The sequence below is a fragment of the Phalacrocorax aristotelis genome, chromosome 2, assembly GCF_949628215.1.
Source record: "Phalacrocorax aristotelis chromosome 2, bGulAri2.1, whole genome shotgun sequence".
NCBI lineage: Eukaryota > Metazoa > Chordata > Aves > Suliformes > Phalacrocoracidae > Phalacrocorax > Phalacrocorax aristotelis.
In genome coordinates, this window is record NC_134277.1 from 98,030,044 (window position 1) to 98,174,222 (window position 144,179).

At 39.2% G+C, this 144,179-nt stretch overlaps 2 long non-coding RNA genes across 3 annotated transcripts; both read left to right on the forward strand.

Moving 5' to 3' along the window:
• The first annotated feature begins 11,831 nt into the window (after nucleotides 1-11,831).
• LOC142053187 (uncharacterized) lies at nucleotides 11,832-82,959 on the forward strand. 2 transcript variants are annotated; one of them, XR_012659111.1, is made up of 5 exons: nucleotides 11,832-12,555; nucleotides 14,897-14,994; nucleotides 69,498-69,972; nucleotides 82,459-82,588; nucleotides 82,683-82,959. It is a non-coding gene; the product is annotated as an uncharacterized LOC142053187 (long non-coding RNA). The 2 variants fall into 2 exon arrangements; XR_012659110.1 differs by having other exon boundaries at nucleotides 11,833-12,555; nucleotides 82,680-82,959.
• Nucleotides 82,960-89,054: 6,095 nt separating this feature from the next.
• LOC142053188 (uncharacterized) lies at nucleotides 89,055-91,808 on the forward strand. The gene is made up of 2 exons (XR_012659112.1): nucleotides 89,055-89,159; nucleotides 89,987-91,808. It is a non-coding gene; the product is annotated as an uncharacterized LOC142053188 (long non-coding RNA).
• The last annotated feature ends 52,371 nt before the right edge of the window (nucleotides 91,809-144,179 follow it).

Genomic DNA, 144,179 nt, shown 5'->3' on the forward strand with positions numbered 1-144,179 from the left:
ACACTGATGTATAGCTGCATAAACTGAGAAATGTTTAGCTTCCCAAGCATTTTACATGATAAGATGAAGAAATAGACAGTACTCTCTGCTGTGAAGGTAAAATATTCTGGTTGTTAATTTTTTGCTTCAACAAGGACATAACGAATTGACGTAATTTATTCAACTGCCCTGGCAGAACCATAAATGAACAATAAGACAAACCCCAAACCAACCAAAACACAGGGTTGAGCCTTAATTCACAAGTTATGTCAGTTTCATGCTCACCAATGAAGCTCAATTTAACTAGATTATCTTGAGTTAAGGTCTCCTAAAAACTGTAGTAAGAGGGAACTGATCGACTTCTCAGCTCTTACTGTTAAGGCGGTATAAAACCTGCTGCTGAAACCATTTACAATTTACCTCTGAGGACATTTTCAAGTAACTATTTCAGCTATGCACTGAAGCCAAAGAGTACACACAGAAATGTTCCGTGTGTTTCATTCTCTCCAACACACCTGCCTGCTTTTTTTTTGGTCTTAGCAATGCCACCTGCCAGTCAACTCCCATGCTAACATTAGTGATAGATATGTTTGTTCTGAAACTCTAGGAAGTGTGAGAGTTGCCTACGAGTGTTAGAAGGACACTAGATTTTTAAAGGATTCATCTCCTAAACAGAAGTTGTACATAGGTTATGTATTTGCTCATTCAGGCCCTTTCATATGATTTTCTGAATGAATACATGAGGCTTCATTCACACTTGGAGTAAACGTATGAAACCATATTGCCTTGAATTATACTTCTGAGTTCATCCAAGTAAATTAAAGTAAAATAATATCAATAATTTGGAATAAACAAATTAAATCGTAAATCAGATTGTGACTGGATATCAGCAGAGACTTCTTGTTTCCCTAATGAGACTACCTGAAAGCCTGCAATATCTTTTAGCCCCTCTTTTAACTAGGAAAGCTGACAGAAAGTTTCCTGTGAGGAGTCTCACTTTATAAGGTGATTTATTTCAGGACACGAGAACATAACTATGTTGAACCCTCCAGTGATGCATGGCCCATTTGTTCTCTCATCCTCTGTTTAGAAGAGAAATGGATATGTGGGTGTTTCTGAAAATCAAAAGGCAGAGCAACTCACCAGGTAGAACTCAGTTAGAAAGACAGATGCTTTTGTAGGCTTAGGTCTATTTCTATATACCAGGTTAGGTTCCAGTTGAGCCTGCTGTTGAAGAGGGTTTTTCTACACATCTTGCAGATCTATTGCAGTTTCCAAGCACAGACTGGTTTTACACATGGTACAAGTGATATTTGCTTCTTTATTCTGGCACTTCCTGTACAATTACATGTGTCTTTTAAATAAAGATTTAAGATCCCTGCCCTACAATCTACAAAACCACAGACGGTTGACCTCTTTGACATCACTAACTTCATTTGTTTGTGAAATGCTGCTCATTCACCATTCATATTCTCTCTCACCTTTCCTCAGTATCTTCCTAATTTCCAGCCGTGACTGCCGAAGTACATGATATGTACCATGTTCCTTTCCATTAGCATAATTTTTTCTGCATTGCCAATTCTTGAAGTTACAAAAATGTGGCTAAATGAGGAGGTAAAAGTGAGCCATTTCGTGGCCTTTCTCTTTGGCTGCCTTTCTCATTTGTAAGGCAACTCTGGCTGAAATAGTAAGTGGCATGAAGAGAAAAACAGACTCTAGGCTGTTTCTAAAGCTCTCTGTCCCACGAACGACTTACTTAGCTTCATAAAAATGTTTTAACTACCGTCTTGATTCTTTAAAGTGCTTCTAAGGAATATTTACATCCTAAATATCTCTTGGTGGGACACTGAGTCTCACCACGACATTAAGTTTTGGAGCCACGTGTGCATAGCTGCCATCATCTGGCCCCTTGCTGTCCATTCTTAGTAGAACTGCTAAATTTGCTTCTTGTTCAATTTCATGCTTTATTTAAGTTGAAGGAGCTCCCCTTTCTTTGGATATTTTGGAGCTTGCTTCTGAGAAGCAATTACTTCAGATGTCACAAAATTTCTGTTCTTAAAATGTGCCCCTGTGTTACATTTTACCAGTTAATATGAGGATAATTTAAATAATTTGATATGAGAAAGGACTTAAAAGTTACTGTCAGAAGGTACCAGGCATTAATTCTGTTTCCAAGGGTCATTCACTTTCACTGACCATGAGACTGTGAGTGTGAAATGACTGCAGAAGAAAAGGAGAAAGTACAGCTTTAGTTGGTTTCTAGCTCTTTTTTGTAATTACAGTCTCCCCTTTCTTTAAGAAATCCCTTCCTACTTTTCATGTGTGAGCAATACCAAGAGGGGGCAACAGGGTGGAAAGTAGTGCTCTCATACTTGTCCCCCTCTGCCTTCAAGGGCTGAACCAGAAGACAGGATAGAAGATGGTAGGATTAAGATATGTTGTAATGAGGTGTGCCCATGTTCCATCTGGTAGGACTACGTGAAAAAAATTGTTCCCCGTCCCGTGAAACACAATTCCTTCCTGAGATCCACCAAGGATGGGGGAAAAGGGGAAGAGCACCCAGACAAAACTACGCTTAATGGATCAACTGCAGGGTATAAGTAGGAGGTATATAAATACATAAGATAAAATAGAGCAACATGTACGAAGACAGTGAGTGTTAGCTCTCCTTTTAGCTGGAGGAATGTGTGTATATACTTGGATATTTTGGAAGACATTCAAAGAGTTTCTCTGTTTTTAGACACACACACATGTTGCTTCCCATTATCCAGGAATGTTTCTTTTCTTGGGCCAATTTCTTCTGTGCATGAGATGAATATAGAAAAACCTCCAGGTAAGATGTTTAAAGTAATGAAAGCATAGAACTCGAAACAGTTTTTACAATGGTTTCACATATTTTTCTACTGTTTTAATCTACTTAAGGAATATTTTGAGTAAGGAACACTTAAAACATTTGCTTAACACACCTTGCAAAACAGACATCGTAATGTAAAATGTTGTTCTGCGATATTGGAGGATGAACAAGTACAAAAGTGTTCCTGTAATACACTTATTTCTTGGTTTTTTTTTTCTATGAAGTATAAAAGTGACTTGCAAAAGCATATTTTCAGTGTAATTACATGTAATGCTTCTCCAGTATGTTTTTTCCTAAAGGTAGATAAAACTAATCCAACCTTATTTGACTGGCTTTTCATTAACCTACAATTCAGCCCATAGCTTCGCATTTGCCCTTCCTCCTCTATACCTCTCTTCCTCTTTGCTTTTCTTTTCCCTTGATTCTGATGCCTGTCCAGTTGAATCTCTCCACTTTCCCCTCCATTCTCTACTTTTGTCCCTTTCTCACACTCTAATATCTAGCCCAGAAAGCCCCAAATTTTGCTTCCTACATGCACCCATTCTTTATTTCTTTTTCCTGAATCTACCATGACCAAACAATTTCCTCTTCCAGCAGACATGCTTTATTCCTTAACAGAAAGTACTACTTCTCAACAGCAGTTGAGAAGTTCTCCATGTGAGTAAAGTTGTTTAGTTGAGAAGTTCTCAATGCATACAGAATCTGTTATTTATATTATATTATAATATATTTTTATATATATTTGTAGCTTATTTTCACTTTGGATTTTCTCCATTCAATACTCAAATACACCCTTTGTTTGCTTGATCTTTGCAACTATTTCTAAAAGACCAACGAAGCCCTCATAATTTATATCCACTTTCTTCCCTCTTTCCTTAACACTTTCTTCTTCTTCTTAATAGTTTCTCCATCTGTCCTGGTAAACCTGTTTTCCTCTGTTTCCCAGTTTTCCTTGTTCACATTCCCGACTTTTGAATCAGATAGTGGGTGATTCATTTGACCTACTTGAGATGTGTACAGCAAAGCGAGATGAATTGTACCACAGAATTGCCTGTTTCTTTTTATGTCTGTTAACTACAAAGGGATACTGGATGACTCGTTTAGATACAACTATCTACAAAGTTAGAGGAAATCTATTGCATTCTTTTGCCCAGATAAAACCGGAAAGCCGAGAAAACTCAATGTATCAGACTCCCCTGTTTCAGTCTGGGCTGAATGTGGAGGTACTTATAGAATTCATCCATTCTACCAAGTGTAGAGCTGGACTGGTTGGGGGGCAACAAATAGGATGAACTGGTTAGGAAGTAATGTCAGGCTGTTGCAAAGAAAGGCAAACATCTCACTGAGATGATAAAACATGGAAATGCCATGCCAAGATATGTAAATAAACTTTCTGTTCTATCATCATGCTCCAAGTATTAGCAGGAACAAACTATCCAGCCTGGGCTACTCAGAAATATCAGCTATTAGGAGAAGTTGAACAACCTGGAGCAATTTATCCTAAAGAAGAAACCTCTGAAGGGGGATATGACATTAGCCTTCAAATACATAAAAGATTGATGAAAAGAGGAGAGGCACAATCTGTTCCCCCTGTCCAAGGTGCACGGGAGAACATACAAAGAACCCCAGTTGCAACAAGAAACATGATTTAGAGCTCATTTTTTTCTACATTTCTTTAACTGTCAACACAATCAAAAATATCTTACTCTGTGTGTGTGCGTATATGTTTTAAAAGCCTTTCACGTGAAAGCCAGCTGGTAAGTGCTAAGCTGTAAAACTGAGGCTCAGGTTTCAACTGGCTGGTGCCTAGGGAACAAGAAGAGCACTGTTTCTCTGATTCATAAAAGGGGTGTGTGCTTGTCACCATCTCTCTTATCCTTTTGTCTGTAGAGAAACTGGGCACAGCTTGGGGCTATCAGCTGAGAAAACAAGCCTTTAAATCATAAGCTTCAGGCAGTTAAGTGAAAAGTATCAGTGTTTGGTTCTTAGAGGAGGGACTAGCACCTCCACCTTATTATCATTTTAGGCTCTATTCAATTTCATTGGGAACTCAGATATGAGCTTTTATATCCGATCGGTGTTTGAACACCTTCTCATCTGTATATGGCTTCCACATCACAGAGGCATAAAAACCCCACAGAAATATGAGGGAGAGGGATATTAGAGACGTGGAAGTTTCAAAATGAGAAATGAACTTTTTCCCTTCTAACACACTCAACAAGGTACAGACAGAACTAGCAGGGGAGACATACTGAGGTGGATCAAAAGTGACAGAAAGACAGCTGTGCGTATCTGGCGCACATTTGCTGGAGTAAACCAGCATCTGTATACAATAAGCCTCGCAAATTTTGGTTTTGGGAAGGATTCACTTTTCCAAGTTTTTTTCTTTATTTCTTAGTGGTGGCTCTAACAAGCAGCGGCTGGCAAATATTTCTGAGTTGGCAGATGTCTTTAAAGGATAATGCATATTTTCATCCTGGAGAGAACTGGACTGGATCTTTATTTCATAAATATTATACAGTCATTTTTTTTCTGCATCCTCTTCAGCCTAATTCAGTGAAGCATAAGTAAACAAGGCTGACAATGTAGCACAACTCACCTTGAAATACAGAGATGGACATTTACTGACCATGGTAGGAAAAGTACTTACTCTTTAAAATAATGAACATAAAAGGTTGTATTCTTTGATAACGTCAATTGACGTAGCTCTGGTGATTTACATCATCTGATTATCTAGCTGATATTCTCAGCATAGGATGAGAGTATTTTTTCAATGCACCTTACCAAAAAGTGAAAAGTCAAGTTTTATTCAAACTGAAGACTCAAAAGTAGTATTTTTAATGTAGCTTCTCCATCATTATTTATTTCTATCAGCACATCTTTAACTTGAGACAGGGCTATATGTGCAAGTTTCTGGGAGCCCTTAATGGTGAAAAGAGTTAATTATTATTAAGAATGATGAAAGATATCAGCAATCCTTTGATTTCTTAAAAAATTATCTCTCTGACATATATATATATTTCTGTTCAGAATATACATGAATGTACGCATATATACCTGCATATTTTTTTCAGAACTTAAGATCTTTTCCTGGCATCTCCTCCAACAGTAGTATATTATTCATAGATGTAGTCTTGCAACATGCTTACCATTACCTTGACATCAAAGGAAACTGACTGTAGTTACTAACTTACATTTAGGGTGCAATCTTTTGTAAACAGTATATTTTGCATCTTAAACTGCTTATTGTCCTGTTGCCACCATTAATTTCAGTTTCTGAATAATAACAGGGATGCTAATAACAGTAATAAAAATATAAATTATTATTTCTTATTAGAAAAAATATGATATTTCTGTAACTTCTGAAGTACTATGAAGTAACAGAAGTTACAGAAAATATAAAATCAAATATTTCCTTAGCTGATAATGATAATTCAGTTTTTTATTTCAAAGCATCCTTTTTTCTTTACCTGCTCCTATGAAATTAGTCATGGATTTCCTGTCTGCTGGCATAGGGAACCAAACTTCTTTCTATCAAATTGATTATAATCTTATATATGGCAGAAGAACATGTTTTAGTTACATTTCCCACAGCTTAGGATGTTTCTGAATGCTGTATTAAGAAACTTGTACAATAGGATTCTCTCTGCTATGCCGCAAGAATGCTGAAGAGGCATTAGGAAAGTTTGAGAACTCTGTTTAATAAAATGATGACGATGCTAGAGAGTCCATAAGGAACTGGACAGCATACTCATAGGGAATCAGGACCCAGATTGCTCTTTCAGTAAACTGACTTTTTCATATGAGAATGGAACATCTACTGCTGGAGTACCTGCAAGAACCTTTCACCAGCTCCTCACATAGCCTTGCTGACTATAGCTTGAAAAATGTGGTGTGAAGATGGGCTCTTTCTTTGCTCCTAATTTTTTAAAAAAAGTGACTGCCACTTTCTTTTATGCAAATACCATTCCTGCTGCTGTGGTAAGCTCTGCCTTGGTCTAGAAAAATGCACCCTAAAATAGCATTAGGTAGAAGGACACAATGAGCACTCAAACTCTACAAGAGTTAGGATCTGGTAAAAAAGTTGCTTTTTCAAACATACATTTTTAAACTCAAAAATCTTATAGTAATCAGAAAATGTCACGCAAGATGAGTATTCATGTAATCACAGAAAATGCTTTGCAACATACTATTAGAATGTTTGCAATGGGGCTGATCACAAGACAAAGGAGAATAGTTTGGCAGACAATGTTAATTTCACCCAGATGATTTTGACATCAGCTGTAAAAAGTTGAGTTGTTCCATAGAGGAAATATTTTGTGCCGAACAATTTTTGGCTGAGGCAGGAGAACAAAAATAATAACAGTGCCATGGTGTCCCCCACCTTCCCCGGGTGTAATGAATCACAGTACAGCTAGGAGTTGCTTAGGTAAAAAGATTACCGATGGGTCAGTGACCTAAATTCCAGATTTACTTTTTCTCATTTTTAAAAATTATGATTATATTACATATTTGTTATCCATTATATTACATTTCAATGCAAATAACATGGAAAACTTTGAAAAGAATACCACTCTTGTAGGTGTCTGTTCTGTTGTCAAAATATGTGTTCAACAGCTTTCAGCAGCATGTTAACAACCCATCTGACATTGAAACCATGTTTGCTCTCCTGTTGAACCTTTGTCTTGAATCTCCACTTTTAACGAAGGGCAGGGCAGGAGGATTTAAGAGTGGCTGGCTGCGGAGGTCAGCAGGTGGGAGAAACAACAGTCCTATAACTCACCTTCAGTCAATTTCACTGCAATACAAACTCAGGATGATGAGAACTGTGCCAGCCGCGTATGTGTGCCGACATGCCGCAGAGTGTGTTTCATGATTCATCAGCCGCACCATGATTGATTGACCCAGCACCCCGGCAGAGCCCAGAAATTTTTTACTTGTCTCCAAATGTGTTTCGTGATTCTTCGGGCAATCTCTGATTGATTGGCATGTAGGCAGAACCTGGATTTATTTTTTTCCATGCCCCTCAATGTTTGTTTGATGATTCATCATATATACATATTGATTGGCACATTGGCAGAGTCCAAAGTTTCTTTACATCACAGAATATTGTTTTATGATTTTTCAGGTAAATTGACTGTTTCCTGCTAACACTTGTAGATAAATTCTGCTAGTGTGGACTGGAGGGAAGAATACAGCCTTTCGCTTAGAGCTCATTAGGGCAGTGATGGAGGATGGGGTCACACAGTTTGGCCAGAGAGAACAGTTCCTTTTGCTTGAATGTATAGTCGGTCATTGCACTTCTTAAAGAGCTGAAAAAAACTTACCTTGAAGAGACTGTTAGAAAATGCAAAGTGAGGGCATTACTTTTACACATTAATTCTTGTTAATATCAGTCTGGTAACTATGCTGAATAGGACATCCAAGCATGACTAAAGGAAAGAAAGGCCTTATCTAAGTCTGTAAAGAGAGTAGATTTTTTAATGACACTTTAAACTGTGGCACTTGCCTTGCATCACCAAATCATACCACTGTTCTCTAATTGGCTTTTAACCGCACACCCATTACTTGAAAGTCAAAGCGAAGGTTTTAAAAGCTGGCAACAACTTTAGCACTGGCACTCCAAAATGGGAGTGACAAATCAGATTCTCTTTTGAATACTTGTAGACAATTATTCTTAGGTCATCTTTTTTTTCCCCCCTCAGATGAATAACATTTGTCCAGGATGATGGATTCACAATTTGTAATTCAAAAAATGATTTATTTAGCATTACATGTCATTGTGTAAGAATTGACTCCGTGACAAAAGTTTCTGGGAAGTTGATCTTTTCTTTTGTCTAGGAAGATGGATGCACTTTTTAAAGTCAGGTTTCCTCCCACAGTTATTGAGACACAGAGACTGGCACCTAAAATGTATACCTTATGAACCAGGAAAACTATATCCCATACATTTCTACATAGTCTGTGCATATCTCTCCAGACTCTGCCCACACTAGTATATTTCCACATCTACAGAAAATATTTTATTGCCTGTTTGGAGTCAGTGTGGAACCTTTCTTCAGGAAAAATGAAGCCTGAACTGTAGATGTAACTCTTGTTATTCCAAGAGATAAATATGAGGTTTATATGTTTTCAATCATTTGTCCCCATAATTAGCCTATTTTTTATGTCTACTTTAGTACTAAGGAAGAGCATAGATTGAGCAAGGTGTCACACGGATCAGTTAACAAAATTGTTGTTCCTGGACTAATCTGAAGGAATAAATGGAAAGGGAGAAGAGAAAAACATAGGGCCTTTGAAATGCAGAGGAATGGATAAAAGGAACTTGACTTCCTTCTGAGTAGCCTGTAACATAAAGGCATTAAAACTAAAATTATAAGCTGACAAATATTAGCACAGCAATGAAAATCATGGAAGAATTGAAAAAAATGCCTTTTGATGAAAGTCACAGCCTAGGTGGTGTTAAGCTCTTTGCCAGGAAGAAGAGGGTAAGGACAACATTTTCTAAGATGGCTTCCTATATTAAGCCATATGGTTCTCCTGGTTGAAGAAGAACTTGCAACCTTCGTTCTTCTTTCCTCCCTTCTTTCTCTTTCCATGCAGGATTTCCTTCTCTGGGCTCACCTCCAGACACATCTGTCACTGGAAAGGACTACCTCATTCTGCTGTTCAAATTGCAGAGAGCTCAGCCAGCCAGTGAAGGTCTCCCTCCCTCCCTCCCTCCCTCCCTCCAAGGCAGGGATCCAACCGCCTCTACAGCGAATGTTTGAATTTGTGTTCCTTGTGACTTCAAGCAGCTGAGAAGGCATGTGTGTCATGACTTCTGCAGGTCTCTGACATTACTGTTGGGTGCCTGTTTTAGATCTTTTATAGTTCTTCCTTTGTTCAAGAAAGTATTGGTATCAATACCAAGCCAAACCTTTTCCTCTTGTCTGCATCAAAGAAGTCCACCCAGGTTTGCTAAGAAAGAGGATTAGAAAAATCACTGTTTCCTCCTTAATTGACATGGTCCCCTTTGGATTTTGGCTTACAATGACTAAACTTTAACTGACTCCTCCACTCTAAGAAAGGCTCCTTAAATTTTAAATTCCACTGCAGAAGAGATTTCTTCAACTTATTTACGTAGTTTTTAAAAGTACTAGCTAAATGGGAACTGCTTTTTTTTTTTTTCTGCTGAAGGAAAGATCTCAAATGGCGTAAGACTCTTTAAGACTCTTTTCCCTGCTTCTTGGCTTATTTGAACATGTAGCAATAAATGTATGACAAATGATTAATATAATCCACATGAGAGGGAAGCTGATGGGAATGAAAGCGAAGAAGTCAGTTCTGCATTTTTTAAATAATTGGGTTTCAGTTTAGTCCAAGCCATCATATTTTTTTTACCACATTAGGAACTAAAGCCTGAGATGCTATTTATGAGTCTTTAGAAACTGAACAAAAAACCAGCCATTGTGTTGGGGCCCCGGGACGTGCTTATGTTGCCTACGGACTGGTCTAAAAAGACAATGTGTAATATGTAATGTGCACTGACTTGCATCTCGTGAAGTCACTTATGCACTTGCCAAGAGCAAAATACTGGTGTGTAAACACTTTAATTTTACTCAGCCTGTTTTTCTGACATCTTGTACATTTTGTGGCCAGTTATGACTGTTCAAACAGTAGAAAAATGTCATAAAAACAGGGAAGATTTTGAAGCGGGGTTATCACAAAACCCAAAGCAGATAAAATTGGGGTCAATGGAGTCAGTTTAAAGATAATGTTTGCTAATAGAAGACTCAGCTAAATTTATTACTAAAGCCTTCTGCTAATCAGATTGACAGTCAGCACTGAAGTACTGTACTGTACATACTATTTGTCTGATACGGTTTAATCATTTTGTAGTTTAATTTTGTATTTAAATCCTTTGCCAGCTTTGGGTTAAAAAGCACAGTTTAGAAAATGTGCATATTTTCATTAAACAGTACTATGTCTTGTTAAACTTTTGCATTTTGACATAAAACTAGAATATACTGTGGAAACATACGCACCACAAAGATGGCTGTATTTGTATGCAAAACTGAAAAGAAGCCCAACCCCCAATTTTATACATTACTGGTCCTGCGTACTTGCTGTTTAAAAATGGGAAAATAATGTAAGAAGAGGTAAATGGAGGTAGATCAAAGCAATTTTTGGGCTTTAGTTATTTCTGGTGTTGCTATGGAAGAATGCTTCTGGGATCTGGTGCCCTTTTCAACCCCCGGGAGGGAGGGCAGTCACCCACCATTTAATGAGAAGCAGAGATGGGCCTTTCACCTGCCACCACATGAAGGTGGCATCATGGAAACCTCCGGCATTCAGTTTAGCAGTTACACCTGGGAAGAAGAAAGAGCGGGCCGCTCCTTCCCCACGCACTTGCATTTCGGTACATGTTTCTACACCTCCTGATCTCAAAGAACAGTGAGGTATCTGGAGTGTGACTGTATGCAGGGAAGGAATAACAAGACACCTGATGAAATCCAGATAAAATTGTCGGTTAATTTTTCAGATTCTTATAGGAATGTGGTTTTATTTGCAGTTCATTTATGCCTGGGCACTCTAAAATAATATTACTATATAATAAATTAATCTGGCCACTGTAATGTGAAATAAAATCAGGTTACGCTTACACAATGAGTCCTGACATTATGACTTGACAGCGATTGAAGAAGGGTCAAATGAAATTATTTTTTGAGAGAGTCTCAACTGTATGACATTTGGCATGCTTTGTGTTGTGTGACCGCCCGTGATTGATAGTCTTGAGCAGTAGTGCCGGTTCTTGTTTGTGTATTCACAGGCACGAGGAAAGCAGGGGCTGGCACGCTCCTCCCTTTCCTGGCCCAGGGATACTGCCAGGTGTGCTTATGGCTTTGTGTCCCTACCGTTGTACCGTTGGTCACTTCCACCTCCCGGGCCTTCAGACTGGTGCTTCTCCATTAAGAACCTTTCCAAATAATTCTTGCGCTACCACAAGAACTCTTGACTCCAGACTCGCATCACACCGTGCCCTCATTGAATCTGTCTGTAATTTACAGATCAGATTTTTATGAGGAAAGAACAGATCTGTCTGCCTGCCCAGAGAGAAAATATTTCTAAACAGCAAACAAAGTAGCATTTTCATAAGGGCACCTAGTAACATTATGGGAAATACTTCCCAGACTGAGTAGAGAAGCGTGCTTCCAGTTACATGTAATTAGTGGCAAAATCCAACAGGTGGCACAAAAGTATTTGAATTTTATATTGATTTAAATCATATGCCCTTAAATTACCAAATAAACTACAGGGGTATTGAAAAAAAAAAAGAAAAAAGAAAAAAAGGGGAAAAAAAGAGGGAAAAGCGTTACAGCCGTGCCGCGAACTAGGCCCTGCCTCCGCTGAGCGCCGGGAGGCCCTGGCGGCGGCCGGCGGCTCCCTGCCCCGCGGGCAGCCGCTCCCCGAGCCCCTCTCCCCACTGCCCCGGCAGGGGACACACCGCTACCCCCGGCCCTCCTCCCCCGCGGCAGCGGCGGCGGCGGCGGGACCGGGGCCGGGAAGGGGCTGCCCCCCACCCCCCGCCCTGCCCGGCCCGGCCCGGCCCGGCTCGGCTCGGCCCGGCCCGGCCCTGCCCGGCGGGAAGCGGGGCGGGCGCCCTCCGCTGGCCGTCGCGGGGAGCGGAGCGGGGCCCGGAGCGGCTCCCGCCGCGCCGCCTGCCTGCAGCTGTGCCCGGGGTAAGCAGGGGGCCGCGCCGCGGGGGCGCCGAGACAGGCGGGAGCGAAGCGTGAGGCGACCTTGTAGCCCCGCCAGCCCCCATCCCCCCCACCCGCCCCCCAAGCAATGCTTGTGCAGTGGGGAGGGGAGGGCTGGCGGGAAGGGACTGTCTGGGCTGGTGAAAGTGGGGTGCAGGCAGCCCGGCCCCGCTCCGGGGTCACGCCGGCTCCCGGCTCCAGCACAGCCCCAAGGCCCCCGCTCCAGTGTTGGCCTCGCACATGGAGCAGATCTAAAGAGTTGCATCCTTGGCTGCTACTTTTCCATCTGCCCGTTAGGTTGTCCCTTTGGACAAGCGTCTCCTGGTTTTACTGATATAAGAAACCACCTTTGTAAATTAAATAAATCCATGAGTAAAGATCTTGGGCCTTAAATTATGCCTGCTAGGTGGTACTAATGGTGGTTTTATAGCACGCAGAAGGTAACTGAGATTTTTTCCTAACAGACTTGCACTGGAGGTTCGGGTGGGAGGGAGAAGACATGAAGATTCTCAGACACCTGTGGAAAAGAATGTTACAAAGGCAAGAGTTGCCTGGGGTAGTGACACCCGGGAGATGCAAGCACAGCTTGGCTTTTCACTTTGGAGTGTATTATACTATGAACATCAATTATTGAAATTAAGTTTAAAATGTAAGTCTAGGCTTTATGAACTGATTCACAACAATGGAACATAACTTATCTGATTACTGCCTTTATTACTAAATTATTGTAGTGAGTCAGGTGGAGTTTTACTGACGTTTTTGTTTGCAAACATGAATGTAGGAGCCATAAGGAATGACTTAAATTCTTATGCAGCGGTGCACCTAAACCTGGGGCTTAAGTGCAAGTCAAAGGTGTATTTGAGAAGTTGACCAAGATGCGTGAAGTTTGCTGAATTTACTAAGAGTAAGGCAGATAAAGAGAGGTGAAAGAGAATTGAAATTGAAAGAGAAGAGAATTGTCATAGATTAAAAAGGGAGTACTGTTTGGCATAAAGTCTGTAAGACTTGGGGCTGTGATAAAAGAAATTAATTAATGCCATTTTACTTTATACATTTATTCCTAATTAAACAAAGGTATTGTGAGCACATCATCTGTGACTTGTAATAGAGTTAACTTACAGATATATAAATGTCAGCCAACTTCTTAGTGAAAAGAGGCTGCGCTCTAGGATCCAGCCAGACTGGAGCAAATTGTGGTAATAAATGGCAAGTGTACTGCTACTGATCAGAAAGGAGCTTCAGTTTGAACTCAGAGAGCAACCAAACCCCACCACTAAGCAAATGAATGAGCTACAGGGCTTAGAAGAAACTGGTTGTTAGGATGCGGGACTGGGCAAGTGCTGTGCTGGAGTTAGAACAGACATCTGTACTGTGTGTGTTGCTGGCTTTGCAGCCCATATAAAGTTCAGAAGAAGGTCGGTCTGGTAAAAGATTAAGGAAGAACATCACTGTTCATTTGTTTCCGTATCCCATTTTCCAAAATGGCCAGAATAAGCGAATGTAGACCGGGGCTGGAGGATTAGAGTGTTTTTCTGGCAATCAGCTTGCCCGGCCAAGCTCTGCTTGCATTGCAGATCACAACTGTTGAAAGATGCTGGGCTACCGAGATCTTATAGAGGTCTGTGAGGTGCCGTTCCAAACCAGGCCTAAGAAAAACAAGTCCAAGAGCTATTTCCAATATTTTAGCAGTACTGAAAAATTAAGGGAAAAAACCCCAAACTCAATTATTTGTTTATTCTGTGGAAAACAAAATTAAAAATTACCTGGACACAAAACCCATACCTATAAATTTGGGTGGAGCTGCTAGTCACAAGCGTCAGATATGAAAGTCATTCACCCGTTGGAGAAATGGAAGGATATAAAATAGAAGCAGCAACTAAAACTCTTAAGAGTGACCATAAAATTTTAGCTCTGGTCTAGGCAACTGGAGAGCAATAACACCGGGCTGGGCGTGAAGCGCACTAGGATGGTGACTCTTTGGGCAAGGAAACCTGTTAGTAGATGTCATAAAAATGAAATACAAATTGTAAACGTGTAGGAAGTAAATAGAAACTGGAAAATGTCAGGGCTCTGAGAGTACCATAGGCCTTAATGGCCCTGAGCAGCCTCACCTGGGGCCTCTGCCTACACGCGTGCCCATGGACCCAGACGCCCCATGCTTAGAACTCAAGCTCAGGCTTAGAACTCAGGTGCACTTCTAACTTGTGGGGGGACCTCAGACCTGTGTTGTAGGTAGCTTGTCTCCTGGATAGATGCCTTTAGATGTACTTTATTCCTTGCCTTCTGCCTTGTCTTTGGACCTGTGTTGTAATCTTATTTCCAGTTCTGTCTCCTTTTGCACCTGACTGGGCGACCTGCATGGGCTCTGGACCTGGCCTGTCACTTTGCCTTGTCTGGGACTGTCAGAGGGCCCTGTTACCAGTAAGTACCCTGCTCTGCATACTGTGTTCAGATGTTGTGGGACTGTGCCCTGGTCAGTGAGGGTACTGCCTGCCCTGGCTCACGCTCAGCTTGGGGCTTGCCTTCCCCTAGGGATTGATTGGCCCTTGCTGCTCCCTGATGCAATGTGAATCCTTCTAACTGGTTGAAATCGATTAGGCTATGGTTGATAAACACACATTTATCCAAAACTGAGATAACTGAGCCTGCAGATTTGACCTCTGAAATTTGAAGAAGAAAGCTGGAAAGCAAAAATAAGGGTTAAGTAATAGTTGGTTTGGATTCTAATTTGATAAATAACTGCTTAATAAGTGGCAGGGAAAACATCCTAAATTTTTATCCATGGAAGTTCCTCATGCAGATGTGGGCTAGGTGAGGCAAGCTGCGTGAAAGGAGTATGTTTTCACAGTTGATTTTTCCAATTGACAGAGTTTCCTTGCTTCAGGGATAGAAACCATAGTGGCAGCTAGGTGTAATGAATGGGAGCTCGGTGAAGAGGAGGGATTTGTTGAGTCTTGCCTTGAAACTTTCTTAATGGAATGAAATTAGACAGAATTCCTTGAAATAGAAACAGCTCCCTGACAGTTTTGCCAAATAACTCTCTCAAACAGCAAACACTCAACAAAGGGGAGGGCTGCTGCATAGCATGAGGCTGTTTATCTGGTGCAAGTGGGAACAGAAAAAAAGCACAAAAGGAAAGGAGAAAGTCTTGTTCCAAGACATTGGTAGTTTGGGTTTTTTTTAAAGGAACAAAAAGGCCAAGATAGATGTAATCGACAAGGGTAGCATAAGCTGTTTTCTGAACGCTGAACCATTAAGTAGCCATCTGACCAAGTGCCCCCACCAGAAAAGAAAGAGTTGTTGGAGGTTATTCAAGAAATGTATCAAGAAGCATGGGTGTTCGCTATCCCTGTCTCCTACTCGTATCTTGATTCTTCAGGATTTTGAATTGTAAACTGCAAAAGCTGAAGGAGGTAGGGTAATAAAGAATACAGGGTGGTATACATTTATCAATATTTATAGTATGGTACGATGACTTTGTGTTACGCGGTAGAAACTTCCACAACTGAAACATTACTAATAACCTGTGATAAGTGTATGGCCAAAATTAAAATGAATTAAGGCCAAGTAAACTGAAATTAAGCCCAAATAAACCAGCCCAATAAACCAGAGCTGCTTCAAAAAAATGTTGTGTTCTTTGGGCCTACGGTCAAGGAAGGGGGAATTCCTACTGGTGATGACAGCGTATACTGTATAGGCATTACTAGTACTGTAAGCACTCCCAGATGTGTGCAGTTTTACAGTTTTTAAAAGTAGTTGCTTTTGTGCACGGAGAAGGAAGTCCGTCTGAATGTGACTTGGCACTGACATGGTTAAAACCAGCTGCGTTGGCCTCCTTGGGTTTCAAAACAGATTCTTGCATACATGGGCTTGGGCAGTCTTGAAGCAAACAAAAAGGGCTTATACAGAAAATGGAAGTTTTATAAAGAGAGAAGTAAATGGGTCACTGAGTGGTGGGTAAGTCTAAGGAGTATTTTCACTTTTTAGGAGTATGAGGAATTTCTGTGACTAAGGCACTGTTTGCATTTGGCTCCTTAGAGTTCACAGTTGTCATGGCCAGACTTGTCCAGCTGGAAAATCTGCAGAGCGATGATGTCGTGATCAAGCAGAGATGTGGCACTGCTGAAGTCTGAGCTGCAGTAGATATCGGAGTTTGAGAGAGGGTGATAAATTTGCTTTTCATGGCTTGCAGTAAGTGTACACAGAGAGTCTTTGAAAGGCTGTATGGTTGCAGGTTATGTAGACACAAATGGGATCCAATTACATTAAGTAACTGATGAGTTTGGCTGTGGCAGCACAGAAGTTAACTCAAGTTAGAAAATTCAAATGAAGCTATCCATGAACCTAAATTAGGGTGTACGTGCCCAAGCTGAACTAAGATATGTAATTCTAGGCTACCTGAGATGGGTGTCTGGAAACTAACATAGGTTTGACCACATAAGCAATGGTTAAGTATTACAGTGTACGTAAAGGCTGAAAGAAATAGAAATGTCTTAGAAAAGAGATACCAGAAGACATATGTTTAAAAGGAAAAAAAGGAAGATACAGCTTCCATAATTAGAAACTTCCTGATAAAATAAAAAAGCTTGGATTTTAAGCTTATAGCTTAAATAGTTGTTTTAAGAAAGAGGAACAAATAGTGATTGATTAGTATGCTTATCAGCACAGTTGAAAAGGGATTTCCAAGGCTATGCCACGATTCAAAATCACCAGACTTCTGTTTGTCTCCTACATAGTTGTTGTGGTTTAGCCCCAGTCAGCAGCTAAACACCACAGAACAACTCCTGTGTGATGGGGGAGAGAATTGGAAGAGCAAAAGTAAGAAAACTTGTTGGTTGAGGTGAAAACAGTTTAATAACTAAGATAGTAATAGTAATAACGTTAATGATGATGATGATGATGATGATAATATAATGAAAAGGAACGTAACAAGAGAGAAATGAAACCCAGGGGAAAATAACAAATGATGCAACTGCTCACCACTTGCTGACTGATGCTGCCAGTCCCTGAGCTGCAATCGCTGCTTCCCCTGGCCAACTCACCCCGGCCAACTCCCCCCAGTTAATATACTGGGCGTGATGTCATATGATATGGAATAACCCTTTGGCCAGTTTGGATCAGCTCTCTTGGCTGTGCCCCCTCCCCTCCCGGCTTCTTGTGCATCTGGTCGAGCATGGGAATCTAAGAAAGCCCTTGACTAGTGTAAGCACTACTTAGCAACAACTAAAACATCTCCACATTATCAACACTGTTTCCAGCACAAATCCAAAAAACAGCCCCATACTAGCCCCTAAAGAAAATTAACGTTATCCCAGCCAAAACCATGACAATAGGGATACCAGTAGCACATGTGAATCATGACTGATTAACGTCTTTCTCTGAGTAAATGTGATCTGAAATGTGTTACGTGGTTTTTATCATGATGTTTATTCCTTGAGCCTGGTGTTTGCAAATATTTCAGAGATGCTGCAATTAGAGATTGCAGAGATACTGAAGACTCCTCAGTTTTTACTGAAGCAAACCAAACATTTTTTGAGTTTTATATGCCAAAACCAAATCCCGGTACTCTTGGGTAGCTCTTGAAAATATCGATGGAATTCTTCATGCAAGTTTGTGAGCGGAAAATGTGTTGTTTTGCTTAAACTGGAATTCAGAGATGCAGTCTATTCTGGTATAATCTCAGAAGATATAGAAATGTGTAACTATTTACTTCAACTGGAATTTTGTAAGAAGATGTGGTTATGTGCTGCACTAGCAGAAGAATGGAGCTATGTGAATACTCCCACCTTAGTGACAGGTGGTAGACTGACACTCTGAACGGTAGACATTTTGGAAGGAGATTCTTCGTTATGTTTCTGCCATTCTGTTACATCTGTTCCGCCTGTCTTTGCTGTGTGCAGAAGTGCACCTCCAATAATGTATACTTTGAATTGTTTTTTCTTGATTTCTATTAGACTGAGTTAAAGCTGTTCTTTAAGAAAACCTGATTTTCAGGGTTTTAATGCAGCCTTGGTGCCTTTCAATTATAGTCCTTTGAAAACTATCCTGGTTTGGATGGGATAGAGTTAATTTTCTTTCTAGTAGCTGATATAATGCTGTGTTTTGGATTTAATATGAGAATAATGTTGATAACACACTGATGTTTTAGTTGTTGCTAAGTAGTGCTTACACTACTCAGGGACTTTTCTAGCCTCCGATGCTGAGCCAGGGGCCCAAGAAGCTGTGAGGGGAGGGGACACAGCCAAGAGAGCTGATCCAAACTGACAAAGGGTTATTCCATACCCTATGACAACATGACATCATGCCCCATATATTAACTGGGGTGGGGGGTTGACCGTGGGGGCCATGATTGCAGCTCAGGGACTGGCCAGGCTTCAGTTGGTGGGTGGTGAGCAGTTGCATCGCTTGGGGTTTTCCCTGTGTGTCGCTTCTCTCTCTCATTGTTTTCCCTTTCATTACAATATTATTATTACTATTTTAATTATTAAACTGTACTTATCTCAAGCCACGAGTTTTCTTACTTTTGCCCCTCTGATTCTTTCTCCCATCCCACTGGCGTGGGGGAGTGAGCGAGAGGCTGCATGGTGTTTAGCTGCCCACCAGGTTAAACCACAACAAAAACCATACTGCATAACACTCTCAAAGGTATTTTAAGCAGACATAGTATAACCAGTTGGAATTCTACATAGCCAGTTAGTCTGTCCACAGGATCATTTACTCAAAACTTAATAATTTAATATAGAACCAAAATGTTCATTGTCCAAAACGTCACATTGGGTTATTTTGTTAGTACCTTTCAGGGTTAAAACTCCACGGGAACCATGGTTGTAATGGTTGTAAAACTCCATTTTAGTTAGAAAAGTTTCAAAAGATCAGCGGTCAGATAACTAGGAGAATAAGAAACACAGGACAGCAAAGAAGAAAGGTCTTGCTGTAAAAAAAAATAATTTTTTAATGCCAAGTGTATACTTGGGTTGTTTAGTGTCTTCCTGGGTGTACTTAGTTTCACCAGATATTATCAGAAAGCTCTGATAATATCCAAAGGTCTGATGACACATAGGCTAAACAGATATGAGGAAGCTGAAGGCTGAATCCAGTTGTTTCTGATGCTATTCTAGCCAAGTAAGATGTGACCTCGTGGGAGGACTTTAAAAATAGTGGTAGCAAAAATTGAGTTTATGAAGGTTAACAAGTATCACATTATATGGAAAAAAATTATGATCGTGTCATATGGTGAACCAGCATTGTGTTGGCTCCCAGGCCTGGTTTTTTGTGTAGTAGGAGGTCTTCCAGAAAGAGGCCACAAACTCTACTCCTTTCTGGAGTGAATGGGAAATGTCTACTACTTCTCCTTGCCAGTGAGGTTTAACAAAGAGAGGAAGTGGTTTGTGGAAAGTGAAAACGAATAGGTCACCTGCAGGGGGAAGTGATCAGTCTGAGAAGCATCAGTGATAGCAATATGCTAAACGGGGAAGTTGAGATCAGAGACAACTACACCATCTTAGCAGCAAATGAAGATCCACCACCCATGGCAGGAAAGGGAAGCTTATGTAGGCAATAGGTGGTAAGATTCACCACCCACTGCTCCTAGGAGGAAGCAATATCTCCTGAGCAACTGTCTCCTGAGACTGATGGAGAGAGTAACCTGTTCACCTGATAGGCTGGGGCATGTGTTGCCTCTTTGAATACCAAATCTGATATGGTACTTCAAAATCTCTGAGGTTGATTGAGGCAACCCAGCATTGCCCACCTATGTGGGTATTGTGCTAGAAGTGATCCCGAATGGATCAAGACTAGACTGCTGGCATTTAAAGCAGGGTGAGTGGATCAGGTTTTCCAATTAAGGTTCGCACACATATAGATATCCTGGAGATAAGTGTGTGGTCACAGAATGGACAGTTTTGTGGCCATAGGGTAGCCACTTCTAAGGAAAAATGGGAAAAGTCTATTGTTAGCAGTTGTTACCATTGGACTTACCGGTTCACTAACCTAGTAAGAAGACAACTTTCTATAAAAGAGAAGGAAGATAAAAGAAGTCTAACTACATATGTAACAGTCTTGGACAAGGACAAAAACTAGAAGGTACAGCGTTATTCAGGTCTATGCAGACAGCTGGCTGATTCTGATGGACCGCTTGGGTGACCATGATAAGAAGAAATAAGCAGGAGGAAACATGAAGTCTTAATACATGATGAAAATTATGGTTTAGTTAAAATAGGAGAGAGGTGAAATGACATGAGAGAGAAGTTAATAGGGAGTTTTGTCTGGGGAAGGAAGAGTCCCAATATCAAAGAGGTGTATTCTCATATTCTAAGATGCAGAATGCAGAGGGGAGCTAAGCCTGCTCAAGTTTTCTCAGTCATGAGGGGGGAAAAAACCCAACACCACCATGATAATAAGAGTTTGTGACAGGCCACTGAAGCAGGATTTTTGCTAGTGATTTATAGAATCATCTAGAGTACGTACAGGATTTAGTGATTAAATAGAGGAATTTAACTGTCCGGATTTCTGTTGGGAAAACAATATAGCAGGACACAGACTATTCAACAGGCCCTTGAAATGTACTGGTGATGTTTTTGATACAACTTGTGAAAAAACCAAAAATACCCCAACAACTACAGGTGAAAGTATTCTAGATTTGATTTTTGCTTTTGAGGGTGAACTGAGACTGTTCAGGCAGAAAGTAAGACAGATAACAGTGACCAGGAAGAGGTGGCCTAGGAGGACTACTGGCAAATCAGAAATGGTGAATTTTAGGGAAGTAGACTTTAGTGAACTCAAGCATCTGGAAGATATAATTTTCCAGGAAACTCGTCTGAGAGATAAGGGAGCGAAATGGGGCAGAGATTCTTTAAATACATGAGGAGTAAGGACATACATAATTTTCCATTTTGCATGAAAGATAAGAAACATAGTAAGATAGCAGCTTTTTAAAATCAGGAGTTCTTCATTTAGCTCAGGTGAAAGAAAGATGCAGAGAGGAAGAGAAAAGATGAGGTTACTCTGAGAAGCACAGTGAAACCAGGAAGATAATGGCACAAAATAGGAAACAAGTTGCACAAGTAGCAACAAAAAATTGGCTGCACGCTCTAGCATTAAGAGGAAAGTCAAGGAAATTGTTATTCTGTGGAGGGGACAAATTTGGTTACTTTGGACAAATAACACCTAGGAGACAGATGTCATTAATGTGTTTTTTGTTATCAGTCTTCACTAAAATGATCAGCTGCAAGAGGTAGCTAATTCATTGTGGTCCAGTGAGAAAGATGGGAATCTCAGCCTTGAATGAGGAACATACAATTTAGAAACAGTTAAGATAAGGTAGATGTTGCCAAATTGGCTGAGCCCAAGATACTTGCTCACAGGGTAACTGCAGAATTACCTGCTGTAATCAACAGCCTCTGCAGCCAGACCTGGGATGGGATGGTTGCTCATAGTTTCGTAGTGTGTGAACTCTGTGTTGGCAACTGAAATGAAATTTGTGTTGGTATTTGAATTCATTTTCTCTTCTGCTGTTCTGTCACGGAGGAGTGACATAGCTTCCTCTCCTACAAAGTTATTCCAGTTTCCCACCTGTAATTAAATTCTGTGAAGCCTGCTCTCCTGTATCGTAAGATATACAGCTGCCACACCAAAGGATTTTAGACTGGTGTGTGTGCGAGGGAGGCAAGGTTTTACACTGACTTTTGCTGTCTCTACCTGAGGAAACCAAATAAAATGGTTTTCTTGAGGGGTAAAAGGGGATGCGGGTGTTCAAGTATTTGTTTGAACGGTGTGAGAGAAGTAGAGTTAATAAATTCTTGAACCATTTTATGCAGCCTGTTTCCACTTGTAGCCTGTTATTTTTCTGAGCTTACATGTGCATGGATTTAAATAGGGTGTCTCTTGGCAGGTTTTGCTTATGATAGTTGCTGGTCTGTAGATAGTTACTGAATTTTAGGGCTTACTTGTGCTAGAGGTTTAATGTGCATCCTTGAAAGCTGGGCAAAATATCCGTGTCTATAAATTCACTCCCATACTAGGTTTAGGGCAAATAATAGAACAATCCTAATTCTAGTCTGAAATTGGTGATTTGTTTAGTTAAAATCACATCAAATGTAGTAGTCATTAAAGTAGTAATTTGTTTTCTAGACAATAAGTTATGCTCTGTGGAAAGTCAATTAGATAAAAGTCTTATTTTTATGGTATTACAAATCAACATTTCAGAGCTATTTTTTCACAACAGAATTGTACTGTAGTAGAAGTTTCAAAAATTTGGATAAGATATTTATTCTCCACTAAATTATGGGATGTTTGGGTAACATTTTTGAGAAAAATAAAGCGGGGTGTGTGTGTATATATGTGTGTGTGTATATATGTGTGTGTGTATATATGTGTGTGTGTGTGTATATATATCTGATCTAAAGACCTCTGTGCAGAGATGTTGTATAGCTATATAGCATATATATGTATTTTGTATATACACACACATGCATGCAGCAAAGATGCTTTTATATAATAAAATTGTATTGATAAGGAGGACATAATTCCTTAAATACCCATGTAAGGTAAATGTAGAGGTACTGTAGAAATACAGTAGTTACATGTTGCCATATAACTGTTAATTTGTTACGTATGTATATGTATGTGTGTGCACATGCATTCTCAAAAAGCCACTTCTGTGCGTCTCAGTCCTAATGCCAGTGGATTCAGCCCCTGGAGCTGGTTTGGTTGGTCACCAGGCTGTAGTTGCACACACAGGTCAGGAACCTGTTACCTGAGCAGAGCAGGGGAGAACAGGCTGTGTGTGACTCCAGCACATCCCACCGTAATCTACAGTTACTGAACGACTCCTTGTGCTTTGAGAGAGCTGCTGAAATTGCTTTTTGTGTCTTTGGCAGTACAAAACTACTTTGCGCATGATAAGAATCTAGTAACTTTTTTTAACTACGTGAACTAAAGATTATTTAGTTATTATTATATAATAATATTATAATATTGTTACTATTATAATAGCTAAAGCTATTAGTACAGTAATTACTGAGGCAGGAATCTAATGGTGTGGTTGTGAAAAGTGTTGGGGAGTATCTTAGAGTGAGAAGTGTTTATAATCACTCTTAAATGACTGAAGTACATGCTGCTGATGCCAGATTTGGTCTTGTCTCTTCCACCCTGGCCTTCCCTTGCATACATTTCTGTCCCATCCCTTGTTCTGGCAAAAGTTTTCCTGTAACAGTACTGCGAGCTGAATCTGTTTAGCAACCTGAGGGAAAAGTAACCTGGGAGGAAAAAGTCAAGATCAGATCCTGACCTGACTCATGTTACAGCTGCGTTAACACTTGAAAGAGGTGGATTGTATGGATGCATGGCTGAGGACACGGCAGGTATGCAGGACTTCCCACTTGGCAGCAGGCCACCCTTAGTTTCTGGATCCAGGGGTGGAGTGACCTCTCAAAGTGAGATCAGAAAATGTACTTCTTGTGTTGTTCTAACTGATCTAACTGATATCTAACCCAGATATAGAAGTGTCTCTGAAAACAGAGTGCAGAAATGGGCATTCTCTCTTCAAGGATAAAATATTTCTCAAATAAATATTTATTACTGACCGATGTGCCTGTTATATCTGGTTTTGTCTTCCTGGCAGTATAAAGATCTAAAATAAAAATTCATTCTAAGTCATTTGTAACATATCCATCATGCATAAAAATCAAATATGTGACATTCTTTCCCTGCTATATATTCTCTGTGTTAAAATTTAAAGCTTTCTGTGTACTACTTTGTAGAAGAAATACTAGTTAATGAAACATTTCATAAATATTGGGTGTACTTACGGAGCAGATTTTGTGAGAATTTGGAGATTTAGTACAGGATAAGAATGAGGAGCTAGAGTACCAGGACTTGTTTAGCAGAGATCGTCTTGCAATATAAAATTGAAGAGCTCAGTTCCAGAGGATGAAGGTAGAAGCATATTTTACCTTCAGTGAATGTTCCATGCTATGCTTTTATTATGTAATAACCAGCACTCTTTACCTAATCAAAAATCCCTGTTGATTTCATTGGGAATGTAGCCAAAAGTAATAGTGCAATACCAGGTTCTTGGGGACTACTCCATTGTCTTGCATATTGTAAAACTGATTAAGATGTGTTAAGAAAATGAAGTGTTTGTTAAATTCTGCTAAAACGGAATGATGTAGCCTCTGTACAACCCAAGATACTTATAAATATATTTATACTTTTGTAGAATGCAGTAAGTGTTTACTCGAGGAAATTTTACAAGCAATCATGAGTGTCAGCAACTTCGGTTTGTAACACTTTGAATGTGATTAAAATGGAAAGAACCAATGGATGAGTTTAGTGGAATCGTTTTTCAAATCAGGAAAAGTGATGATATTTGGCAGCATGGTATTGATGGTATTTGCAAAGCATTTATTCGGGTATTTGTTGCCTGTAGCTTCAATTGCTTCACTGTGTTTCATGATGCAAAAGTAAAATGCTTATGGTAATAGGAATACTTTTCAAAAGAAGTATTATTGTACTGTTTTATCGTAATAAAAGTGTTATTTGTGCAATAAGGCATGAAATCTGAGCTCATTACATAGGCTGTACATACAAGTAGTTGAAATTTTGTTTACAGGCTAAGTAATGCCCCTAATCAAGACCTGTTATAAACCAGAATTCTTCATCAAGATATCCACTTCATGAATCCTTAACAGATTTCCAGGCTTGCAAGGGAGTGCTAGGTCTGGTTGGAATTCTGCAGCAAGAGGGAAAGTGAAATAGCTTACCTTTTCTTAGAAATACTCAAAATTGCATAAATTGCTTGCTGTTCAGGTATGCCAAGTAAATACTTAGAGGTCTGCTTCATCTGAAATGAGGACCCTGCTGTGGCACAGCCTGTTCACTGTCTGCAGCGCAGAGTATGCCAATGTCAGCATTACAACACGGGTGTGTAATTGCCATTTGGATAAAAATATCAAGGTTAGCTTAAATTCGGCTACTTTGTGTGACATCATACTGGTTCCAGGACCTACCTGAAAGGTTGAAACCCAGGTGTGCTGAGCGTAGAGACTTCCTAAGAATGGATCTGCCTGCCATGGCCTGATGAAGTGGGAAGAGGAGATTTTTCCTGTATCTTTTCTTTCATCCTCTGGAAGCTGTTTTCATCACTAAGCAAACTTCTGTACTTGCTTCTGCTGCTTAAGCCTCTGGTTAATTGTGCCATGATTGTCAGATGCCACCGGTGTTGAGACCTGTCAGCACTTTGGGCCACTGGTGGAATAGAGCATTTAGGGTATGCAGTCTCCTAAAATTCTTAAAGATTTCCTCTGTTTGTCCTGTCATTAGGTTAGGGCATATTAGGGCATATTCTTGTTTATGGTTTCAGACCTTTGGTTGTTTTACATATTGTGTTTGTTGGCAGGGGGGTGCTACTTGAAAGAGCTGCCTGAAGCTTACTGCTAAGCGACAGCGCAGATTGTAATGAATTAATTTCTCAGAAGTGTGAGTGAGGTTTGAAGCATGCATAGATCAAAGCATATGTTCTTAGTGAAAGGTGATTCTGAAAGCTGCTGAATTCTCAATATCCCTAGGATTTGCAAATGCATATTTCCATGTGGTGGTGGAAAGGCACAGCTAGCGTGGACTAGCACATCCTGTTCCTCTTTTGAGTTTATGGAACAGCAAAAAAAGCTGCCGGAACTATCTTCATGCAAAGTCAACGACCTGGGAAGCTGTGTTGCCTTACAAGTCAAAGCTCAACCTTTCAAGGCTTTTTCCAATCTTTTCTTGTGCACCGTCAACAATATTGTCCTCTGAGGATACGAGGGGGGAGGTTGTGGTTTCTTCCTTATTGTATCAGTTGGTATTTCTGTGAAGAAGTTGTACTCTTTCCCAGTCAAGAGTACATAGTGCTTTGAATTTTTGGTACTTTTACCTCATTGGAGATAGTTTCTGTTTTGTGTTCTTATTGTCATCCATGGCAATTTTGATAGTCATCAAAATGCAAAATAGTAATTCAGCTATTCAGCTTCTGGCCCAATTTAGACTGTCATTGTTCTTTGTTCAAACTCAGCAAATCATGATCTTTATTATTTTTATTATTTTTGGCTTGGCTTTGCTTTGCAGTACTATGCCAGGAAAATTTGGCAAGTCCCATTCAATTTCCGTGTTGCCATAGAAGTTAGATGACCCTGATAATCCTTGTTGCATTTTTTGGCTCTTTGCTTGTAGCTAGTAGCTTACTTTGCAATGGTTCTTAATTTAATCAGATCTAGAGTCCCCTCCAGATGCCTGGAATGCAGATTCCTAATTATCCTATCATCTTTGACTTAAAGACATTCCAGTCTCTGAATTCCTCTGTTCGAGTTCCCTGAAGAGCTCTCTAGGTTTACTGAAGTTTACACTTTTGAAGTTGATAACTGAGTTATGAAATTGTTATTTTAGCCCTTTGATTTAATTGATGCTAACTCAGCTTTCAATGATAAACTATTTAAGTCTTCATTACGTGACAAAATCAAATTTAAATAATGTATATTTTTGTTAGCTCTGGCTATTTGTTGCACAGGTTTGTTGGCTGTAACATCCAAGATTACCCATATTATTAGCTGCTATTACTGTCTACAGTCAGTTCTAATCTTTTTCAGGAAGTTTGTCTCCTGTCACAATATCTACTAATATTTCTCTTTCCAATGATGTTACTGTGATCTTTATCCATGTTTATATCTGACCACGGATTTCTTACAAACTTTCACCTTGATTCCAACAGAAACTCTTTATCTTTTCAAAAGTGGACTTTTGTCAAAAAACATGCTTTCCTTCATAATGCCTCAGCTTGTTGCCTATCCCACCGCTCTCATCTTCAATATTATCTTTCCTGAATGATATCTGTCCTTCTATATCTATACTCCACTTCTGAGCTCTGTTACCAAGCTTCTGTTTTCTCCTTAAAATTCATTTTCACATCCTATAAAAGTATGTCAAGATCTTCAATTGTGTTGAGAAAGCTCCTGAGAGTTGTTTACACAGCAGAGTTGTTTCTTACTCTGTTGCTTATACGGAGCAGACTCAGGCATGTCATCTCCTCTTACCTGATTGCTGTTCACAGTCTTAATTCTTTTTATTTACCATATGTTCTCCTGCTACCAAAGGTTTTTTAGATCCATTTCTGAGTTCTCATTTACCCTATATTTTGTCTTTCCACTAGTGTTTGGAGATCTGTCATCTCTCAGTTTAAAACTGTTCTTATCAGTTGTGTTGGCTTTGATCCCAGGTAGCTATTCCTTTGGGCATTCAAGTCAAATTTATCTTTTGAAAAATTATTTCCTTCAATAAATGCATCTCAACAGTCAAATATTACAGATGTTTCCTTATACCACTCATCGTTTAGCTATTGCTTAGTTTATTCTCTTAGTAGGCTTTTTACTTCTTCTCTGGAGACTTGATGTCCCTGAAGTTCATACAAATATCTATTTTTTTGCAAGTTGTTGTGGTTTAAGGGGACTTTTTCAGGAACTTGAGTATTTATGGACACAGGAACTTGTAGGATGAGACGTTTTCTGATCTGGGGCTTTGAGAACGGCATATGTGCCAAAAAATATGTTAGCTCTAACATCATCAGTTGAATTCTCAATCTTTGAGCCCACTGTGTGTGTATGTTCCAGGTATCCACTAAGGGTTAATGAAGATCCCACTATTTCATTATCTTGTATCCTTATCCAAATATGCTTCAGGGATAAGCATCATGCTTTATTGAAGTCTAACTGCCATTACCTACCCATCTCTGTCTTGGAGTTGCAACCAGAAGAGCTGGTCGCTCATCTGACACATGCTTTCTTTTTATTGTCTGTTTATTGAACTACCTGGGAATGCTGAACTGAATCCAGATTACCTGCTGTTCTCAAAGGTGACATAATCATTGTTGTGTATGTTAATTGTGCCTTGAAACTTCATAATGTCCCTTGGAAAAGATATTACACATTGTGTATGCTATTGTACTGTTTACTGAGGCGAGGAGAAGACCAAGTTGTGTCTCCGTTGTTCCACAAGATCTTTTGTTTAATACACATATGACTACATCGTTGTTTCTTTTGTTCTATATTATATAGAAATATTAATTGAAAATGAAAAAACATCAACAGTATATTTAAAAATATATAATTATAGAAATGGTGACTGCACTTCAGAATTAAATACATACTTTGACTAATCCGAGTAGTGCTGCAGTCCCAAATGTGCTAAATGAAACAGTGCAAATGTATTTTATGAAAAAAAGAACAGTTTCAACAAGAAGCTCCAAGTTCAGAGAGGTGGGAGAGTGGTCTCTAAACCAGAAATGCACCTGGTACCAGGGTGGTACCAGGATTTGGATGGAGTTTGTGGGGACTTTTCTAGGAACTTGGGAATTTACGGGCTTAGGAACTTGTAGGACAAGTTGTTTTCTGATCTGGGGCTTTGAGAATGGTGTAGTGCTGAAGCACTGAATTAGGCATGATTATACAGAGAGCCTGTACCTGGATCCATAGGCAAGCTGATCTAGTGATTAAATCAAACTCTGTGGATTTTTAACCCTTTTTTATCTAATGTTGTTAAACTTACTTTTTATTAATCGTAGGAGACTTTATAACAAAAAGCTCTCCAAGTAGAAGTACTTTGACTGTAACTGGTTTACCTCTTAATTATATCTCAGATGCATGAATGAGTGGTGTTTTAGGTTTGGGGTTTTCTTTTTTTTGGTCATTAACTGCAAAGCAGGTTTTCCATTGCCATAAATCAGTTCAGAACCCCTTCCAATTTTCCAAAATCATCTTGAAACTTAGGACACCAAAATCAAGGATAGGCTTGAAAATAACTAAAGTTAGTTGTTTTCCAAGTGCCTGAAACTTACAGGTTGGGCTCCTGCCACTTTGCCATTCTGGATTTACAAATTATTTGTTTTTCTTTACTTCTTCTTTTTTTCCCTCTCCCTTCTGCTCTTTTCTGCCAAGAACACCCCAAAATACTTTAATGATTGCTAATTTGTTGCTAGATACAAAGACTTTTAGAGAGTACTGTGCTGGCAAGTGCAGCTGGTGGAGATAACAGCAGTGCAAGACTTCAACAGAGAATCTATTCAGTAGGGCCAGATGAATGAAGCTCTTGTGGACCTGAAGGTGTTAATGAGTGGGGGATAAATTTCCCAGGTTTGCCTGGTAAAAAAACCTTTGATGTTAAAAAAAGATAGGTTCTAGTTCCCTTACTTGATGGCCTCTGGTAGATGCTTGAATATGTATGTGGCTCAAGTGCGGTGTCCCTCCAAGGTGTGAGGCTTTGAACCTGTTTCATGAGGTCAGTGCTAGCCCCTGGGGATAACTGGGACTCTGGAAGAAACTCTTACAAGAGCCACCTGTAACTTCTGCACACATGCAGGATATGCAGTGCTAAGCTGAGACTGGAAGAAACAAACCTCTGTCATATTTTTGTACCCTGATTTCCAAATAGGACTTGATACCAAAAGTAAAACGTACAAAGAATACTTCTTTGTGGGAAGAACGGGGTAACTGAGAGCCTTGTTAGTACTGAACTATGTGAAAAACATGAAAGGAAGTATAATCAGTGTTTCACTTTGCCAGTATGTTTCAGATTTTTTTGATGACAACTCAGAGAAAATGCATATTGCCTCTGTGTGTGTATGTCTTGGAATACCAAAAGAAGGATGCTGTGGGTAAAGAATAGGAGTAAACATGCCGTGAGTAAATAAGGTTTCTGAAAATATGAAGAATTCCTTAAAAATGTTGAGATTGTAGCTAAATGAGAATAGAAAGACATTAAAAAAGGTGTTCAGAAAATAATTGAAAAAAATAACTGCAAGAGGCATAGCCATGAATAACAAATCACTTTTCCTGGTGTGTTTAAAAAGTAAGCCCGTTGGAGATGTGTAAGTCCAAGAGGTGATCAACATATGAAAGAGGAGACAATATAGTAGCTGAAAAATTAAACTCTTTTTATATATAAGCACATTTGAGGAGAACTTGGTGAGGTTTTCCACATGGTCATCCTTTTTGATGGAGAAAAATGTTGGAGGAACTTTCTCATATCTAGTCACTGATGGATGAGTTCTCAGAGCAAATGGATGAAAAGAACAAGAATAAATCTCCAGACAGGGGTGACATTCACTCAGGAGCTCTAAGGAAACTTGGAGATGAAACTGCTCAATTCCTGAGATACATGACCAGTCATTTAAGTCTGTCTTGTTACCAAAGATGGCTAATGTGTTACTAGTTTTTAAAATGCTGCCTCTGGGGAACATTTAGGGAACTACAGGTCACTAAATTCAGTGCCAGATAAGATGGAACAAACTTTTCTGAAGAATATCAATACTAGATGGACAAATGGAAAGCATACTTGGGATAAGTCTTCATCTTTTGTTTAAATAAAAAAAAATCAAGTCTGTCAGTGTTCTCTGGATTCAGTAAAGATATTTCCAAAAACAGTGTATCAAGATTTTTCACTAAAATCTTCTAAGAGCTAAGAGCTGTGTCATAACAGGGAAGGTAAGGTTCTCATAGGTATAAATAGTGGAATATAAACTAGGAAAAAGGAGGGCATTGGTAAAACGTTGTTTGTCATAGTGGAAGAAATTTCCCCATGAAGTCTACTATTCTGTGCTGCAATGTGCTTTTTAGCATATTCTTAAATGATCAGAAAAAGAATGAATACTGAGGCAATAAAGTTTGCTGATGACACCATCTACCGATGATAAAGAGCTGCAAAGCAATCCGAGAAAGCAATGATAAAACAGCTGATTAAATTCAGTGTAGATTAATAGATAATGATGCCCTTAAGGGCGGGGGGGAAATGATCCTAATTTTACATATTCTTGGATGGGTTGTGAGTTGACTATTACAACCCTAAATCTCATTCTGAGTCATAATAGATAGCCTTATGGAAACACAGGAGCAGTGCTCAGTGGCACTCAGAAATCAGATGGAATGTTATGAATTATTGTGAAAGGAACAGAGAATAAATCAGAACCTCATTATGCCACTTTTCAAATCCATCATGTACAATCATTGTGAATATAGTGTGGAATGCTGTTTGTCAAATTAAAAAGAATATTACTGAATAAGAAAAAAACATTTGGAAGGAAAAAAAAAGGAGCTGGGGATGATGTAAGAATGAAGTATCTGACTTCTATTTTTGAACAGAAAATACAAGCAAATAAAAAATATGGACTTATTTGCATGTGTGATGTGACCGAAGAGCCATTTTTTTTCTTTCTTTCTCTCCTCTCCCCCCCCCCCCTTTTTTTTTTTTAAGTCTTTCCCTGCTTTGTGATCAGATTATGGCCAATATAACCAATGTATCAAAAAAGAGGTGTCATCGTCGGCAACCAAGCACCATTCAGCTGCTCACTCACTCTCCCCCGGTGGGGTGGGGGAGGGAATCAGAAGAGTAAAAGTGAGAAAAGTCATGGGTTGGGATAAAGACAGTTTAACAGGTACAGCTCAAGGTGGGCACACAAGCAAAGCAAAACAAGGAATTCATTTACTCCTTCCCATGGGCAGGCAGGTGTTCAGCCATCTCCAGGAAAGCAGGGCTCCATCATGCATAATGGTTACTTGGGAAGACAAACACCATCACTCCAAACATCCTCCTCTTCCTTCTTCCTCCCCCAGCTTTATAAGCTGAACATGATGTCATATGGTATGGGACATCCCTTTGGTCAGTTGGGGTCAGCTGTCCCGGCTGTGCCCCCTCCTGGCTTCTTGTGCATCGGCAGAGCACGGGGAGCTGAAAAAGTCCTTGACCAGTGTAAGCACTACTTAGCAACAACTAAAACATCTCCACATGATCAACACTGTTTGTAGCACAAATCCAAAACACAGCCCCATACTAGCTACTATGAAGAAAATTAATTCTATCCCAGCTGAAACAAGGACAAGAGGCTACTCTGTAGCCCAGGTTTAATGCTTGACAGAAGTGATTTTTTACTGTGAAGGAAGCAGGTTTAGACATGGATGTGGAGTGCAGATTCTGCCCCTGCAGTCATGATGAAGGATCCAAAATACTGTAAGAATGCAAGAAAACATACAGAACAAAGTTGGTGTCCCCAAAAAGCATGTGGAGATGATAATCATATGGCACATTCTGGAAGACAAAAGAAAAAGTGCACATGGTTTGGGAAGAGACAAGACTTGTAGTGGAATTGTATCACTTTGCAAGAGCTTACAAGACCTCAGAAGATATCCAAGTATAACTCCACAGCTCGATTAAAATAATTCCTGATAAAAGCAATAGATAATATTATAATCTTAATCTGATATAAATTTTTTTTATCATTTTAGTTGCATTGAGCACTAGCACATGAGCCACGGTGAGCCCAAAGACAAGCATTACAAAGAAGATAGAGGTGGCCAAAAGAAGATGGATACACTTCAGGGCAAAAGCTTCTGAACATAATATCCTAATGGAATGTGGTAAATAGAAGTATGGGTGAACAAAAACAATATGAAAATGTGAAAACAGTGTGAATATAGATAAAAGGCTCATCATGAAAAGAAGTTTGTAATAATAAAACAATGGCAAGCCCTCTTCACCAGGAGAGAGTAATTGCTGGAAGAATGAGGGAATTTGAAGAAACGTGACTGCTTCAAATTGACTTCTTGATGGAGTGATAGAGGTCTGGCAAGTGTCCTGGGAGAAAGAGAAGAAATCTGTATGTTTTCAGCAATCTGTTTTGAAAACATTGTTTCCTCACACTGCTGTGTTAGTTATCATTGGTACCCAATGCATTTCATGATTGGGAATGATAGAAAGTTAGTCCTGCAGTAAGCACTAAGACCTGTATACAGAACCTTTTGATTTAGGGCAAAACTCCAGAAACACTTTGCTGCAGAATACAAAGGAGGCTTTGAAAAGAGCCGGAGCTCTAAGCTGAAGTGAACCGAGGAAAGGTGTACACTGTCTTGTGTTACGCTGTTCCTTGGAAGACCCAAACGTGCTTTAAATGGACTTCAGATGAAGAGTAATGTTGATGCTATTAGGGCTTGTGCTATAAGGATGCATGTATAAATAATGCCTTAGAAATGTGCTAAAACTACAGGCAAAAAATAAAGCAGGAAAATCCATCTGGGGAGCACAGGGGAAAATAAGATCCCATGCAGTAAAGTGAACAGAGTTATTAGACTTGGCTGCCCATCTGTTCTTTCACTCCTCTGAGAGAGCCCTCCCTGAACATGCTGACACTAAAAAGGTCACCATAAAATCAAATCCATTTGGGCTAGCCCTCATCTACTTTAATAATAGCTCCTACTGGGAGATTAGGCTGTTTACAGCCAAGTGTGGATACAGCTATGCCGCAACAGGGTTGCAGAGAGAGTAAAGGCCCTCCTGAAGAGGAACATGGGGTCTAATCGACAGTGTGCTTTAGTTACAGATGGACAAAGCAAAGCTTGGTTTGCTGTCTGCTACCACTTGTTTTTGCTCAGAAAATATGCATGTCTGCAGAATCAGAATGTTATGTTCCATCTGCAGGTGTATACAGGCAGAGGAAAATGAAAACTTCAGCATTTTAGTGTTCACGAGAGACCCATAATTCTTAAAAACAACGCTGTACCATGATATTATAGAGCTGAATGATTCTGTAGTGGAGAAACAGAAATAGTTTGAAATGTTGTGTTGGAAAAGATCGTTTTCCTGATATATCAACGCATACTGCAGAGAAGTAGATGTTTTCTGCTCTGCATTCCATAGGAGACGAATTAGTGGTCACTCAACCAGCCATTTTGCTCAGGAAAGTGTTAGAAAACAGTTACAGTGGGTAGGGTGTCATTGGAGTAGGAAGGGTCTTGCTGGTTAGAAACAAGTCCGATGTCCTCTACAGCCATTATGGGGTGTCTTTTTCCTAAGATGAGATCGAACGATGACTTACCACTGCATAATAATATCATGGGAAATCTCAGAGCATCAGATAGTATGTTATTTAGTTTTTTCTTGGGAAAGGAACATACAAGTGAAATATCTCAAACTGCCTTTGCAAGAGGTTTCTGGAAATGGTTGTTGGGTGGTGTAGAAACTCGTAAACTATAGCGAATTACTTATACATTAAGTGAAACATGCTTTTGCCAGGCTTTTGGCTCTGAACATTACAAACCTCAAGATACAGAATACTTTTCTCTCATTGTCCCAATGAATATTTTGGATTGGAATAGCTTAGACAGGAAAAGTTGCAGAGTATCCCAGAAGAATTACCAAGGGCTTCATGTTGCAGGCATTTTGCAAGGAGTGGTGAGTTCAGATCTCCTCAGGTGGAGAGTGGTTAAGTAGGCTAACGCATGTAATGGGGTGGCTGTTGTAAACCTGGGGTTCTCTGTGGAAAGAAAGAGCAATCTCCTTGGTTTTGTGTCTAGCTTGAGCTCTCTGTTCCATTGATTTGTTGCTTTTGCAACACCTGTGGTAAAAATAAAATGTTTCTTGTCAGAGAAAATGAAATATTTTGTTTTGCCCCAAAATGGAAGTAGCTTTGCTTTTACATATTGTTGAGGAGGTATCAACCAAGTTCCTATTTGCTACTGTCAAGCCGATTCTTTCATTTTGCTTGGGCAGGTTTTTATGTTCATTCTCCAGGCAGAAACCCATTGTTTACCCAGCTCTGCTGCATGTCTATTAGTGATCAGAGGCTCCCCAGTCGTTTGCAGAATGAAGGGCTGAGCCTTAATATGTGCCATGAGCCCTTACATGCCAGAGGGAAAGGGACTGTGGCCATCTGTGTGCTTCTGAACTCAGTGCAGTGTAAAGCAGTGTCCGCCTCTGTACAGACACCTTCTTGTAGCAGAGACAGGGTACGGGGTAAAAGGTATAACACAGTACTTTCACTGAAATGTAATTAGACCAGATAAATTAGAATAAGAAACGTGTAAGTTGAAATAAGTGTATTCATGAGATTTTTAGTACTGGTTAATAGAATTAATATTATATCTTTGGTAAAATGACACAGTTCTGACTGGAAACAAGTCATGAGTCTATAAATATTCTTCAGATCAGTAAAACTGTAAAACATATTAGCACATTCTGAGTGAGCAATCAGAAAGGGTAGGATAAATGTAGAGAAAGCTTTATCTTACAATAGATGGCTGGTCAGTGTTCAGCTTCTGTCAGAGGATATGCATTAAAATGTGTTTATTAGAACATGGGGATACTGATTACCTGCTTTTTTCTCCAGATTTAAACCATGTCACACAGGTGACTTTAAAATGAACCAAAGTTTTGACAAGGATAAATTGCACTTTGATTAAATGTGACGGTTTCGATACTTCCACAAAGTAATTGACTTTATGTTAGAAAGTCCAATTAGATCATTTAGTTCAAGCTGGCAGGTAGCACAACACCTGAATCATTACATGCATAGAGCTTAACAACTCATTATCTGTTTTACTTTCAGAAGGGCAGGCAACCTAAATTTCAAAACCATGAGAAATGAGGAGTTTTTCTATCTCATTGTTATAAAATGGAGACTTAATTCTATTTGAATTTATTTAGTGTGAGCTGTGAGTTATGGGTTCTGCTTTTACTCTTCTCCACTAGATTAAAGCACCTTTTAAACGTGATGGTTTGTTTCAATAAATATACTCATTCACTCTAATGAAATCACTGCTTGATCTTCTTTTGGTAAACCAAACAATGGAATTTCTGAATTAATTTAATGTAAGGTTTAGTTCAATCTAAATAACTTCTGCACTTCCTCTGTATATATATAATAATAATATATATATGATTTCTGAGTCTAGAATTACAGTATCTTCACTGTAGTTCTCATAAATGACATGAAGAGGTAAAGTATATCTTAGTATTCTTACATACTGCTGTTCTGTTTACATACATTCACAGTAGCCTTTTGTGTGGTAGAGCTGGGCTGGGAGTTTGTGTTCAGCTGTTTGATAATTATTTAGGGGTCATAATGGATGAAGTCACTGTTTTCCTGAACACAGTCCTTTAGTCAAGTGATATGACTGGTATTCCTTGCTTCTATATCCCTGACCATGTATTTGACTCTATTAAGGTATATGCTGTAAGAATGGGCTTAAACTTACTAAATTACTTTTCAGATCACTCTGCACAATTACCCTGTCTACCTTACTTAATATTCCGCAGACTTTGGTGGATCTACAAATCTGATAATAAGTTTTTATTTAATTCCAAATAATTTACGAAATAGTAAAAGGTATCAACCTGTGTAACTCACAAATCATTAACACACGATGATTGTTAGTGACAATTTAAGTCACTACATAATTACTATTTAAGTTCCATTAGTTATTCAGATCTTTATTCATTTAATGTGATTTTGAGTGACAGAGCAGTGTGCTAGATTTTTTTTGCCCCTTTGAAAAAAAATATTTTAGAGACTACTTGTCCACTGTTGACATCTGTCTTGTGTGATCACTGAAATACATTTTCAAACACCTTAAATCAAATGTTGAAATTCCTAGCTTTTACTTCTGAGATATTTATGATACATGATTGACAACCTTTTCTGGAATCACAGTATCGCTGAGTTTGGAAGGACCCCAGGAGATTGTCTAGTCCAACTGTCATGCAAAAAGCAGGGTCACCTAAAGCAGGTCACTCAGGACTGTGTCTAATAAGGTTTTTAATATTTCCAAGGATGGAGACTTCACAACATCTATGGGCAGCTGGTCCCAGTGTTTGACCACCCTCACAGTAAAGAAGTTTTTTCTGATGTTTAAATGGAATCTCTTTTATTTCCGTTTGTGCCCATTGCCTCTTGCCCTGCCATTGAATATGACTGAGTCTGACTCAATCATCTTTACCTCCCACTTTTTGTACATATTGGTAAGTTCCCTGTGAGCCTTCTCTTCCCCATGCTGAACAGTTCCAGCTTTCTCAAGCACTTCTATTATGAGAGACGCTCCAATCTTCATGGACCTTCATTGGACTCACTCCAGTAAGTTCACGTCTCTCCTGTACTGAGGAGCGCAGACTTTGACACAAGATTCCTGATGTGCTCTCACCAATTCTGAGCAGAGGCAAAGGATCACCTCCCTCAACCTGCTGGTGATGCTCTTCCTCATGCAAACACTTTGCCATGAGGGAACGTTGCTGGCTTATGGTCAGCTTGTTGTCCAGCAGGACTCCTAGGTCCTTTTCTGCAGAGCTACTTTCCTGCTGGTTGGTCCCTAGTGTGTGCTGGCGCATGGCATTATTCACTCCCAGTGGCAGGACTTTGCATTTCTTTGTTGAACTTCATGAGGTTCCTCTCTGCCCATTTCTGCAGCTTCTTGAGGTCTCTTTGGATGGCAGCACACCTATCTGTTGCTGCAGCCACTCCTTCCAGGTTTTATCATCAGCCTCACAGTGATATTAGCTAGCTCCCTCTGTACTTGTGGGTGCACCTCATGAGGGCCTGTGGACTTGTCTGTGTCGAATTTCCCTAACTTGATCCTCCTCCACCAAAGGTAACTCTTCCTTAATCTAGACTTTCCAGCTGATCTCAGGGGGCTGGGATTCCTGATGGCAAGTTTTATGAGTGAAGACTGAAGTAAAGTACTTTGGCCTTTTTCCATGCCTGTTGTCACGAGGTTCCCTGCCCCATTCAGTGTCAGGCCCACTTTTTTCACCTCTTATTCCTTTTGCTGTTGGTAGGCTTGTGGAAGCTCTTCTTACCGCCCTTCATGTCCCTCACTAGATTTGACTTCAAGTGGGCTTTGTCTTTCCTAATCCCATTCTTGTGCACTCAGACATTATCTGTATATTTCTCCTGGATGACCTGGCCCTGCATCCCTCTCTTGCATGCTTTCTTTTTATGTTTAATTTTAGTCAGGAGCATCTTGTTTATCTATGTGGGCCTCCTACCACCTTTGCCTGACTTCCTACATGTGGGGATGAACCATTCTTGAGCCTGAAGCTTAAAGAACAACCATTCTGAAAGCATTTTTAAGTTTGGTTGCAAACAGCAAAGGAGAGTCTTGGAACTGCAAATAGTGCAGGAATAGAACTGTTTTAAAGTTAGGTATTGTCAATTTCTGGGTTAACTGGAAATACTACAGAAATATTATTCCCTTTCATTTCTGTCTGCACACAGAAATACCGAGGTATGTGGAAAAACATAAACTGAAGGATTTGGAGAAGCAGATCCAAACTATTCTGTGAAGTTTTGGCTTTGAACAAAAAGCATGAAAGTGTAGGGTAGCTGGAAGTTTAAATGGACTGTAGAAAATCATCTTTGATCTTACTGAGTTTCTCTAGGTATGATGTAATTCCTGACAGGCCTCCGGGTCAATGAATATGCCTCCAATTCAAAGAAATGCAGCTTTCTAAGATACCTGATAACTTCCATGTTGTATAACAGCGTAGTTGATGCTTCTGATTGCCATTGTCCCTATCAAGCAATCGTTTCCTGTTTTGCAGATCTATATAAGACAGCATGCAAATCTGCATTCCACTTTGCATTAATAGGAAAGATAACATATTTTACGTGTTGCATTTTCAGCGATAGCAAGGGAAGAATAACCTCTAACATTTTGCCTTCTCATGATGGTCCTCACTGCTCAGCTGCTGAAGTTTGGGAAGAGAGGTTTTCTATAACTTCTCTTTTTTAAAATTAGACTGCACTATACTTTGACATCACTTCCATGCAGGCAGATTAGAAGTATCAAATATTCAGTCCTGCAATACAGCCAGGAAAAAAAGGAGGGCTTTTTGAAGAAAAAAAATACACATTTTATGCTAAGATTTCAATTTTACTAAATAAATTATTTCAGTAAGGAAACTTGAAAATAGAAGAACTTTTGAGTGTATTATATTCAGATACTGTATGTAGCTGAGAAGTGTGTATGCTTCAGTGAAAATGCTAGGAGTTTAGGATTCTGAATGCATGAGAGTTCATTTTGGGTGTGCTGTTTCAGCTCAGGCTCACTCTTTGGTTGAAGGTTTATGCTTGTTCAAAATATTTCATATTTGTCTTTTCCATTAAATTCCATTCATGTAAGTGCATTGGCTTTATAATAGTGATGCCTAGAAGACAGCCAGCTCTATCATTATTCAAATATGAAAGTTGCATAAGGAGAACAGGATATGCCAGTAAGAGGAGGTAATGGTCTGTTTTGTTTTATCTGATTGTTTTAGCACCTTGCAATTTCCCCAGCCATCAGACTAGCCAAAAAAGTGTGAGTCTGAAAATCAGAAAAAGATGGGGAAGTAATTTGATGCTGTCGGTCTTATATGTTTTGGCAACAGACTGTGAAAATGTGCAAGAATGTTTGCAAGTGGTTTGAATGAGTATGTGGAAAGATGTGGATCTGAGGTACCTTTTTAAAAATAAAATAAAACACTCTTAACACAAGAAGAGTTTTTTATGTTTCCCTGGTGTGAAAATTATTAGCAGCTACAGGCAGTCCCCATCTGGGAATTTGGAGCCTACTGTCTGGTCTTTCAATCAGATTAGTTGGTGATACTAGAAGGAACGAATGATACTTGGAGGAACTGTGTATAGCTTATGACAACAGACGACTGAATCAACAACATGTGGCTAGCAGCTCAGAGACATCTGGTATAAGCCATTTTCCTGAGGAATTCATTTTTGTTGAATATAAATTCTAAATCTTTCCTTCTCTAATGTAGGCACTTGCAGGAAATTAGATGAAGAAAAAATAAATAGTGTATCAAAGTTTCAATGTTAACTTCACAGGAAAGGAAAAACACTAGATTTGGCCTTTTTAATTTTTCTTTGTACTGTCTTAAGAAGTACTGATGATCTATTGGTTCTGGGAGTTTTGGGGGGAGGTGGAGATGGGAAAGATCAGGTTTTTTTTTTCCTGCTCTATTTTTATCCTTAAAAGTATTGGGGACGTTGTGGCATGATTAACTGATGTGATCCAGCGGCTTCATGTTGCTTCTGGGGAATGAAGCAGATGTAAATCTGCTTTAAAAAAAAAAAAAGAAAAAAAAGTATCCTGGCAGACAATTTTCCCTTGGCAGTGGATTTCTCCAGTGGTGCGGAGCTGACACAGTATCTCCAGTTCTGTCTTCTTTCTAGCCGGGGCTTGAAGAAATGAAAGAGGATAGACAGAACACAGGTGCCGTTGTATCTTTTTCAGACATTGACTATTTTAACTCATGAGAAGGTTGTAAATTATACTACATTGAATGAGCAGAGAATTTCACTTGTCTCCTCTGTTTTGCTAGTACTGTCCTTAGGAGGATATAGGGAAGTGATATGGGATTTTTCCAATCTGTAACTGAAGGGTTGGGAAAGTTAAATATTTAACAAGATAATTTTCTTTTATGTATCAGTAGTAGACTTGTTCTGACTGAGCAATTGTGTTCTATTTGTATGTAGCTCAAAAATTGCTCCTTCAGTTTCAGATGTGAAAACCAACTTGTTTGTTTTGAGAGGTTGTTTGGACTTTAAAATCATCATATGGTGTTGTAAGAAATAATTCAATTTCTTACATATTTTACCTCCAATATTGTTTATTCAACAAACAAACACATAAACAAGAGAGAGAGAAGTTTCAAACAGCCTGGATAATATATTAGGACCTATCCACATGTCTCTTGGCTGCAGTTGTGCTGGCCCAAGAAGTTACCTCCAGCAGTCCGTCACTGTCGTCTGCTTGAGTTTGCCATCGTATTTGATCTGCTGGCTGAGCTGTGTGTGTGTGCTCACTGAGATGTTCTTTAAATAAAATTATATGGGTTGTGCTAACTAGTAATCTTAAGATCGTGATATTTGCTATTGAGCACATTTGACTTGTGCAGTCACTCACACTAATGTTTTGTGTGATAGATCAGAGAAGGTAGTGTTCTCTGAGCACGTCTGTACAGCCAGATGTAGTCCAGGTCTATCTATTAGTAGCCAGCTTGCATCTCAACCCATGAGACATGGCACTGTGCTTATGTCCCTCCATCTATATTTATCTCCTCTCCAGCAACATGTACTAGTAGAGATAAAGTGCCACAGCTACCCATCTTCCCTGGGTCTTTCTTGAAACTGTTCTTGTAATGAGTGACCACTCAGCAGGGAAGGAGCTAGGGGATTTCATGGGCCACCTAGGAGTTATTTCCATTCCTAGAAATTTCCATTCAGAGTACAGCCTGGTGTTTGTTTTGTCCACGCTATTACTTAGGTTTCTAAAGCATTCTGTTCTTGCCTTCCCGGTAAAAGCAGTCCTCCCTTGATATATATCCATAATTACAGAGTTCCCATTCAAACATATGGTGTCATAGCTCTTTTTCATCCTTCTAGGTGTTTAATACAGTATTCCCATAGCAACTTACATTACGCATTTGAAGGATCAGGGTGTTGTTGCCTGTCCCATTGCTCCACTGTGAAATGAGTAGGTTAGGCTCCTAACTGGCAGTGTTTCATTTGAAGTATTGGGTAGGAGCTAGTTGCCCAAACATGAGCTTTCATTGCCAGTTCTGATGCCTTCAACAGCTGACTTCCAGTTGGTCTCCAGAGAGGTACAGATATCGTCTGGTCCCTGGGCCATACTGCCATGCTGATGTCTCAGGTACTTAAGATGTCTGAAACAGCACTTGTTGCTTCTGTTTAGCAGCAGACATTTACCCATAATGTCGGTGACTTCAAAGGTAGTTGGTGAATCTCAGTGTTCAGTAAACTGGATGTTCTCTGAACAAGGAAAAGGACTTCAGAAAGATCTGCTCAAAAGTTTGAAATGATGTATTTATGCTTGTTTGTATGTAGAAGTGAGCTAAATAATAATGTACAAAGTCAGGAATAAAATAAAGCAAGAAAAGAAAAAATGAAACGGGCAAAGAATTTAAGTAAAAGATTGAAGAAAATTTAAAAGATAATTCATAGACTTCAAGGAAAAAGACTATTTTCTGCAGTAATTCTATTAGCAATCAGCAAAATGATTAAATTAATGAAGACTCATAAATGACTTAAATTCTGGAAATTTTTAAAACTCTGTCTTTGATAAGAAGAATAAAAAAATGTATCCTCAGAAATGTGTGTAACCTGAGGTTTATATAATTTGGAGAATAACATCATTAAAATTACCCAAACATGCAGAAGAGAGACTGGACAATTTTATTGACCTTTTATTTCTTTTAATTCTATGGCCTTATAACCAGAAACTAATTGATAAAGGCCAAGAAAATGCTGGGAGGTATATGCAGGTATAATCTGCTGCCCTAGATAGTCATCTTAATGGAGTTAGCAGATAAAACCTATCACACAATTCTCTGCCAATTATTTTGGAAGCCCTGGGGACTGCAGGTACACTGAAAACAAACGCAGTGTAATGTTAGTCTTTAGGAGGGTGCCATCCCCAGGAAGTTCATTGGTGATGCGGAAAGCACTGAGCGTTGCACAGATCGAGCAAGCTCTTCAGACAGCTCCGATTCCTGTGGATGGTCCATCATGGAGGATGTAGCTGGCTTGAAATCTGTGCTGCTGAAAAGAGCCATCCTGTTCATGCCTTCCATGCCCCTTGTCTTCGGCTTGGTTTAGACAAGGACATCATTGTCTGCAGGCGGTTACACAAGCGGAGAACGCCCACAGAAATGGGAATGATCTCCTTCATTGGAGGCAGGGACCCACCCCTGGCGGGAACTGCCAAGAGGATGGATGCAAGGTACTAGTGGTCTGCCATAGGTTTAAAAAACTGCACTAGCAGAGGGAGGGCTTGGAGAAGTGAAGGTGTTTCTGTCTTGGACTTCAGGGATTCTGGGAGCCATGAGGTAATGTTTGCAGTGGTAAATGGAGGGAGGCAATATTGAAGTGAAACCCCAAAACGTGTAATTGCCAGGTCAGGGAACACAAAGGCCTCTTTTGCCGCTTCCTGGCTAGTGATACTCTGCAGCTCCAGATATTGCAGGCACATGTGTGTAGCTCCTTCAGAATGCTCACTGGCATCTTATGACCTCTTTTGCAGAGATTTCATATTTCTCACTTTGAAGCTGCATTTCTTGATGCTTCTTTAATAGCTGGCAGCTGCGAGTTCCCAGACCATTCCCCTGATTTGCTACCATGATATCTTCCTGGTAGCAAAATTTCAGCTCAACGCCCTGCAGATGTTTACCAGGTCTGCAGTCTCTGCCCGTCCACAAGCTGCTCTGGTTTACCATTTGGCATGGTTATTACCTTTTATTTTTTTTGTAAAAAACAAACTGTAATAGTCAACTCATCAGAAGGCTGCTTTGCAGCTCAACAGACTGGGATTTTACACTATGCCGTTAAGGGGGTATTCTACTTTTACAGGGTTTCTTGAAGTTTATGAAGGTGCAAGGACAGTGCTAAAGGACTGTCTTAGGTAGAGGATTGTAATGTGACATGGTTCATAATCATATTGCCTATGTCTCTTATTATATCTCTGTTTGTCTCTCAAGGGAACAGTTTGGTTTATTCCACACTGGGGCTCAGGAATGAATTAATATGGTGTGTTGAAGTTGGCTATGGGATTAGGGCATTCTAGCAAACCAGAGAGTAAACCAAACTGACAGACTTTGTTAAGTTTACCTGTGAACTTGGGTCTATTTCTGAATAAATGACAAGGGCAGCAGCTCCCCTGTTGTCCATGATGTGTTCTGATTTACACAGAAATAGAATTAGAGTGAGGAAATGAAGTTCTCTCCTTTGACAATCAATTAAGAATGCTGATTAACTCAATCTTATACAAAAGCTGAGCACTAGAATATAGTGATGTGATGATGAGTTATGAAAGTGATAAATTGTCCTATGTTTCTATACAAAAATGTTTCTCGGGCAATATGAAAGTAGGGTCTGTCACAGCTCTGCATTATGATGCATGATTTTTATGGATTATAGTACATTTTTAGTTTTGTGGAGTTGATCTTTAATTACTGTCTTCTACAGAAAACAATTACATGTGAAATGTCAAGCAGCAGTCTTTCTAAATACCGTCATTTTATGGAAGCCCTTATAAAATGTTTGTGAGAACAATTGTGAGTTAATAATTCAATGGGAAAGGTGAATAACTTTAGCAGAGATAAATAACTTCAGCAGTGATGTGTGAATGTGCACTTGCAATTAGCCTGATCAGTGTCTGTTATTAGTGAGCATATAAGTAAGCAAATTACTTCTGTGGCTTTGTTTAATATGGCCATGGAGAGCAAAAGTAGCTAAACCTAATTTTCCACTCCGGGTTAATTTTCCACTTTGTATATGAGTAATATAGGAAGTAAATGGTATGTGATTAAAGTGCTTATGGTAATCCCCACCTCACCCCCAATGATATTTTTGCTTTTATTTTCATTAATATTGATTTTTCCCCCCATTTGAATAAGCAAAGGAAACAGGATGAAAAATGTCTCTACCTAACTGGTTCAGTTTGTTTGTCTACTAACAAATGCTTTCCACCTTCTTAGAAGAACTTTGCATGAAGTGATAGCATGAATTAGTTACTGTTATAATCTTTTGAACTTCTCCTTTGCTGTACTTCTTCACAGCCTACGAGCTTTTAGGTGCCAAGGATATATGCATGTGTGAACAGTGCCTGACAGAGTGAGTTGAGAGTTTGTGGCTAGGGCAGTGGACAGTGGCAGCAGAAACAGGTAAATGTTTTGTCCCAGAGCTTGAAATACCTTTTTTTATTGTATTCTGTGTGGTTATCCAGGTCTTAATTTTCTGATTTCATAAGATGTCCTAAAAATCCCTTTTGTTCCCACCGCATAAGACAAACAGGTCATCGCATTCAAAAGCTCCTGATCACCAGAGATATAATTGTAAGAATGTCGTCACTAATCTCATCCTTGCCCGTGTTGTGCCTATATGGTATGCTTACCTGTCTCACCAGTTCCACTCTTTGTGTGTGTGCGTGCGCTGTGTGTTGTGTGCATGGGTGAACTAGCTTTTTCTCTTTCACTGTGGGCAGTTATCAAAATAGTACAGGCTCTGAGGGTCACTTGCATTTTCTACACATTACACTGAAAGTAATGCAAGCATTCGCTACATTATTAGCTGTCAGTCTAAAGTTATTAAGAATCAGCCTTAGGATGAGGAAAGTACATATAAACTATAATGTACCTTAAATGAGATAAAATTGCAGCTACAACTTAATAAAATTCTTATGTTTTGAATAGTCCCTGACCTGAGAGCATAACATGACAATTAAGTGCTGGAGTCACGTTGGCCAAAGCGTATGCAACTAACTAAACACAAAGCATTTCAACAGAACTTTAATACAACCTTAGTACTAACAAGTATAGAATGGAAAGAGCTAATGGTGATTTAAATGTAGGTAGTAACAGGCTACAGATTGTGTATTTCCAAAAAAAAAAAGCCATACCTTTGGAAGGCTAAGCCATCAATACAAATGCTGCATACACTCACCAAAAGCCTGTGGAAGAGATGGTTACAGTAACTCCAACTAGGAGAAACAGGAAGGGGTTGTTCAACAATCTGGAGAGAAGTAAAAACTTGATAGCTTTATTTATTTATTTATTTATTTATTTATTTTCATATATTTGGAAGAAGACAGTTGAATGAATGATGGACTTCCTGCCTTTCTTTCATTCAGACCACTAGATAAAATAGCCATTCATTACTTGTTTCTGGAACAAAGTTTTGCATTTGAAGTTTTACATCTCTATTAAAAAAACCAGTCTGCTTGAAAAATAGAAGTGAATGTCATTCAATGCAACTCTAAATTTCCATAAATAAATAAAATATTAAAGTGTTTGGAAGCTGTTGATCATCCATAAATATCGACAATATGATTTTGACTGAGGTTCAGTCTTGCACAGTTCATAAAAAGTCTGAGAAATACAGAATCCTATAACTTTTTTGTTTCAAAGTTTAAATGTTGCATACAAAAATAAGATCATTTTTAGTAGTCATTTAAAAATGCAGTGATAAGAAGAAATACTCCTAAAAAATGTTACTATTTAATAACATGTCACATCTGGACTTTAATGAAATATTAATGCTAAGTTATGACAAGAAGAGTACCTCCTTCCCATCTTTCTTTTATCTAAATTGTTTAATATTTAATACTTTATAATAGAGAGATAGAATAGACCAAAGTAGAGTTTGATACTGTTTTATTATGCATGATTTTATTACTAGATAAGAGTATTTAAAAATGTTTAGAATATAATAGGATCAGATACAGAATATTTAAAGCTATGTAATGCATTCTGTAACAGATCCAGAAATCCAGGATGTTCCTTGCCAAAAGAAACTGCAGATATAAACCCAAAATTTTTAGGAGAACCATCATTAATAGAAATATCTACTTTGATGTTCCTTATGGGTCCTTTCCAACTTGAGATTTTCTGTGATACTTCATTGTTGCCATAAATATAGCAGGTTTAGTTTTTTGTTATGGTGGTTGTTGTTGTTGTTGTTGTTGTTGTTGTTGTTGTTGTTAGAAAAGGTGGTGCATTGAATGGTATGTCAGATATAGAGTGTAGCATAAAGAAGTCTAAGTTAAGCCTTATCAAAATGTTAGAAGAACACAATATCTGAAACCTGATGGAGTGTATGATTGACAGTTGCATAGAGGGAGCTTTACATATGAAGTGATCCTACTAATCATATCTGTCAGCTGAAGAGAGTAATCAAATGCTGAGACAAAATGTATATTCAGTTGTTGCTATATAATTTAGTTTAACTGATGTACCCTGTTAGACTTCTCTGACTTTATGCTTCATTGCAAAACAAAACCAGGTAACTGCTAACCCAGGACAGCACTAATACATCACAGGATGCACAGAGGGGTTACACAGACATTATTTTCCAAATCAAAATGGATATTTAGAGATAGTGAAAATTATTGAGAGAGAGCACAGCTTGGAAAAGAACATAGAAATACATGAGGTGGCCACAGGCACACTTCAGGGAAACAGAAAGGTTCTTCTGAATCTGATCGCTAAATGGAATTTAGCTATCAAATCCTTGGCAGTTGCTATTTCAACATGTTTTAAGTACTTGGACATAATGTCATGTAATAGAAGCTTGACACGGGATCTTTGCCCCTGCAGATTTGTGAACTTTTAACTTCTTGGAATAGGAATCAGAAGTAACCATGCAAAACCAAATTGTAATCATGCGAAAGCAAATTTGTGATGAACTAGTGACCTCATTGTCTCCTTTGAAATGGTGGAGGGTACATAACTCACATTCAGTTTGGACACTGCATATCTTTGATGGAAGCAAGCATTTCTTTTACTTGGTTCACATCTACCTTTCTGGAAAGAACAGTTAGGCTACACCAGAAACTGTGTGGTGTAACTCTGATATATCAGGCAGACGGATGTTTCATTGCCTCCCTGTATTTCTCTGTATATCTAATCCCTCTATTTTCTGCTGCTGTGTCTTAGATTGTAACCTCTTGGGAACAAGGACCAACTTCTTGTTCTGGCTTTAGTCTCTGTTTGAAGCATATCAGCAATACCTGGCATAATATAAGACTTGGCAGTGATTTGGGCTCAAAACCCAGCAATTCCCGCTTTAAGTGAATCTTTGGAGTTGACAGGTGTGTTCCGTGCTTGCAGGGAAGTCAGCTTCCTAAATAAGGTCATTGCGGTAGCCAGAAACATGCAAAAGTACAACTCAGGTAACACCTTAAGAGTATAATTTTTCTGTTACCCAAACAAAATGTTGCAAATCTAAAACTGAACCGTGGAAAGCATCTTTCTTTATATTACTTACATGAATAAAATTACATGATAAAACCACTTTTATACATGGGTTCTATTAACTCTAATGACAGATTACTTCAAGCTATTGTTTCCTCAAAAGTACCTATTCATTAAACACATAATTAAGCCCAGTTACTTGTACGCTTCATTAAACAACAGATTTAAAACACCAAAGAATATATTCGCTAGATAGATAAGTGCCTAGTGAGATTTTCCAGAAGCACTAAAACGGTGTGCTTGAAACTTCTCGAGTCATCTGGATAACCTTACAGTACAACCAGAGGTGAATAGGTAATTGAGAGTAGAGTTAGAAAAACTCAGGACTCTAAGCTTGATAGTATTTTAACAGAAAATTTTACTTATATAGTGAGAAGGACAGCTAAAAAATCCACTGTCTTGCAGGGATTAGCATTAAATGGTGTGAACGAGCCTAGAATTTCTGTTTTTGTGATCAAAAGAAAATGACTTTTTAGATAAAAGGAGAAAGCAGCTTTGAGCTATTTCCTACGTTAATATTTCTGCCCTTAGTTTAAACATTTGGTCCCAGCAGTGTAAGATCTTACTCTGTGGGCAGTTTTAAGCTCCGTGAGGCATCGAAAATGGCTAGGTGTGCTCTGAGCATGCCTGATCAACTCCTGCAAGTACGCTGAGTTCAACAACAAGTAGGGGAAAAACAAACAACCCACCCTTGTGCTGGCATTAACTTTTGATATGCCTGATGAGTAATAAAGAGTCTTCCTCAAAAGAAGAGGGTCTGGGTTCTGGGTTATTCTCAGCCTTGGGAGTTTGAATTCACAGGTGAGACTGATACTGATTTTAATGGTCCGAAATACTCACTTAAATGTATTATACAACTGCAAATAAAAATATTTCTAAATGGGTTGTAGGTGGTTTTTCCCCCAGTGTGTCATAGTCAAGAATTCTCATTAAAACAGTCTTAACTTAACTTGCCTACCAAAACAAGAACCAGAAATTCTTACGAAAAGGCATTCTGACTATGATGCTAAAATCCCAGACCCCAGAACTTCAGTGTAAAGAAACAGGCAAAGGAGGAAAGGAGAATCACTGCTTCCTTGCAGCAGGTTGCAGTGTTGGGTCATTCAGCAGTCAATAATGAAATGGGTAACACCCTCAGTTGCACATATTTCACTCTTAGTGTAAACTCTGTCGTCCTTCTTGGGGATTAATTGTTGTACGGAGTGGCTCCTTCAGCAGGCAAGTGCTTTTTCACATGAACCTTTCCTCTGCTGCCTTCTGGGAGTTAAATGTGCTGGCCGATGGGCTTAAGTCTTCCGGAGCTGGGCACAGAAAAAGAATGTCCCACTAAAGGCTAAAATCCCTAAGTTACTCTTTATCTTTTATACACAGTTTTCCTGGTGTATATATCCAAGATTAATGACTTTCTGGTGATTTGACCATTCTCAAAACTGTGTGGTTAGTCCTACTGTAATAATTACTACTTGAAACAATAATAGAATAAAACAGGATGTCAAATTTTGAAAGATTAAATAGTTACCTTCCCATGGAAATAAAGACAGGTATGTAAAACGTTGAAAGGCTATCACTGAAAGAAAGATGAGCACTCTCTACTATGTGCGCTTTCACCTCCTTGGTTCTGTGTCTCCAGTTAGTTGTGGGCTGGGGTGTTGAAAAAGGAATGTGAGATTTTTGGCATTCGCGTAAGAGGTGACATAATTTTTAGCTATAAACTGTGGCATACTGGAACACTAACGGCATTTTTGCAGCATTTTTTTCTTTTATAAATACTGAATTTGGTCATATGCTGACAAAATGGCTAATGTGATCCTTTGGTATAAGAACAGAGGATCAATGAGAAGGTGACTTGTACCTCTGAGACAGATATTGAGAAGCTAAATACGGCTCTGTTCCCCACAGTCTGTCTGTGGTCATATTTTAAAAGTGGGGCTAGTGAGTACATGAGCTGCAAAAATGATGTAAAGGCTTTCAAAGGGCAGGCTTAGAAACCTCCAGCTGTTCAGTTGAGAGAAGGAAAAACAAAAGGTTGTGGTAACTTGATTACTGCGTGTAAGTATTTCTGAGGTGAAAAAAATGCTGGCCGTTGCAAAGATCTTCATTCTGGCTTGAAAGGCACAACGAGAGTGATTCTCTGGGAGCTGCCGCCACGCAGCGAGAGCAGGCAAGCACTGAAATGTACTACGGGGTGAACCGGGGGTCCTTCACCTGCCTCATCTTGGCAAGACCTGGGGCAAATGTTTCTGCAGTGGCTGGGCAAATGTAACTTTAGCCAGGTCGAAGTTTTTCAGCACAGAATAGGATAGCTGGAACATACATAATGCATGTTACAATAAGTGAGACTGAGTGGTTAAAGGATCCCTTCAGGGCTTAAATCCTCTGATTATTTTTGTTTAAGGACTGCTTTCTCCTTCCATTTTAAATTTTAGTCTTCCCCCTTGGATCCTTAAAAGACAGTCACAGACCCTGGTTCTGTTTCTGCCTTTGCCTTATGTCAGTAGTTTAAGAAGTGCAGACTATTGCCTTTAGATCCAGGATACCCTATTTCTGTGTATTTTTTGTAGATATGTTTTCCTAAAACACCCCTCTGAGATCAGTGTCCCTATCATTTGCTCTTTGGACTGTGAAAGGAAGGTCATGTCACTTGGGAAACTTTTTTTATATTACTGCTTACCGCTTTTATGCTATAGAACTTTTTTCGGGGAAAAGGACCTGCTTTTGTTTAGCAGACTCTGTGAGGCATCTTTCTCTTCTTAAGATAATCCCATATATACTGCTGTTCTTTTGTTCCTTAATTTTCTGAATAAATTAGATGAAAAAATGGAATATGTTTTTATTGGTTAGGCTGGCATATCTTATGGTTAAGAGATTTAGAATAAAGGAGACCAGTTGTCTTAGAAATAGGAAAACTGTTTCCAAGTCTCTAGTTTGGATAGTTGGGAGTGGAAGAGAATCCCTGCTCAGAGAGAGGGACTTTATAAAGCTTGTGGGATTTAAGGAAGTCTAATGTGGTGATGTTTTTTTTTAAAAGAACATCCCTGTAGAGAAGAATTTCCAGGACAGTGCTGTCAGGAATGTCTGACAGTAGCAAGACCATCTGCTCTCTTTCACCCAGTTGTTGAATCCTCTGGAGGAAAAAGAATTCTCATCTGTGTAGGGCAAAATGACTGAACCTACAACCTAAAACTGTGAGCCTCTCACTAAGGGGTCGCCTCTAAAGGATGAGCAGATGCTGTGCACTGTACGCATGGCAGAAGTCATAAAAGTCTCTCACAGACTTCATCAGTAACTACTGCATCTTAAAACTGTGGAGAACAAAAGGAAAGCATGAAATAAATGGATAATTGTCATGTATTACCAAACAATATTGTCTTTGTCAGCCACTGCTGCCAGTAGATGACAGTGATACAATCTTTTCCCTATCAGCATGCCTTCTGTCCCCTTACAGTTGACTTTTTCCAAACCCTGACTCCTGACCTTCCACCTCAGTCCGTGGTTAGTGCAGATGATGGATGAGCCTTGTTAGGCTCATAAGATGTGCTGGTGTGAAGGAAAAATGCCAGGGGGCATGTTGTGTTTGTCTTACATTTTCATAAGAATAACTTAGTTTTAAAACAGAGAAATAGCTGCACAGGCTGAGCAAAATAAATTTGTCATGGACGTTTAGGTTCTCTGCTGTTTTGTGTTCATATCGGCAGATAGGGAAAAGTGGACAAGGCAGGAGACTTTGAAGGAGGGAAGGAATGGACCAGTTGGAGCTGTAAAGGAACAGGCACTCAGTTTTGCTGCCTGAGTCTGAGCTCAGGGAACACAGAGCAGCTTGGTTCACGAAAGGAATAAGGATTCAGTCCTCAGTGCAGTATTCTGTATAGCTGCCCGTGTTATGAATCACACACTTGGAATGGGAAAATAAAGCATTAAAATTATGAAATCAGTATGCTGTGATTTTTTTTTCAAGCAGTTTGAACATAAATTTAGTTTGAACTTGTTTCTAGTAAGACAAGTGGTATGAACTTGTCATATAAAAATCTTGAAGCAGACCTACACAGTTGAGGGTTTTCTACCTCTTTAAGAACCGTCAGGGAATTTTTTTGGTTTTGTTTTTTGTTCAAAGAGAATTCTTTTAATGTTTTGTGGGAAAGTAGAAGAAAGGAAGGTGTTCACTTTAATCATTAGATGGCAGGGTGGGAAAGTGATTTCTAAGGAAAGAGAAATAGGAAAGACAATTTCTTGCTAATGTAGTAGATAGGACTTTTATTTAAGTCTAAGAAGTAAGGTTCCATGAGGTGTTTTTTTAAAGTCTAAATGTTTTCGTAAAAATACATGGATAAGTACAATGAATCCAGTGTTAGAGCTCTTGGTGGAATTTTTCCAAGACACCATAGGCTTGAACTGTGGGCTTGAACTCAGAAGTCCAGGTAGTGAACAGCCCATACAATATCCACAGAAACAACTTTTTAATGTTTTTCAGGCCTCATGAACAAGCACGAACCAGTGTATTTTGGAAACAGCATATTTTCCAGCAAGGCTTCTTATTTCCTCCTTGTTACCATCTATCAGATGTAGGTGGTTTTTTTCAGAAAAGTCTTGCTCTGCCAATCCAGTGGCTTGTATTTCTCCTGTCCGTAGTGCATTTAGCACTATCGCCTTTTGTTTTGAAGGTCCTGCCTTAATAGTCCTCATTTTAACATGATTTTACTTGGCTTGAAAAACAAAACAAACAGGAAAGACCCAGATTCTGCTTCTGAAATTTAGTTTACCACTGAACTGCTTTTTCATGAAGAGATCATGGAAAGGCAGTTGTTTTCATACTGTGCCAAGCAAACAAAATTAGCTGTAAGCCTTCTCAAATACTGGTGTTTTAATCAGCCTGTGTTTCAAATTGCCTGCTGTTTCCCCATCGTGAAGAGGTTCTGATTCAGTGGTGGGACCAGCGACTGACCACACTATGTGAAGAATTCACAGCCTCACTGTGCTGAAAGCTCCACCTATAACTTTGGCTATGATGCACTGCATATTTCTGTACTAACTGGAAGTGTCCCTATGAGAAGGGAACTTCAGGCACAGGAGTGTTTTGCTATGTGGCTCGTGGCATGGATATGTTTTAAATTTGGAAAGCTTGCAAAGGGGGAACTACTCTCAGAAAATGAGGGTTTACTGAGTTCAGTACAGCCACTATTTGAATGGATTTGCCGAGTATTCAGAGAGAGAATATTGAATACCTGGGGATAAAATAAATTTTAACTATTTCTGTGCCTTACATTTCTGCATTTGGAATAACTATTTCGGAGACTGAAAAAAAATAAAACAAAAATCCCATCACAGAAAAGCATGTACAAATAATGTTCAAGAATATCTGAAAGATCATAATTCTTTTAGCATCTTGGTGATTAGTGAAGGGTAGGTGTTGAAAATCAAGACTGCTACTTACCTTTACGATGAGGCCCAGAATTGGTGTGCTACTTATACTATACTTTGTTCCCTACCCAAGGTTCTCCTGACCATCTGTGAAGATTAAACAGGAAGTTTGTTTCCTTCTTTTTCAGCATTGCTTCTCATTTAATGGAAATAAAAGCAAGGCCAAGCAAAACAGCATGCCAAAATTAGAGTAAAGTATATCAACAATTGCTAAAGCATCATGTTTTTACAGTGGTACAGTATGCCCGGTACCCTACTGGCAGTAGCATGGAATGAGCTGAAGTCTTGTGAACTGGGGAATTGACACCAGTGTATCTCTGGGCAGGTGCAACCCAACCTACATCCACATGAGTAACAACCTCTTGAAGCTCCGGAATTACAAAGTATTGGAAGGGTTGAGTAAAAAAGCCACAAAAATCAGTTGTGTGCTGAGGAAAGTAAGTTATAATGAGAGTTTTAAGGAGTTCAATCTATCAATTTTTCTAAAAAGAAGATTTGAATGTGATGTGATTATAATGCCCAAATACCTTCATGTTGAGAAAATCGTGTGCTCTGTAATTTAAGAGAGAAAAGATTAATGGCAGGATATTAAAGGCATACAAATTTGAATAAGAAATTATTCCTAATTTTTAACAGTGAAGGCACTGAAACATTAGGACAGATTGCCAGTGGAACTGATGATTGATTTTGCCAAGGAGGTTTGGGAATTCAAATAAGAGGAACTGCGTGAAATTTAAGAACTTCTGTTACACGGGACACAATAATTGAGGTAATTGTCCCTCTGACCTTAGTTTCTCTGAATTTATTAAAGATAAGTGTTAGATAGCAGATGAATTGCTGTTCTGAACTGCTAGTTATTTCTATTGTACTTGGCATTTTATACAACTACTATATTCTTACGATCCTTGGTGAGAGAATCAAAGTTTATGATGTCATCTAGTATATTTATTATAATTGGTTATATAATTTTAATACTTCATTTCTTTAGTGGAATAGAATTTAAATGTCTTCTCTCTCCAATATGGTCTTGTCTGCTTGACCTACCCTGACCAATTCCCTGTTTTCCAGGAGCATAACACAACCATTTCGGAAAGAAAGTCCTCTAAATTGCTGAAAAGAAGCAAGATACTTTGCTACCACCTGGGGAGGTAACTGCATGGTCACCGGTGATGACCAGTGAGTCACCTCCCTGAGGTGAGGAGTGAAACATCTTTTGTTCACTGGGCCAGAGGCGCTTTCCTTTTGCAGTGGACTCTGACTCCCCTTCTGCCTGACCCTGCTAAGATGTTCTAATGCAAAATCAGTGTGAGGGGCAAACAGTAGCTGCTAAATACAGATTGTATAAATATTTCCTTTAAATTTTCTGAGTATGATAAAATACCATTCCTCTTCCCGATAAACATCACTATGCACACATTCTAGCATTTTGTAGGTAGTGGGGTTGTTTTTCTCTTAATATAAGTGTGTTTGATTCTGTGAGGTTTGACATCTCTATTCTTTTGTCTGACAAATCTGTGCGCTGACTTGTAAAAAAAAATCAATATTGTTTTCCCTGGCACTTTCTCTGCAGTTGAGTTGATTTATTATCACAGTTCCCTTTCCCCTCTTTTTATCAGTGTGTTTCTATTGCTTTAGGGTTGAGTACCAGATAACATCACGGGGTAGGAGACACACAGAGAGTTTCCGTGACCTTATCCCCTGTGTGATCTTGTCCAGTGTGACGGTGAGCCATGGCTATAAAGTGAACAATGATGTTATCCAAGCTGTGTGATCAGATTTATGTTCTATTATGTTGGAAACAGAGACGAACTAGAACCAATGAACAAAATTTAGATTTATGTTTTAACTGTACTTGTCCAGTATCTCAGTGGCTAGCGGGAGAGTAAACATCCACTGAGTAAAACTTAATTTGCCTGCAAAGTAGTACATGCTGGAAGAGTCATACATCCTGTAGTCCGTGTGGGATTTCAACCAAGCATGAAGGTGAGCTTTTTGTTGCTCCTTAAAAAATGTAGCTTTATTTACTGTTGTTAGCCATTTATATCAAGGTAGTATTTAAGACCCTCAGTGAGAGATCAGAGCTACCTTGCCCTAGACACTGTATGGACACACTAAAAACAGACAAAGTTCACAGGCAGTATTTCAGAACAGATGCAACTGAAGGCTGCAACAGGTAAACTGTGGTGTGAGCACGTTGTCAAGCGTAAGCACAGTAATGCAAACAGAGGCCATGTTCACACAGGGGTGCTCGGGGAAAACGAGTTAACTAAGTTTATTAAACCTGTGCTTAATGTGGCTACAGCATATTCGAGCCACTTTACTCTTAGAAGAGAGTATCCTCATGTAATGACTTCTACCTGTTGACTTCTACCTTGTACCACCTTGGTAATCTCAGACCACTCCTTGCCCTGCCACTGGGGACTGCAGTTATCTGTAGGCATCGTGAGAGAAATATGCTTGGTGGTAGGCTGCAAAGCAGGACTTTCTGAAGGAGTTCTTCCCTATTGGCAGGGAGCAGCAATGAGGAAATCACAAGTGCCTGACAGAGAGGTGCTGTATGCGGGTGCCTGCTTGGGGCTGCAGGGGTTGGGAGACCGAGGCGAGAACCTGACAGCAAAGTAAACTCATACATCTGATAGCTAGAGCAGGACAATAGGGTGAAGTCCAATATGGAAGGCAAAATAATGTGTTAATTCAGTGTGATGATACAGTAAGAGAAATGAGGGAGGGGGACAGTTCTAGCCGTGACTAGACTTAATTTGATTTGGAGGTCAACCTCTGGCTAGACTACTTCAGTGGAAATGATGCAAGCAAAAAGTCTGAGAAAAGTTGGTTTGGAAACCATGCCCTTGCACTGTTGCCCTTTCTTTTCTCTTCCCTACTTTCCTGCAGGGACTCAGGAAGATTTGGCAGCAGGACAGCAGACTTGGCAATAGAAGGAGCAAGAAGACACGGGGGAGCAGCATTACCAGTGTCCCCGGAGCTGCTGCTCTAATGCAGCATATTTCTTAATGATGTCAGAAACCTCAAGCTTCCTTCAGCTCTGGCTGGAAGAAGTTGAGTCCTGATTTGCTTGCTTTCTTTCTTTTTTTTTTTTTTTTTTTTCTTTTTCTCTCACTGTTTCTAGTAGTATATCAGAGGGACAAAAGGATGAAGAAAGTAGAGCTTAGTAGCTTTGGTCTTTTCTCCTTCTCCTTGTCAGAGAGACTAATCTGCTCCCCCATCTTCTGCTTTCCTCATCGGTTGTAGGTCTGTAGCAGCTGGAGGCAGTTCAAAGCTGGAACAGGGACAGATCTAGAGGTGAGAGGACAAGTGCCTCTGGAGCTTCATATTTAGTTTCAAAGCAAAGCAAAAGATTGCAGTGGAGCTGCAGTGGGTCTGGATTAATTTATTTGTGAGATGTGTCTACTAGGCTTTCATGTGCTTCGGTGGTACTTCTCAGAAGAACCAGCTTATCCAGTTGGACACACAACCAGGCCCAAGTTACCTCAAAGCAATCACACTGATGCCAAAATATATAATCTTGGCAACATTAACCTTATTACTTTTATTGATCAATGTATTTTTTTGTAGAGTTGTGAAGGTTACTAATGTTTTATTTTCCATGGACCCCTACTCATCAAAATTAATTTTATTACCCCAGTTAAATTGTTATTAAGAGTCCAGCCACTGAGATATATATTTTTTTCCTACTTTCTATTGACTCTTTTAAGATGTCATCGGAACTTAGTTCTTTGTTGGATTTTTTCCCCATCCTTTGGAGCTTCCCCAGCAACGCAACACACATAAGGTATAGGTTCAGCGATTTTTTTTAAACGTCTTTCTTAAGTATGCTGTTAAGGAGAGCATTTATTCACCATCATACAGTGGTATCATCTGTCCTTTCTCCAGATATTGGGCTATAATTTCCTGGAGGCACCATTGTATGACTTCTTTCTGTCTTAATTATGGAGAAATATTCCTTCAAATTGTCCTTAGCTCTGGCATAATGATAGATTGAGTTGTTCTGCTTCCCTTCCCTTATCAATTTTCTACAATTTCTACACTCTGATTTGTATTTATCATCAGCTTCTTGTTTCTTTAATCAGCAAGCAATACTTTCATAGCAGCTGCCATATCTGTTAGGGTAGTTTTAACCAGTAAAGGCATCTTTCTTAATCGCTTCAGGCAGAAGCTTTTCAGACTTGTACTGAAATGCTTTTACACAGTGCCCAGTTATCATTCAGTTTTTCTGCTTAAATTATTTTCCCAATGGATTTGGTCATATGTTAATGCAATAGCAGAGCTGTTTGGGTGGTGCAAGAGTTTGGGGCACAGTGATATTAGAAGGTACACAATGGTGTAGCTACTTGTTCTGTGAATTCTTGTTCTCCAACTTCATTGATAGTTCCCTGCCTACCCATATAAAAGAGCAGTGTTCTAGCATCAAAATTATTAATTTCTAAAGTGAATGTTTATGTCTGGCACAGTGTTATGAAGCAGAATGGCATATATTTTTGTTAACACAGCTATGCAACATTGATTTTTTGTAACCATAGAAAGACCAAATTTTAAAATAACATCTAATAGTATTGCTGAATTTCTTTTTGCTCAGGAAGCTTTGTAAATTTTCAGGCAGCAGAATTTTAAAGCCATAACACTGAATTAAACTTCAAGGATTTCTTTGTTTTTCTCTTTTTATCATGGTTAGTACAGATCAGTTCCAAGGTGAGAACAGGTGTATCCTTTGTAAGTGTCCCACTTTATGGGTGAGCTCTTCTCTTCCAAGCAGTGCTGGGAGAGACTCTTTTGCTGTCATTGAATCATACTTTCACTTAGTACAGGAGAAACCTTGGCTGATGAGAATCATCCATATTGGTACATTTCTCTCAAAAAGATGTTGATGAACTCACATTTTCCAGTGAAAATGATAAAAAAAAATCTCTGCTATCTTTACATCTCAGATCTCTCAAGATGGTTATGATGTGGGAAAAAGTATTACATTATTGTGTATCAAAAGAGAGATCCTACCTGTCTGCCACTGGAAGATGGCGTTTTCTAGCTCGTTCTGAGATACCTCAGTGAAAATGGGGAGAACTGGAAGCCATGTGCCATGCTTGAAATTTGGGCTTGTGGGGGGTAGCAAGGTTGGTGACCCATGCCAGCTCTCTTACACTCTCTCATCAGCCCATCTACCCATCTGTTCTCCATTAAGCATCTACAGCTGTGGCTGAGATAGTATGGAGATGACATGAGAAGGGACTGTGAACATTCATGTCATTGCTTGGCAGACTATCAGCATTTTCCTGATGGGTGGAAACAGAAGATGGTGCTTTTTAGATGTGTCTCATTCTTTGGGAGGCAGGCAGAATTGCACAGAACAAGAGCGTGTCATCCCTGCTGGGTATAAAAATGATGGAGGTGAGAGACCACACAAAAGCAAAGCTCACAGTTATGCTTTCCAGGAGATGATTATAGAGAACCTTCCCGTAGGTGTCGCTTAATACAATGTTGTCTCTCTGTATATGCTGGGTGGGGATAATGCTTATTTGGTTTTTATCTATCCAAACAGAAAGAGTTACGGGTCAGAATCTGGTGCCTTGAATAATGTTAGGAGCTACATCGCCCCATAGGTTAGATCACTGATGTTGGTTGAATTATTTGGAAAGATGATGCTCGGTAGGATTCTGCATGTTCCTTGTGTATGACTGACTTGACATTATGAAGATCATGTGAACTTACTGATCATATGACTGAGTGAACTCAGTCTTTGCAGTTTTAAATACCCATGTTTTACTTTGTTCACAAATAGGTGTAATATTTCTGATTTGATTTGGTACCAAACAAAAAAAATCTGAACATGTGGCTGAATTTGTGAATATAAGTGACCACTGTGAAACCATAAGAACATGTGACAATTTTCATGTTTTTCTGAAAACAAACCCAGCTTCTGACAATGCAGTTGAAATCTGTGGGTGTCATTTACCTTTTATTGTCACAACCTCCCTCCCCTACAAGAATGACAATAAATGTCTTCCTCTTTCATAGCCTACAAAAGAATGAATTCTTGTCTGCTCTTGCCTGTGATATAATTTTTCAAATAGCTCTAGTGATTGCAGTCTTGAGTGTATGAATAGAAAATTCAAATAATTTAGTTGAAAGAGAGTCTTATGAAATTTGCAAGCACGCAGCAAAACCAGACTATGTAGATAAAAATAAGATAACTTTTGGTTATAATAAGTGCTAAAGGTAATAATGGATAAAAACCATCCCAAACCTGCAAGGCTTTCATAAGTAGGCTGCTTTGAATTTTGAGATCATCACAGAAAATATAATTGTTTTATACACTTCTGGTGGGTTTTTTCCCAAAAAATCTGCTCTGGTTACTGACCTATAATAAATCTGCCAGGTTGCTTCTGCCACATTTGAAACCTAAACAACAGATAACTTTACAAGATCTCTTTGCTCTTACTGAATGTTTTTCCATATACGCAAATGCAATAATATTTTCAAATAAAAATACAAAGATTTTAGTTACTGCTGCCAGCCTGAGGGTGAGAAACTCATACTTTTCTTGTTAAATACTTCTAGTGTCTTCTCAATAGTGATTTTCTGTTCCATTTGTGAAGGTAAGGTTATGGTTATGGCTTCACTTTTCGTTTGGCTTTGTATGCATTTTGTGAAAATGGAGCTTCAATTTCCTGAGTATATTTGGGAGTTGAGATAACTTACCATTTTGTGAAAGAGTGATGTTAGGTAGAATGTTTACACTTTAGAAGAGTTCAATTTATCAAATTGAAATGAGCAGCGTCTTTGCTTTAAAAGTGATTTTAACTTTTATATAAATACTTGTGTTATGGGCTGCTCTCCAGGAACATACCTCTCAAGTGCTTTGGTAGAGAAGCTGTAAAATGATTAGGACTGTTGCATTAGGATCTATGGGTGCATGTTGGTGGCACGTCCCTTTCTCCTGAAATAGGGTTTGGCTCTATGCTGAGTGTGCCTGAGGTCAAGGAGGACACTCACGGAATAAGTGGGACATAGAAGCTTCATGCCTTTGAGAACTGAGCTTTCAGTATTTACCTGATCTGAGTTTTTTGGCTCGCACTGAGGCATGATTGATCATTAGTTGATAATACGACTAGAATATTATTCAGTAGCAGTTTAGCAATGAGTTTATTTAAAGCCTTAATTCCCAGAGGCAAATGATTATGTTATCATCTCAGCTTTCCTTTAGAAGTATGAGAATGTTTTCAGTCTTCCTAGTGCTGGGAAGAAGTTTAAAACATAGTCTGAGTGCACCAAATCAAAAAGACAAATTAAAAGACCTCAATATTTCCTTATTTTCTTTTTTTTTTTAAACAACCTCGTAATGCTTTGGGATCACAGCAGTGATTTATTTTTTAGTGTTTGATGTTAGCCCCACTGCACAGCCACTCAGCAAATGTTAAACTACTATGAATACTAAACACAACTCCTGGATTACCCCCACTCCCCTGATCTATTGAAAAAGTAACATGTAACAACCGTTTTCTGCTAATTACTCGTCTGTGATTTTAACATAAAATTCCAACTTAGATGCTTATAAGTGTTGTATATATGCTTTAACAAAACTCTTGATAAACTATGAAAGCTATAAGCCACGTAACCCTGCTATACATGATATCATGTATTGCCACCTTTATTGCTGGTTCTTGGGTAGTCTTGGTGACACAGGGGAGATGCAGTGAAAATACAACTCATTAGGGCTGTATCAAAAAGCAAAGGCAAGCTAGAACATATTTTCCTAGTTTGATTTTATTTTTTTGTTTGAGTTTTGTGCTGAACATTGAGAACCAAGGTTAAAGATATGAGATAAAGGGTTGTTAATGTGAATTATTACTGGGAATAACCCTTTAAAATATATCTCTTTGGAATACAAATAACTCTTTGTAATAAGTCATAGTATTGCTTCTTGATCTTCAACTGCAAGATCAATTGCCTGAGTTTCTGTCCGTTCGGCCGATAGCCCTGTTTTTTAGAGGTAGCGCTTGTGAAAGGGCTTTTCTCTAGCATCTCATCCTAAAGGTTTTCACATGCAGTGGCAGAAGTGAAAGGGAGGATAAACTAGACATCGGCAGTGGGTTAGTTATTTGAATGGTCCAGAAGTATGAATGCAAGCTTAGGCCTGAGTACAGGTCTCTTGTGGTGTCAACATGTTCATTTGCTATTGGCATCATGAGCATCTTTGCAAGAGGGATCCACACAGGTAGTAACAGAGCTGATAGCTGAAGCAGAAGAGGGTGGTGATGTAGGAGAAATTGATTTTAAGCCTTCTGAGACATCCTGCAAAGCCAAAGGATGAAGCTTGACTTAATAAAAATTAGCCGAACAGCTCTGTACTGAAATACCAAGAAGCTTGAATGCTGTGCCTTTACTTGCTTTACCATCTGTGCTTTGGTTAATGGGAACTATCCCTTTAAAACTTAGCGTGGCAAAGAGGCTGTCTGACCTGGGGAAAGGGGATGTTTTGCCTGTGTGTCAAGACAAGACAAAAGTCTGAGAAATTTCAGAAGGCTGTAAAAATTGCATTGCTGGGAAGCAAAGCTTATTTTTTTTCTTTTGCAAGCAGAAGGACTAAATGTCTCAAGTCAGTGCTAATTAACCTCTTACATATGAGCAGTCTGCATCCTGTTTAGTTCAGCCAGGTTTGAAAGTGGACCCGTTTAATGCAGGCTTAGTAGCCACATCATTTAATGAGTTTGATGAGTCTCTGCTCTTACCCCCATGACATTGATTATGGTGCATCTCTCCTTAGGCCTGTTCACAATGCCCAACACACAGGACCATGGCTTTTCTGGGTCCTCTGCCAGGGACTCGTGTGTTGATTGAGGGCTGCAATCAACAGTCCTGGCAACAGGTTTTTAAAAGCTGGCAAAACTCACTATCACAGGGAAGTTGAGCCAAAGGAATTTTTAAAAATAAGTCTCATGGTAGTGAATAGTTGAGGCTTACCTTTTTACATAAGATATTTCTCATAGTCTCATGACTTCTGACTTCTGAACTTTTTCTTCTGGAAGTACCATGAAGATACTTTATTTTCCATAGTTATGCGTATACTTTATATTCCACAGTTTTCGATATCTTTCTTTTTTCAAAAGTGGTGGTGAAGGAAGTGAACAATGTTACCTGTTTACTTATGTCATATATCAAATGATGATTCATGTCATTCCTGAAATTTTATGGCCAAACTATGGTGGAAGTGCAACATGAGGTGGGTGTGACATAAAATAGGACCTCTGTTCTGTCAATTAAATTTGTCTCAGTAAATATGCTAACACAAGCTTAGATACCTTTTGGTAAAAGATCACAAATACTATGTGATTCATTTTGTGTTTCTTTTGTGATTCAGAGATGCAATCTTAAAGTGGGCTGTTAAGACTATCTGTGCTACCCTCTGGAATAAAGCAGTTATAGCCAGAGTGTGTTCTTCTATACTTGAGTGAGTTTAGAAACAATACTGCTTTTTATATTTAACAGAAATAAGGGTTCTTGAATGAGTGGAGTAGGTACAAGAAACCAGAGATGTAATCAGCTATACTCTATGGACTCATAAGAAAATTAATAAGAAAAACCCCATGATTCATAAAAGAAGGTATAAAGGTTGCTGGATGATTTAAGGCCAGATTAACAAATCACTGCAATGCAATTTATGACTTTAGATAATGGGAGGTCAAACATGTATTACCAGTTGACTTAAATTTGATTTGACTGAAAGATAAAACTCCGCTGCATGAACCATCTTAACTGAAAGCCTCTGCTTTACATTTCTCACTGATGGCACCCTGGGGAGGCAACTTTCTTGGCATTTCACATCCAATTTAAGCACATCATTGATGAAAAGATGGCTAAATTGGTGCGTCATTTTGTAATAAAATATCTTACAAATTGTTTATCTGATCAATGGAGAATGCAGTCTCAAGCTGTTCAGGGCTAATGTGCTCATTGCATTAAAATAGTAAGTTATTGACTGTCAGAGGGACCTGGGAATTTCTAAACTCAGTTCACATTTCCTGAATGAGAGCAACATAATGCATGAGAATAGTAGGTTGTAAGAGATTAACTCTGCTAGCTGAATTCTCACTGAAATCAAATAGATGTGAGTAGAGGGCACTAAGCACTTAGTGGGAAATGTTCAGCTTTTCATATGATCAGGCTGTAGAGGACAGAAAAAGGTCTTATTCTTACCTTACTTATGCAGGATTTACACCACTGTAATTCCACTGACTTTATTTGACAAAGCACTGCAACATAAGAGGGAAAGTCATGCCACATGTCTTATATGTCAAAACTTATTTTCAGAGCTGTAGTGAAACATTTTGGTGCTTGGGGTAGGATGGGAGTGCTTGTTCCCAGGTGGGAAGCATCTGGGGCCTCCTCAGGACCAGAGCCATGTGGAGGCTCCCTGGGGAGATGCCTTCTCATTGGACATGGGCTGAGCCAGCCCTGAGGGGAGTTGGGTGGATGTGGTGTAGAGAGAACAGGGTGTCTTCTTGTGAAGGAGCAAGGTGGGGAGATAGGACAGATATGCATTTTCCCCTTCAGGGCTGGAAGCTATTTTTGCTGGAGCTGATGCCCACTTTGCATCCTAAGGGTGGGGAAGCAGCACCATGACAGTCCAGCGGTCCTCAGTCTTGGCCTCACAGGAATGCAGAGTCATGTTACTTATGCACCCTTCTTCCTAGCCATCCATTTGGCATGCTTTGCTACTTCTTTTTTCACTATCATTTTCCCACAAAATGAAGTGGATATGAATGATTAAGAATGGTTTTCACAAGAGGCAAAACCTCAGGAGGTCTGTCTTTAGTGAACAAGGCTTCTGTCTTTACAGGGCTGGCCTCATTCACTGTAGATATGAGAGAGAACAAATTGTGTGATATAATTTTATTTTTTATTTATTTGTTTTCCTAGAAATGTTTAATCTACAACAGAAATGACTGACAGAGAGAAGGAAACACAAAACAAAGTGGCTGGTGGATATTTTTAGTGGGAGGAGAATGCTGTTTTCCCAAGGTTGGGGGAGGAAAAGGCTTCTTTCTTTGCAGCCCATGTGTTCAGGCCCCTGCAAACCTGGGCTCATGTAATCCTTCAGCATAGGAATTGGTAAAAGAGTGGAAAAGAGGTGTAAAGTGCATGTACTAGGAAAGCACCCTCACTGGTGAGATGTAGGATATTCCAAGGTGAGTGCTCCCCGGTCTCTTGTTGAAGCTGCTCCACTGTGCGCAACAGATTTCAACATTGTTATGCCTACAGGGGAGCACAGCACTGCAGGCTGCTGACTTAAGTGTTTACCTGAGAGCTAGAAACAATAGGTTCTTATATCATTCCCTCCCAATAACTATTATAATTAAGTAACAATATTATTGTAAGTACTTTATTCAGCCAAAAATACTAGATACAGATCACATTTCCAGGAGGCGGTAGAGTTCTCTTATGCTTAAAGCAGGTATCAGTGACATAGAAAACTCTGGTTCCCAACAGTGACCTGCAGTACTACAGAGGTCAGGTGGCCAAAATGCACTCCTTTTTCCTTGTCTGACTTCTGGAAGTTAAATAGTCCTAGGCCAAGTACTAGGCCTGCCCTATACATGAATGAGAGACCTAGGAAATCACAGATACCAGAGGAACAAATCGAAGAATACTGCTTTTTGCTTGGTGAATCTCAGATCAAAGAAGCTGAACAAGTAGATAGATGTAATTTTGACACCCCATGACGGCTTGCAGAAAGCTGGGGAGAAGAGAGGTGTTGCCCAAGTACTGACACTGATTCTAAGCTTATCTTCCAAATCATATTTTTTGGCAGAATTTGTCACTAATTTTATCCTCCCCGGACCCCCCACCCCTGAAGGTTGTTTATCTTCAGGAAAACAGGGGGGTTTGGAAGTCCGAAGGGCTTCTGACTGCGTGAACTCTGATGGTTTCTTTGAGATCACAGTTGTCAGGGCTAGTATGCAAACAAGAAATGGTAGAAAATGTAGAAAATGTCTCTGAGGAATTTGCTGTTTAGAAACATCTGACAAAAAAGAGTGTGTCAAAGGAATAACTTTTTGTCAAACAGAGAAACAATGCTAGTTTGGATTTATCTTTTTCTTGATCTCGAAGACTGTTGGCATGATGACTTTTTTAATTTTGGCATTTACTGTCAGCAGAGAAAAGATATTGATGAAAAATTGCACTAAGCAAAATAAAGCGAAGAAAATGAAGGAAGATACTCCTGATGAGCAAGCCCTTTGTTCTGTGGTGTTTCCATCATCCTTAAAGTAATGACCCCCTACTGTTTCAAAAAATGCTGTAGATGGTGGCAAAAGCAGCAGAAACCTGAGTTTACCAGGTTTTTCTCAAAAATACTTTCCTTATGTCCTTGTGTGTTCCTGACATTTGCTCATTTTGGTTTTGTGCAAATGAGAAAAGAGCTCTTTATATGTTACACAAAATTATTCTAGTCTCTTATTAATCTTGTGATATGAGTTGTTCATACGAAATCACTTCTAAGAACTCTTGTACGTTCATTACCAGTATTACAGACTTTATTTAAAATATTATTTTTACATGCACCACCAAGAATACCAATTTTCTACGTAAGTGCTAGTAAACGATTAATTAATATTACTGTTACATTAAAATCAGTGTGTTGATCATGTCCTCATAATCAGGTGAAGTGTCCTTAAGAAATAAAATAATCCTATGTTTTATTAGATTATAGAAATCATATTCAACAACTGGGTAGTTTTGCATGTCTGCCATATGACATCTTCAGAGTCTTTTCCTCACCCAGAGTAATTAAAGCAAAGCCTAAAGCACACACTTGGGTAGCTCAGGAGACTGATGATTGTGTCATTGTCATTATTACAAGACATGCTAGCACCCAAATGCCCAACTGAAATTCTAGGTTTTTTGGTGAAAATGGGGTTGGGATCTTAAATCTCTCAGTTATCGGAACAAATCTAATCTTTATGTGATTCCTTTCTTGTCCTAGTTGGGGTGCTTTTCCTGTCCACTAGCAAAGTCATTACCAGGTGGGACAATGGTGGCTCTTGAACTACCATTCTGTCCTTCCCAAATACTATGGTTTTTCTGGTTATGAGGCATAGTAAGAGATAACAAAAGTATTCAATCTCATCACCAAAAGAGGTCCACGAAGATGATCAGAGGGCTGGAGAACCTGCCCTATGAGGAAAAACTGAAGGAGTGAGGTCTTTTCACCCTGGAGAAGGAAAAGGCTCACAGGGTACCTCATCACAGTATTCCAGTACCTAAAGGGTGGCTACAAAGAGGATGGAGGCTTTCTCTTCACAAGGAGACACATGGAGAGCAAGGGGCAACAGGTACAAGTTGCACCAGGAGAGGTTTCATCTTGATATAAGAAAGAAAGTTTTTAGAATGAGAACAGTCAATCGCTGGAACAACTTTCCCAGGGATGTGGTAGAGTCCCTGTCACGGGAGGTTTTCAAGACATGACTGGACGGGGTGCTAGAAAATCTCGTCTAAGTTCCCCTTTTCCATGAAAGGTTGGGCCAGGTGATCTTTCGAAGTCCATTCCAACTCGGGCTGGTCTATGATTCTATCTCACACAGTCATAGTTTTTTGCTATCGCTGCTTTTATAAGAGTTCTGGAGAGACAATCTGGTACTCTGTATGCCTTCACAGTTTGATGCCTTACTAAGCCCATTGAATAGACATGCCTTTTCAGTAAGTTTCCTTAGAGCTATCAGCACATATCCTCTTTGGTGTCTCTTTGGCCCAGCTCTTGCTATTCTCTGTTCTGCTTTAAATAACCCTTCCACCCACACTTACTAGAAGGGAAACTCTGGTTTTGAATACAACTTTTCTTCAGAATTTGTTTCTAAAAGTATGAGAGATAATGTGTGTATGGTAGATACCAGTTTTGTCAACAGCTTTTGAATCTGATCTTTATTTACAGGTTACCATGACTACATTGATTCTTTTTTTCTGTCAAATGTCTTTTCTGGGTTGCGGACATATTCAATTTATGAAATGCTTCAGATCTCAACGCATGTAGAGTATGAGTTCGTAAAAGAGAAAAACAGTTACTTCAAAAATATGTTGGCCTATATGCTATTCTCATGAAAGTTAGTGGAAATGTTGGCACTTGTACTGAAATTTATAGTCAGCCTTTCAAAACCAACCTACTGGCAGCAAACATTGATTCTATTGGTTTGTCTGTGGACAGTCAAGTCATAGTAAAAATTTGTAAATAAAAAAATAACCGAATTAGTCAATCAGGTGTGACTGAACAGGCACAATGAGATAACTGTAGACCTTCAGGATATGGTGAACTACTAGAGGTGCAGTGTTATCTCATTACAACACACATTTTACTAAAGAATAACATGCTCTGAGGCATGTATTTATGCTGCAATACATTCCTGCCTCAGGCTTGTTTTGAGGAATAAGGCGAAAGGACAAGTAGCTTTAAAACTTGAAAAGTAGATGCCTTTTACTGTAGCCGCATATGTAACATGCAGTTATATTCAGTGGTTTATTGAGTGTGTTAATTGCGAGCAATAAGGCTGAAAAATGTGTGCTCTAATGAATAGCTTCCCCCGTCCCTCCACAACTAAAGCTGTTCAAAATATTTTCAGAAAGCAGACAGAAATGCCAAAGACAGAAATTCCATTTACATTTGAGGACTCAAATATATGTTGTTCTAAAGTTGCTGCTATAGCAGTAAGTAGTATTATGGGATATTCAGTTGGTCAAAGCAGCAGCTTAAATGTTGCCATCTTTTTCCTTATGACGAGAGAACTTAGCAAATACAACAACTGCCCAATCTATTTCATCTTCACGAAGGACAAACCTGTGGCAAAGAAAGCAGCTTTTCTAGGAATGAACAGTTTAACATGGTGGTCTGATTGTTCTTTGCTTCTAGTGTAGTGGAAAACTAGGGTGGCCCAGTGAAATTCTTTGAGCGATGTCGGTAAAATCAGATCTGCAATGTGACACTCTCCGTTGAAATCAAGAAGAATTAGAGACTGATCTTGGTGCAGGAGGGGTTTCACCCACAGGTATGTTACTAGAAATTATAATAGGTTGCAGTGAGGTATAGAAGTAGCTTTCAAAGTCAGTGATCAGGGATTCATGGCAAAAGAGATCTTTTGTGCTTCATCAAGGAGAAAAAAGAACAGAATAATTTCTAAACCTTAAAGTAGGAGAAAAAAAAATAAGAAGTGACTAATAGTGGTTCAAAGAAGTGAAATCTGGTAGAAGGGGAATGTAAAACTAAAGATAATTTGTTATTATTTCTGTGTTTGTATTACACTGGCATGCAATGTTCCAAAAGATGTTGCAAGAAGAAATTTAGTGTCCTAAGCAACTTCAGGCAAACACTAAGAAGAAAGTCTGGCTGGGGTCCTGCCAAATTAATTGATGAGGGCAGATGCATGGGAGGAATCGTAATACTAATTTTACAGTTGCTGTACTGGGCTTCCCATAGGTCAGCTCTGTGTAGTTGATGGCTGACCTGACCATAGAGCACTTACAGCACTATACTAAAAGAATTCAAGGATGGTCTACCAGAACTAATGTATATCAAATAAGTAATAATTTGGTAGGGGAATTTCTGCTTTGAGTTCCCAGTAGCTGTCTTGCCCATACCTTTAGGGGATGGTATTTTATCTCAATTTCCAGTAAGTATGGTAATAATTTAATTTTTTGAGCCATATCAAGATTGCCCTTAATCTCTGTGTCAACTTCATTCTGATCTGACTTTACTTTTTCTTTATGTGGCCGAAAAGTCTCTTGCTATTTGTTCTCATCATTGTTGCAGGATCTTTCTCATTTGGCAGTAATTTTAATTCTATGGAAATGCCTTTTGACCTCTGAGACACAGCATTTTTCATTGACCAATTCTCTTTTCCCTTTCCTTACAGGCTTTCCATACTGGACAAATAACGAACACTGAAATCGTCAAGTCTGAGAACAGCATGATGAGACATAAAAATCACAGATAAGTTTCTGTTGACATTCTTCCACTATTAGAAATAAGCTGTCATGAAGAAAAGAGAAAACCGACAGAGGGTGGCTGGAAAAATTATTTATTTGAACGGGGGAAAAAGGGGATATGTCACACTTCCCTTTCAGTCTTTTTCAAAACAAAATTGCGATCAAGGTATTCAGTTCAAATTCTGAAATTTAAGCTTATTATAGAAAAAAGAAATAAATTGTCAAATTCAAAACTTTCTGATTAACACAAAATTATTCTACCTAAGGTTTTTGGCTTACTACATTATCTGTATTTTGACAGTTTTTCTTCAATTTCAACACCTCCTGTCACTGGTTCCAGATATTATGCAGCTACTTTCTTCCAGCTGGAAGGGGTAGTGGAAGAAAAAGTGGATGGAAAAGGTGATGGCAAGTTTTCTTTGATTCCCAGGTTTTCTCTCCCAGAATATTTTCTGTTACTGTGCTAAATAATAGGAACCTAAGTTTTAAGACAGATGTCTGGGGAAAAAAAAAAAAGAAAGGAGAAAATTGAAATTATTGTTTTTGTCAATCCTTGGGAAAAATGTGATAATTGAAAAAAAAAAAAGCACCCAGACAGAACAGCGCTTATACTTGATGGTCTTATTTTTGTGGAAGAGTCTCTTATATTGACTTAATGACATCCACTGGAATTGAAACACAAGTGTCTACACAAGGGACTTACCCTGTTTAATTGCATCAATTGAAAGTGATTCAATTTTTTTGGCAGAGACAAACACAGGGAGATGGAAAAAATAAATGGCTATTTTTTTAATGGTGAAATAAAGGGGAGGAAGCAAAGCAAACAACTTATGGCCCTGAAATGCCGTATTATTATATCTAGGAAACCATGACCAAAAGATGCTAATTTGTCTCAACGCACTCACTGTGAGGGTTCCCTTTGATCCTCCTGCCTTTCTTAGAGTGTGATGTTCTCACATTTTAATGGAGTATCATTTAACATTGAGATGCAGGGAAAAATGTCCAGTAAACAGCTTTCTTGTACTGATTTGGAGCTTGTGGGAAAGATTATAGCACGAGCTGGAGCCTGCCACAAGAGAAATGGATTATTACTCTGGGAACACTTACATCAAGGAGGGCCCTTTTACAGCTGAGAGAGGCAACCTTTTACAAAGAACTGTGTTCTGTGAACTCCTTGTCAGCTTGCTGAAAGTGCTAACTCACTTACAGCATACAGGTCATTCCTCCCTAGAAACACGGGAGAAAAGCTTTAGCATGCTATTTGTGATTTCTTCTCCTTGAATGTAAAGATGTTTTCTACAAAATGACACCCCATCAAAGAAAAAAACTAAAAATCAGATTTAATGAGACAGATGGTTTAGGGAGACAGGAGAAAAGGGGTGGCTTAAAAGGCATCAATGCTATATTCACAGTAGCTTAAGCTTTCAACAAACCAGGCTGCGTGATTTGGATAAAATGGGAGTGGTGGCATTTTCCAGACGAAATGCAGTTCTCAGAGCTGGGTAACAAGGTCTCCCTGAATTTCCCCACCCCTAAAATCCTGCTTTTCTTCCTATCAGTTTCAGTGTTATGATAAAATTAAAAGCCTCACAAGGGGAACATTTATAAATCTGTTTTTGAAATATATTTTTTTTTAAGTCAAAGAGAACTATAGAATAAATTATTACAAGGACATTAAAAGGATTTCATTTCCTTGAGCATACATATGCATTCTGCTGCAGCATGTCCTCTCCCTCCCAGTGTAGCCATTGATCCACAGCTTTTGTAATGAACTCTAATAACAACTCTATTACTGCAAGGCTCCTGATTGGCTCAGGCACCCACAAAATTAGCTACAAAGAAGCCAGCTTGTCAATATTAATTCCGCCACAGAGATTACTTGTTATGGTAGAACAAAGGTGTTTTGGCTCGAGCTGAACAACTTAACTCCTTGTCTCATAAAATTTAAGCTGCTATTGATCGCCTTCTTCTATTGTGCTGAAGGATTAAAAAAAACAGGCGCGCGCGCACACACGCATGCAGACCGGCACCAGCATGCTGAATCACTCCGATGCGTTCTCCTAAAGCACCAGCCACCCCCTTCCTTTCCTTCCCCTTCCTTCCCCTCCCTGTCTGCTAAGAATCATTCAGTAACATGAAGCAAATTAAATCAATGAATTCATCCTAGCAGATGGGTGCTTTAACAGTCAGTTAGCCTTTAGATAATTGAGGCGTTGACTCCGGAATCATAAAATGGATGGCTCGTTTGTACATTTTACTGAAATAGATCACCGAGGTTAAATAAATGAAATCCCATTTGTCAGGCGGTAATAAATGGCCTCCCCTTCTGCAAACAGCTCTGTTTGGCCTAATAAATACAGGGATGTTACAGTGCTCCTCCCTTGATAGGGTTATGGCTTAATGAAATGGTCTTTCCTCTGCTTGTTTTTGCCTCCTCCTGCACCGTGTGATAAGTAGCGAACCAACGAAGCTTGTAATTACAATCTTACAGAGAACCCAGCCAATCTGTATATAAATCTCGCCATCCAATTACAAGATGTAATAATTTTGCAGTCAAGCTGGTAATGAGGTCTAATACTCATGCATGTGATAATCCCCCCTGGATGCTGACTCTATCAGATGTTAGCTTTGTAATTATACTGGCAGAAAATCATTATTTCATGTTCAGCAGAAAAATGAGGTTGGTGGGAAGTTAATTTTCTCTATGCTCTGTGAAGCATAGACAAAATTTTAATGATTTAATCATTATGGTTATCCCTTTTGCAATTGACCCGCGTTACTTCTGTAGAAACATTGGCACATTTAAAAGTCCCTGTTACCCGATAAAGCTTGCCAGGTATGCAGCTTTTAATGTAAGAATAACCGTATACAATTAAACTATTAACCTGCTTGATAGGGGAAAAATCCATAGTTTTTATGTTTTCATTATTTACACATAGGATCCAAAGGAATGTTTATGTCCAGTCTACACTGCGATAAAAAAAGACTCTTAAATAAAGGAAAAAGAAAAATGCTATAATTAGGATGTAAGCTCTCGGAACAAAACAGCAGGTTCACAATGGTATTTTAGCAGCTCAGTAATCTTTTGTTCCTTTCCAGTGTAGGAGGCATTCATGAGATGTTATACCTCTACACAAAGAGCTTATTATGCATAATCAGCATTTTCACAAGAAATAGTTTAAAGGAGTCGCTTGTGATACATATTTCTAATTGTTCTTTTCTGTTCTCAAAATTTTCTTGTTATTTCTGTTTGTCTGGCCTGCCAAGGGGAAGGACACAGAATAAGAGAGAAGTCACAACATTGAGATGGGAGAGTAAGAAAATAAACGGCAACGCAAAGCAAAACTACAGGGAAGAAGTTAGGCAGGGCAAAAACCAAAGCATATTGCAAATTTATAGCAACTAAGGTATTTAAGGATAAATTACCTCAAAGAATCAGAGTTAATAAAAATGTCATCAAATTCTTTGTGCTAGGATTTCAACTAAAGACTGGAAGACATGTGTCCAAGTAGTACTTAAACGCTCCCCAAATCACTTAGATTTGTAAGCTTGATTCTGCTATTTCTAACTTTTGATTCTGTGCCCATAATGTTTGTTTACTGTTTCACATTACACACACACATATATATGTGTGTGTGCATGTATCTATATGTGCACATATGTATGAGTATATAAATATTAATGTGTATAGATGCTCTGGTTCTCCAAGACAGACATTTTTAAAAGGTTAACCCAATTCTATGTTCTGGAAGTATCTTTGTACTTCTTTTTGAAAAAGCAGCAGGATCAGGACCTGTGCTGCACTTCAGTTCATGATTTTCATGTAGGCTTGATCTGGTGTGCCCAGAGGCTTATCAAATCAGAACCCAACTAGTATATTTAGTATCTAAAAGATAACCTCATGTTTGATTCCTGCTAGGCTTACAAGGTAAACATGGAGCTTTTGTCTCAAGACAAAAGCAGTTATGGATAATGTCCAAAGAGTAACCTGCAGGTAGGCACATCTTCTGAGCCCTTGGGATGTGGCTGGTTCCATCTAACCTCAGATTTGGCTTCCCATACCTGGCCGACTCATCTAGAGTCCCTTTACAGCCAGTGAGCACACCAGGGCTGCCCTCCTCTTACCCAGCTGAGTTACCTACCTTTGTATAAGGTGATCTGTATCCCAGAAGTGCCTTTTTGTCCATTGGCTACAAAAAATAGCAAATCACTTCAGATTTTGTTGAGGCTACAGAGTAGTCAAAGATTAGTTGAAATAAATTTTACCCTTACCTCCTCCATGGATCCAACCCAAAGTGGCTCTGGAGAGGGCCTGGGGTCTGTCATGTATTATGTATTAAACTCCTAATCTAGTGATATAAAAAAGGCAACTTGACAGACACGAATCCTGATCTAATTATGTTTCTCAGCCTTAAAAAAGGATTATTTTTTAATGAGTCCCGTAACTCAAAGCACATATATATTTAGACAATTTATCAAACCTCTTAAGAAGAAAATCCTGACATTAGTTGTGGCGGTTCCACTGGTACTCCGTATGTTTTCTTCCTGCAAAAGCAGGAGGATGGTGACGAGGATTGCAGATGACCTAAAATTAATTAGGTTATTAAGAAGCAGTGAAGTCTAAGGGACTTGAAGAGGGACATAATACACTAGTCAAATGGACAGTCCCTTGCTGACAAACTTATTGTGTGTAATGTGTGTTGGATGGAGTAATTTGAAATACTCAATGCCTTACTGGATACAAAAGAAATTGTTCTGAGTTGGTAGAAAGATAAGGGTATTATTACAGACAACTGAGTCCAAAGTAATAAAAATGCAAATAAAATATTAGACTAAAAATAATATGGAAAATGAAATAAGAAATGCCATTTAAGTCAAAGACACTTCCTTTTCTAGAAATTTCATGCCATGTCACCCGGGTTTGCCATTTTTACAAATTTTGTCATGCGTTTGCCATGTTTTCATGGGGGTGGTTGGGTTTAGATGTATTCTTCAAGTCATGGTTTTGAGTAATGTTTCCAAATTTCCTTAAAAAACCCCAAATATATATATATGATTCTATCATTTTTTTCCATAAATAGTAGCTCAGGTGGAGTGTGGCTTCCTAAAGGTTAGTGTCCTGCACTTTTTTCTTTCCTGCACTTCAAAGAACCTCCTTGTCTGCATGTGCCCTCATCTTCTTGACCCACTTATCCATTTGGTGAGCAAGTAGCAGAATGCATGACTAGTCTGCAGCAATGTGTTTGAATGGATGGCAAGTGTGCATCTGCTGTCAAGGTAGCTATTTATGATCTTGCAAAATGGGTAGGGACACTGCTGTTTAGCTGCCTTTTCCTGGGAAAGGACATTGAGTGTAAAATGGAGTGTGCAAAATTGATGCAATTGGCTTTTCTGTGTGAAATATATTTTTGCTCTTACATGCATACTTTTGTAAAACACTGTGAGATGTAGAGATGAACTTGTTGTCCTGAAAAGATCTTAACTTTTTGTTTAGCAGACATTTTTCTCACTGAGGTAGAAATAGGAATAAAAGTTGAGTGAGTTTTACTACTGGCTAGAGAATAGCTGGACAAGATTGTATTTTTGTACCATAAATTAGGTTACAGACTGCAGGCAGAAAGAGGCTGGGAGCACTTGGGTTAAGACGTTGGATTGAAATCCAACAGAACACTTTGGGTGTTGCATAATATTGTGATGTTCTAGAGGGTGGATGTTAATTATACTTTCCTTGTTTTCTGCATGAAGTATTGAAGACATTAACTTGTTTTACAGGACTATGACTAAGTAAATATTTGCTACTCAGCAAGTTCTAAGAAGCGAAAATGGTAGCTCAGCTTCTCTCCCAACTTCAGCAAAATATTTCTGTCTCACCTTAACCTCTCTGAAAATAACAGAGGAGGTATGCAGATGGTGGCTGTGTCTAAAAAGCAACACATTTGTGCTTTTTGATACAGCCTGCAGTAATGGTTGTTCTGTGGTCCAACCATTGGATCTCTTGGAGCTTTCTGATGCTTCTTCTAGTGCAGCGTGGCATAGAAGGGTGTCTCTGGAAGACTCCTAGTTCCTCAGGTTACAGATGTCAGTCGGTAGGTAAGCTGTGTATAAATTTGGGGGCTAGTTTGTTATCCTAGAAATGCTTAATTGAGAGAGAGCAAACCTAGACAAACAATGGGCCATCACTGAGTCATAGGATATGATAAAATATCAGGTAGAGAGGTTGTCCCCTTCTTAGTTGCTCTTAGCACAGCCTCTACCTGCATTCCCTCTCACAGACTCGCTTTTCCCTTGCTTGGCAGCTCTGGCATTTTCCTTGAGCACCATAATTCCCTGAATGTCAGCTATTTGGGATCCTTGAGCCAAAGAGCTTCTCTTAGTCCCACCCAGTCACGTTCACCTCCTATTTCAATATGGACTTTACCTTCAGAACAGTGGAGAACAAGTCAATAAGACTGCACGCCCACCTTGCAGAGGGAGCAGTGTCTGTGGCTTCTCTGTGGACTTTGCCCTGCGCATCCACCTTGTCTTTGTTTCATGACTCTTCTGGGACCTAACTGCAGCCAAGCCATGGAGGTGGAAACTTGGCATACAGAATTCTGGAAACACTCTGTGAAGCAGCCTTTGATTTTTTGTATGGGTTTACAAGAGATCAGCATAATTCTATTTGAGCATAGTTAGGATTATATATTCCACTGAACAAATCCAATCCTTAAAAGAATTTCCAGGTTCAGCCGTGATTTCATCAGGCAACTTCAACAGCTGAACCCATTGAAACTTAAAATAAAATTCCTAGTGTATTTTGTGCAGAAAATAGGAAGTCCTTTTGTGATGCAAGATGCTACGAAGCTTCATAGGAAGGGGTTAATTTATTAAAAGGCACTGGCTCTTAGTAGTTGCTAGGTAACATTGACCTTTTCCCAAAGGCTATACTCCGCCAAGGAGGGTGCTTTGGTAGAGGTCATGATTCTGTCTGGGGTTTACTCAATGAGTTGGTGGTAACCTGTCCTGCAGGGAGGTTGAAAGGATATAGTTTTGGAACAAACTGCCATATTCCACCTATCCTGCTCTTCCATTCATATTTCTCTCTCTTCTTTAAAAAAAAAAAAAAAAAAAAAAAAAAAAAAAAAAAAAAAAAAAAAAAAAAAAAAAAAAAAAAAGAAACCCACAGTTTCTCTAATTTACCTCTGAAACCACATCATATAGTTGCAAGAACTACCTGTCCTCCCTGCAGACTGGGCACTAGAAATGTGAATGACTGTTTTGTGCCTGTGACTATAAGAAGTCCCAAATTATTTTCAAGGTGATTGTTGAAACCTCTTTTTTTTTTAAAAATGAGTAAGAACTTCTTAAAGCAATGAATTTTTAAGTAAGGTATATTTTTCTCTCTGATTATATGTCAGCATTTTATCTTCTGTATTAGGATCACTGCTTAGTTATTTCTTTAATACTTCTGTGTTTTTTTGTATTTTTTAAGAGAAAAGAAAAAAATTGCTTGCAAATACACGAATTTTCCACATGCACACCCGAATGATTTGTAAGTTGATGAGACAAGCCTAATGACAAGCAGAGTATTTAGCTCTGTGACTAAAAAATTACAATTAGTTTTTTCAAAAAAATAAACATTTTTATATAGCAAAAGGTGCATAGACTTCATCCTTATGGGCCAGGGTAACTTACATGACAACTTGTTAAATCGATTTTATGCTTCTTTTAGATCTGCTATTCAATTTTTTAAAGTGCAGATACCATGGCAACCCCCTCTCTCATATGGAACGTATGCTGCTTTAGAGATAAAGAGCAAGTACATGCAAAGATGGAGCAGGATGACATGTAAACTTTTTTTTTTTAAATATTCACACTTCTTTGGACAAAAAAAGTGTGCTACACAAACATCTTTTCTTTCAGCTACAATATATTTTATTAAGCAATCACACATTTTGTACGATGGAATTAATTAATCTTTAGCTTGTTTTATAAATAATATAGAAGGAAATTACACCCTATGCTTTTCTAATGTGTATGTGCCTGCATGTGTATATATATGCACATATAGAGCCAAAGAATTATTCATACCTCTCCATTTGCTTTAGTGTATAATAACTCCTTAAAGACTGACACTAACATCTATGCTTTCGCTCATTTTCTTACCATTCCTTAATGGTAAGAATGTAGCACAGTTTCTTGGTTTTGTTTTAATTTTATGAAGGAGCTGCATAGCTGTTAGGACTAATTATTTTTTAAAAGAAAAGACAAAACACAGCTGAAGGATCAGTTCTTCTGAGAAAAAGCAGGAGGACCTGTATGTACTTGGCTATCGTGGCAGTTATTTAAATTGTCTGGATCAGAATTTTCAAAAGCAGGATAGTATATTGGATCCCTCAATTAGCTTTATAAATAATTGACTTCAGAGGAGTCTGCTGGGGCAGAGCCTTTTTGAAAATCTGGTCTCTTATTCAAGTTGCTTTAGAAAGAGTTGGATTTAGGTTGTGAGGTATTGTTTATATCCAAAACAAGACAATTGATCAAGGAAACTGCTATTTCTTATCATCAAAACCCAGTTTCCTTCTGTATTCCATGCCTCGGTTAGAGATATGATATACTTGAAATTTCAGAATCTTGCTGCTCTGTTTATTTTTGTATTCAAGCCTGGTTCTGTGATTAAAGAAAGACCTGAAATATTAGTAATATGTCTACTAATACAAGCTGTGCACTCATTTTAGGTTCCTAAATGAGTTAGTTTAGGAAAGAGATGATGACATTTTTTCAGGGTTTAAAAGCACACTACTTAATCTGAAACCCTTGCTGTTCCGAACCTCAGTTTTGTCATTCCCACCCATAAAACCCAACAAATTACTCTCTAATGTAGTCTTGTTGTTGATTATACAGTTGACTCTCACATGCTTGGAGCACTGGGGGGAGGCAGGGTGAAGGGTCCATCGTGTCTTTTCCAGCTTTAAACATTAGTACTGGCGTTTGAGTATCTTTTAAAATGTCATTATTTAAACCAAGCAAACACCTATGCATCCTCTGTCTCATATTTAAGGACTTGGTTTTGATGCATTTTTGACATATGCACTACTGTTTGGCTGCGTTGCCCATTTCCATCTGCCTGTTTTCTGGTCGCTATTTTCACTTGTTGGCATTAAGTTTTGCCATCTTACATTTCTATTTGCCAGCTTTAATAGGTTTGAAAGTTTAGTTTGTTTTTTATAAGCTTGCAAAAGTCCAAAACTGGTATATCAAATATGCTCGTGGCTGCAAATCTCACAGGAAAAGACTCTCATAAGAAACTGACTACAAATAATAAATGGAAGTATAGGCTTTTCTTTCTTTTTCTTCACACCTTTCTGCTGGCAATGTCTGAACCAACTCGCAGTAAAACAGGGAATCCCATTGATGGCATTAGGATGTATGAAAGACATCCGAGCATCACAGGAATTCACAGTGGAAACTCCAAAAATCTTGAAAACTGCTACTCAAAAGTTAATTGTGCATCTTTGAATTATAAATAAATCTCTGTTCATGTTTAGGGGAATTGGATGCTGGAGTTCATGTTCACAATGGTTTTCCTTTGTTGAAATCAATTTGCCTGTACCAACCACTTATGCTTTAACAAGAAAGTAATGTGATGGTGAGAAAAACCATGGCATATTGGGATGTTCCTCTGAGTGCTATTCCCTGAGGCAGCTGCTGGAGATTATTGAAGGGAGGCTAAATCAACATTGCCTACTTTTTTTTCCCCCTCCCCCCTCCCTCAGAGACCAAATGTGTAACCTCTGTGATGCAAATTATATTTAAGCAGCTCTGGGGACTGAATATGGATCGGTGCTTTGGTGAGCTTGGGTCTCTCTATGTGGTCACAGAACAGTTTGTGTCTATGTTACAAGGCCAACTGTTATACGCATTATTTGTATATAAATAAAGCAGTGAGTTTATTCTGTAATTCTTAATGACAGTTCTGAATTAATTTTTTTTTAATTTCAGTTTAGTTTTTATGAAATGATTACTTTCAAAGTGGGTAGCAGTGTTGAAAACCAAGATAACTGAAAAGCATATTACCCAGCTTGGTCTAAGAAATGCATATTGAAGGGTTAACTTCAATCAAAATATATTCATTAAAATACACTCCAAACAAACACGTTTATAAATGTAGATAGTGTATCTTGTAGCTTCCCAGCTCTGAGTTCATCGCTGACTAGAGATATTAAAAATATGTTTTACAAATGCTTTCAAATAATGATACCTTCAGGACAATGAATGAATTACAAAAATCTGAAGGTCTCATAGGTCTATTTGTTAGTTATCAGCAATAATTATGAGTGAATTTTGTAATGCAGCTATTAGGAGTGCTAAATAGACTGTAAATGGTATGGGAAATGGTACAGGAAATGTATTTTTTAATTTATAGATTGTAGCAAATATTCAGGAAATAACAGTAGAATTAAGGGGTGTATATATAGACACTGGTAGATATATTTCTATTCTACTTTAAAAAAAACCTTTTGCTGGCTTTAATTTTCACTTGTGCACTTGTGGAAAATAGTCTTGTTACAGTTGTTGCATATATTTAAAAATATTAGATTAAAATAATCTCTCAAAAATTTTTTCATTATTTTATTTAATAGCCATTTCCATGACAATATTTTAATTGTAGTTGTTTGTAAATATATTCACTTGTGCTCAAAGGATTTATTTATGCATTAAAAAAATACATTCTCAAATTACATCTTTGTTTCCTCCTCATACAGAAATCCCAGATAACAAACTAAATAAACTCCCAGCTCCAGATTTGAGGCAAACAATTCAAAGCATAGGTTTCAAGTAAAAAACGTTTCAGCAAATTGCCTGATGGGCTTGGGTCACTTTCATCTTGGCACTACTACTAAATCTCATATGATTTTACTTTATTTTGACCTAGAATTAAAAAAACACCAACAAACAAAAAACCCACCATCATCACCACCAAAAACTCTTGAGGACGTTTTGCATTAAGGTGTACACATCATATAAAGTAGTGCAATTTTTTTCTTTATTTCACTGGGGCTTTGGGGTCAGGGGGGAAGGTGACAAAAAAAAAAAAAGAAACAGCACTTAGCATAAAAGGCAGACTTTCTCTTAAAATAATTACCAAAGAAAGTAAATTTTGTGAGAACTTGCAAAATGAAAGGTTGTTGTAACTCTTTTTTGCTTCTGCCTGTTCTTATATATTTTGCAAAAGGTAATTCTCAGTAATACCAGCTACAGGATATCCTTAATACATTCAATATGAATGTTGTTTTAGTCTATTAAATATAAAATGTTTTAACTGAAAATGGAACATGTCAATAACAATAATTTAATTATCCAACACACTGTATTTTTAATAGCAGTAAAAAAATAGCAGTTTGAAATATTTCTTCTTCCAAGAGAAGCATTATTTTTAAATAAAAACTTGAATAAGCCTCTGATTTAGGAAATGAGCATGAAAAACCTTTCAAAAATTGTACAAGTTCCCATTAACTGCCATTTAAATGTTGTCAATCAAATCTGTTTGCATCTGTTACTGATGCCATGTGAAATTTATTTATTTAAACTTTCAGTCACACATGGAAAGTTTTGCAGATGGTGTCTCTTCTCATCTGTTTTTTCCAATTTCCCCCCCAAACTCCAGTTCTTATTCTCTCGACCCCCCAATTTGATTCCTCCTTCTAAAAAAATAGATCTAATCAGCAGCATGTTAAACAAGAGGGGATCTTTTATGTATTCTGTGTTAGGACAAGGAAAGCATCGCTGTAGATCACTAGAATAAACAACTCAGGCTGATTCAATTACAATGCCTGGGCCAGGCTTTTATCTGCTGGTGACATCATTTCAATCAAAATGTAAAATAATACAATCCAATAGATGCAAGAGGGAGAGATAGGACACAGACTGCTGCACTTAGTCATTTAATAAAAAAAAGTGGAAGAAAGCTCTTTCTGACAGGCTGCTAGGACTTCCATTTCCAAAACTCTATTACCTTGTATAATAGTATTCAAAAGAATTGAATGCAGGAAATTGTCTATTACTTTTTATTAGCAGAAGCTGTTATGTAGGATACAGCCTACTGCACTGTTTTTTTCTTTGTCCCTTTAATTAACAAAAGCATGAAATCCTATTGGCAATCACTTGTTCTCAAGCTTCTGTTGCCTTCTGTTTTTACTGAAAAGGTAGGGTTTTTCCTTTTTGTTTCCCTGAATGTCCTTTTTTTTTTTTTTAATACTAAAAAAGTAATTTTTTTTCCAAGTCACTGTAATCTAGAGTCTATCAGTCACCTTAATGGGCTAGGAGAGGGTAGAATGCGGATACATTTCCATAGTCGCAGAACCGTTTTTATAAGAAAGTTTCCCATTTGAAGAGTGAGGCAGAGTCAGATTGTAACCATGCATAGCCTAGTGCCAGTCTCCTGACTGTTTCACTTGCTAGCTGAAGTTTACGTTTGTTACTTAATTTATATGATAGAGAAAAAAGATAAATTGATACATATCGATTTGATAGATGCATAGTGCAAAGAATCATATTATTTCTTCAGGCCGTATCCTTGATCCTGTAAGATTGTCTGTGACAGCATAGGACAGAACTTTGTAAATATCATTAATCTGGCCATCCTACACAATTCTCTTAAATTTTACTGGGGGTGAAACTAGTAGACCTGATTCCGATGAGGTGTAGTCTCACTGACTTCTACATTCACATATATAATATACTAGAAGGCTGATATAAAGAGTAGAACACTAACATACCTTTGGAAATAATAGATTTCATTGATTTTATTGACTAATTACGTATATAATTCAGGTTTGCTGCCATTAGGTTCATGAAGGTCATAGTAACTTTATTTAATAGTAACTTCTATCTAAATTGTGATATCAGGTAATGAACAGGATCTTGCCAAGGGCGAAACAATGGCCACTACAGTTGTCACTGAAGTGCTCTTCCCACTATGCATACCATTTTAGGGTGCATCACGAAGAAGCAGACCGAGTCAAATGGCTAACTGCAGGTATTGTCCAGGGAGATGTAACTCCTTAAATGAATTTTAATAACATTTTCTTCGCTAATGCAATGATCTCTTCTTCTTTTGCATTTACCAGTAGCAAATAGATGTGAAGAGATCTGAGGTCTTTTGTAGTCTTCAGAGACGTTGGCCTTATGTCTTCCTTTGCTAAGAAAGAGATTTCTACCATTCTGGATGGCATTATTATTATTCCCAGCACGTGGTAAGCTTTTTGTGATGATTTCCGGAAAGGATACATATGTGGATGAAGTAATAAACTACAGTGTTGGGAATGAACTAGCAATGACTGTAATCACTGAATAATTTTAATCCCCCCTTTCACAACCATCAGGTGTGTTTTATAATTTTTCAAATTCATATTTGAATTATTCTATCTTTTTTATTATTTCTATGACCATATGTTGAGCTTCATGAGCATATGGAGTATTATGGCCTCTGTAATTTGGGTGCCTGAGCCAAAGTTGCATATTAAGTTATTCAGCCCATCTTTCCCTTCCTGACAGTGACCCTACCTTCTCAGTTAGGATGAAAGGTTGGACCAGTCCTAAGCCTCATCAATATTCCAGAGGTAAGGGTCTTTTCCAGGAGGTGAGGGCTATGGATTTCAACTCCTGGAGGCTGCAGGAGTATCTAGCACTTTGGTCCCTTAGCTTTCAGCTGAGTGAGCTGTCTGGTAGGCCGCTAGTGGAAAAGAAGTGTGCTTCTGAGCTCTGGCCTGGGCTGAATTCAACATTGTCCAAGTACATTAGGAGAAGTCTATATGTGCATGATGGAACAGAGACAGTTACGCACGTCTTCAACCATCTCTCAGTCCCATCGCAGATTAAGATGTGTATTAGTTTAGAGAAGGGTAATGCATTTACGTGACTGTCTCAGTGCTTTAAGAAACTGTCATCCAAAATGGAGATACGAGTTGATGGTAGGCACCCCTGCACATAGTGCTGGAGAGCAGACATTTGTCAGAGGTTCACTGAGTCTTCATCTCAGTCCAGGTGGAACTTATATATCTGCATCTTAAAGCACAGTTTTAACCTAAAAAATGCATATATGTCAAATTCCATGAGTCAGAACTAGACCTCTTCCTAAAATATATGCCATATTCAACCACAGACTGCTTTTTTGACCTTACTTCAGCATGAAAACGCTTAGTGAGAGAATTCCATAGCTATCCTGACCAAAGTCCTCACTTAAACGATTGTAGTTGAGACCCTTTAAAGTAATCTTTCTTCATAGGAAAATAAGCCAGGAAGGATAGCAAATGGCAGAATTAACAACTGAGATCCAGAACCAGCCTACTGTAAAATGTTTTTGTGAATGCTGAGGATACAGTCCCCTCTGGGTGAAAGTAGAATGTCTCATATGCCATAGGGTTGACCAATGTAGGCTTTTTTGGAAATCTGTATTCAGTGGGCATCCATGAATGTTCAGTTTATAACAGAAAAATTGTTTTCCTAGAATTTCCAAAAAACCCAGTACGTCAGGCACATGAGTTTAAGAAAAAAAAAATTGAGACAGTGCTTGTTGGTCCTGGTTCTCCAGTCTAGTAGAACCTAGGAATACAGAGGTTACCTTCTCTGCTGGATGCTCCTCTGTTCTCCTGCTGTGCTACTGTGCTTTCCGCTGCACACGTGTCTGCCCAACTCTAAGAATTTTAGCCCCGTTTTCCAGTCCCATCTGGTTTACACCTTCCTTCCTAGGGTCAGCTCTTGATATACCGCTTTTAGCCTTATGTTTTTGTTCTCCTGCAATTTCTTGATTCCCCAAGCTCTGTTCCATTTGAATTACAGGGATATTCTTTCCTGAAATCTGAGGGTTACAGAGTCCTGTCCCAGCTGGAGACTGCTTCAAGGTCTAGCCAGAAATGACAGAAATTTTTTTAATAGGGATTACTTTTCCATGCCTATTTATCAGTATGTTTTGAAAATATTTGAAGTAGTCATGTAACTTTAAAAAACTAGACATGTCATAAGAAACCCTATTTTTATCTAAGAAAATTTTGTTTTATATTTTAGATCTTAAAAGGTCTGAAGCATTTCCATAGTTCTGATTAAACTCATGTGATGGGAACAGATATACAGAAATTTGGATAATTAACTGTTAGCTTTGTATCTTTCTACCTTTTTTTTCCTCCTTATAACAGAAAACTATGCCAAAATAGCAAAACCCTGTACAGTTGCTAAAGACAAGCTGAGCATCAAATCTACTCACCTTACAGCTTGTTTAGAAGTCTTGATATCCCTGTATCTTTCAGTGCAGGATGATGTGCAGAGTTTTGGGTGCAATAGTATGTACAAAATGCACCAGCCTTTTCCAAAATTTTTCTTCTGGAAATAGTTTTGCAAAGTGTTAGTCTTACGTAAGCAGGGAGCAGCCAAGAGCAGAATTTGGGTGGGTTTTTTTATAGCTTTCACACTGTGCATTTAATCTGTGTGTAAATTAGGGTAGATTGTATTACGGTTTTGGAGGTTGTATAGTTCCAGTTGTTGGCCCTCCGTTTCACCATTATCTTAACCTAAGTCATGCTTCATTGCACATGCATGTTTGGTGAGCAGGCTGTGTGGTCAGAAAGATTTATCAGAGAAAGCTTATACAGGAATGTACTTTATTCTGTGAGCATCTTGTGACATGCTGTTCCTGCTGTATAAAATGTACGTATTACAACTGTACATGAAAGTATGTGTTGGTCTGCTGTTTAATGTGAACACTGCAATTGATGAGGTTTACATAAAACTTTGTGCTGTCCATACATGAATGGACTTACGCACCCAAAGAGAGACTTAGAATGAATTTAAGCCTGTGGATCCAAACCTGAGGTTGTAAACTGTGGCTCATCTGCTGCATGTTGGCTCCCAGGCTTCTTGGCTTCTTTTACTCATCCAGGATTGTCCCAGGCTTGATCAATCAGAGCACTTTAGACCATCTGGAAGCAAGAAAGTAGATGTTCCCTAATTTTGTTCCTAGATTTTGTTCCCAAAATCTAAATCCTTTAAATATCTGAGTCCAGGAAATGTTTGGAGACTGTACTGGATAGTGACTGCTGGGTAGGGCTCTTCTGAAAACACACGGGCAGCTGATAACTTCCTTGGCAATTTGGCTGGAGAAGTGCACAGTTAGCAAAGCAGTTTCTGAACATGCTCAAGTCATCAGAATTCAGACTGGAAAGCCTTTGCTGCTGACGGGGCTATCTCTGGAAACAGGCAAAACAAGCAGTTGTCTAGAGCTGCAACATGACTATAACTGGGTTGGCTGCTGTTGCAGCTGCTGCTACAGAAAGGGTAAGTATGTGTGGGGCAGCCACTGCTTCTGGAGGGGTTCCATACCCAGTTAGTGCTGCTGTGTCTCTCATCAGTGCAGATAGGAGAGGAGCTGTGAGCTCCCCACTGCCTCAGTCCTGGCGCCACTCCTCCTCCCCGCACTTTTCTTATCCAGGCAAGAGTGTCCTTGTCTCACAGTAGTGTTCAGAAGGCAAAATTCAATTTTGCTGGCATTACTGAGAAGTCTGATCCAGCTCCAACTGCCTGAAAGACTTCAAATCAGTATCTCCTACAATGCTGTCTGCTGAGGGGCTGAGCTGGAATCGCTTTTCTCTCTTCCTATTAAAACTGCACCGCTGTGCGTAGGGTAGTTTGAGAGAGAGAAATTTTACAGCCTAGTGGTTACAGTATTCACCTGGGAGGGGAAGCTGGGGGATCCATTTGTTGTGTAAAGGACTGTTTATTAAGTGGCCAAAGGAAAAAAAATAAGGAAAGAGGAGATAAAAGAGATGATAACAAACAGCAAAAGAGCTCACACTGAAAGGAGAATTTGATTCAGCGAATTCTGTTGAATTGGTTACTTTTTGATAATTTACTATGAAAAGGCAGCTTTAAAGAGATTTTGACTGTGAATGCAGTCTCTTCCTGTTTTCTGCTAACATCATAAATTTCTTATAAAGACAACTGGTCTTAAATATGCATTCTTCCATCTCTGAGCTGTTCCAGATGGGAAACAGCATAGTTTAGAGGGGAGCTGGATCAATAATCTTCCTAAATAGGAAAAAACCTAGGCAAAGAAAGACTTTTTGTAAGGTTTCCTCTGAGTCATTGAAGCTGGCTGGTTTTAGAATGTGATCTTGGGTTCAGGGCTTTAGTGGGAAGCTGAGATAAAACACTACTGTGGCTGTGAGTTATTGTTAACATGGGAAAAAGCACTGTGGTAACATTGGATGTGTCTGGAAGTGTTGTCTTTGCATTGATATAGGCACATTTGAAATGTACCTATTCATAGTTAACAAATACCTTGATTATGACATTAATTTCCAGTATGCTGAGATTATTTAAATTATTTTAAACAGCATCCAGGTAAATACTTACACTTTTAAAATCAATTGTAACATGTATAAAATCTATATTAAGATGACTTTGACTTGGTAAGACTAATGCCAAGATGATCAATAATAGCATTATTAAAGAAGGACATTTATCCTACCATTTCACATACAGAGAGATCTGCAAGCACCACAAAATAAACTGCTTGTAGCTTTATTTGCTGGTGCTGTTAAAGGAATCTGAAACCTTGCATGAAACTGGATCTGTCCCTTGGCGGTGATCCCAGTTAAGTAAGCATGTCATTTATTGATGTGCCAATAACATTGTTTCTGTGATATTTTTTCCTCCCAGAATTTTGCATGGATAAAAGGCTACTTCAGCCAATAATCTTGCTTAATATTATATCATAGAATAAAGCTGCCTCTGCTTTATTCTCCACTTTGTACAGCCGGGAATACTAGAACAGATCAGTGAAGAATTAACCATTTTCTTGATTGAGTTAAACTTGTTTGTGAAAGGATAAGCTACTAAGTATATGTTATATACACTGAAAGCAAAATGCAGTTTCTGTTTTGTATAGACTGTTATGTGATGTCTTAGGAGAAGAAAGTCCTCAGCTGTAACTCCAGATTCACAGCCGGACTCAAACTTCCTTAAAAGTAAATGTGAGATCTTAGTTTCAGCTTTTATCAGTAGATGGGCCTGGGTTTAAACAGTTAATTCAAGTCAGTTTAAATTCCATATTCTTATTTGTTTTCACCATAGTCAATTTTCTATGGCTAATTATAATTGAGTATAAATATGAGCATTCAAGAACTTGATTTAGACCTACAGGTTTGGGGGATTTTTTCCCCCACATCTTTTTCTTAGTGAAGACACTAAAGGCATGCTGCTTTTTCTCATTCCACTTCTTCACTGAAGCTGCTTAAGAAAATGAGATACAACAAATCCATTTAGGATTATGTTGAAAAAGCATCTCTGCTTTTAATATTAACCAGATTTTTACTGCTAAGTTTTGCTGGCAAATCTCTGAAAGTTTCAGCTTGCAACTTATCCGGATCGCTTAAATCTACAACACTGGCTTTGCAGTCTTGCAAGAACATCTGTTTTGATTTCCAATGCTATCTTTTTTTTTTAGTCCTAGAACAGTCTTCTTTAGTGTTTAGGAGATTTTTTCAGAATCTCAGAAGGCCTTAGTTTTAACTCCAAAACTAAATGAAAATCAAGAGGAAGTACCTCAGTATTATATTTTTTGTGCTAGCATTTTCACTGAATATATTCAGTGTAAATTGACAAGGAAACAGCTGAATGTCCACATCAGTTACTTTTCTATGACTTCATTGAAACCTGGCAATACAATAATGTTGTGCACTACACCTCCTATTGTGCCATAATTGGGGCATAGTTTATATATATATATATATGTTTATGTTGTAAAGAATTAATGAAACTAATAATTAATGAATATTAATGCATCTAGTAGCATCCTGTTGCTTTTCTTTGGTGGTAAGTGGAAGTATTTGGCAGGGGAAGTACTGGTCTGAATATAAATTTTTAAAAATTATTTTATCATTTTCAAAATAAAACACCTGAAAAAAGCTGATGTATTGCAACCAGATGGTGACCATCAGGTAAAGGAGGACTAGTTACACATCTTTTCCTTAAGTTGATTCATCTTTCTAAACACAAGTGTTAATAATGGTATCATGCACATCTGCACAATGGAAACCAAAACAGGTATGAATTAACTCTGGTTATCACTAAAAATTGGAACAAGTGCTCCAATGGGAAAAACAACGTGCTAGCTGCTGGTGTGTGTTCTCACAAGCTTCTTAGCTTAGCAGAAAAAAAGTTATTACCCAGTGCTCAATATCAGTTCCAAATAACTATTCCTTAAGAATGCTATTTTATATGTCAGATAATTTGTATACATTAATTTCTTAGTCCATGTTAATACAGATGTCTTTGCTCCACTGGCTAAATTTTTACCCTCTGATACACCCTCCCTTGTATATTAACACAAATACCGTACTAGTGTTGATACTATTGTATCCCAACCTTCTATCAAATTGTCTACCAAAATAAATCTGTCACTTTTTCTATAAATATTCCAACCTGAAAAATAATTATGTCTTTATTCACAGAATCACAGAATGGCAGGGGTTGGAAGGGACCTCTGGAGATCATCTTGTCCGACTCCCCTGCTTGAGCAGGGACACCCAGAGCAGGGGGCACAGGAACGCATCCAGGTGGGTTTTGAATGTCTCCAGGGAAGGAGACTCCACAGCCTCCCTGGGCAGCCTGTTCTGCTGCTCTGGCACCTCACAGGAAAGAAGTTTTTCCTCATATTGAGGTAGAAATTCCTGGGTTCAAATTTGTGCCCATTGTCCCTTGTCCTGTCATTGGGCACCACTGAAAAGAGTCCGGTCACATTCTCTTGACACCTGCCCTTTAGATATTTATAAGTATTGATAAGATCCTCCCTCAGTCTTCTCTTACGCAGGAAGAGAAAGACTGTTCCCCAAACAAACCCAGGTCTCTCACCCTTTCCTCATAAGGGAGGTGCTCCACTCCCCTGATCATCTTCATAGCTCTCTGCTGGACTCTCTCCAGTAGTTCCCTGTCTTTCTTGAACTGGGGATCCCAGAACTGGATGCAGTACTCCAGATGTGGCCTCACTAGGGCAGAGTAGAGGGGGAGGATAACCTCTCTCAATCTGCTGGCCATGCTCCTTTTAATGCACCCCACAATACTGTTGGCCTTCTTGGCCACAAGGCCACAGTGCTGGCTCATTGTCAACCTGCTGCCTACCAGCACTCCCAGGTCCTTCTCAGCAGAGCTGCTTTCCAGCAGGTCAACCCCAACCCAGCCTGTACTGGTGCATGGGGTTGTTCTTTCCCAGGTGCAGGACCTTGCAGTTGCTCTTGTTGAATTTCATGAGGTTCCCCTGGGCCCAGCTCTCCAGCCTGTCCAGGTCTCACTGGATGGCAGCTCAGCCTTCTGGTGTGTCAGCCACTCGTCCCAGCCTGGTATCATCAGCAAACTTGCTGAGGGTGTGCTCTATCCCATCATCCAGGTCATTGATGAATATGTTGAACAGGACTGGACCTAGCACAGACCCCTGGGGAACACCACTAGTGACAGGCCTCCAACCAGACTCTGCACGATCGATCATGACCCTCTGAGCTCTGCCATTCAGCCAGTTCTCAATCCACCTCACTGCCCACTCATCTAACCCACACTTCCTGAGCTTACCTATGAGGAGGCTATGGGAGACACTGCCGAACGCCTTACTAAAGTTGAGGTAAACAGCATCCACCGCTCTCCCTTCATCTACCCAGCCAGTCACACCATCATAGAAGGCTGTCAGGTTGGTCACGCATGATCTCCCCTTGGTGAATCCAAGTCAAAGACTGTAGGAACAAGGGAATACTCTATGAAGGGTATTCAATACCAACCAAGGGGAAGTCTTCCTTTCTCCAGATTTCCTCTCTCCTCTGGGGGCTGGGGTGCCTGAGGGCCAGCTTTAGTAAAGACTGAAGCAAAGAAGTAATTCAGTAACTGCCTTTTCTGCATCCTGCGTCACCAGGGCACCCACCTGGTTCAGCCCGGGCCCACTGTATCCCCAGTCTTTCTTTTACTACTGATGTATTCCATAGTTGGTATCAGATTGATGTGTAGTACCCTAAAAAAGCAGACGTACTTATGGGTAAAAAGCAAGTTAGTATATGCATTGTTTCACTTTATTAACAAAATTTCTGATTAAGTAGACCATTAAATGGCCTTTGTCATACTTGCACTGTTAGATACTATGATCATGTTATGACTTTTTTAGTACAGCTCACGTGAAAAATAAGTACTTTATTTCATTTTTAGTTGCTTTGGCTTCTCCTAAATGTTTTTCTCTTTTTTTTTTTTCTTCTGGGTAGGTTAATTTTTAAACAAAAATACCTTTTTAAAAACAAGAGTTGAATAAGATTTTTTTTCCCGTAAAGTTTAGAACACAAACCTTTTTGGCACATGCAGAAATTAACATATTAAAAATGCTGGCATGAAATAAAATGACATTTTTTTTAAAATCACCTTTTTCCCTTTTTTAACTCTTAAGTATTTGCCAAATTTTCCTAGAGCTTGCGAAAATCTTTGTTCCTGAGAATTCTCTTCTATGGAAAAATATGTGTATACATTTTTTTAATATTTCCCAGCTTTAATTCCAAGAGTCCATGGGAAATGCAAACTTTTTTTAGTTAGTATCAGATGCTACAAATGGTATTGGGATTTGATGACTGTGTAAATTATGGTAAATATTAACCCTTCTTGGATGTAAAGCATTCATGTAGCAATTTGATAGTTTTCAAATATACTCATAAGCCATTATTACCTACTGATGTATTTGAAAGAATAGTTATTATTTGTGACATCATGTATTTGTTATTTCTTATTTGTAGTGCACATAGGTTTGTTCACTTAAGTCACAAGATATCATTGTTCACTTTCCACCTTCTAGTCAGGAAAAAACCCAGACAGGTTAGTGAAATACACGTAAAGAATAATATTTTTAGTTGAATCTACTAATTTTCAGACTGTGCATGAAAACTTGTTGAACTCACGAATGATTACAAAGAGACCAAGTCTCTGTGAATTGCATGAATTTGGCATTTTTATTTTTCTGGTATTTTCTAAAGAGTCCTTGTGCTGTTTTACCAGCTCATGTTAGTTGTGTGGATACCATAATGCACCTTATGAATCTTTGTTAATATCAGGTGGGAAAAAATGTGTTAAAAAATAATTTAAGTAAAACAGTGACCACTCCATAATTCTGTCCACTTCCATTAGCTTATAATTGTGCTCTGCTGCTCATGTATTAAAATTTTTCACATTATGTCTCTTTTATAAAGGTTAGTGTTTGTTTATATGACTAGCTGCAAGGGTGGATGGGTAAAAGGAAAAAGAACGGTGGGGTTGTGTTTTCTTCTCTCTCTCTCTCTCTCTCTCGCTCACTCTCCCCCTCTTTTCTAAACAAGCTAAGAGTTTTTATAATTCATCACCTGGCTGACAGATGAGTTCTGCTGGAGAATATTAGAAAATGTCTCAAATCTCATATATATGCTAATGGTATGCTGAGACTGGTTGGTGGTATGCCGGAGTTTTTAATCTGTCTCGACCAGTGTGGAAAGTGGAGGAGACAAGTCATTGCACTCGACAATTTATGATCAAACAACTGAATTGTAAAGGAAGAAGGACATGCAGAAAAGGAGAGTAATTTTCTGATTTAACAGCGTTGTTACTACAAATAAAGAAATCTTGATTTTGACTGCACTCGACATTAAATGAGTTTCCTGTGCCCTGCTCTGAATTTTTCATTTTCAGATTTGTATAAAGCACCCTGCTTAGATACAAGTGACAGATAAGGAGACGATTGCATATGGAAATCAAATGTGTATAATAAAGCCATCTTCTGTTTATTAAATAAACACATGTAGATGACTTCCGTGGAGAATGCACTGATAATTCTTCATTGTGTTCTAGTTTTTTTGCAAGTCACAAAGAATCTTATTTAACAACCACGAATGACTAGATGCAAGCTTTTCTGTTTATTACCTCATAACAAACTAGGCAGTCTAATATATGGCATTTATAAACATTTTATTTTGATTCTTTAGTCCAAGTTTTAGCTGTAATGGTACAATATATTAGTGTTCATGCTATTAGAGTTCTGGAAGCTGCATTAATATTTTCTGAATATTATGTTTTCATGATAGAAATGGTAAAGATTAGCCAGATAATATGTACGCTATTGTAAAATGAAACTCCAGGAGAAGTGAATTATAGCACCTTGGTCTTCAGATAAAAAATATTATGTAACCAAAACTAAGAAAAGACCATGGGGTCTGCAGTCAACTTGGCGATGATTTCTGATTCAGTGATTTGAGAGTCTTAATTTCAGATATAAAAAAACACTTGAAGTTCATCACGGGATGTATTTCCAGTTCTCTTTCTCACTATTGATTTTTTGCAGATATGGTCTTTCTACAAATTATTATAATATACTGCAGCATTGGGTAATATAATGAATACAGGTTGTTTTTTCCTGAAAGTGTTTTTATATTGCAGCTGAAGTGCTTATAGGCATTTTAAAGTAAAGCAAAAGTCACTTTTTTCACCTTCTACCTCAGAGAGTTAAGTTCAAATTTAGATTTTCGGTTCACAGTTTTATTTTGAGAATAAAAAGAGGTGAGGGGGGAATCAGTAACGTCCAGACACTAATGAACTATATTTAGTGAAAATTATTGGCCATGGCAGAGGAGGTCAACAGTTGGTAGCTCACGGTGGCTGGGCTGAGAGGGCCATTGTATTGTTTTAAGTCCTCCCCAGTATCAATATCAGCAGCTGCATTAGGAAGGTTTTAGACCGTCAGCATTTTTTCCTAAAATTATGAGCAACATCATCCTGTACTTTTGCTCTTGCTTGAACTCTGCTTTGATGTTTTACTTTTGAAAAATAAAAGAACCCCAACAAACCAACACTCCAAAAGCAAAGCATGCCCACCTCCTGCCAGGCATTTACTGTTGAATGAGAGGGGAGTTGTGAAATACTGGTTCAGACTTCGAAAGTACCAGGCAGCTTCTCTGGCTGGGGTAACTAATGTGAGGTTTGGCATAATGCATCAGAAAATCCACATGGATTTCTTACTATGATTGGAAGTGATTGCTGTGCATGGAAGTGCACAACCAGTTCAAACAAGACTAGATAAGCTGTGTTGCAAAGCCATATGGCTTAGTTTAAACAGCACAAAGAGGAAGTCTTTGATCATGGCCTTTGATCATAGTTAACCCTAAATGAAGTGGTGGGCTAATGTAGGTAAAAAGGTGTCAGAATCAAAGCAACTAGAGGCTGGTAAGAGTCTAGTAAAAGAAGGATTTTTGAGAGAACCCTGCTATGCAGATGGTTTGTTTGATTTTAGACATACAGTACGGAAGAAAAACAGTAACAACTTGGGCACCAGTGGAGAAGACCAAAATATGGCAGAAACTATGAAGATAACTGGATACAGAAGCTATAAGGTGTATGTCATCCTTCAGTGAGTTTCTGTCAGAATTTGCATATGCATGAAGGGTCATCTCATAATGTTTGGGGGAAAAAAAGGTGTGAGAGCCTGAAATGCAGCTAGAAGTGAGTGTAGAATACAGAAATGTGTTTGAGGATGACAGACAAGATGAAAGGAAAGAGCATGAATATAACTGGAGTTGCAGATGGGTTGACTGGCAGATCCCCAGATAAAAAGGAGACCTCTAGAAGTATACGAAAATGATGACAAGGCAGAGCAAAATACCATAGAATCATAGAATCATTAAGGTTGGAAGAGACCTCTAAGATGATCAAGTCCAACTGTCAACCCAACACCCCCGTGCCTTCTAAACCATGTCCCTAAGTGCCACGTCTATGAGTTTTTTGAACACCTCCAGGGATGTTGACTCCACCGCCTCTCTGGGCAGCCTGTTCCAATGCCTGGCCACTCTTTCAGTGAAGAACTTTTTCCCAATATCCAATCTAAACCTCTCCTGATGCAGCTTGAGGCCATTTCCTCTTGTCCTATTGCTAGTTACTTGGGAGAAGAGGCCAACACCCACCTCGCTACGACCTCCTTTCAGGTAGTTGTAGAGAGTGATAAGGTCTCCCCTCAGCCTCCTCCAGGCTAAACAACCCCAGCCCCCTCAGCCACTCTTCATAAGCCTCTTTTCTCTAGACACCTCAGCAGCTTTGTTGCCCTTCTCTAGACTCACTCCGGCAACTCGATGTCCTTGTAGTGAGGGGCCCAAAACTGAATACAGTATTCGAAGTGCAGCCCCACCAGTGCTGAGTACAGGGGCACAATCACTGCCCTGCTCCTGCTGGCCACACTATTCCTGATACAAGCCAGGATGCTGTTGGCCTTCTTGGCCCCCTGGGCACACTGCTGGCTCATGTTCAGCTGGCTGTCAACCAGCACCCCCAGGTCCTTCTCCACCAGGCAGCTCTCCAGCCACTCTTCCCCAAGCCTGTAGTGTTGCATGGGGTTGTTGTGACCCAAGTGCAGGACCCAGAAGCTGGCCTTGTTAAACTTCATACAGTTAGCCTTGGCCCATCGATCCAGCATGTCTGGGTCCCTCTGCAGAGCCTTCCTACCCTCAAACAGATCAACACTCCCACCCAATTTGGTGTCATCTGCAAACTTACTGAGTTTGCACTCAGTCCCCTCATCCAGGTCATTGATAAAGATATTAAGCAAGACTGGCCCCAAAACTAAGCCCTGGGGAACCCCGCTTGTGACTGGCTGACAACTGGATCTAGCTCCGTTCACCACAACTGTCTGGGCTCAGCCATCCAGCCAGTTTCTACCCTGTAAAGAGTACACCCATCCAAGCCATGAGCCGCCAACTTCTCTAGGAGAATGCTGTCGGAAAAGTGTCAAAGGCTTTGCTAAAGTCCAGGTAGACAACACCCACATCCTTGCTGTCATCCACTAAGTGGGTCACTTGGTCATAGAAGTAGATCAGGTTGATCAGGCAGGACCTGCCTTTCATGAAGCCATGCCAGCTGGGCCTGATCCCCCTGGTTGTCCTGCACTTGCCTGATGAACTCACTCAAGATGAACCACTCAATAATATTCCCTGGTACTGAGGTCAGACTGACAGGCCTATAGCTCCCTGGATCCTCCTTCCAGCTCTTCTTGTGGACGGGTGTCACATCAGGAAGCTTTCCGTTGTCTGGGATGTCCCCTGTTAACCAGGACTTCTGATAAATGATGGAGAGTGGCTTGGCGAGCTCCTCCGCCAGCTCCCTCAGTACTCTCGCCACAACAGGATGAGAGGAAGTAAATACTATGAGGATAACAGCGAAGTGGGTAGTTAAGGAATGCTTAATTTGGACAGTGAGATTCAACTGGAAACTGCCTCAATAATTCATGGGAACTGCACAACAAAGCAGAGGATGTCAAACACAGAATCAGATGTGAAACAACATTATAAGAAAAGCAAAATGGAATAGCAGTTATCACTAGAAAAGACATGGAAGGAGCTTAACTATTCAGGAACTGGTCTGGTACATTTTGTCACATAAAGGCCTCTAAAGAAGTAAGAGGAGGGAGTGTGAGTGAGCCGCAATCTGAATGGTAATTTCTTTGTGGAAGACAATAAAATAGCTTTTGCTGTGAACATGCTGGAAATCAGAAATTGAACTCCTGTGTCTTAGAATAATAAAAGTGTCTATAGTCCCTGCTGTGAATGAGGTCTTTCTTAGATTTTTTTTTTTTACTTCTCCAACATAGCCTGAAGTGCAAATGTTGCTAATAACGGTAACACCCAAAAGCAAAGTAGACTTCTTCAGTAAGTAGTCATGGAGCTAGCAAAGGACACTGTTACTTTAACTTTGGTTAAAGAGTGTTTAGCAAGGAACACTCTTTGGAAGAGTGTTTAGCAAGGTAGCACACTATCTCCTTCTTTCCTCCATTCTCGTCCCCTCTAGTTCTTCTCATTGTTCAGCTTGTTGTTGGCGCAGCCTGGGACCTAGGGTACTTGTAACAACTCACTGCCAACTGTAGGCAACTTTCTTTTTATCCTGGTTAGGGAGAAGGCAGTATTTTCAGAAGGTATTTGAGTAGCATTTTAGGAATCAGGAAGGCTTGAGCCACGTGCTTTTGTAGAAATTCGTGGGACCAAGCAGGTCAACAACAGTATTTTATCAGTAATGTGCTTCTAAACCTGAGCCCTGCAAGTTGGATTTTTGAATCCACTTGACAGTTATACAAATACATTTGGCACAAGGTGAAGTGGAAAGTAGGTACTTTTAAAACTCTCACCCACAGTATGTTAGAAAAACCTTTTATATTTTAAATATACAGGTTCTTCAAAAGTATTGTTTCAGAAATGTATTAATGTTAAAAAAGCAAAATAGACACAGAAATCCCAAAACAAAGACATACTTTGACTATAAAAATGTCAGTTAATAGATGCTCCTTTTTTCCCCCATGTTCACACAACAAGAGCTGTCTACACCACTGTGCTTGACTGCCCTTTTATTCTGTAAAGGCAATACCATGAATAAATAAAACTGAAAGTGTGAAACGGCTTATAGTTGAAATGTGCCCTTAACAGGGCATAACAAAACTTTATTGAACATCTATGCCTTTGAACAATGCCTCATTTAAATCGTACCAGCAGATGGCACTCTTTATATTAAGTAGCTTTCATGTAAAAAAATTAATTTGTGTCCTTTTTTCTTTGTTTATTAAATATTGGGAGGTACTATCCCATGTGATAGTTCTTCCTGAAATGATAAACTAATCTACACAAAACTTCAAATAACTGTATTTATGATGGTGTATAAAAACTGATATTTCTAATACAGGCCTTTCTCGATACTTGGGACTAATTAGGAGGAGAAATTCAGTACAGCTGGAGAGTTAACACTCCTGAGTGTTGGAAAATTAAGGTGAAGGAGGAGACTTCTGGAAATGTTTTGCAACTGCTCTGTATTTCTAGTGGTAGGCATTTTCAGGCTGAACATTGGATACATACGATGTTTAGCCAGTTAATTCTGGATGTTTGCAGTCTGGCACCTGGTGCCTTTTCCAGTTCCAGCAGAGGAGATACCAGAGGAGATAAATGCACATGTATTCTGGCTATAAAGGAACAGGGAAGACTGGGGAGGAAGGAGAAGGACTTCAAATGACACTAGTCTGATCCTGCAGGAGAAGTTCAGGACTAAAGAAAGAAGCTGCCTACAAGCGGGAGCTATGTTTCTTCCATCTCCTTGGTGGGGCTGGGAAGCCCCTTTGTGAAGCCGGTATGCAGTGGTGGCAAGGAGGTGCCTCAGTCCATCTCAGCCAGGGAGGCACTGCCTGGGCAGGGAAAGCACCAGAAGCACAGCACCACTCCACCAGCAAAGGGCTGCTTTTCCTCAGATGCCTCCAACTCCCTGCAGCGCTGCCACCTCCAGCACTGACAGCTGCACCCACAGCCAGTTGACTGTAGCGTATGTTTACAAAGAGATTTTAGCAGTGGAAAGTAATGTATATGCAATCTGTGAACAGTAATATAAAAGCCTGTGTTTTGCAAGCGAAGGGGAAGAAGAAAACCAGGTTCCCATAACCTGTAAAAACTTCTGTAGCTAATAATGTGCTAGGTTACTGATGGACACAAGACACACAACCCCTGGGGGAAAATAGAAAGCCTTCAATTTTTCCAGCTACAGCAGAGACTTCAGCTGAAGTGGAGCCTCTTTTTCTGAGAAAGTAAGCGGAAATAGCTTCTGCTGAGCTGGAAAGATACTCTTGATTACTTGCTGTGCTTGTAGGTAATCAAGGACACAGTGGAAATACCACATAGCATGTGACCGGCTTTGATTTATCCCAGGAAACCTCTCTTAACCTGAGAATGCACTGTAAACAGCTGCTTCACAAACTTCAGGCAGAAAAACATCTTCATTTTTTATCTCTTAGTTAATAAAATAAAGTTTACTGGATATTGCACAACTGCATCATTTCTGGTCTTTGCACAAAATTAGAACACGAAACAAGGATGACTTCAAATAATCTTGTTTCTTGGGTGCAGTCTCTTGCAAGGTATCAACTACTAATTCAAACCTGTTAAAAATGTTTGCCCCTTAATCACATTATATGCTGTGTTATTTAGTATTCTGGCTATTTTTCACCTCTAGCATGGAATTATATATCTCTCTACCCTCTAGAAACTTCTGATAGTTTTTCATTATTATGTCTTTTTACCTCACCATATAGAAGCTTACAGCTGCTACCCCAACTTTCATATCCTTAACTTTCCTCAGTTCTGACAACTTTAACTAACAACATCAAGCCTTGGTAAAACTAAATTCTGGCTACCTCTATAACATTTTTTTTTCTTAATAAAACTCCCAAAAGCTTCAAAAAATTTGCTATATCTAATCCCTCTTTTCTTCTAACTATAGTCACTCTTTTTACTCTGTGTCTTAATTTTCTCTTGGTGTCTCTCTGGAATTAGCCTATTCTGCTCTGGTCTGTGTTCACTGCTATGGGTGACAAAATGTGTAACCTGGGAAGCTAAAACCTAAAACTGCTGGGTTCAGATGCTCCCTCTACTTCTCCCTTCTCATGACTGCCTCCTGTATATAGCGCTGCTTGTTTTCCTTCCTGTTTAACATATTTGAACCCCCTTGATGCCCTCTATTACACAACTTTTGTTCAGGTACTTGGGACTTCTTAAATTGCTTATTAGAAACCTTCTACCAACACTTACCTTATTGCCTTAAAACTACCAAAAATGCTGTCACATCAGAATAAGCCATTTCGCTTACACTTCTGCTTCTGCACAGTCACCTCCAAACCCTTGTATTGGCACATTTCCTCTTTACCAAATACAAACCTCCTCTGGCTTGCTGCTTGTTTCGTTCCCTTCATTTCTTTTGGCTGACCTCCCAGGCACTTTGTTGAGAACGAAGCCTTGCAACTAAGCATTTAACTTCTGTTTTTCATCTGTTGCTCATTCCAGGACTCCTTCCTGCATCTGCATCCTCCATGGCGACAGTCACTGCCTGGCAGCCCAGGTGAAGTACTGCAAAACTGTGCATCTGAGTAGTACTAATATAGGGGACCACGACCCCTTAACTCACTGCAAACCTGCATTGCTTTCCTTGCTTACTCTTGTTCAAATGTGTCTGCAACTGCTTTTTTTTTTAATTTTTCAAAATTGACTTTAGTGTTCAAATGAAAACTGAAGCAGTTAGGTCTTCTATTTTGCTAGTACATAACAATGTGTGCAAAAGCGCTTGCGGAAAGGAAAAAGTAGAATGAGAATTTCTATGAGTCCCTACCTTCTACAAATAAGTGAAGGTCTAAGTATTCATCCTTGAAATCTTGCTGTCATCTCAGAAGCCCTTTGGGTGTAGCAGTTGCCCAGATACACAGCAAAAAGGAGACAGACGATACCAAGGTAATTTTTGTGAAAACTTTAGCAATTATTCACACTTCTGAAGAAAACTGTCACTAATTAAACAAGTGAATTAATAACTACCCACATGTTTGAAAAAATGTTTGATAAGCTCCAGCCTTAATATCATTTAGATGTATATGTAATTTGTCTGAATGTTCTTTTAAGATTTTTCGGGAAAAGAGGGAAAACAATGCCATTTTTCCAGTGAATGTCATTCACTGTTGTTTTAATGCAGAGTTGAACTATTTTCTTAAAAATATATTCACAGTTCCCAGTGTCGTTTTTGGTGTGCTCTTCATAACCTCTGTCCCTCTCCTAAGCACAACCCATCACTCCCATCGCCCCTTACAGTATTTTGTTTCATTAAATGTTTTACTGTAAGCTGATGTGAAATGCACAATTCTCTCTAATTAGTAGATCTTTCTTATTACAAGCTGCTGGTTTGGGGGAACGGCATATGGGAAGGGGTCAAAAAGTTTCATAGTATTCTACCAAGGAGATGAAATCCCCTAACACATACCAATTTTTTGCCCACAGTGTTTCTATATTGAAATCAAAGACATGGCTGCAAACTGTTTTTGATGTATTTTGACAAGCTCCAAGATAGCTTGTATGGATAATAGCAGCATTTTAAGCAGTACACCATGGACTCCAGCACCAAGTTCGAGGCAAGAGCATTCACCTAGCTTCTAAACTGGGACGGGGGTGGTGCAGGTACCAGCATAAGGTTTTGGTTGTGGTTGGTGATCCATAATGTCTGGGTCAAGTCAAAGATCTGTCTAACCTCTTGGGCAGTGGAAAAAAAAAGAGCTTCTTTTAAGGAGAAGAAAAACATATAGTGATACTCCCCTTAACTTAACCTATGATCTTCTACCATTCACTGGTTCAACTCTTTTATGATCCAGGTGTCACATCCAGAAAACCATGTGTTATAGATCTTGGGTTTAATAAATACATATTCCATTAAATTCCAGGATTTAGTTGTGCATTGTATTAAAAAATAATGTTCTGTTTGTTTCAGACTTTCAACACGATTATTGTTTTTTATATTCCTCATTCTTTTTTCAGGAGAAATAATGAATCATTATTCTCTAGTTACCTTGTCCCAGACGTTCATTATTTTACAGATCCTCATTGCACCTTTCTTCAGTAGCTTCTTCTGCAGGCCAAAAATCCTGGTCTAGTGTCTGTTTCCTTGCATTATTTCATATCCTTTGTAATTCTTTTTCTTTCTGCGTTTTTTTCTTTTCATTGTTTGGAGTGTTTTGGGGTAAAGTTGGTTTTTTGAAACAAGATGTTGTGCTAGTTTTGGCTGGGATAGAGTTAATTTTTCTTCATAGTAGCTAGTATGGGGCTGTGTTTTGGATTTGTGCTGCAAACAGTGTTGATAACACAGGGATGTTTCAGTCACTGCTGAGCAGGGCTCACACAGAGCCAAGGCCTTTTCTGCTCCTCACCCCACCCCACCCCACCAGTGAGCAGGCTGGGGGCGCACAAGCACAAGAAGCTGGGAGGGGGCACAGCTGGGACAGTTGACCCCAGCTGACCAAAGGGGTATTCCATACCATATGATGTCATGCTCAGTGATAAAACTGGGGGAAGAAGAAGGAAGGGGAGATATTCAGAGTGATGGTGTTTGTCTTCCTGAGTAACTGTTACGCATGATGGAGCCCTGCTTTCCTGGAGATGCCTGAACACCTGCCTGCCCATGGGAAGGAGTGCATGAGTTCCTTGTTTTGCTTTATTTGCATATGCAGCTTTTGCTTTACATATTAAACTATCTTTATCTCAACCCACAAGTTATCTCACTTTTACTCTTCTGATTCTCTCCCCCACCCCACTGGGGGTGGGGAGTAAGTGAGTGGCTGCATGGTGCTTAGTTGCCGGCTGGGGCTAAACCGTGACAGATGACTAGAGTCACATGAGTATTCAGGGTATGAACTAACAAAAAATTAATGCTAGCATAATGAGGTTACTTTGGTTTACTGTTTTTCCTTAATACTTCCTAAGAGAGTTTTTGCTTTTTTGCCTGATACGGAACAATGAACTGATGTTTCCAGAGATCCCAAGCTCTCTTTGCAAGTGCTAGTAGATAATATGGAGTCCAAAACTGCATGGCTAAGAATATGCTTTGTGTGTGCCTTCCTTTTTTCTTTTGTTCGCATTGCATCACTAGTGACTTTCTGTCATGTGATCAGTCACTAGCATGCAGGCTCCTCTGCAATGCTTTTTAGGCAGTGTTAGTTTTCACTATCATAAATTTCTGCCTCAGCAAACTTTGTTGCCTCAGTGTTTTCCTTTTCAGCATATTTTTGAGTACGCTGAAGGGCATAGATGCCAGTGTAGGGCCTCAGGGCACACCCCGGTAACCTTCTTTTCACACTCTGTTTTCTGTCTTTGTATGTCCCTATAAGTGTCTTCCCTTTCATTCCATAACAGCTTGCTCTCTGTAGAAGCTAATCATAAGGGACCCTGGGTGAGACCCCTAGAAATTCAAGTACATTGTGTCATTTGTTTCAAGCTTACTCATATACTTCCTCAAACCTTCAAAAGCTTCAAGCAGATCTTTAAGGCATGGCTTTCTTACAAAAAGCTGCATCAACTCTTCTATAGTTTATCATTAGGTTTCATTGTAGCTTTTAAGAATTTGCCAATGCTTCCTGCTTGCAGTTCTCTACCACATTCTTAAAAACAAGGTTATTTTGTAGTTTTTGTTCTTCCAAATTTAAGTTATAGTCTACGTGCCATCAGTAATACTTCAGATGCTTAATGCCTAAGTTTCTTTAAGGCTTTTGCGTAAATGCCATGTGGTCCTGGTGGCTTTTACTGTTTTTACTGCCTTCTGGAAGGGTCCTTGCTATTGATATTTTATGAAAAAAACTTTTATCTTTTGTTATCTTCTTCAAGGAAGTTGCTCCTCAGTGGACACCTTGTTATCTAGCTAATATAAAATTAATTCTTCTGTGTTCACAAGACTCATAACCCAAGTCTCAAACACACTTTATTTCTGCATTCTGTTCGGCAAAGTTCATGTTTCATTAGCCTTAGTACTACCACTGAATACATAACTGTAAAATATTAATACAAAATCCAAATTGTCTTCCAGGTGTGACTTTTTTCCATAGAAAATCCTTCAGTTATTCTAACATTCTAAGTTCTGACAAAAATGTGATTTTCCCCATATGCCTCAGCTTGCTATTCACAGAAGAGTTCTCATCTTTTTCAGGTCTAGGAATGAGTTGTGGAGGGGGAAAACATCATTTGTAGGTAGCTGATACACAAAAGGTCCCTGGATTCCTCAGGTATTTATGTGAAGGTAGCAGGATGCTAGCCATCAAAATTCCTGGTTTCAGCCTTGAAGCACTTTACTAGTGCTTATAGTCTGTGCTATAGAATGAAAAGGAACAACCATTTTTGATTAGCAGAGGAAATGTAAATTAGGAACTCAGGATGAGAAAGTATGAACTTCTATCAATTACTGCAAAAGCAACAGATGCCTTAGAGTAAGCTGACGATGTCAAGCATGTGTCTAGCTGTGTTTTAGCTCAGTGTCTCACAACCATTTTTAATGCAGCAACTCGGTTGGGATTTGAAATAAAAACAAAACCCGCCTTGTGTCATGCTGCTTCTGTTTTTCACTTAAAACCAAATGTGTGTGAATCTAGGGACTATTATTATTATTTTTTTCTTCTCGGCAGTTGTTTCATGGGTAGTTTTTATTTAGACTGGTGCCAGTTCATAGACCAAAGGATGAAAAACATCAGTCCAGTTTATAAAAAGTAACACCGAGCTGCAGCATAATATTTTGCAATTATCACACTCCTGGTATTTCTGTTCCAAGATGGGCAAAATGAGTGTGGTGCTGGCACTTTAGATGTTGACGTTCTCTTTCCAGATCTGCCTGAACTAATATCATACAACGTCATAGTTACAGGAAGAAATGATAGATTATGTTGTCATCTGTGCGGCATCATCTCATTTGTATAATGACTCCCATTATGAGTGCAGGATTAGACCAGTAGAGTGAGGTAGCACATAACCAAAAGAGAACGTGGATAGCTGGGAGAATTACTAGGGGGGATACAGATGTTGCTGTGAGTTCAAATCTTAGGTGAGACTGCAGTACGGATCAACACTGTCTCCCATACATTGGAGATGTGATAGAAAGAACTCTATCTTCCAGCTCGGTGTTAATTCCTCACTAATGTAATGTTGCCACTCCAGCCAAAAGATCAAGGCAGATTGCTAGTGCATGATCAAGGATTATATAGTCTGTACTTTGAGGCAGTCTTCTGCCTTGTCCCGCTCCCATTGCATACATCAGGTGATGCCAAAGGAGCAAGACTCTAGCCCCTATCTTTGGGAGATCCCCAGTCAGAGGTGGAGCTAGTTACCTAGTTGTGATGGCTCTCTCCTCACCTAAGGCAGGGCGCAAGTGACAGTGTCCTTCATTGTTAGTTGCTGGGAGGGGTGGGCTGCTGCTTAGTTCACAGGCTTTTCTTGATGTTTCCTATGCTGACATACATGCAGCTGAGCTTTCGCTGAGTTCCTGCTTGCTGTTGCATAGGGTTTCAGGGAGGCAATGCAACAGCCACAGCTGTTCCCTTCTTCACCCCACAATGTACTAATAGGCAATTACAAGGCTAGGGGAAGCCAGGGAAGGGAGATCTGTGGGGCCAGAGACTCGCAGTTTGGACTGGGCTATTGCTGCCCCCTCGCAGCTATGCTCCAGGGCCACCGCGCAGGGATTGCCTCCTACCCATTTATTGCACACCACTAATTTAAATTACTCTTGCATGTTAGGCAGCTAATGCTTCTTTACACAGAGAGAAATCCAAAATAGGCAGTACATTATTACTTACTCATAGATCCATATAGGAAAAATTCAGAAAGTTATGCAGATCTTTATTTATATGTGATAATCTATATCATACATACTCACATATATGCAAATTGCAGCTTTACATCAGAAATTTGCAGGAAAGCCTCAGGCTGATGTTAATTCCATCATTTAAATAAATAATTTCCCATTGTTACAGGAGCCTTGGAGTGCTTCTGTGCTCTTTCTATTTACATAGTGATTTTCTCAGTTGAACCAAATGTATAGTGGTACATGCTAGTGATACTCTTACCAGTAATATATTGAATTATTCATCATTACAGGAGATTTCAACCAATACTGATTAATCGCTTCTCTTCTAAATACCATTTTTGTTATAAAGCTTCCACTAATTCTGTTCTCTTGCCATTATATATGATTTCTATCTGTTATCTGAGTTGGTTTTCAATCTGGTATTTAAAAAGTACCAGAACTGTCTAAAGGCTATTCAGTAAAACAGACTTTGGAAAGATATACTGTCAAGGGCAGGGTATTGAACAAGGCAGTAAGAGAGAAAAGAAAAACCCAGACAACATAATGATTCAGTTACAGTGATTACACATGTAGTAAGTATTACTTTCCTGGAGAAATGGATGGATGACCCACTTCCAGAATAAAAATAGACAGTTCTTATTCTGCATCCCCCACAACCTTCTTCCAATGTCTCTCATGTTAAGGCATGTGATTTTTTTTTCCATATCCTTTTAAAGAATAGGTAGTGAAAGAGGTACTGAGGCTCTTTCAGTTGTGCTTGGGGCTATCAATCCAAAATTAAGACAAAGATATTTCTATACAATCATGTGGCCCTGTCAGGGGGTAACTTCGGACTTCTAGGCCAGCTGGACTGGGATGCTATTCACATCATTGTCATTCAAGCCAGGCACTGGCTGGAGGTGGACTGGTCATGTCATCAGGGCCTGGCTTAGTATCTATCCCTTATGCCCTTGCATTTACTCACCCACAAATCTGTCTAGTGGGCCCTGCTTCAGACAAAGCATATGACCACATGGAGAGGCTTCAAATTAGGAAACCATGGGTGAAACATGGTGGCAGCCTTGTCTGAGACGATGTGCTGTCTTCTGAGTCTACCAACCACTGGCCATTTCTGCTGTCCCTGCCTCTGCTGCTCATGCTTGAGAAGGCATAGCCGCCGTGCTATGCAAGTGTCCACTGTGAGCATAGATGTCACCATACTGGGGCAGTTGGTGCTCCAGAATATAAGAGGAAATTGTTGCCAAAGGTATGAGCCAATATTGCATGTCTGTGCTATTAGTCAGGGATGTGGTCAGGGCTAGGACTTCAAGTAATCATGCCTTTGTTGAGAGTAGTACAGAGATGACCATGTGTTAGTGTGGCCATTTTTTATTCCATGATGACCCACAGTGGACCCAGAACTTGGGGCAGAGAGAGTAACATCTGAGAGCCTCTGCTGTTAACACCAGCTGTTTGAGCCTAAAAATCTACCAGTAGGTGAGCAGCCAGTTTGGGGTAAGGAATTCTACCACAGTTATGATCATGTAGAAGTCTCCAAAGCCTTTGCAGTAATTGTATGTCTATATGTAACCTGCATAGACAACGTCTCACAGATCATGAAGGCCTTCAGTCTTTGTGGATTGTACAACTGCAGGGGAAGGAAGATGACCAATGAGGTTTGCATTATTGTATGATGCTTTCATCCCTCACCATGGCTTCTGTGCTTGTAACAGTCACAAGGGCCACCGCTCTGTAATTCTGAGGCCTTGGCAGTGGAAAAATCATAAATAGAGTACCACAATATTCTGTGTGCATGAGTCCTTGATTTTCCACCAGAATCAGGCCCTTTTCCCAAAGTGATGCTAGTTTGTGTTGATGCAATAGGTGTCATGGCTGACACTGTGCACCATAAATCTGCCTGTAAGGAGCAGATCTCATAGCAAATTGTTCTCTCAACCCTACTGAGTTTCCTCTTGGAAGGAAATGGTTGTCTTGTGCTCAGCTCAAACCTAGGCACAGAGTAGGAGTTATGTAGTGAGGAGGACTGGGATCCTGTAGTCAAACAGGGACTGAGTGACATTGACACTGCAGACGCAAACACATCCCAAGATTTGGGAAAACACCAGACTAGGCTCTTTAGGCATACCTCTAATTGTCACGTGCACCTACTTTCATAAAGGTGTAGATCCTTCCAGATCTACCTGCGATTCTAATTTCATTCTCTAAGCTCATTCTTCAGGAAAATTTACCTCCTTGGATGACAAGAATATTAAAGATTTGTTAAAATGCTAGGGCAGCATTTTGCTGGGATTCTGAAACACCTTGTTTCTCTATTGTAGGTCTGATTTCCGACACGCATGTTAAAACTCATTTCTCATACATCTGCCACAAACACTCCCCTGTGTTTGTGTGGGTTTTTTTCCCTGCCATACCTTCTATCTGTTCATTTAGATCTATATATATGTAAAATACTGTTAAGTGCAAATAGTAGTCCACAGGTATAAATGAAAACATCCTGAGAGAGGCAATATGCAACTAGTGAACTTGTTTTTCTCCTAATTTCTCTCTTCATGCCCCCTTGGATCTGGAAATTCTGTTAATGCAATGATATCCAAAAAGAATCTGAAAAGAGGTAGTAGTAGTACTTCAAGAAATAGTTTATCTTCTAAAACTACAGAAAACTAATCAATAGCATTAAAAATTATTACTGATTGCAAGTTTAAGAAATAATAATGTAATATAATGGAAGAAGCTTGATCTTTTTCTGTAAAAATTATCTGATTTTTGAGAGCTTCTTTTAAGACCACTTACTTTGAAGACTCTGAACTCAGGCACCCTTTTTGAAAAGGTAAGTACTGAATGACACGAGAATATACAAAACTAAATCTAAGTATGAATATATGCAGGGACACTCAGTTTGAATGTGATCCTCATTATTGATTTTTAATTACTGTTCTGCTTTATTATTTAGATTTCATTTAATGCAGACAAAGAAAACATTTGGATTAAAATGCATTCTCCCATTTTATGCTTTAGAGAATGATGCTAGTGTTTTTGACAAAGAGGTTTCTAAAGATGGTTTATATAAAACCTAATTTTTTGTTTCAGAATAGATATTCTCTTTTCTCAGAGGATTCATTTTATAAAGCAGATTTAGAACACATCACACATTTCTTTCTGATTTTGGTCAATGAAGTTATCATGTAATTATCATCAACTAGTATTTAATAATTAACTCCTACCTCTAGGGCTGTCTGTGGACAAAGTATGATATCTCATCTGAAAGCAGTGGCTGAATTTGTCAGTGAGGTATGGGGGCAGATAATCAGTGTCATCATGAATAATAGAGCTTTCATAAGTTTCACTGCATTTAGAAACCATTTCTATACTTGTAACATGGCCAAAGTGCCTACAGCTCAGGACTTCATCACACTTTTTGCATAGTCTCTGAAATTCAGGATAGAAAATCTGGCTTTACACAGAGTCTTTAAAACAGAAGTGGTGCAGCTGTGGGCACCTTAGGCAGAACTGACCTTGGACACTATCAAAGGAGGCCAGTGGTTTCTGCATTTGCAATCATCAGAGTGGTGAGCTTGGGTGCAGGTAATTGCATGTCATCAGAGGCATCCTGCAATGGTCAGGGCAATCTCACTACCACACCATGCTGGCACTCAATTGGAAATTCCCAGGTAACAGCATAATGCACAGCAACTGCACAGCAGAGGAGGATAAAACCATTTTCAATGTCTCTCTTTCTACATGGACATCTCCAGCAGTGAGTCTAACCTAGGCTTTCGCCCAAAGCTGCATACTTTGATGTTGGGGTACAGTTCCTTTGAGAAGATGAGCAAAGACGCAAGGGTGTGGTGGTTTTGGCTGGGATAGAGTTAATTTTCTTCACTGTAGATGGTAGAGTGCTGTGGTTTGGGTTTGGTATGAGAAAAGTGCTGATGGCACATTGATGTTTTAGTTGTTGTTAAGTAGCGGCTAAGTGTCCTGAAGTAGTGCTTACACTAGTCAAGGAGTTTTTCAGATTCCCAGTGCTCTGCCAGGAGGGGAGGGGGCACAGCCAAGGCAGCTGATCCAGACTGGCCAAAGGAATATTCCGTACCATATGATGTCATGCTCAGCATATAAAACTGGGGGAAGAAGAGGAAGGGGGGACATTTGGAGTTATGGTGTTTGTCCTCCCAAGTAACCATTATGCCCTGCTTTCCTGGAGATGGCCGAACACTTGCCTCCTGATGGGAAGGAGTGAATTAATGCCTTGTTTGGTTTTTCTTGCACATGCAGCTTTTGCTTTTCCTTTTCCTTTCCCTTTTCATTATTTTATTATTGTTATTATTTTTATTATTAGACTTCAGTGGCCCTCCTATCCAAGGTCCAGTGTATCTGAGAGGTCTGCCCTGTGTGGTTCATTCATTGACTGTGCAGGAGTTTTGGACCTGGTTTGGACTTGTCGTCCTCAATTGTTTGAAACAGCTATGTGATTCAGGGTAGTAGATAGCTTTTGGCATGCCCTATGGCATGAACTGGAATCCTGACTTTCTGGAGGTCAGTGTATCCTGAAGAAAGAAGACATTGATCTGTCCCCAACAGCAGACTCTGAGGTGTAAACAAAATATGTGCCACAAAATCAGTAGGGCAGCTAGTGGTGATGTCCACCATTCCCCTGGGGTGTAACACAGCCCCCCTTCCAACGGTTATAAGACTCATGGGAGGGGCATGTGAATCCTGTCAGTTGTGTTTCCACAGCTGGAAAATTAATGCTGAGTGAAGGTCCACATGACCTTGAGGGATACAGTCACTGAGGACTGTACAGGAGCAAAGTATCTTGAGGGAGGCACAGCAGACCTCAGCCACTCTGTATTTCTGGTAGACTCATATACCCGACTGGTTGTCCAAGTTGAGATTATATGCATCAAAAGAGAAAAGGCAATTTTGAGAGAGGTGTGGCTGTAGAGGCATTATACTGGTTCTGGAGGGAAGGTATAAACCCTCAAAGCAGAGGGCTTGGAGTTCTAAAATTCCAACTCCACTGCTGGTCACCCCATGTCTATGGGACAAAGCAGTGCCTTCAGTGGGTTTAACCTCCCTCGCTCAACCCTCTTTGTGGCAGAAAGGACCCTTGCTTGGACTATGGTCATCCCTCAAGACCCTGTGAGAGGGTGAAAGTATTGGTAAACGTCCTGACCAGCATCTGCTCACATGCTCGGTTTCCTGTCAGTCTAGGGCAATTCACAGACCAGTGCATCCCATGTGTCCTAGCTCACTCCATAACAAAGGCAAGGATCAGTTTGTCTGTCAAGACTGCATGCTCCTTATTCCCATGTGTGGCAGAAGCAAACTTTATGGGAAAGAAAGATTTGTAAGCCTAGTCTGTGTTTGATCTGTCTTCTGCAAACAGTGATTATTTCCACCACATTTAAGTGAAAACATTTTAAAGTTTAATTGTTTAGATTTTCTTAAAAATAAAAACAATATGAAATGCAATAATCATTAATATGCGTTTTCAGACAGAGGCTGCACTTTCCTTTGTATCTGAAGAGTGACTATCACATGGTAAATTCTAATTATAGCCACAAACTTAATGAGAGCCACGACAATAATAATGGCAAAATTCAAAACAGGGAAATTGAGGAATGACAGGCAACACTAGTCACTTGCTAGTTTTTCCATATATCTGTAGTTTGGATTTGTATTTTGGTTCCTTTCTGTCTTTTAAATTGAAATAATTATTTTTATGGGCCACATTTATACATAGTTTTTCTTTAAGAATATTTAATAATGTATGTTATTGACTTAATTTGCAATGATGGCTATGCTGGAGCCATGAAGGTGCGGTTTGCAAAACCTTTAATTCATTATTACATATTGCAGCAGTGGAGACTTCAGACATTTAAATATTTTTTGTTTATTTATCTTCATACTGATCAAAGGAAGGTCCATTGATCGCTCTTTGTAAAAGAAAAGACTCTTGAAGACTGATTTTTCACTAAGTCCTACGGAAAGAAAATCAGAACTTATAAAGAACGTTTGGAGCTTTTCTTATCCTTGTTTCAAACATATTTTGTAGAAATAATCTGTGGAAGGACATAAACTACAAAACACATACCATTTCTTCAAACTCTTTTTTTGTGCAGCTTAGGGAAATATCCTAACAGGAAATATGTAAGTTACCAACTCATTTACTGGACTGCACCTCAGTCGAGTATGAGCACATGTGAATAGTATGGCTATAGCTGCCTATAAAATTATTCTCAAAAGTAAAGAGAAATACTTCTGGATTGACCCCAGCCTCTTAGGGAAAAGAAAGACAGGCGGTGATACCCACTAAGTATTTAAAAACAGCCAATAAATTAACAGAAACCAAAGAAACTCTCAAAGCTATTAGTTAAATTTTAATCTATACCATATTTTATAAATACATGGGATCTAAGGGCTAAAGAGCCATTAGACCATATAGCTTTATTTCCTGATCTCAATGATTTATGGCTGACAAAAGCATGTCGTCCAGGCAGGCTTCCAGACAACACTTTGGATATATTAAGTAGTGGAGAATCCACCGCTTCCCTTGGTAGTTAGTGTTGCTGTAAAAGCATGTACCTTAGTACTAATATGAATTCGTCTGTCTTCTTCAGCTTCTAGCTGTTGATTCCCTTTATGCTTTCTTTAATAGATGAGAAAGCACTTCAGCGCACAGTACTTTTTCTCTGGAAGGGTATTTATACAACTATAATTAAGTCACCTTTATCTTTTTTTTTTTCCTTTTCTTTCTTCTTATTTAATTTAGCGTCTCACTGTATGGCAATTTCTATAGCATGTGGATCAATTCTGAGGCTACTTTCTGTACTGTCTCCTTTTTTACCATCCTGTCAAAAGGAGGGACATGAAAACAGTTTGCAGTGATCAGCACCACTTTGATAAAGCTGTTTGCAGAAGCAGACTCCTGGCTCCTTTAGGTGGCCCTTGTGTGCACACCCCACCTCACCTCACACCCCCCACCCCCCACCCCCATTTATGTGTTGTTTACCATTACATTTTGCTGGTAGTTCATGTTCATTTGCTTCTCAATCCAGTCCCCAAGATACTTCTCAGAATTGTTACTCAGTAGAGTATGATGCCTCATTCTGGAGGTTTAACTTCCATGCCTTACCGCTAACAGCAATACATATAGCTTTGCATTGTGCCGCTTTAAAGAAAATTTGGGTTGAGTAACCAAGTGGTTATTAATAGAATTCTATAGGATTGGACAAGAAATGCTTATTCCTGAAGAACCTTTCAGAATAGCCCTCATGTAAAAGCTGTTCCTCATTGAAACTACCTCATGAGAGGTATCAGTTATGCTGTCACATTTGTAATGTTTTTATTTGCTATGTTGTGTAACATTAGGACAATGCTAATTATTTTGTGTCTACATTGTCTTCAAACTTTATTTAAAACTTCAAACTTATTCAAAAAATACTTGTTGAATATAAGGGAAAAGGAGGCCACAGTCTGAGGAGACTTCTTCAGTGGTGCACCTTGAAGACAAACAAAACTTATCACACTCTCCCAGCTCTCTGGCATGTGTGTGCCTTCATAATATAGCTATTCCAATGCAATCAGTTTCAAAATTAGTGGTGACAAATGCACTGTCACACAATTAAGATACATCAGCTCCTTTCTTTCAGTCAGCATGCAGCAATATGGGCTGAGTGGTTCCAAGCTCAGTCCCAAGACATGACTACACTTGCATCTTTTTAAACATTTAAAAAAACAGAAAGTCACATGAAATCTCCATTCAAACCTATGTGGATGTAAAAACTGTTAATGTTTTATTGAGAGAGAAAAAAAAGCCACAACAAAACCCACCAAACCCAGAGCATTTTAACATCTGTTTTACAAAGTGGCATACCTTAAAACAAAAGACTTGCCTACCTCACTGCATATCCAGAGGTAAATGTTCTGTTTTAACACACTAGTGATTTCAGCACTTGAGGTGCAGAGGATTTCTTTCTAAGGCATATTTAAGGCTGAAAGTAGTCTATCCTCTAAACGCTCAAATTTCAGTGAGCAGTGGAGGTTGCTCAAGACCACTGTTCAAGACAGCAATAAGAGAAATAGACTTTAGGAAAATGGTGCACTTGTTATATTCAATAGTAAAGTAGTTTCTCTAAGAAAAAAAAAAGATCGCACTCACACCCCTTCCTCCACCAAATTAAAAAAAGTGGTAGAAGCGATCCCACTTAAGACTAAGAAATTGGTCTGGGAAACAGTGTGTGTTGAAGAGGGGAAATCCTGGTCTATCAGGTAGGTGGGCTGGATAATGTAACATTTACGTGTTGAGGGTCAAATACTCTTTACTTCTGCAACAATATGAATCAGTAATAAACCCCGTGAGGTGAGTAGACTAACTTTAGGTGTATATATGTATAATAGATAGTGGAATTTTTATTCACCCATGGCTGGATTAAAGTAAATATTACCCTCGTGACAGATTTGCCAGCATGATAAAATAACAAAACTAATAAATAATAAATCTCAGACAATATTCTCCTTAAGATAAAAATGAGAAGAAGGAGTGAAACAGTGTGTGAAAATAACTGGCTCATTCATCTTAGGTTGATCTATAAACTGTGGCATTTACTGATCTCTACCACACTGTGCATTCTCAAAGACAAAAGTAGGCAGTCAAATACCTTGCAACTCTTTTTTTTTTCTTTCCAGATTTGTTTGGGTTTTTTCCCCTGCTCAGAAAGACATGAGAATAGAAATGTTTTGTCTGCATTATGATACAGATGCCTTTCACAGACAAGAAAAGGAAATTTTCTTGATCATCCATTTTCTGATTTCTGAGCCATTTCCCATCCTACTAAATTGCTTAATACTCCCTGTAGCTGGACCTGTGACCTGGAATCTTTATGCAAGATTAATGGGAAAGCAAATGGGAATTAGTATCTGGGCGGGTTGCTGCACAGCTCTTGCTTTTATCTAGCACTCCACCTGTTTTTTTTTTTTTTTACAATTATGCTTTCATTAGTTTCTGAAGCCAGCGATCCTAAAAGACCTTCCCATTTCTTCTTTCTATCTTCCCTCCCCCTCACCCTCAATTCTTTCCATCTCCTATCCCAAAATTATCAAACTCACTTTGCTTGTAACTGACATGCTGACAGGAAATTATTACACGTCATTACACTTCTTAAAACACAATTTACCCAGCCTTTGCAAATTATTCTTCAGCAAGTGTGAGGGGGTAATGGAAACTGTCTATTCCACTTACAGTTGTCACTCATGCTTTCTTCTGTACAATGAACAATTTATGTTTTCTCTTTCACCAAAAAGGGCTGTGCTTGAAATATGTAAAAGCAACTTATCATGGAATAGGAAAATAAACCTCCTGTTCAAGTTCCCTTACTCTGCCTTATTACAGAGCAGATCCATTTGCTATCGTAACCTCATTAGTCCTCATGCAAGCACAGTACAGGCTGATGTTTATTTAGTAGGAGCAGACCTTCTTCTGACTTCTGGCCTGCCAATTGCACTTGACACTGCTGTAAAAGAAAAGCGATCTTGTGTGACTATAGTACCCAAAACTGATAATCCACAATCATAATAGTCCTATTCCTTGCCTGACACTTTTATTCTTCTTCACAGATAACTACTGCAAAAGGGTGTCTGAGGTATCATTTTTTATCCTATTACTGCATCTTTGTTTTAGTTCACACTTCTTTGTCTTTTGCTTTTGTCTTATATAAATTCAAACTACCAAATCTTAAAGTGAAGGGGGTTTGTTTATTTAAAAAAAAAAAAATTGTGACGTGCTCTCCCCCTCAACTTGATCATATTGATTAGCTTTCAGGCATTCCTCTGTCAGGCTCATTCTGCCTCAATGGGAGAAGGATGATGAATTGTCTGACTACTAGAGGTGGGGAGAAAGAAATGCTAAGCCTGGGTCTGGGAATTGGCTAAGTACTTCTGCGGAGCCTCAGCCTCTCAATTGCTCTCAGCAACTTGGCCTCCTTGATTTATAAACTGGAGTGGTGATTAATGATGTTTTAAGTGGACAAGGCAGGCCAAATCTGCACAAATCGGGCCACTCAAACATGACTACTACTTGTAGGAGAAGAATAACAGCCTTTACATAAAGGTAATTGAGACCGCTTCAGAGGATCTGGTAGCCTGCTTTAGCAGAAATAAATCAGTCACACAGGCCATCTATTTTTTAAATCAGTCCATCTCATCAAGCCTCCTCAGGTCAGCACGTGGAGTTCAGAAGGCAGTGGGTTAGCAGATGTACTTCAGGTCAGAAACAAGGCAGATCGAGCAGCCCCTGTGCTCAGAAAGAGCATCCCACCTGGGCATCCTGCTGCAGCTTCTCAGCGTCAATGCCAAGCTTGATCCTACCTTTGTGCCTCCATGTTGGACAAATGGGCCCTGCCCTATGGGTTAGAGGCTTGATTCCTCTCCCTTTCATACCTGTCCCATACCTGTCTCACTACAAGCTTCACCTGGGCTGCCTGTGACTAACTGCCTGTCAGCGTATTTTTTCTTCAATGGCTTGTGCCATATCTGCTACGCTTCAGGGCTGAATTGGGCTTCCTACTTCCTAGGGGGCAATGAGCTCAAAATGTTTTAACCAAGGCTCAAAAGCTGGGAGCCTTGGCTCCTCCTGGGTGCCCAGTGGTGATTAATTTAAACAGACAGAAACACTGACAGTAAGTGCTCAGCACGCAGCAGCTTGTGTGAGCCATCCCTTTCCTGCAAAATTTGGCTCCTCGGGCAAGTACTTAATTTGCCCACCCTTAGGGCCAACCCTGCAGACAAATGATCTCCCTTAAAGGGACTAGTGAATCTGAAAGCCACTGTAGTGTCTACAGCCCAAGACAAAAGTGTTTTAATACCATGCTTGTAAGGGTGGAGAACAGAAATCATGGGCTATAATGAATATTTACCAAGGAAATTATACCTGGAATCAGGAAAGCTGACAAGGAGTAAATAAAGGGGGTGGCTAGAGCAATTGAGCAGCATGTGGCAGCAGGATCAATAGCAGAAAGGTAACCTGTGGTCAGAAAAGAGCACACGCTCTTCCCTGGAGGGAGATTCCAAAACTGTTTCAATCTGGTGCCCCCTCTGGGAGAACTCCCCTCTGTCTGAGAGAGGGGGAATCACAAGCCTATTTTCTGAAACTCAGTTATAACAGAGCCATTTGCTGCGAGGTCGGTAATATCTTTTCCACTAGCCTTCCCCAAGCAGAGGATTTGCAACTAAAGTAATGAATTATCCCCAGACTCAGGCTATCTATCGATAACAAACATCATTAGTTTGTTTCCATGAGTGCTGTGGCTGTGGGCTTCTATAAAACCTAACCCCAAATTGCGGTTTCTCACAAGAGGACTGGAGGGGTTAAAAACCACAACACTACAAAATCCTCTCTAGATAAACTTTCCTGTCTGTCTTGCCATCACTAAAATGTTGCTTCTAATAGAAGGAGTGTGCAAATCATGAGACTCACAGGTCTGCACCCTGTTATCTCCTTAAAGGTGACTTCCCTGCTTTGCAGTAAAAACTGGATAGGACAATATCCAACTCACAGAGGTCCGTGAAAATAAATTTTAAATATCTGGAGACCATCAGATGCAAGAGCACAGGATTATAGACACAAATATACATATACAGATATATACATACACACACACATATTCTCAGATGCTCCAAGTATCTCCCTTGATGTCCTTGAACTTGTTCTTCTGACAGAAACTGCTTTAAGGCTAGCAGCATAGGCATTATTTTTAATGTCACCTTTTAAAAAACAAATTAATTATTATTACTGTTACTATATTATTTTAAGACTGTAAGGAGAGAATGGGATGTGAAAAATAATTTAATACAGAGATCCTGTGTGCTGGCAAGTTCTAGGTCTCATTGGTCTTTCTGTGATGCCTACTCAGATATAAACGAAAACAGCAGTTTCTGATGGAGAGAATAAAACTTATCAGAGATTCATTCAGTGTTGTTATTGCTCTGTAGCGTTCACAGCAATATATTCTGTTTTAGGCATTTTTTTAGGTTTTTATGTGGAAAACCTCTTGAGGAGGTTTCTGCTAATAATACCCTGCTAATATTTTGTATCCTGTGGCACACACAAATCTGTGTGCCAAGCAGATAGCTTTTTGATAAGCCATTAATGTTTTGAATTTGTCTTATTTATCTGTTCAGATTCTTTTTACCCTTGAAATGACTCTATTTTCATATAATCAGCCAGTTTCAAAGTTTATTTGTAAAAAACAGTAGCCAACTCATATGCAGTTCTCATATGCAATTGGTAGCAAAGCTTTGTGTAAAATCCTAATACAGGTGTCCTGTTCCAGTGCATTGAGCTAGATCTTAAAACTAGAGCATTCATCAGTGTGTCTTGGGGTATATGCTTGAAGACAATTGTTCTGTCAATCATTGGCTAATTGCTCTATGGGGGGGTCATATCTGCCAGAAGAAAATAAACTTCCATAATAACCACAAGTTTCAGGACTTGACTGGAGCTTAGTTTGCAGCATTAGTAACTTCTGTATGCAAAGGGGTCATTTCAGTCTCCCATGCCTGAAAAGCTCAGCTGTATTGTGCCCAGAGATCAAGAATCTTGCAACTAGAAGAACAGAGAAGATGATTGAAAACTTAGTTTTAGCCCATATCAGGATGGGATGTTGATGAGAAAATAAAACTTCAGTAACAACCAAAGCAGACCAGCCTCCATCAGTGATGCTTTGTCTTCCAGTCTGTTGCATAGCCTGTTAATGAGAACTCTTCTGACTTGATACTGACTGGAGAAAAATCTCTTCCTGAGCTGAGAAGAGAATGGAGCACCCTATGGCAAGACTCAGGTACAAAAAAAAAAAGGGATAACTCTGACCTCCAAATGGCTTACGGAAGTGTTTTTTGACCTCTAATGCTGGCTGGGCACTGCTCATAATACAGCTCTCATTGGAAAGTGAAGCCATGTTGCCTGCTCCTTCTAGGGGGAAAAACCAATCCACTTTTTGATACACTCCTGCCTTATTTTGGCCATTTTCGACCCTATTCTCATTTTCTTAGAACCTGCTTCAGCATGGTGACAGGACTCTCTCTGCTGCTGAAAGGAGATATGGAACTGGGTGTTCTGAGTGTGTGGCTGCCTTGGGCCACCTGTCCAGCTCCTTGTGCAGGGCAGCCAAGGAAGTCTTTGGATGAGGCTAGCAGACCCCTGCAAAGTGAACTTCTTGTGTTTGGGCTATGTCTGCAAAGGCAAGGTGCCACCAGTTCAGTGCCATCCTGTCCTCTCCAGGCTTCTTCAGGCACAGCATTACATGCAGAGTTGAAGTTGCTGCAAAGCAGTGATGGCTGGTTTATGCCTGTTTTGTGTTTAGCATCTGTCCAGAGTCATGAGAAGCAGGCACTGCACTGGGTGGGTCCATCGCTGGGGTGGATTTGCTGTTCAGCTGCTGAGGAGTACAAAGATGTTGTAGGTGTCTTCTCAAAATTTTCTTATGGAATTTATGAGGAAGGAGAAAATTCAGGGAGATTATTTATTGGCATTAAATATGTGGGCAATCATGGTCAGTTCTTCCTTTAACGCCTGTTTGAGAACTGGGGAAAGCAACAATTTTCTCCTACTGGAAATGTGAGTTTGACAGGCTTAAATAAAATTACAACATATGTGTGTGTGCATGTGTGTTTGCATGCTGTATTTTTGTGTATATGTAGGTGTGAAGACATATATTAAGTCTGACAGAATGCTGTTGGCTGAATTTTTAGCTTATAAATAATGTTGTTCTTCATCAGACAATTTACAGATGGTGGGAGATAGCTCTGTTTTGAAACTCTTTATGGCAACATAATATCTGAGATGGAAGAGGGTGCTTCCTTGGATATCAAAGACCTATCTAGGTTCTATACAAATAAATGGAAGATTGTCCCAGACAGCAATAAGTGGTGGTCAGAAAAAAAGACAAAAAAACCCCAAGCAGAACAAAAAAAAAAAAACCAAACCAAAACAACCCACAAACCAAAATGAAACAAATCAAAAGCCCAAAGTGTTTCAGAGAGGATAAAATAACATCTGCATTATATTCACAAGATGTGAATAAGAAAAAGGATAACATAAAAAGCTGTTAAAATAATAATTTCAGTCAAGGTTTTTGCCTTATTTAGCTCTGGCCAAATTCAGTTGCAATCCAATTAGAAGGACCCCAATCCCAGTACTTAATAAACAAGTAAGAAGGTAAAATGATTATCGCAAACAATGTAGACCAGACATGAAGGGAAGGTTGCTGGTAAAGGAAGTTAAAGACTGGTGTGAAAAATCCCAAATGTCCCAAACCAATGTCTGTAAACTGAAATGAATTACCTATGTTTTACTGTTGATAACAGTAATCAAAGGAAATAGCAGACAACCCCTCTCTGGCTGCCTTTCTAGAAGCTATGCATTAACTAAATCAACCTGTTAAGTTAATACTGGGGATAAAATGCAATGGCCTTTCATGCAAAGGAACATGAGTCATTCTGTGTTCACTGACGGTCTGTGCTGAGACCACAGGATCAAACGTTAGCAATTTGGCCCTAAAGCCTGCACTTCTGAAGGCCCATTGAAGAGCTTCTGGAGGAGGGCTGCTGGGAGACAATCACGCATCAATGAACTCTGTCATTGATTGTCATGGTATTTCCTGTAAACGCCACTCCCAAGGCAGCTATATGTTTGATTTCCACCTGTAGTACCAAAGTGTTTGTTAAAGTTTTAAGGAATTTTATCTAAGTGGTTTGAAGTCAGTCAAGGGTCTGTATTTAAACTGCTACTCTTCCATTCTTTTAAATTCTAATCCATCCCTAAATGGTTTTCCACAGTAAATATTTCAGCCTTCACCTGGGAGTTAAAATGAATATGTCTGTAAATGTTGATCTGTTCATTCAAATTCTTGAGTGTCATGCCAAAATCTAACTTCCTGTGTTGCAGTCTAATTCCAGAAATGTTATAAGCAGAATGCAGTACAGCACTGATTTTGTTCATACAACCAATTCCTGCTATCGGCTGTTTGCGAGCTGTCCTGTCTCTTCTTTCTTTCTGTTGCAGCATTTTCTGTCTTCATAAATACCAGGCCACTACTATGTCTTGAAAAGCAAGTCAGCACATACAGGAACAATAACTGTATTTTATGGCACAAAGTCCAACCATTTGATACAACTGGCGTCTAGCTTCTCGCAACCATTTATTAAGATTCCACATCTGCCCACAGACAGAGTATGCTTAGAACTGCTACACTGTCATGGCAAAAGTTTATTTTGCTATGGGTTGTTTCATCTCCTACCAGTTGCAATATTGATTTCTCTCAGCGGATTAATTATCAGTGGCAGTTTCAGTCTTCCTTGCAATGGGCGGAAGGAAAAATGATGTTTTTATTTCAAGGAGGTCTATTGACAATTGTGCCTGGGCTTCCCTTGGGTCCTAAAGTCAATGAAGTTAGAAGACCCATGTCATGAAAGTAGTGTGCATGAAATTATTTATTTTATCTGTAGAGAGGTAGTATCATGTGCATGCCATGATGACCATTTAATTTTTTTTAAAAAAAAAGCTGTCTTCATATGGTTTTCATATGATATTGTAACTAAAAGCAACACTGAAACTGGACAAATATCAAATGATGGCATAATATATGAAAAGTAGCAGGAGTTATTCATACTAGCAACAAACCTATTAAAATATTTATTTTGAATAGAGAGGCTGCGTTCTTCTATAACAGAACATTTCCAATTAAAAGCATTATGCAGAGTTTGGAAGGAAAATCCAAACTTGTGTTGTTGACAAAATGGTCTGTGTATATGTGTATAAAATGTTAGGGATCTGTAAAAACCAAAGCCATTATGGATTACATTTTGGATTCCATTTCTTCTTTTCTTCCAAACCCCCAAATATACACATCAATACGTGTATGTATATAATGTTCTACACATAACTGTTCTAACTTTGATGGTATTGTCACAATGCATGGATTATGTATGGGCTATGTACTCATTGTTAATTTGAAAAAAGTATAATGAAAATATTATTACTATTATTTATTAAAGTGTGTGTGTGGGGTTTCTTCATATCTTAATTCAGTTACTACAGAAACCAGATGTGAAAAGACTGCAAAGAAAATATTAGAGATAGTGTGGGTAAGAATACTGGTATTCTTTTCATTGCATTGTTTTGTCTTCAAATATTCTTTCAGCTGCTCTACAAATCTCCACTGCAGCACAAAAGATTGATGATGCAAATTTCCACAAAATAATGTAAGATTATATAGTTGGGATACATGATCCAAAATGCTGCAAAGAAAATTATGTAGCCTGGATTCAATATCTGATTCTTTTAAACTGGAGACCACTTATTTTACTGAGATTATGTTGTAGCTGTGTAGGCTAATTGGTTTGCATATCTGGAACATACTCCATCAGTTTTGTTACTTTCAGGACGTAGGTTGATTTTATAGGAGTGCAACTGAGAAAGATATATTTACTCACAGAAGAGCTAATTTGATAAAGAATCAAGCATGAATACAAAACTCAGTGATAACATTCACAGCAACACTGTTGAATTTACTCTGTAAATTTGAAAAGCTTGCAAAATGTTTCCCTCAGCTGTTTGGTCCCTCAGCCTTCTGCAGAGGTAAACAAAGAAAGAAAACATTATTTAAATATCTTCCTTATCTCCAGCACTTTACAAGATGATTATTTCTCTAATCACCACAGCACAAGGCACCACAAAAGCCCAGGAATATATCTCATAAGGCTGAAAAATAAACCCCCTTTCAAATAGAATGGGAAATGGACTGGTGGGCAGGTTGTGACAGTGTCTTCTCTGGATTTTTTAATAATTGACCTTATTCTGCATCTTCCTGTCCCTTTTCCAGTCAGAGACTCTGGATTCATTAACTAGAGCTCAGCTACACCATGGTTACAACATTGTTACATTGCAAGTCTCATTTTTGCCATATTTGGTCACTAATTCCCAACAGCTGTGTAAGTAGTCATACAGTTTTACTTATGTTCAACATAAACATAATGAGGTAATTTGCTGAGAATCAGGCTATAGAGGAAGCTCCAAGCAGATGGGATTTTTTTTTTTAACTAGATGTGAAATATTCTTACACTTCAGAGGAATCCGTTATTTGTTCTCTAACCAGATGCAGTGAATATTTGGAGAAGTGGTAGAAGACCAGCTAAGAAGGAAGCTTCACTTTTAGCAAAGTTTTGTGTAAGGGAGCAGATTAGATTGTTTCCTCATCATCCCAATTCCAAGGGAAAAGATTGATAATTGAAAACTAATACAAATAGAAATTGACTGCAGTTTTTACCCTTCCTTGGACATGTGATTTTTGAAAATATCCTTTGAGGACTATAACTAACACTTTAGCTGATGTAGAAATTGAAACATTTGGGTGCTGGAAAGTACAAATCAATATATTCAGTGTGCATATGTCTTTTTACAATAAATTCAATGACAAATACTATTAATTTAATAAACATATGTATTGTAAAAAAGTTTGCAAAGCCACATAAGAAAATTAACGTCAGTATGCTGTAGCAATCAAAACAAAAACCAAAGAAACCAAAATAGATTTAAAAAAATGAGCGAAGCAGATGTGCTTTTCCGTGCTTGACCATGTCAGGAGCATGGCAGAGCTGCGACTGGCTTAAGCCATCACAGACGAAACACATCAGGAATTCTTCAAAAACCAGTAATGTGCGTGTTCATTTAGATAGTAACATTCAGCATCCTGTTCCTTCCCTTGCAATTAAAATACCTGATTTGGAAATTAATCACATATATTTACCACAAAAGTGGTTCAAAAGAGGCTTCTTTGGAGTCCTAAACACAATCCACATGGCCACATGTGCTGGCTTGCTGTGCTGGCTGGAGAACAAAAATGCAGAGTTCCGGCATTGTCACTTCTCTCTCTCTATTATGGGCATATCCTTTATCCTTGAAAGCCAGGATATAGATTCCTTTGGGATCTTTTATTTTGTTATTTATAAAGTTATTTTCAGATAAGGCTCAATAATTATTTTCAGATAACATTCCCAGAAGTCATCACTCGCTGTTCAGTCCTGAAAAGACTATGCAGAGCTGCATAATTTTTAGACGTTTGTACTAGAATTACTCACTTGCATAGTAGTGGCACACGCATAAGCATGCAAGATATAAAAATATAGTGTCAGTCTCCAAATTACCAACATAAAAGGAAAGAAAGAAAACAAATTTTTTCATACTGAAGAAACATGTAGATTAACTACTGTCAACATAGTTTTATATAGCTGTAGAATTTTGTTTGGAAATGTAGTATACATTGGCTATGCAAGGAAGCATAAGTAAGTATACAAACTGCAAAACAGAAGCGTAACAAAGTAGTGGAAGAAAACTGAAAAGTACTCATTAAAACAAACTCAGCCTGGTACCTAAACCTCTGGCCTGGGATTTTGTGACAAATTCCTTTGTCAAAACCAATAAAACAATTAAAATTTTAATGTGATTATCCAAGACTTAAAAACACAGAGAAAGGGAGATTTTTGGTTACATACATGAGTTGAAATTATAAACATATGTATCAATGATTCTTCCAGAACTTGGGCTACACTGTAATTACAGTATAATTACACTGTAGTTATGCATCTATATCACAAAATAAAAAACTTCAATACAAACTTCTGATATTTAGATGCCTGAAAGGGGCAGTAGAAAAAAATGTGAGGCCACTGTTGGTTTAAAAACCCATATATTTTAAAGTTGCAGTGATCTAAAAGCAAAGCATCTAGAGGTTTCTCAGTATTCCAGCGAGAAGAGATGGAATAATGGACATGTACCGACATTTTTTTAACATCTACACTCCTTCTACAGAAAACACTGAGGGGCAGACACACTGAAACTGTGTAATAAATCTTAGATGTGGATGGGTGCACATGGATCATGATGGAAACCCTTTCCCTCTCCCCTCCTCTCTCCTCCCTTTCCCTTCCCTTGCCTACCTTTCCCTTCCCCTACCCCTTTCCCTATCCTCTCCCCTATCTCTTCCCCTTCCCCATCCATTCCGTTCCTCTTCCCTTATCTTTTCCTCTTCCTTTTCCCTTCCTTTTCTTTTTCCTTCCCTCACCCTTTCCCCTTCCCTTCCCTTCTCTCAGCACTAGTCATGTTTGTTGAATTTAGCTGCTGAATTGGAATTTTTGCAAAGAGCCCTATGATGCATCCTGACCCCAAGTTGGCGAGATGAATTTCCCTCCCCTAAAGTTCCTGTATATAAAGACCAATTATGCAGATGAGGAGAATTTCACCCAAAATAAATTGCATGTTCCATCTGATTATGGGTAATAGATTATTCCAGACCTATACTGTCCTCAGGTGGAATTGAAGGATGCTTTAAACATCAAGGAGTATATTCATAACCATTATCCTCTTAACCCTTTGATGTGAAAAGATTGCTATAAAATTTACTAAATTCATCTAAAATGGCTTTTGAATCTCCAATCACTTTGTTCTCTGCATTAATAATACTAGGACTAATCCTGCATGACTTGTGAGATTTAAGATGAGTAGCTAATAGCTTTTGAATCAAGGGTGCCTTTCAAGGGTGCCTCTAAGCAGTATCTGAAACTGTGTGTGTGCAATTTGTCTTATCCAAATTGGTGCATATTCAGAAAGCTATGTAACCTATATACAACCTGCATTTTTATTCAAGATGTATGTAGACCATGATCTTCCTAACTCATATATGCAAATATAATCTGAGGATTAACAGTGGAGTTTTACACAGAGAACAGAGAAGAACTACACATGACTTCTTACAGCTATTTCTGAAAATTTTGCTCTATTTATCCAAGTAGCAACTGTGGGGGTTCGATTGCTCTTAGTCTGATTTGTGATCCTACATATTTTTTGCATTTCTCCCTGGTTCCAGGGTTTCATCACCATGGCATTAGATTAAGGCTAACACACTGAGACTAGTATTTTCTCTCTCGGTTCTGTGCCCCTCACCATTTGGCCTTCAGGTAAAAAACACTAGCCAGCTGCACAGACAAAGCCTGAGCCTTTCTGTGTTCAGACTCTTTACAGTCTCATCATTTTCTTGGCCTCTCTACTTTGTCTGAGTTTCTTCTTCCTTCATAGTCTCTGCATGCAATGTTTATTCTTACCTGGTTCTTTTGCCCTTCTTCTCCCCTGTTTTAACTCTGTCAAATTCAATATTCCTCCTTCTTCCTTCATTCTTTTCATGTATCCACAGGTAACCGTCTAGTTCTTTCTTTGACCTCCCTCCCTCCATCCTTCAAAGATATAATGGAATATAGATGCTATTTTCTGCTGCTTCTACTTTCTTGCCTATTTAGAGGATAAAGTTCTTGGAACAAGGGCTCTCTGCTACTCTTTATGCTTACTGTGCCTAGCACAAAAGGGCCCCAAACAAAAGCTCACCCACAAACTTTATGTATGAATTTTTTTTTTTCAAATTTGTGCAATTTGGATATTTTTGTGCTCTACTGCAAATCAAATAAAGACATTTTAATGAACAGAAACAAAAGAAAATTCCAGAAAATTTTTATTTCCCTGTCAAAAATATTAAAATCACAACCTATTCAAGATAACATAGTCTATGGGTGATCTTGGATAACATTATAGGAGATGAATCCTGTTTCTGAAAGTGTAATTTAGGCATTTAAATGATTCAGTGTGTTTGCAAAATGGTTACTTCATAAGTTGGCTAGGCTATCATCACCAATGACCTTCAAGATCAAAGCCCTGTGTGTTGAATTGGCCCTCTAAAATCATGGAATCAGTAATGGCATTAGCACCAGCCTGATGCATCCTTTTTCCTTTTCTCTGATAATGCAATGAACTGCCTAGTTTTGAGCGAAATGAAATGTCCCTTCTGTCCCCATCCTCAGAAAAAACACCATCATTCCAGACCAAAAATTATGAAAAGCAAGTATTGCCATGGCTGTGAACAGGCCTCCCCTACACCTGGGAAGATAATTTTCCCCGTGATCTAAAGGTAAAAGAAACTGATGTTTGAACACACAGAAATAGCAACAAGAGCTGTATGATCCAATGACGCAGTAGTAGCTCTGTGTATTTCATTCTCCCTGACACTCAGTTTGAGTCATCTGTTAGTTCTTGAGGCAGGAGGCTGGACAAGTGGACTCCAGAGGTACTGTCCAACCTAAATTATTGAATAGTCTGTTCATGGTCAGGTCTTCAGAGACACTGTTACATACTGACTGTGTCTTACCTACAAAACCAAGGTGCACTCCAGAGCCATCTCCTACCTCCATTTTGAGATGAAAGCTGGCGGCAGTCCACTTCCCCGTCTCACTTCCCTTTCTCTCTTCCCTTCTCTCCTTCCCCTCCAGCATGTGAGAATGTACTTGTGTGGGCTGTTGGAAAGGGTGCATGCACTGGGCACACCTCTGGTGTGGATGCTCAGGAGACCAGGATCTGATCTGGATTCTCAGGAGACATGGGAGTCTACTGCTCCTTCAGCTTGGTTATTATGGTCTTTGAGTGTGTGGTTGAGCTCCCTTCTGCGGAGGGAGGGAGAGCTAAGCTCACTTAAGCCATGGAAAATATGTAGCAACTCACAAGTGATCTTCAGAGTATGCTGAAGAGCAGAAAACGCAGTCATAGCTGTGGGACTCAGCCTGTGAAGGCTGCTAAGGAAGAAGCCATTTTCTGAGTCCTTCCTTAGGCCTATTTGAGACCAGCTGTGAACATTTGAATACTGCATAATAGCAATTAAAATGCGCCGCAAAGCAAAGCAGCAATCAACAAGCCACACCCTGAGAAAATCTGGAAGAGTAGAGTTTACAAGTTGTAAAAGAATAGATAATAAAGTTACATTTTATTGAAAAAACAGAATACATTCACAACGGGGAAATTCCAGTGCTGTAAAAAAATACATTGATACCCAAAATATCATATCACAGCATGCAGTGTTTTAAGATCAATAGGATAGGTAATATAAATTTGTTTTATTGAGTGACTTTAACAAAAATCTCAGCATAATCAGACTGAAGGAGAGTTATGCTTACATGCCATCAATCTTATGCAGTTGTTGATTTCCTGGGGAGGCCAAAGTAGTTATGGCTGCAACATCAGCGCTGCTTCCTTCACTGCATCTTCCCAGACACTTGGGTAGGGTTGCACACAGCTAAGTCCTGGCTCTTCACAAACCTCTTGCTGAGGAGCAGCTAATAGTTTTCTTATTTACATAAGGGAAACACAGGCTCATAAAAACAGTAATAACGAATAAAACTGCATTTTGTGCATGCCACAAGTCCTAGCTTTTCAGTGAGGTACTGTTCATCGAAGTAGTAGAACGATGATTTATACCATCTAAGAATATGGCACAGGAACTGCATTAAATCACATTGGTTGAGTTACCTTTGCTAGTAAAGTTGTATTGCTCAGAATTAGATTGTTAAAGCTAAACATGACAGTTCTTTGTATTTTCCAGCAGACAAAGGGCTGTCAAATACCCTTTGCTTTAGACAATTTTCTGATACTTTAAATAATGTTCCACAGAAAAAAGTTCTTTCCGAAGTTACCTGTATATATCTATCCCACAACCAGCTTACAGTTATGCACATCTAGTAAATATACATTTTTATTAAGCTACTATATTTTTGCTCCATAAAATAGATCTTTTACTAAAATAATTTGTCTTTCTCCATAACAAAATTCAAAAAAAAAAAAAGCAGTTGATGGTAGTGCACAGTATACTGTACTATTTTTTCTAATAAATAATGATTTCTCGTGAAAACAGTTATTAGTTTTACTCTTCTGTACCTTTTCTTTGTTTTTGATTTACACCTTCCTTCATTTTATAACAGTTTGTGTCATTGTCATATTATTTTGCATTAGGGTTTTGCAATTGCTTGCCTGTGCTGGTATTCAAATTCCCCAGGCCTACTATTTTCTGAAAGTAGGTAAGTAATGATAGATTTTAATTAATGCTGATTTTATTAGATTTTAAGTCTGCCTGATGGATACAAGCTAAAAATCTATCACTGTCTCTTAAGTTTAAAATCAATCCAAGGATATATGAAATGAAACATCACAAAAGGCACTTACGTAGAAGGTATAAACTGATGGGAAGCTGTTTGATTTATTATACAACAGATAAGATCTGCATGATATAGCTTCCTGCTGGTTTATGAGCCTATGAAATCTTTCTAATGAAGGTTATTCCTGAACTCATAAAATTTCATATGCCAGACTGTACTCTGTCATCAACATATAATGCTAGATTTGGCTTGGTAAACTTAGTAATTATATATAAAAAAAATCCTTCTGTTGTTCTAATGAAGAGATGCTCTTTGGATGGAAGATATAAAAATGGAACTAAATTCTACCACAGCATATCCACAAGGGAGCAGCAAAACTGGCCACTTGTTTCCTACTATCTTTCAACTTGAAACAGAGAGGGAAGACTTCACAGAACCTTTTACATATCGTTATTTCAGATTTTGTTTCTCAGGATACTGCGTTCTATGGGAGGTACACACATATATATTTGAATTTCAGTCTTAACTGGAAATTACTTTAGTCTATAAACTTTTATTGTTTCCCTAGTAAGTTAGGTTTGAATAAATGGTGACAGTTAAGGATACGAGGTAGGATGCATAGATACATAAGGCAGCGCTGGGCTGGTAAAAATTACTCTGCGAAAGACCATCACCATTCACATGCTCAGTTACCTCTTTCAGCCGAGAGGCACTAACCACTTGCTGAGGGACAGGGATGCTCAAGCTACCCATCAGCTGTAGCTGATGTGTTCTTTATCTCAGTCGAAACACCCCTTGGTCATGTTGGGCACTTGCCCTTTTATAGCTTACCTGGACATGATTGTTCATTACAAATATGAGGTTTGGTTATAAAGATACTATCCTCATTTTTAATATTCTTTGTTTTCAAGATCAAATCATGGTTAGGCTGTTATTTCGACAGTAGGTCCCATTTAAAGCAAGCATTTCAGCATGTGCGTAAATTCAACCCTATTGAAAACACATATGCATGTTTTTAACATTAATATAAAAATGTCCTAATAAGAATGATTTCCTGAGTGGGACCTTTAATCTCTACCAAGTATTTGGTAGAGCTCAAAACAGGATGAACATGTGGCACTTTTATTTTGCATCAAAAATTTGCATAATAAAGGATAAAAGGACAAAAGAAGTGACTTTAAAAAAAGGGGTTAGCCAAATAATTGAAATTTATCCTTAATGGGCAGAGGAGAGAAAGTACACATGAAAGGCCTTTTGGGATTTCTGTAAAAAACAAAGACCACATGGAAAGTCAGCTGATGCTCTGGTTATTTTTTACCCTGTATTTCTATGAATCCATTCACATGCACTCATAAACTTTATTTGTCTTTCTAGGAAGCAATTAGAAAGCTTTCAAAGTGGAAAAGAAAGTACTTTATCAATTAACTATCATTTTCCATTTCCTTATTTATGAACCTGTGGCTACTAAGCATCAATAATTTCTGCTTTTCTATAATGTCACCAGGAAGATTGATTGTGCATGTCACCTTGATATGAGAAGATTTAAATTGAAAACGTATACTTGCAACACCACCAAATTCACTTTTGCAAAAAAGATCAACTCGATTGTATTTTTAAAAATACAAGTGTTAAGATGCATCACATCTCTGTTCAGATGAAGACTCTGAGTTTTTCTTCAGCATTTTTATTGACATCATTGTAATACTTGTAACTATTCAAACAGCAAGCACTGTACTAAAAATATTATTATTATATAATATAGTATATATTATATTATTATATCATTGTTGTTAAAAATCAAACACTCAGAAAATAGGAAGTGCCAAGATCAAGGTTGCATTGATAAATTTGAATCATCTTCCTGTGTATGTAAATTATGATACAGTTACTTAGATGATCCCTGTAAATTACATGAGGACAGTAGGCCTTTGCTTCAGTCAGTGGATGGAGTGGTAGTGGTTAGGGAACTTATCAACAATTGGTTTTCAGATGTTTTCCAAACTCTGCCAAAAGAACCCATCCCGATTCTGATGAGAAAGGTGTCTATGTACTTGTGTCAAACACTTTAGGCACTCGGTTTCCACATGGTTACAGAGACACCTCAGCCCTCTGCTCAGCACTGGTGTTTGCAGGGCTGGCAGGCTGGCACCTGGAGAACTGTTCAGGCTTTGATGCTGCTGAGAGCCCTGGTCAAGCCTGAAATAGGATTCTCAGGTTATTTAGGGGAATGGCTCTTTGACCAGTGGGGTGCCGTGCTTCAGGTGTGTTGAAGGCACATTGGAAAAAAAGGACCGTCACTGTTTTGAGTAGGTCACCTGCTCCACTGACTTGTGAGGTTGAGGGCTAAAAATGAGGGCCTGCTTCAGGAAGGATGTGAGCCTCAGTTTCTAAGAAAGAGCTCTATGGAAGCCATTTGTTCCTCTTCTGGCCCAGTAAATATTTCTTTTATGCAAAGATGTGCAGAAGAGACTAAAGAAGCCAGGACAGAGGGATACTCATGTCCCTGTCCCAAACTGACAAAAGCATAGGGAATTTGAAAATGCAGATCCTGCATCCCAACTGAGCACCTCAATCAGGATTATCGGGTATTCTGGCTTCGTGCCGTCTCTCTGCGATATAATTGCACATGGAAGAGGCCCAAGTTGCTGAAGCAGCTGTCTGTTTTCAGCATCTTACAACTGGCTGGCACTGATACTTCCCTAAGTAAATGCTTTCTGGAAATACCTTTGTCAGGCTTCTCACTCACCTATGTGTATATGGGAAGACCAGATACCAAATGTGGGGCTGAGGATTCCTTTGCAGAGTGTGCAAAACCACCATGTCTTGCAGGATTCAATCTATTGTTCCTGTCTCAGATTCCTCAGTACCATTATCTTCATGGGCTATCCTGCATTTTCACATCTGTTGTGGGTGCTTCACAAATATGAGTGAATTTGGTGCTATGCTTCTTGGAGGATTAATTTCCAAACAGGTAATTGTGGCACAAAGAGATTAAGGTGATAGGTTCTCAGCAGTGTCATGTTCCCCATCCTCTGCTGCAGAGGGTTACTCACAGGAGGGCAAGGAAGGCTGAAGAAAGATCTGCAAACCCTTAGGTTCCCATCTCAGCACAGGAGGGGACGTTTAGTGAAGGGATGACTACATGAGGAGCAAGGCAGAGAGCCTGCGGCACACTCCTGCCAGCCTGCCCTCTGCAGTTCAGTTACAACACAGAACAGAAGTATTCAGTATCTCAATCTCTTCTCATTATCACTGTAAGACTGGAAAGAAAAGAAGAACCTAAGAACCAGCCACTGGCATTTAGGTTATACCGGTTTGATTGACATGTAACACACACGACAAATCATCCTAGGAACTTGTGGGGATGAAAGTATTTAACATTTTTGGGATAAGGAACAAAGTTTGGAGGAAGCTATGTATGGCATCATATTAATTCACAAGTGGAGACTGTGGTTAATTGTACAATGGATGCTTTGTTTTCACACAGAATACATTTTGTGACCATATATTGTTCAGTATGATAGTACTAGCACATAAATTATATTAATCCCTTACCCTGGAGACACAATACACACTGCCCCATTACTCATATATGGCTGTCTGTTATTGACAATTATATTCTTCGCCTTCTTGGGAAAATACCTAAACAAAAGCTTTCTACCTGTTTCAGCATCCTTCCCTCTCCTCCTCAATTATTTCAGCCTTTCTTCCATCTTTCTGCCCCAAATGTATATAAAGGTCATGCGCTTTTTTACTACTAAATGACTGAATCTTGGTACAAGGTAATCCTGAATCTAGAATCTTGACCCTGTTGTTTTATGAGATCTGAGGCGTCCTTTCAGGTCTGGTTTTCTACTGACTTCTTTGACACGCTTCACTAGACCTAATAGCTCCCTATTACCAGTTACAATTTAGCATCTGAGCCAGGAGCTGGAGGAAAAAGGGAAAAAGCAGTGTAAATTATACGGAGTTGCAGTGAACAAAGGTTTTATTTCTCCTGAGCACAACCCTTTGATAGGAAAACGGGGGAGACAAATGTGTTGCTAATTTAATTAAGTAGTATGAGATGGCAGGGTCCACAGATGCCATTTAGGACTGGATTAATCAAGAGCAGGTGATGAAAATGAATAGTCACACATAATGTTAGCATTTTTAACAATCCGACACAGTCTAATGGAATCAAGTGCTATTTAACAACAGGGCTCAGTTTTGCTTGCTAATCCAAATTTATCTACACTTTCACCCTGCACATTCATGTGGATCAAGAACTCTATTCCCTCTGATTCCCATTAATTTTCTGGGGCATTTTTAGTTATTTAACATTTTGCATAACCTGTTCATGCCCCCTTATACCACACATGGAAAGAAGCACAGTGAGGGCTGTGGAAGCATTGCATTCTAGGCGCTGAACAAGTTTAACATGGAGGAAGTAAACCTTTTGACAGCCGAGAGGTCATACTTACCAGTATGAAACTTTTCTTTTCCTCCATGCACTCCTTTCTAAAAGTACAAGAAACGTCCTCGTCAGTTATTTCCTTTTAGAATCAAAGCCTGAAAATATTTTTCTTCATTAATGTTGCAACCACCTGCAGCTATTTAACATAACACTTCTAGAGTGGCTTTATCTTTCCAGGCAACAGCTGAAGAATGGAAATTAGAAAAATCTTCAGTCTGTTCTCTGGTGAAGGAGTTACTAGATGAAGATTGAAACTTCTGTCTGGAAGCAAATTTAACTGCTTATGAAGTCACACTTTCCCAATAAAGAGTTTTCAGCTAGAATAACTTTTGTGCCTATAATTTCACTGATTGCAAACAGCTAGAATGTGCTGTTGGAAAGTAGAACTGTGTCCAGTTGTGATCTTAGGCCTGTGAACAGGCTGTGGCCTCAAAAAATACGTTAGCTTTATAGAGCAGAGGGTGTATATCTCATTCCTCTACTCCTCTGACAGCCTTTGACACAGAAGGGAGCGTGTACAGAAGTGGTGTGACATCTGTTTCTCATCCAGTTGTGCAGAGGGGGTGTAAAGACTCTGTCACCTATGCTAGGGCCCTGAAAGCTTTATAACCTATTACTTCTTTATTTGGTGCCATAAAAACAAACCAAATCCTGTCCAACACAAGACTGACAGAGCATTCTGGAGTATTCCTAGTTTTTAAAGTGTGAGCTCTCTTTACCCTTTTAATGAATGGATTTATTACACTTCAGAGTGCAATTTCCCGTTGTTATCAGGACTGAGGGAAGCTTCTTTATGTCACAGGGAGAGAGAACTCCTGCATTAGGTGCTATGCATTTTGTTGCATTTACAGAGCCTTGCCAAGCTTGTTTTCTAAACCTTATGAAAATCAATTACAAACAGACATGTTTCAGTTGCCATCTTTCAATACAGCTTTTCTCCAATCCCTGAAGTCTCTTTAGAATAGAGACTTCTTTGTGCCATCAGAATATCTGTGGTTTTAAGTACCTGTGAGCATTAACAAATCCAATACAAGAAATTCGATGATACATATGCATTTCTTTCCAGTGAGCATCCTCAGGATGACCTACCTAGTTCTGCACAGTGGTCTTTGGCTCTCTGTTTTTTCAGGTGAACAGACTATTTGTCAAAGTAGTCCTGACCGAGATGCGAGAATACCAGCAGGGAGAAAAAATACACAGCCTTACAGAAAAGAACCCTAAAACAAAACCAGCAGAACCCAAAGACAATATGTGTTTATATGAACGTGGTTTTATGAAGAAAAAAAAAATCCAGGATCACTTTAATTTTCAGGATTTTTTGCCAGCTGTTTTGAAAATAACACTGTAAGGCTTAAAACCTTGGTAAATGTGCTTTGAGCATTAGCATTTAGTGATAGTGGATCAGGGGTGTAAATGCCCAGCTGCCTGTCTTTCCTTTGCGTGTTGGTAAAGGTACTATAGTCCTCAGCTGATTAAAACTCATTGCTTGAGATAATCTCTTAAACTGTTACTAACCTCAGTGCCTGTTTATATCTTTATGCCCTGTAGTTACTCCTATAGCTCTTAAGTTGCTCCAGCTGTACTTGCCAGAACTCGTCTGCAACTTGGGTGCATTTATAAAGCTGCTGTCACGTTTGAAGAAGTTACCACATCTTACTGCTCACTATTGCCCCCAGCTGAGACATCACAACTCATAGAGCAAGTATTCAGAGACTTCCACTTCAGTTCAGCACCAGGATTTTCACTTAGCTCATCTGTCTTACTTTGCACTGACCCAGACTAGAGTCACTGATGTAGGGTAGCAATGTCTTAAACTGCCCTAGCTGCTTTGCATGTATGACCATGACCTGAGATTAAATGATTATCGAATTTTCTCCTTCAGGTGAGCAGAAATAAGGAAGACTTAAGTGGAGAGGGTGTGATCAGCTGAAGGAACGGTGTTTTAGTTCTAAATAACTTCATCTAGAGCTGGTAGTTTAGTGTCAAGATTTGTGAGACTTGTGAGAAGTGAGTGATGAAGGATTGCTGTGTGCCTGTCCTGCAGGCTCATGCTGGAGTGGAAAAAGAAGCTTCTTTGAGCTGGAGGGAGTGGGGAGAGAAGGGATTACAGAAAGTATTTGGTGTCTTTTGCTCTAATTAGGCTTTCAGAAAAAAAAATCCATAAAGCTCATCTTTTTTTTTTTTTTTTAAATGCTCATACTTTCTCAAGTATGTTCACTTTTAGAGATGTGATCTTGAGCATTTCATCCCTATTTGAAGGCAGGGTTATATTGTGAGGTATGTTTGGGTCTCTTAATTAAAAATTACAGGTAAAATATTTAGACTACTTCTGAATTATGGAATATTTTTGTTTTGCAAATGGAAAAGTGTAACCAATAATGTAATTGCATTTTATATTAAAATCATTGTTAAATTATAATAAAGGAAAAAAGTTAAAAGAATTATAGTCTGGATTTATGCATATGTGTTGAAGAGTAATGCCTTTGGTTAATTTGGGTTGAAATATATATTCTAATAAGGTGTTAAAATTAGTTCTGAGAGTGCTCATCTGGCAACCATGAATATGTTATAAAAGTGTAATTAAGCCTCTCTAGAGCTTCTATCTCTTTACTTTTTTTTTTTTTTCTGAACTTATAGGAACTTAGAGGCACGTGCAAGGACACTTTTCTAGGGGAAATTATTGTTTCATAGAAATGCACAGGCAAATTCCTTTATCTGTGTTCTCAGTCTGAAAAAGAAAGGTGAGAAAATCATGAGGGTAAAAATCTTGCTGTTTCCATAATTTTGAGGTCTGTCTGTAATTATTTTACAGTATAAATACCTGCAAATTATCACTCAGACATAACCAGATGGGTGGAAAGCTGGGTGGATGAAATAAGGGTAGACTATCCAGGCTCAGAAGATAGCGGTTAATAGGTCATTCTTTTCCTCAAGGCTGGTAGCAAGTGGGGTAATTCCATGATCTCTGCTAGGACCTGCACTCTTTAACATCTTTAACAATGACTTGAAGGAGGTGATAAATGGCAGTCTTACCAAATTTGCAGGCGACACCAAATTGTGGGGACTACTTGCTATGCTCAAGGACAGGACTGCCATTCAGAGATACCCAGACAGGTTGGAGGAAGGGGACAAAAAGAACCTTGTGAAATATAATAGGGATAAGTATCCAGGCCCTGCATCAGGGAAAGAAGAGCCCCTTGCAATCTGGGGCCTGAGTGCTGGGGGAGCAGCTCTGTGGAGAAGTGTCTGTGGGGCCTGGTGGACAGCAGGCTGAACAGGAGCCAGCAGCATGCCTGAGCAGTGCTGACGGCCAACAACTTCGTCAGCTATTATCAACAGGGCAGTAGTCGGTAGATGGAGGGAAGTGCTTATCCCTCAAAACTCAGGACTCATTAGATGATGTCTAAAATACTGTATTTCTTTTTGGGCTCCCATTGGAAAAAAAAGTCTGTCTGCTGTCACAATTTCAACAGAGAAATGGTCAGGATGGTCAGGGTCTGGAGCACTTGGCCTGTGAGGACAGGCTGAGGGACTGGGGCTTGTTCAGCCTGGGAAAGAGATGGTTTTGGGAGATTTAGCAGCAGCCTTCCATTACCCATGAGGCCTTATTGAGAAAACAAAGTCAGACCCTTCTCAGTTGTGCATGGCAAGACAAAAATAGACAAAGCCGTAAGTTGAAATAAGAATGCACCTGGTTAGATACAAGAAACTCTTTTACTGTGAGGACAGCCCAGTAGTGGATGAGGTCACCCAGAGAGGCTGTGAAGTCAAGGTTTTCAAGACTGGATAAAGCCTTGAGGAACCTTCCTCTGACCTCATACCTGACAGGTCTGTCCAACCTGAATTTGCCTGTGGTTTCATAACAGTTACTACTCATCTAGAGCTAATATTTGTTTAAAGGTGCTACAGCTGGTTTAGTAGACAGCTGGCCACAGGCAAATGTAGTAGTACTCGACTCTTGCTGAACTGCTATGGCTCTGCCTGCAGCACATAGCAGAACAGCACAGGCTTGCTAGGAAGAGGAGGCTGATGTGCACTAACAGGGCAACAATGGGTGCAGTCACTTTGAAGAGGCTTCTGCTGCTCTCTGGTCTTCCTCATGAAGCAAGGTAGCTCTTCTCCCCTCAAAGATAAATACTTAAATAGTATTGTTTGGCCTTCCCATTGCACACAGCAAATGGGAAATACATGGTGAATGCACCTCAGGTCTCCAAATGTCAATAAATACTGTGAATACTGTTGAAAGGATAATTGTGATGTATGTGCAAAATGCAACAATCTCACTAATTTGACATTCTAAATTTTGATGTTTTTGCCTTTTTAGTAAATTAGTTGTGCAGCTTTATTACTGGAACCATGATGGCAAACTTATGTAGTCTCATGGTCCAAAGTTCTCAAGGGGTGAGAGTCATCCCTGGGATGTGACCAAGATGGATTCATCAGCTGTAATTCCAGGTGAATTTTCAGAGAGTCAGATAGGAGTATCAAAGAGACAATAAAAGGCAGCTAATGTGTGTAACTATCCTCCTCTTTACCATTTGCCTCATGAATGATTACTCCAAAATGGACCTGCATTGCAGCCAGAGGTGGCAGGGAAAGAACAGTGGAGTGACCAAAGCTTCCCACCCTCTTATTGTGCACAGGCCACTGAGGTAAGCAATAGGGATCAAACAGGAAAATGGGAGTGAGGGAATGCTGATGCAGGCTGGGGAAGCAGGTGGGAAAAAAGGAGGCTGGCAACGTAGAAAACAGCATGGCAGATTTAAGATTTTCTTCAGCTGATATATCCAGAAATGAGATCTATCTACTGGAAGCAAGTATAAGGTAAATCATAAAAATGCCATCAATATATAATCATCCATTCTCCAGAACACTTTTACTTATCCATTTCTGGCTAGTACATCTTTTGTACCTAAATTTCTTAGCTGTTGATTTCAGGTATTAGTACATATTAAGTACCAGAATATTCTGACAATGATGTTTGATAACAAGTAAAGCACTGCAGAGCTGCAACTAGGAGAGAAAAGCTACTGCAATACACTGCAACTGAAAACTTGTTTTCCTCAGGTGAACTATAGATGTATTTCCTGTGTAGATACCTAGTAATGAATTTCACTAACTTTTCCTTTTTCTCCTGCCTGATGAAAATATTGTTATGAGACATTACAGTAGAGGATCCATTAAAAGTTTCAGGTGGACCTTGCAGATGTTACAGGATAAAACAAACCAAAAACCCAAATAAACCCTCCCTCCCCTAAAACAACTTTATTCTCCATTGCTAAATAGATCAGCTGACCCAATTAGGTCTAGAATTATGCAAAAACTCCTGACATTTCATTGGGAAAGTTTTCTCAAATTGTATACTCTGCCTGTGAGCCATGTGACCTTTGGCTTATCTGAAACAACTCTGGAAAATGTGCAGTAGAAACCTTAGTCTTCTCCTGATCAGCACAAGAATAGAAAGAGATACTGAGAATTTCTTCTTGCCTCCATTTCTGTTGTCTGTTCTTTTTCCACTCCTTCCTCTCGTCAGAGATGGTCATTAGCATCTGCAGCTTCATGGTGCTGACAGCCCAGTTCAGAAAGTACTGTGGTTGCAATGGCCTCGCTTGGAGAATATCGACCCAATGTGCGAGGGGCAAAAAGATACCTCATGGGGGAGAGGAGGAAGATTATGGGAATGAAGAGCATAGAGAATTGAGCTTGTCTCCTCTAGGTTCAGTACCCTGGGTACTGAAGGGAAGCCAAACGGGAATGACCTCTGGGGTCAGATATTTTATCTTGGCTTGTTAAGGTGGAAGAGTTATTACAAATATAAAGCAGCTGAAGGCTCAGAGACTGGCAAACCTGGAGTGGGTGGCAGGAACAGGTGTTGGCTTCTTATGAGACAGGACATCAACACAGCTCAAAAGTTTTCACCTTTTCAACATAGTCACTACGCTAGATGTGTACACAGTAGTCCAGTTAGGTTTCACTAGAGCTAAGGTAAAAATTTTATTTTTCTCCTTACCCACTTACACGTACGAGCGTCAGGCTCACTCTAGCGCACTAAGGGGCTGTCCTCGGCAAGGAGGCTGGTTTGCTGTGGCATCCCACCAAAGTGCTCTGTATCATGTCAGTCTTTATTGATCTGTGTGGATGTATGTTTCTAGATCAGTGGACATCTGCCACAATAGCAGCAGAGCACTCCTTAATTGCCAGTGCTGAAAGGGCTTGCTTCCTTCCCTGCAGAGATCTTGAAGAACAAACCTTGAATTGATATGTGTGACAACCTGCAAGGAGCCACCATTTCTCTCCTTTGCACAGCTAAGACATCAGCTCTTCTAGGTGCAGCTCCAACCACACACAAATTGTTGTTGAGTTTGGTTTTTTTTTTTTAAATTACAAATAAAATTTTATTTAAAGCGCAAACCAAGGTGTCTACATGGATGTCCCAAAATTCTATAGGCACCTAGGTAAAAATCTACCTTTGGATTCCTGTACAGCTTAATGGCAGATCTTTTCTCCAAGTTAATTAGGAAGTATATATAAATGTACCTGAAGCCTGTTAGGAATCAGCAGAGCTGTAGAAAATCCCAATGAGGAGTTTTGTCTCATAGTTTCAGCAATTGCATAATTACGTTATTGTTACATTTCTTTGTTTAGCGTGTGCACCGCAGCCTCATTAATCAGTACAGCAATATAAAAAATGGCTGTGATTTCCACCAGCGTGATAAGACGTGTTGGCTGCTACATTCATAGGGATAAATTGGTTATTTTACAAAGTCTCAAAGGGTGAATGCTCGGGGGTTTTATTTTAACGTTTGTCACATGATCTCGCTGCATGACATCGCGAATCTCCCATCTCTGCTTTGTTGGCCTATATGCATGAATAATTTTCCCAGTGCTTGTTTGTAGCCGAGCGGGAGAAAGAGAGAATTACCGCTGCACAATCTCTTGTTGTTGGTGATCAGCATTCCGATGGTCTGAGCTGGCTTACAACAGTGTAAAGACATCAGTGGCATGTGTTATAATATATTGAGCATTGTACTCCTGAAGAACGCACGAAAGAAAGAACATTGTTCTACTAGGGAGCAATTCATCGGGTTTTTCCCAGAGACTCTTGGGTCAAGTTTTTATAGGCCTATTTGATTTTCAAATTCTTTTTCCCCCTTTTTCCTCTCAGTGAGCCATAGTGTCCAAACTTGTCTACATTTACTTCCCATGTTTTGTGCATGGTAGATGTCCTTTAAAAAGAGTATCTCAAATAAGTCTTTATTCTTGTTTTGTTGGCTCTTATTCTGTGTTTTCATGAACTCTGGCCCTGGCCATGGCAACTGCAAGAAAAATGTTAACATTGATTGACAGGATTAAGAAAGCCTCCATGCCTATCCGCATTTCAAACACTTTGGGAACAATGGTGTTTGGTGTGATTGAATTAATGAGATATCGTGGACTGTCAAAAGAGCACACATACTTTACATAAACCTGATTATCTTTGCATGGCAGAAATGAAAAAAAGGAGGGAACAGAGGTTTGGCTTTCACTCATACCTCCAAAGGAGCCATCAAAGTGTGTGCTCTGGCTCAGAGAGTGATGTGCCCGCTCAACTAGCCTGCCCTCCCTTTCTCTCCACATACTGCCTGGCTCTGCTTAGCATACATCAGCCGTGGGCTTTAACAAGTCTATTCAGGCGACTGGGCCCAAAACAACACTCTTTTCACAACTCAGCACCTCTGTGCCGATTTTTTTTTTCCTAGGGATCTATTGTTTAACTTGAACTAAGCATACATCTCAACAATTAGACCTGAACTGGCTCCTACCGCCCTAGCTTAACCCCAAAGAGTGACATCAGTCATGATATAACATAGATTTTGAGAGGTAAGCCACAGCTGGTGCTCACTTTTAGCAGTAGAATTACTGGAGAGGGAAGAAAGTTTCAGAGGGAACCTCTTCCCTCTTAAGGCTTTAAATGATATTTCTATCCTTTGGGAAATGTTCCAGCAGGCACAGTAATATGGTGAATAAATACAATTCATTGAAGTAGTGCTGTATTTTAGCATAAGCTATTTTTTTCACAAGAGGACATCATGGATTAAGAGACTCTGAAATGAGATGTAATCCACAAACTGAAAGGATTCCACCTACCTACATACCTGTCTGTCTATCTGTCTACTTACCTGTCTTAAGACCTCTCTAATCATTTTACATGGTCCTTATTACCACAGATGAACATTGCTTCCTCAAATGTATGCAGCGCTGCCTTGCTGAAAATTATAAGTTTAAGGGAGGTGGCATTTGGTAACTGCGCAGTTTATATCAGGCCTTTCAAACTTTTTGAAGCAGGTAGTCACTTTTTTATTGATAAACTCCTCAAATTTAAGAATCTAGCTGATTTTTTTTTTCACTCCAAGCATGGCTCATATGTAATTTTGTTCTTTTTTAATCATAATTTTCTTTCTTTTCTGTGCTAAACCCAGTTGGAAAAAATGCAGAAAAGGTTATTTGTCTAAAAGGTTCTTGTTAGCAAGGCATGTCTAGCAATATTTCTAGCTTGACTGGAGTAAAGAGATACTGGGAAACCCCCCAGAAGTTGTTCATATGAGAATGTCAAGTCTATTTCTGCAGACATATGAAGCATGGATAATTTCAATAAACTTTAAATATGTGATAAAATTTTGCTAGTTTACTTGCATCTACTCACACCTCTGGTCATCCCAAGACCTCCTATCATTACTTCTCACCCAGTAGGAAAATGTAGCTGTTATGTAAACATGAAATATAATATTCATTGCTTTTTTAGGATCCTTAACTCACTTATATCATGCTTTAGGTCTTAGTAAGTAAGCAAGATATATTTTTTTTCTCCATGTAACTTCAGTGGTAGTGGTGCTGAGCTGAAAATTATGAGATTCAGTGGCCAGATACAGTATTTCTGCCTTTCCCGCTTTATGGACTTCTTCCCTAAAACCTTGTAGCACTCCTGCGAGCTTTGGTGATTCTATGTTATGATAAATGATTAATTTTCACTAAGGATTTTGAAAAACACTGTAAGCATAGAGAAGTTTAAAATCACCTGGTGGCACGTGGTGAGCATTGCTTTGTAAATCATTAAATAATTTACAGCAAAACTCATTTTAACACGTGTGCATATTTTCTGAGGCCATGGATTAGTGACAGGCCTATCATAACAGATTAATGATTCAGATCAAAGAAAAGGAGTAAAGCACTGCACTGTGAAGTAGGAAAACAAAATTAAATACTTCCCCCCAAAGCTTAACCAGCAGATGTCTCTGTTTCACAAACCCTGTCATGGTATCACCTGCCATATCCTCCCGGTTACGTTTCCTTCATCCTTCTTATTAGTATAAATTCACCTTTACCTAAAAATGGCAAGCTGATGTGAGGAAGGTGGTATTTTGAAGCCTGTATAAAGTTGTTTGAATACTCAAGATGTTTGAAATTCAGATGTGAACTTAATAAGCAGTAGAGATTTGGGCAGCAAGTGAGTTGCAGGCTCCATAATAACTGACTCAGCGTAATCAGCCTGCTTCGCACTACCTGACTGGGTTTTTGTGTTACCATAATTTGCCTCTTTTTATTGACAGAGCACAACCAGGATTTATGGGACATATACAGCAATAGGCAGGGGTGCTACCACAGCTCACTCAAGCTTATGTTTCTTGTGGTTTTCCCTCCATCTTGTTATCTGCACTCTGGTTAATATGGCTTCCCTTTAATGCCTTACACACTCTTCTGCTCCTTCCAAACTCTTTCTTCTCTAGTCTTATGACTAGAGGTGAAGCAAGGGGAGCTCCAGCCCTCCACTGGAGAAGAGCATCTTTCCTTCTACAGTCTTAAGAGCTTGTGTGCCCAAAAAACCCAGCTGTGCAAAAAGAAGCTGGACAGAGAGGTGTCCTTGGGAGAGACAAGAGGGAAGGAAGGCTAAGTGTGATGACATAACCCTGCGGTTTCTTCACGCCCTTGAGCTGCTGCCAATCTGCAGTGCCTTCTGCAGAACACCCTGCTCTGCGCAGCATGGATCAGCTTCACCTTCCACAGAGTGCCACTGGCCTCCTTTCTCTCCCAGGGAGGAGCAAGAAATGGCAGTACTGCCTGTTTCTCCTGCTGAGAGCTCTGCCAATGACTTAAAAAGTGTTTTCAAGTAGTCCTTTAAATTCACAGGGGCAATTACATGTCTATGAGAACACCAACATAAAAGAAGAGAGCATGAAAGATGGCAACAGTGATTTCTGCTTTTGCAAAAACAGGTATTGTTGATGTTTACATAGGCTTCAGAATGTCTTTCCTGCTTACTTAAGAGTAAACATTCACTCTACTCTTTAATTTACTTTCAACTCTCTGAATGAATATTGCTGGCTTTTCCTTCTCACTTCTGGCAAATCTGCAGTAAATTTATGCTTTTAATTTCATAGTAAGATAGAATCATAAAATCATTGAGGTTGGAAAAGACCTCTAGGATCATCAAGTCCAACCGTCAACCCAACATCCCCATGCCTCCTAAACCATGCCCTGAAGTGCCACGTCTACATGTTTTTTAAACACCTCCAGGGATGGTGACTCCACCACCTCTTTGGGCAGCCTGTTCCAATGCCTGGAACTAGTAGAAGTTGAAATGCTAACACCTCTATTCTTGATATAAACAAAACAGAGGCCCTTTCCTCATCAAATAAACAATTCAACTTGGTTAAAGACTGAGGTTGAGGATTCGTTACTGCTTTAAGCTAACCGAAGTGTGGTCTGCTGTCAAAGTAGGTAATTCCAGTCTACCCTCTGCCTTGTCTCACCATGCTTTTCTGCCAATTCTCTTGTGTCAGTACTAGCACTAGCACACGTGCATGCCCATGGTGAGCTAGATCACTTCACTGACCTGCTTCTACTCCTGGCTAATGTCAGCATAGCGGAGGTGGCATGAACGCCCGGCTGGGGGTTGGATGGAGGTGGGATATCCAGCTTTTAATTGCATTTTTTAGATAGATGAGCCTAATGCAATGGTGGAACCCCAGCCCAAGAGAGGAAGTCTTTGAATGTTGCAAAGGTGCACATTCCAGGATGTGTAATTAACAACTATAACTATTGTCATTCCACCCAAGCAGAAACCTTTGCATTTTTTCTGCCATCGTTTTTCTAGCTTCTTTACTAAAGGAGAGAATAATTTCTATTTTGTGTCCTTCAGTACAGATGGTGTTATTATTTACACTTTTTCAAGACATAGGCAAAATTTTAATAAAATCGTGAATAGGAAAGCAAGCTACACAGTTTCTATACTAGCTGAAAATTCTTGTTATTACTATACAACAAATTTGTGTAATAGACCACGTGAGAAGCATTGGCAAGTAGCTAGGAAAGCAAGTAACAGGAATATGCAGAAAATGGGAGGAGAAATAATGAAGATACCTTCTTCCAAGTTTGTTGTGTCTGCCTTTTTTTCATCTTGGTGTCACTTTGAATCTTGCACAGTGAATGAATTCCTTTATCCTGATTCACTATCATGCGCACGCAGCCTTCAGCAACCAGCAACTTACCAACCCTTCAATACTCACCCCTGACTCAGGCCTCCCCTTGCAGCTTGCATGTAGTTCAGTGTGTCACCAGAGAAGGAAGGTTTTCTGCCGGTAGAGTAGCCTGTGCTAACCTGCAGGCTTCCTCCATGCATATCTTTCCTGCCAGTCTTGATGTCCCCTCTGTCTTCTTCCATGAGTAGGAAGCCTTTCTTTTCCTAATCCTGACACATATTTCTAACATATTCTTCTATGTGTGAGTTTAGTTAAGGTCTAACTACAGGAAAGAGTTGAGTTCACTATAAGCTTACATTTGTTGAGTGATTCTGCTACCTTTGCTCTCAAATAGATGTGTCAGTATCTTGTGTTAATACTTAGGTGGCTGATTAGAGGCTACTGCCAGTGAGTTTGGACTGTCATCAGCAACTACCAGCAGATGCTGAGTAATGCTTTAAAGC